Consider the following 111,001-nt stretch of genomic DNA (forward strand, 5'->3'; position numbering starts at 1 on the left):
TGTCTGGTCTGCTGCATAAACGACGCATGGCCAGGGATGATTTTTGCAGCGCTCCTTGGTCACGTGTATACGCACGGAACTGGAAGAAAGCACTTTAGTCAGGAAATCCGCAACACAAAATGAATGACTCAATCTTATCATCAAAACATCTCAGATCAGTCCTGAGACCCAGGCGCTTCGTACATTCCCTAAGCCTCTTCTTTATTTGGATTTTTATTTGGCTTGCATATCAGAATCACGTGCTGGACTGCCTCTCTTGCAATTACTTTTCAGGATTTACTTCTTTCTTGAGTCTCCCTTTTTGGCTTCTCAGTTGTCGAAAGAAAAATCCCCCACCCACATTAAAAATACAATTAATTACAATTTTTAATGAATTTCAACAACACTAGCGCTCTATTGCCTCTAAGGAGATGTATTTCTGCTGTGGTTTTTCACCACAGGCCTGTAAAATCCCTTTCTCAGCCACCTGGGTAGTTTTAAAGATCCAGGGGTAACAGTGACAGCTCCGAGGGAACAACAGTGATTTTTGTGTCTCTGATGAAGCCAGGAATCAACTGAGTTACAAGGGGGTCCAGAGCCCCAGCTGTCAGGGAAATTGCAGGCACTGTAGAGCTAACTACGTGGGAAAGGCTACATGGGATCCATTGTGTCTCAGAGAACAGATCACTGTGATATCAGTCTTAACGAAACATCCAAAAACCCAGTTTCCTCATCTATGTTTCCTGTACTTTGTAAATAAACATGGCTGATGAAGGGAAAAAAAAAGAGGGGGGAAAACAGAGAAAGAAAAAGAAAAAAGGGAGGAAAAAAGGAGGAGGAAAGGAAATGAAGGGCCAGTCAGGAAGTGTCCCACCCTGTCATTGCTCTAGTTAAAAGCAGAACATTTTGGTCAGCTACGTTCAGGTGGTCCAAATAGTGACAAATTTCAAAATCCTTTAAGGACAGCATTACTCTTACAAGACATATCAGCAAAACACGTAAGAAATCAGAACAGCAGCTTCACGGACGCCTCTTCATCATGTTAATGATTTCCTGGTACAAAACCTCGGTTGCATCAAGCCCCAGTAGGAAATCCAGGTGGTTCCACTGGGGAATCACCTTGTGGTAGACCAGGTTCCTGGCCTGGGGGAGCAGGGAGGCAACCTCCCGGGGATCAGACGGGCAGTCTACTCCACCACTCCAAATGGCCGTCAGCACTTTCACGTCTTTCAGGTCATAGTGTGGTGGACACATCGGAAGGGACAGAAAATGAGGGTTTCACAATGGAAAGACATCGCAGCAACACAATAAAACATGTGCGGTGCAAGAGTAATGGCTGTTCTTTGGGAATTAAGGAAAACGAACGACTAGAAAGGTTTTCTTCTAGAAAGAAGAGAAATTTTATTAAAAGTCATGGTGTAATATTATGTGCTACAATTTAATGAGCAAATTAAATTAGTACATTTAATTTAAAGTAATTACCAAATTAGTTCTGCCTTGTTAGAAATTCTGGTTCTGATACTGCAGACAATTCGACCAACTTTGATAAGCGGGAAAATTTTAGCTGCCTTGACCTAATGCTGGTGGCTCGTCCTGCTTCAAGCAGGAGGTTGGACTGAAGACCTCAGAGGTCCCTTCCAGCCAGCTCTAGTGTGGTTTGCGCTTACACTTTGTGCAAGCAACTATCCTTTCCTTTAGCTTCATAATAGCTGGAAAGTGGAAGCAAGTTCTTGAAAATAAGACGCATCTGGAGAGTTGATTTGGCTCAACACCACCAGGACTTGCCTTCAGGTGATTTGTCAGCATCATATCTCCTTACCTGCAGTGTCATTATTCCAGTTAAAGCACATGCCACTTTCTGAATTTGACTTTTCTTGCTGAAGGAAGGAAGAAACTTTTTTCTAAGCCATGCTATGACTCTGGTACTCTTCTTGCCATGGAACAGAATTGTTCTAAGCTCCCCAGGGATGCAGAGTTAACTGCTCATCATTCACCTTGTGGCTTCAGGTCTGGGTGGCAGAAGGGCTTCGCAACTTGCTTTCCATCGTGGCTAGACAATTAACAACCAGCATAGAGACTTCAGTTTTATAGGTTTCAGACAGTAACTGGTCCCACAGTCATTACTGTTGCTTTTCTGTGGCAGCTTATGGACTCTAACAAAAACACTGGTTAAGTGGAAAGCTTATACTTTATTCCACTTCGAAGGTATTTGTAAAATACAGTTCAGAATAGAAAATACTGTTGTTGCAAGTGGAGGTCCTGCTGACTTGCTATTTGCAGGCCCAATTTGTGAAGGGAGGACAGTAAATTCAAAGGAATTGCACCAGACTAATGCAAGCAAGCACAAATGGGAACATTTTGTGTCTAAATGAAAAGGAAGACCACAACTTTGGCCATTTGAAACATCTTACCTGTCTATAGCTAAGACTGTTATACATGCCTCCCCCATCATAAGCTCTCAGTGCACCGCTTTGAACTCCCTGCAGCAAATTCAGAAATGAAATGGTCTAAATTAAATCATAGTTCTGGGGGTGTGCCATCAGTTTAAAAGACGAACCTCAGAAGCTGGTTTTCATCATTGAACTAGCAAGACTTTTAAAGTGTATCTCACATGTCTGCCATAGGCCCAGTACAACTAATTATTGTCATTAATTTGGGTAAATTAACAGAGATTATGTTTTATATGGTTTGTAGATGGGAGGAAACCAGAATGGGAGGAATTTAAAATGTTGTAGAAGATGGGATTAGAATTCAAAGTATTCCTTGTAGACTGAAGAATTGGCCTGAAATGTTATGATCAAAGACGTGTTGGTTGGAAGGAGCCTCTGAACATCTCTAGTCTTAACTGGAGCAGGACCATCCGCAATACAATGGTCAGGGTGGTCATGGCATGGCCCTGCCAGGACCTGAACCCCCCCACGATGGAGACCCCGTGCCTTGCAGGGGACTTCTCCTAGGGTTGCTCCCTGCTCCAGCGGAAGAAGGATTCCCCACCTCAAACCTGATTACAGAATCACAAAATCGTAGGGGTTGGAAGGGACCTCTGGAGATACCTAGTCCAACCCCCCTGCCAAAGCAGGGTCACCCAGAGCAGTTGGACAGAAACACATCCAGGCGGCTTTGAATATTTCTAGAGAAGGAGACTCCACAGCCTCTCTGGGCCACCTGTTCCAGTGCTCTGCCAACCTCAAAAGAAAAAAGTTTTTGCTCATGATGAGGTGGAATTTCCTGTATTCCTTTGTGCCTGTTGCCCCTTGTCCTGTCACTGGGCACCACTGAAAAGAGTCTGGCCCCATCCTCTTGACACCCACCCTTTAGATATTGATAAGCATTGGTGAGATCTCCTTACAGTCTTCTCTTCTCCAGGCTAAACAGCCCCAGGTCTCTCAGCCTTTCCTCATCAGAGAGCTGCTCCAGTCCCTTGATCATCTCGTAGCCCTTCACTGGACTCTCTCCTGTCCTTCTTGAACCAGGGAGCCCAGAACTGGACACAGCACTGCAGATGTGGCCTCACCAGGGCAGAGTAGAGGAGGAGGGTAACCTCCCTCCACCTGCTGGCCACGCTCTTTTTAATGCCCCCCAGGAGACCATTGGCCTTCTTGGCCACAAGGGCACATTACATATGCTAACTATGATGTAGTCACCATCATGGAAATTCATGGGATGACTTGCACGACTGGAGTGCTGCATTAGATGGCTAGAAGCTCTTCAGAAGGGACAGGCAAGGAAGGAGAGGAGATGGGGTAGCTCTGCATGTTAGGGAATGTTATGAATGTCAAGAGCTCAATGATGGTGACAATAGGGCTGAGTATTTATGGGTAAGAATCGTGGGGAGGGCCAACAAAGCAGATATCATGGTGGGAGTCTGTTATAGACTGCCCAACCAGGATGTAGAGGTAGATAAAATATTCTACAAGCAGATGGGAGAAATCTCAAGATCACTGACCCTTGTGCTGGTGGCAGACTTCAACCTACCAGATATCAGCTGGGAACACCATGCAGCTGAGAGGGAATGGTCCAGGAGACTCCTGGAGTGTGTTGGGGACAACTTCCTGACACAGCTGGTGAGGGAACCAACTAGGGAAGGAGCCCTGCTGGACCTGCTGTTTGTAAATAGAGAAGGACTTGTGCGGGATGTGACAGTTGGAGGCCGTCTTGGGCATAGTGATCACGAAATGGTACAGTTTTTGATTCTCAGAGAAGCAAGGAGGGGGGTCAGCAGAACTGGACTTCTGGAGGGCAGACTTTGGTCTTTTCAGGAGCCTGCTTGACAGGGGCAAAGTCCTGAAGGGCAAAGGAGTCCAGGAAGGCTAGACATTTTCCAAGAAGGAAGTCTTAAAGGCGAAGGAGCAGGCTGTCCCCATGTGCCGTAAAATGAGCTGTTGTGAGAAAAGACCAGCCTGGCTGAACAGAGAGATATGGATACAACTCAGGGAAAAAAAGGAGAGTTTATGGCCTTTGGGAAAAGGGGCAGGCCACTCAGTTATTTCGGGGTCTCTGAGGAGGAGTGCCACACTAGGAAGAAGCTGTGCTCTGCATCCAGCCTGTGGCACACAGAGAAGATGCATGAACTGGTGAGGGTCCAGGAGAGGTCAATAAGAGGTTTGCATCCATGATCTACAAAGAAACATGCAAACAGCCAGGTACATTCAGCCTGGGGAAGAGAGAATGAGGGCAGCATAGCGCAATTTCTGTGTCAGAGGGGCTCTGGTAGTGACTGTTCTCCATGCCCACAATGGGAAGAATTAATCGGTAATATGCTTAATTGGATGCTGTCCGGGAGAATTTCTGCCACGGTCCGACCGCTAACAGCACTCAGGCTGCAGGGAAAGACTGGAGCTCTGAAATAAGACTCCTGAAATGTCCTTGCTGTGGACGCAGGGTCCCCAGCTCCAAGTGTTTCTCTTTGTAGGCCCACTCCTTTGAGGCCGTTCTACTTGAAAACATACAGGCAGCTCAAGAAGCTGCAGAGCATTTTATGAAGGAGTAAAAAAAAAAACAAACCACCACAAAGATACCATTGATGTGTTGCAGCAACCAACACAAGAGACGGACCGTAAAGGACCATTAAAATAATCCATACTCTGTTTTGCATAGAAAAGTAGCTGGGAAGGTTTATCTGCAACCCGTGGATTACGTTTTGCGCTGAAGTCCCCGCTGGGGAGTGTGCCGCGTACACATCGACTCGGCTCCAAAAGAAAATGAGGGCATTTCACAACAGGTTTCACTGGGCTCCAGGAAATGGGGCAGTCAAGGCTTTGTCCTTCAGAAGGACACTGAGGGCCCTCTGCAGGTTTACTCCTATATACCATGTTTATGTTCTTCCAGTTAAATCCAAAGAGCATAGAACAAGAAGCTTTTGCAGGTCTTTGAGCAGGCACAGAACTTCGAAAGGACCAGCTCACCCAAGGCAGTGTGTGGCAGGAACTCTTTGGTGCCAAACATCTCCTGCAAAATTGCAAATGTACTCATAAAATACGAACACTGATCATGCTTTTCCTCAAAGTGCCACCACTTCACAGCTTCTGTTTTAGCCCCATATTGACGTTGCCCACAAGTGGACCCCTCCTTGCACCCTGTTAAATGTTTCTGTTCCATGTTTTTTACACACGCGACCTCTTACATTCATTGCACGCTTGCATTAAATGGCAGGGCTCAATTCACAGACTCCGCATCAGTTTTATTCACCAACGTTTTGCCACCTTCTGTGTGCACGTCTGCCCACACCACTCTTGGCTCTAATTCTGCCAGAATATTCTGGGGAGTGAATTCAGGACAGGACAGAAAGACTCTGGACTGAGATGTGTGATTCCCTTTGTTATGAAAACAGATGGAACACGGAGTTCCTCTCTCTGTAAATGATTTTCAATACGTTAGGTGAGTAATTTCACAATCTCTATAGAAAACTGTATTAATTTTGACTATGTGTAATATAGTCCCGACCAACGTACCTTAAGCCCATAGTCAGAAAAGAATACGAGCTTTTTAAATGGACTTTGAACAAATATAACTGTGGCCACAGGTGCCAAATCAAAGTACATCTTGATTTTCTGAGCCAGCTGAGGCATAGTGGAAAATGCTATAAAAGCTGGGAAAAAAAAAAAGAAAAAAACAGCTTACTCTTTCAAGACATTCACATATACATTTTAACTTTAGTAAGAGCTGTTTTACAAATCCCAAAGATAACAAAAACATCCTGTCACCAAGATCAGCCAAAAAGACCCACTTACCTATAGCGGTGCCTTGTGAATGACCGACGTAATATAACTGTATCTCTCCTGTTTTCTGTTCAGTAAAGTTTATAATTGCTGGGAGGTCATATTTAGCCATTTCATCAAAGCTGCAGAAGGAAGAGTAGCCTCTTACCAAGAGGTGTAGCATCTACATCTGAACAACCATCACCAACAAGCCACAAAACCAGCGGAGAGGGCAGGACAACACCACAGGCTGCTTCGTCATACTGAGTGTGTCCTTCGGTAAGCACATGGGGGTTTCACCTAAACTTGGATGTGCTTCAGTTCAGCCTGTTCTGTTCCTCCCCATCACCTTTTGAAGATGAAAGAAGTCATTTTTTTCTGAAATCCTCCAGCTACCCCCGTTTACCTGAAAGCCCGGAATTCCTCCCATCTGGGAGAGAGGACCAGATGTCACTTGGACCAAGTGTTCCCTCTGCTGTTGCCTATCCAAACATCGTAGCCAGCATCTGCAAAAATGAAGCCCAGGCTGTTGTTGGCCAAACTGGTAGCCCATATGCTGCCTTCTCCAAATAAACCATGCTGCAGAAACGCGACAGGCCTTGGACCTGGAACACAGGCATCATGATGACTTCTTTTTTTTTTTTTTTTTGTTCCAATGCTGTCTGTCATAATTTGAGACACCTTAGGGACTCTTTTCTTCCTTAGTTATGGCAGCTGCAGTGTATGGACATTTGTGTCAGGTAGGTCTGTTCCCCTTGATTTCAGTAAAACACGGTTGCTACGTAGCAGCTGCACCATATCTCAGTGCACCATGGTGCGGGTGCACCATATCTCAGAGCCTTTTATCCCCAACACCCCTTCTCACTTTCTCTGCAGGTGACTATGTATCATTAAGTGAATATCTACAGTTCAGGGACAGTATAAAAAACCACCAAATCTTCCCATGCTCCTTATTTTCTCAAACCCCTGAACAATGTGGGAAGTTCTTCCCCACCACTGGCCGTGTCCCACCAAGATGTGCTTGCACGTTCTTTGCTGGAGTGACAGATTTCCCCAAGAGGCAGAATAAATTTTTCCACATGGTCTAGTATTACTTTGGACACAGTCTCAGGGTTGGGAGGGAAAAGGCTTGAACATGCAGAGGTGGGGAAGAGGATTGAAGCCCCTGTCTCCCACACCCTGCAGCAGGTCCTTCATTACTGTCGTAAATATGTATAATATGTAATGTGATATTACTACTTCAGAGACATCTCAAGGCATCTGCTTTTGTCTTCAGGGACACTGCCTGCCTGGGTATTTTCAGAGACACAAGCAGAGCAGTACCTATGTTCTGCATCTCAGCAGGCTTTTGTTGGAGAGGCTTCGCTGAGAGCATTAGCAGAACTTGGGCTTCCCAGCCAGCTCTGTAGGCAAACATGGAGGTGTCTGGAGAGGTGAGAGGATGCACCTTTTTACGGATCTAGAGCCTCACAGTTGTCACTCCTCACAGGGCCTGGAAGCTTCTCAAGGAGTAGCAAACCAGTCTGCTGATCTGCCACATGGCTGCGGGACCACGTACTACAGGCGAGGCTCCCAGGGGAAATCCAAGGTGTGCATGGGGCACCCGTGGGTAGGACGGATGGGCTGCTTCTCATTGATGCAGCCTGCTGGGCGCATGGGGCATCACCCACACTCAGGTTTCCACGCAGGGTGAGAAAACATCACAAGGGATCGGCCTTCTCCACAAATTCTGATTGATCAAAACAGATGCTACAGATACCAAAGCCATGGGGGACTTTTAAAAGCCTCCTTCACAAGCCCTGTTATTGCAATCAGAAGATAGCATAAGGCATGGGTTTCCTATATAGCACAGATACCACTTTTACCTTGGCTTCCAACATTTCCTCTCCCGTAAGGAATTCTGTTTAGCTGAAGGATATAGCCATCTTCTGTTACCACATCATACTCCTCGCTGGGGTATCCTGAGAAGGACACCATTTCACTCTGCAAGAAATAAAAAGCAAATAATAATGTTTTCAAGGCTCTATGATGCTTGCCTTCAGGGTAATCCATAAACATAGTATTTAATTATCAGTATTTTATACTGACTGTTTCCCAGACACTTACACCTCTGCTCCAATGCCATCATACTTACGATGTTCATCCGCACTTCTGGATTCTTGGAATAATGAAAATTAAAGAGACACTGCCCGGATACCATCCCATGGACCACGGACATCAGAGCTAGCACCAGCCACATCCTCGCTTTGCCTAGAACACCACCTCCATGGTGTCAGTGCCATTGGAAGCAAGGGAGCCTCAAACCGTATCTGCCCTTACCAGGGTTTGATTTCACATCACTTAGATGCTCACTTGATACCCAGAGAGAAACACTGCTCACTGATCAAAGCTCAGGGGACACAGCAGCACATGGGGAAGAACAACTTGTGCTTTCACTGTAGGCTAACCCGGGGTGACTTGCAGCAGCAAAAGGAGAGACATGGGCAGGAAAAAACCCCAGGTAGCGCTCAGACTTAGTCTGGTGGCCTAGATGACCACTCAATACATGTGCAGCAGCTCAGGAAACACATCTCAACTCGGGTATTTTCAGGGACGTGGAAGAGACTTTCAGGAATTCCAGTAAGGGGCAAGGCGGCAATCCTTGCAATGCTCTACAGACCACTGGAAATTGCAAGTGTGTTAAAATATAGCATCACATGCATGATCTGGGGTTTTTTTGTTATTTTTGTCTAATATATCTGCTTCTGTCCAAAAGAAAACACCTTTGGCCCCTAGTCTGTAGTGCAAGTAGCTGCTGGAGCTCAAGGGCAACTTGACGCTTTCTACAGGAATTGCAGGACTGCAAGGCAAGGCACGTCAAACAGAAAATCACTGAGCATTTAATTACGGCCTTAAAAAAAAATCCATTACACTACTGTGGGCTCCCATTTTAAATGGTAAATTCCAGTGTTCACCGCGTGGTCCCCTTGCAGACTGACAGCTGTGCAAACACTGTCTCCCACATCACCTTTGGTAAATAGCTACAGGTTTCAAGTCTCAGCAAGACATACAAGGCAGAGAACCGTCTAGGCTAGAAGGGACCTTTCAGATCACCGAGTCCAACCATCAACCTGACACTGCCGAAACCACCACTAAACCATGTCCCCAAGCATCATGTCTACCCGCCTTTTAAATACCTCCAGGGATGGCGACTCCACTACTTCCCTGGGCAGCCTGTTCCAATGCTTGATAATGCTTTCATTGAAGGCATTTTTCTTAATATCCATCCTAAACCTCCCCTGGTGCAACTTGAGGCCGTTTTCTCTTGTCCCATTGCCTCTTACTTAGGAGAAGAGACCGACCCCGACCTCTCTACGCCCTCATTTCAGGTAGTTGTAGGGAGCGATAAGGTTCCCTTTTCTCCCGGCTGGACACCCCCAGCTCCCTCAGCCGCTCCTCACAGGACTTGTGCTCCAGACCCCTCACCAGCTCCGTTGCCCTTCTCTGGACTCGCTCCAGCCCCTCAGTGTCTTTTTTGTGGTGAGGGGCCCAAAACTGGACACAGCCCTCGAGGTGGGGCCTCGCCAGTGCCCAGCACAGGGGGACGATCGCTGCCCCAATCCTGCTGGCCACACTGTTCCTGATACAGGCCAGAATGCTGTTGGCCTTCTTGGCCACCTGGGCACACTGCTGGCTCATATTCAGCTGGCAGTCAACCAATACCCAGAGAAATGTGAAGTCCTCCACATGAGAGGAAAAAAAAAAAAACCCATGCTACAGAACCAGGTGGGTAGACTGGGTAAAAAGAAACATGCCAGACAAAAATCAGCTTGAGGAGAAGGAGGTGGGAACTGCAGGGGACGGTAAGATTACCAAGACTGCAACCTGGCAGTGATGAAGGCTGTGCTGGCCAGAGTGCAGGCAGCAGGTCTAGGGAGGAGGCCATTGCCTCTGTTGGGCCACTGGAGAGGCCACAGCTGCATACTGGGACTTTTAGGGGCAGCTCAACACAAGACCTCTGTCACAAACTGGATCGAGTCGCCTGCAGGGCCACTGCATCGGTGGGGTGGAGACCAGGAGAGACTGGGGGAGCTGGGCTTGCTCTGCTGGAGCCCAGGAGGTGAAGGGGATACAATTGCATCTCCACCTGCCCAAAGGGGTCCCGGAGGCTCTGGGACCGGACTCTGCTCAGACAGGCGCAGCAGGAGCCCCCGAGGCACCAGCACAAGCTGCAGGTCCCAAGCCAGACTTTCTCTTACCGATACACAAAGGACATAGGGTGTTACTTGTCATATCAGTTATGACAGAGTGCAAGCCACTTCTCCCGTAGCTCTTCCCAGCTGCATCACAGGATGCAGGGACCTATGACCAAGAGGGAGAGCTTTGTAACATTGCTATGCTATTTGCATCACCCATTAAGACAACTGTACAAGTCTACCCAGGAGGCAGAGGGAGGATAAGAGGTTGATTTTGATCAGTTGAGTACGAGGAAACACTGCATTCACTCCCTAAATAGAAATAAAATAATGAAAAGAAAATCTCTAATGGCTTGATCATAGTAAAAAAGACAAGAATTGATTACATTTCGTTCAGAGAAAGACATTTATAAGTGCAAATCTATGTGTGAATTGTATCACCTTACTTGGGAGCAATGTATCTCCCAGCAGATCTAGACGTCACTTAATGATACTGAGTTTAACGCAGTTTAAAAACCTACTTTGTGCACTGACAAGTGCACCTGCCACAAGAGGTGGTGAAGGCAAATGGGAACAGCAGGAGGTTTTACACAAAGTTATGGCAATAGGTCCATAAACAGGTGGACCTAGGAAAGGACTAGGCGGTGTTGGTCCCTCCAACATCAGCTGCAGATGTTTGTGACTACAAGGTGATGGACCACTGGGCACAGAAAACTGGGCTGGACCAACCTCTGGTTCTGACCCAGCAGATCAGATTTTGGTCCCCTGTTCTCAGAGAAACACGGGCAGTTGGTTTGGTGTTATTCTCCTTTAGTTGGAGCCATAAACACCATCCACATCCACACTCAGAAACTGACACCCAGCTGTACTGATGTTTTTCCCACACTCACCTTTATAAAAGCAGAGGCTACCAGCCCAGCCGAGGGATGGCACAGCTCCTGCAGAAGGAGATGGGGAGACGTCAGCCCCTTGGATGGATAGACAATATGGGGAAGTGATGCCCAGTGTGCGAGGAGATAGAGATGGGGCACATGGCAGTGGCAGAGGACTGATCATCACCTCTCCCTGGTGCGTGGCGCAGAACTCTTCATCTCTCTTAAGACAACCCTATTTGAACTGTCTGGAGCGTGGGGTAGCAAGAACAGAGAAGTCTAAAAGTAAACATGCTGAGATATTAAACATATAAATCATTAGGCAATGCCACAGTTTAGAAAGTACGGTTGCCCAGAATTTGTTTGTGCTGGCCAGTTAAATACCGTTTACGCAGAGTGAAATAACTATGGACATTTAAAGGTGATTTCAATCAATAAAGTGATTTAATTGATAACTGAAGAAAGTTTCCAGCTTCATGTTTCAATGTCATTTTTTTTTATTTATTACAAGAGAAATAATTAAGTTATTGCAAGGGAAAATTGAAGTCTAAAAAGGATTTCCAATGGCAGATCTTGTGTCTTAGAAATGGGGATGTGCTAGACAGAGCTCTACAATCCCTTTTTACACGATATTATAAACAGAGCTATCAAATGTGAGCTGGAGATTAAATCCCAGGCAACGGTCTAAAAGCATCCGTACCAGGTCTGGCTGGGATGAAATTAACTTTCTTCACAGCATGGGGACGGGGCACAGTCAATTGGCCAAAGCAATACTCCATACCATACAATGTCACAGTCAGCAATAAAAACTGGGGAGGGGGATGTTGTCTTCCAAGGTAGCCGTTGCTCGGACACTGGCTGGGCATCGGTTTGCTTGTGGGAGGTGGCGAGTGATTGTCTTTGCGTCACTTGTTTTTATTCTCTTTCCTTCACTTAGTAAACTCTCCTTCTCTTGACACAGTTTTCTCACTTTTGCTCTTCCTATTCCCTCCACCTGTCCCACTTGGGGATGGGTGGTGGAGTGAGTGAGCAGCTGTGTGGGTGCTTAGCTGTTGGCTGGGGTCAACCGACCACAACATCCCTGATCTTCACACCCTTACGGGAGAGTATGAAGAGTGCCTAAGCACTCTATTCTACATACAAACTGCGAGCAGGGATAGTTATCAGTCTCCATCAGCCATGTCAGGGCCGTGGCCGTTTTCTGTCTTGCCTTCCTGGATTGTTTTGCTTTGGAAATCACAGCGCAGGCTCTGGATTGCACTTGTCTTCTGGCTGTCAACCTGGGGTGGACCTGAGATCTGTCCAAGGCATGCACCTAGATTTGGCAATTGGTCCCATTCTTTAAACATAACTGTAGTAGAACATTGGTTCATCATTTAGAGATTTGGAGGTTAAGAGAGTCTTGCTTTTAGGGTACAGAAGCCACACTTCACTGGGTAAGACACCTTTGACTTTCACCTTCTGAGGAAACACATAATAGAAGTCTGTATTCCAGGGAAAACGCAGGGCAACTCTGGTCACAGTAATCTGGAGGCACCGTCCTCCCTGAAAGATGCACGACTAAGTTGCACTCATAGTCATAAGAGTCCCACAGCACTTGAAGAGTGGGACATCATCACAGGTCTTAAAACATGTTCAGGCCTCTCAAAGGTCATACTGAAGCATCATCACAGAGGCCAAATGGGATCAAGGAGAAGCCCTTGAGCTTCATTACATAGCCATGGCATCAAAGACATGTTGGTGGAAAAGGTTCTCCAGAGATTCTTATCCACTGTTCCACTAGAAGCTAGACTATTACCAGTAGTGGATCAGATTGGCGCTGGCTTTCAGTTGTCAAAGTTTTGGAAATCACCCAGGATGGAGATCCCCCACCTCTGCAGTCAGAGAGGCATTTTGCTCTATCACCTTTTGCCCTCCAAGGAGTCACAGGCCGCTCTCAGACCACTCTCAGCCTCCCCATGGCCAGACCAAATAAAATGAGCTCCGTCCACCTCCTGCTGTAGGGTTGCTGTCGATTTGTCAGTCTCTACAAGGCTTCATTGGTGTCTCCACATCCCTTGCACCAGGCAGACCAAAACTGGGCCTAGCATCCAGATGTGGCCTCCCTTACGCCTAACAGCGGGGGTGATAACTAATGGAGACCAGGCAGCCACCTGTCTGCTCTTGTAGCCCACACTGCAGTTCTCCATCTTTGTAGTGAGAGAACATTGTTGGCTTGTGTTGTGCTTGGCATGTGCCACCCTTCCTGGGTCCCTTCCAGTAAGGCTGCTACGCCACAGCTCCTAATCAGAGCGTTATCATGCCCTGGCCTCATCCAGGGCTGCCTGCCACTGGCACACACTTCAAGTAGGTGTGTGGCCCCAAAGCAGAAACACGTCATACATCCAGGAGTTCTCGCCCAATTCCCGCAGCCCTTTCTTGCAGCACTCTTGCTTTCTTTGCTAGCGGTCCACACACCGTGTTCACCAGTGAGCACAGAGCTTTTTCCACGGCAATGTATTGTTCTTCTTTAGGTGCTTTCACTACCCATTGTGCTCGAGTTTAATAATCATGTTTTCTATAAAATTACTGCCAAAGAGTCTGTCTTAATTCTTGATATTTCCCTTTTGGCCTCAATTCTTTGACTGTCTTAATACTCTTCTATGACTGGCATCCTACCTGCTTTTACCGGGCCACAGTTTAGCAAGAAAATGCACATTTAAGAAACTCTACTGAACTCTCTTGCAAATTAAGCTGGCAGTGAGAATCCAGATAACCATCCAGTACAATAAACCATTCCCAAGCACATTTAGCAGCCAGACCATTTCGTCATAGGCCAAACATTTATAAGGTTTGAGAAAGCCCCTTTTCATGAAGAAACAAGTAAATTGTAGTGACAAACCACTGCCTAGCCCACTGGCAGATGTACAACTGTGCAGTATGGCGGGTCTTTTAGAAGACAGCAGCTACAGCTGAATTCCATTCAGGACCTCCCATGTCCCTGAGCAAGGCTGAATGCAAAGCCAGAGATGCCCCGAGCCCTAGGACCACAGTGGACTTCAGCTTTGACACATCTGTGTCCTACTGCCTGAGCCATCATCACGGTGCATGGAGAGAGGGGGCGTCAGAGGGGGTCCACAGCAAACAGGGTGCAGAGCAGAGGGCCAACTGTTACTCTCCGTAGGAGGTGCTGAGGAGGGGGTCGTAACCTCCTGACACTTCTTCCCAGGGCAGTGGGGCCAAGAAGAGAAAACCTCCCACCAAATCTGAATTCACAGCTCTAAACTCTTACATGTTGGAGAGTCAGTTACACGGTCAATCTTTAAAAAAAAATAAATAAATGAGGAAGCCCCAGAACACCTCTTCTCCTTCATGACTGCCCCACAACACACATCTCTTCAACACAGCTTCTCTATGGGGATCTTATAGGACACAGTGCCAAAGGCCTTAATGTTGTCCAGGTAGACAATATCCACTGCTCTCCCTTCATCTACCAGGTCAGTCACGTCATCACAGAAGTTTACTAGAATCATAGAATGTGTTGGGTTGGAAGGGACCTTTAAAGGCCATCTAGTCCAACCCCCCTGCAGTCAGCAGGGACATCTTCAACTAGATCAGGTTGCTCAGAGCCTCATCAAGCCTGGCCTTGAATGTCTCCAGGGATGGGGCCTCCACCACCTCTCTGGGCAACCTTGGCCAGTGTCTCACCACTTGAGTTGGTCAAGCATTGTTACTCAACACCCCATGCCACTCAAAACTCAACACATGCCAGGTAAATGCACATCCCTTAAGACTTGCTGGGGGCAGAGGTCTTTTGGCAAGACATCAATTCTTCAGGTACATGTTTCACTGCCCACAACTGATCATCCTGAGAGACGAGCAACAGACCAAGAACACAATAGTGTGCTTAGTCCCCATGGCTCCTACCACATGGAGATAATAACTATAATCGATCACTCCTGACACCATACGAATCGTGGCCAGAGGTGGGAATACTAGGACCCCAAGATCTAGCAAGCTCTGGGGTTGCCTAACTATCGTCTGAGCTGGACCAGAGTGGAAAAGTACCTCGTGAAAGTCAATTGTCTTGTATCCTCTAAGTAGTGATTCTAGTAAGGACCCTTTGAGCTCTCCTGGATCGCAGCGGGCTGTGGCCAGTAACTCCCAGGTTGAGATACCTCTCAGGCTGACACCTCAAGGCCAGGGCGGGAGAAGACCCTTCTCAAGCCTCAACTATCACCCACTGAGGAACACCGATGAATTGTGAGTATTTACCCTAAATCTGAGAACGGGAAATTTTAACTATAGGCTAGTCTCTCTCTGCCTCTCATCCACCTGTATGTTCTGAGATACATCTTATTTTTACGGATGTGGATGCTCTTCTGTCCATCCGTTAACGTGTAGGACCTAAAAGCAGCACCTTTTGGCTCGCTAGCCAAAAGCCAATTCAACCTTTCAATCTGCCTTACAGCATTAATAAATTTTGAATAGCTGTTAAATCATAACAATGTCAAATATTTTCATCTGTGACAATTATCAGTTGGGTTTTCACAATTAACAGTGTCTGATCTGTCATTTTAACAGCTCTATTTACTCCTTGCAGCTCCTCGCTTGTCCCCTCTCTTGGAAAGGGGGAGCACCATCTATCATAGGCTTCTTTATCTCTGGTGGCTTTGGCTCTTGGCATCTAACAGTCCTTGAGAAGAGGAGCACAGAAGGGATTGGCCTCTCCACAAAGCCGGTTGCTGCGCCATAAAGCCTGGAGGTGTCCCTTAGATGACTCCATAGATGGCACCAGTCGCTTCTTTGGTGTCATCCCAAGCAGCTGCTGACACTGTGGCTGGGCTGGACTTTTCTCTCTGCAGGGGGTCCCAGTGCTACCGTGCCCACCTCCACCTCAGCCCTCTGGAACATGCGTCCCTCACTGGGAGGACGAGGTTGGGGCTGGGACTGAGAGTGGAGCGAGGGGCATTTCGGAGACAGGAGGAGGAGTGCCAAGGCCGCAGCAGTGTGAGACCAGCAGAGCCCATCAAAGTGGCAGGGGCGGCAGCAGCCCCTGCTCCAGGGAGCGCCTCGGGGTGTACAGGAAGGGTGTGAGCACAGCTGTGCATGCAGAGGTGCGTGTGAGCACGGCTGTGCGTGCAGGGGTGTGTGTGTAACCCCAGCTGTGCATGCAGGGGTGCGTGTGTGACCACGGCTGTGCATGCGGGGGGAGTGTGTGATCGCGGCTGCCCATGCACAGGGGTGTCCCCGCACACGCGGGCGGGTTTGGGCGCGCCCTCCCCGCCTCCCTCTCGCGTCCCCCGCGCTCCTGGGCGTGGCGTGTCGCGGCCCGCCTCCGTGGGGCCGTGCGTCGCCGCGCCGTGCCGTGTCGCGGCCATGTCGCGGGTGCTAGTGGTGGGCGCGGGGCTGTCGGGCGGTGCCTGCGCGTGGCTGCTGCGTGGGGCGGCCCCGGGCCGCGTCACCGTCTGGGACAAGGCTCGCGGCGCAGGTATGGGGGGCGCGGCATGGGGGGGGGGGGGGGTAAGGGGGGGAGCGTGGCGTGGCGGTCTCTGATTGGCTGGCTGGTTGTCGCGCAGGGGGCCGCATGAGCACGAGCCGCGCCGCCTGGGACGCCGCCTGCACCGCCGACCTGGGCGCGCAGTACGTCACGCGCGAGACGAAGCGCGCGGGGCGGTGCTGCAGGTGAGCCCCGCCCCCTCGCCGCTCCCCCCCCCCCCGCCCTTTGCCGCTAGCCCCGCCCCCAGCCCCGGCAGCTCGAGGGGAGTCGCCGTGGGCTCGTCGGGGGGCGGGGTTGGTCGCCGCGCTGCGGTGCCGGCCCGCCCTCGGTCCGCCTCCCACTGCCTTCCCCCCTCCATCCCCACGCTTCTTCCTGCCTATCGCTTGCGCCTCAGGTGGGAGGCGAGGGGGTGGGCTGGAGCAGGTGGTGCGCGGGGCCGAGGGGGTTTGGCGACTCAGCGGCCGGGCGAGCCGAGCCTCCGGGTCTCGACGCTGGATGGTTTTCAGTCGTGGCGCAAGTCTGCCCATCGTAGGAAGTCGTAGATGGGTGTTTAAATCCGCGGAGGTCTCTGCTTTCCAGAGTTGAGTCGCCCCAGAGTCGCCAAAACGCCAGGAAGGTTGATGGGGATGGGGGAGGGTGTCCGTGGTGGGCCTGCTTGGGCTCGCTGGGTACACAGGGCGGTTTGCCATACGCTGGGGATGATGAGGTAAGCGATGTAAAACCGCAAAAGTTGTGTGGAAATCGGGGAAAAGGCAGGTTTGTTCCAGGCCCTCGCTCGTGTCCAGCTGCTGGAATGCTCCTGCGCTCCACGGCGGCGATGCGGTTTGTACTGATATTCAGAGTTTTAAGTACCTGTCGTATATGCCCCTGACACAGTTAGTCCTGAAACCTTCAGGTCAAACCGCCGGCGGCACAGCCTTGGTCTCGTAAAAAAGGCCAGCGCCTGATAAAATAGCAACGTAGTTTGTTGTTTGGTACCTATGATTCTTGTTCATGCATAGCCTGGCTTGAAACACCGGTTGAATCTCATGCAGTCGTTAAAAACCGTTCTCTAAGTTTGAAAGTTAGGCTAGTCTTAACTTTGCGAAAGATAACAACAGTTGCTGTTGGTTTTCATGCAGTGTATTTTCATCTCTGTGTTTCTTGCTGCCTTTAAGCTTCTATGAGGAGCTCTTGTGTCATGGCATCTTGAAACCGCTGACGGCACCCGTTGAAGGAATGGTAGCGAAAGAAGGCTCGTGCAATTACATGGCACCCCAGGGCATCTCCTCAGTTGTCAAGTATTATTTAAACCAGTCAGGTAATTTTTTAGATGCCTTTGTATGAAATGAAAGGTTTTAATGATTGTGTTTTTGATCGTGTTCTTGAAGTGTCTTTCAACTTTAAATCTCCAGTGAGAATGTTCAAGTTCCTTGTTTGTTTATGTATGTCTTGAAGTTGCTTAGGTGGATAAACATGTCCAGGAGCTCTATAAATTTCCAAGTCCTGCAAGCGCTTCACTGACTTTATCTGCGCTGCTGGCATATGAAAATCTCTATACAAATATAATGTCTGTAGGATCAGGGGCTAAGCTTGTATTTACACCGTTGGCTTTAGCATATGGAAGTGAGACATAACACAATTAGGACAAAAATAATTTGGTGGGAGTGGGATCACGGTTGAGAAAGAGACTTGAGCTGCAGCTTGAATGAAGTGAGTGTTTAGGTGTTTTTTCATGCGTGCGTATTTAACAGTGCTGTTTAACTGAGCAACTGGGAACACAGTGGTGAGCTATATCCTGTATTTTGTAGAAAGGAGTGCTTATGCGGTATGTGAGCCTACCATGTTGAAAGTCCTTTAGAAAAGGCTGAAAGAGAACATCATCTGCTAGTTTAAACTGTGTAACTTGCATTAGGTGTAATGTGGCAGAACCACTTGTACAGTTTGGTGGCTAATTTAACTCGGGTTTGAAAAATGTTAGCTTTATGAGCAGTCAAGCTTTGCTCCTTTCATGTGATTGTTTTTGTCTTTTTTTTTTTAATTAGCTGGTTTTTAGACTCTAATCTTGCAAATAATTAACTACTTTCCTGTCTTGTGATCTATGAGAGCAGGAGCAACGCTCTCTTTTTCAGCTCCTGGGGGTGTGCTTTGATTGCTTACCCTGTGCCACCTCCTGCACTCATCAGATTTCAGTCTGAATTGGTTCAACTCACTAAAGCCACAGTAAACTAACCTGACAAAGAGAGCAGCTGGTAGTTTTACATCTGTTCACTGAGTTGAATCATGTCAGAGAGGAATCAGATGTGTACCAGCCCTAGTACAGGAGAGTGATGGGATCTTTTCAGCTGATGAGGATCCCCTCTTTTCATGTCATATGCTGACTGTTAAATTAATTTGTGAAACTTTTCCCTGAGACTGTCTGTGTGCTTCACTGTTTGCAAGTCATCCAGTTACTAAGGGAAGCTACTCTGCATTTTCTCTGTGGAATTCTCTGTTACATGTATTTAACTTCTTTTTCCAAGCAGGTGCAGATGTCTTCTATGAGCAGCATGTGACTTGCATCTCTCTCCGAGATGGGAAATGGGAAGTCTCTAGAAAAACGGGACCGCCGGAACAGTTTGATATAGTTATTCTCACAATGCCTGTTCCACAAATTCTTCAGCTGCAAGGTGACATTGTAAACAGTAAGTTCATACCTCAAAGTCTCAGGTATCTAGCCTAAAATGGCGATTGAGCATCTTGTATAGCAAAAGAACCACTCGACAGTCTGAGCTGTCTGTTAATTTCCGCCAGAATACGGTGAATCTGAAAATGATATGAGGTGGGTAATTTCAAGGCCGTATGTGTGGCGCATGAGCAGTAATACCTTGATAGCAAAAATATCTAAATAGATGAGTCAATTTTTAATCTGATCTTTAATTTTTTTCCCAACTTCTAAACCAGGATTTGTCTTTCTGTAACTTGAAAATAGTTATTGTATCGGAAAAAAAGCCTCAGCTGGTCCCCACGTGGTGGTTTCCTCGTTGCTATCTCTTTGTCGACGTGTCGTGCTGATTTTTCAGTGATGCCCTTGGTATGTCTGCAGCAGGGATGACCCAGAGATTAAGACTTGGATAGCAGCTGTGCTACGGGGAAAATCCCTCAGGCATTTCAGTGAGCCTAAAATCAGATGAAATGCAGGGAGGAGAAAGTCCAGATCAGAACTCTTTGGTCTCTAGTTTATAAACTAGATGAAGGCCTCTCAGACCCTCCAGCTTGTTTGCTGTTTCTGGCTGCCCCCTGGGGGTTGTATTCCCCAAACATGAGTAAATCTCAGTTATGCTTTGGTGAGTTGTTGGGGTGAGTGTGTTAACAGTGCCGTGGAGGCTTAGAAAGAGCAGCTTAGTGCTAAGAGTGCCCCACCTCGAGTACTGCGTTCAGTTTTGGGCCCCTCGCTACAAGAGGGACATTGAGGTGTTGGAGCGTGTCCAGAGAAGGGCTACAAAGCTGGTGAAGGGTCTGGAGGACAAACCTTATGAAGAATGACTGAGGGAGCTGGGGTTGTTTAGCCTGGAGAAGAGGAGGCTGAGGGGAGACCTCATCACCCTCTACAACTACCTGAAAGGAGGTTGTAGAGAGATGGGGGCTGACCTCTTCTCCCTGGTGACAAGTGATAGGACGAGAGGAAATGGGTTCAAGTTACGTCAGGGGAGGTTTAGATTGGATATTAGGAAACATTTTTTCACTGAAAGGGTTATTAAACTTTGGAATAGGCTGCCCAGGGAGGTGGTGGATTCACCATCCCTGGAGGTGTTTAAAAAAGGGTAGATGGGGCACTTAGGGACATGGTTTAGAAGTGGCTTCTGTCAGGGTAGGTTAAAGGTTGGACTTGATGATCTTAAAGGTCCCTTCTAACCTCAGCGATTCTATGATTCTAAGAAAGAAGTGCAAGTCCAGGTTTGGGCAAGTTTACTCATTTAGGTAATTTGTCTCAGGTGTGAGGCTTCCAGGGCCAGCTTTTCTCTGAAGTCAGGCTGGTGAATCCTGCTCACCCATGCTAGCTCTGCACGCAGTCAGCGTCTGTCTACAGTGGGCTCCTGGCAGCATGGTTTCTGGGGGATCTTGTTAGCTGAGGTGCTGCTGAGCCTTTGAGCAGACTTGATGTATTTGCCGGGAGCCTTGATCCTTGCGGAACAGCCACCGTGAGGATTTACAGGGCAGAGATCTTGATGCAGTTCTATGGGAGGTGGCTCTGAGGGCTGATGCTGAGCAGAAGCCAGGAAGCCTGGGCAGGCCTGTGCTGACCCTGGCAGAGCCATTTTGAAGTGCACTGGGCTGTGGATTTATCACCCCAGCTGCAGTGTTGTACCAAAGACATGCCACGTCTGGCTGACAACCTCTCTTTGAACGTAGCATGCTGGCAGCAGTGCAGGGGCATCCATGTGGCTCAAGTCGGGTCTGGTCAGACAGGGCTTGTTGCCTCTCTGCTGCCAGCTCCTGAAGTAGGCCCTTTAGAATTTGTGGGGTTTCTGCGTGCTGGTTTGTAGAAAAACCACCAGTGCTTGAAAGATGAAGAGCTGACTTCAATGCTTGGCTCCTTGTGCTCTGCTGTATCTTGGATTTCAACGTGTTTAAATACGTGAGTGTGATTTGGAAGCTGTTAAAAGATACTGGAGCAATAGATGGAGGTGGTTGGAGCTGCCAGGGTCTAACTGAAGTTGCTTCACAGTAACCGGGATGTGTTGAAAAAGAAGAGGATGGGGGGGGGGGGGGGAAGAGAAGGATAGATGGCAGCAGGATGTTGAACTGCAGCTTAGTGTCTTACGGTAGCAAAAGGAAAATGTCTGATCACGGTAAAGAAGAGAAGTATTTTCATTACAACTTCTTATTTTAAGCTTCATGCCTACAGAGATAAATATTCTGTGAGAACAGGACTTCTCTGCTATTCGTTGTTTTATAAGCACTCACATTTCCCCGTCCCTTTACCATGCAAAGTAATGGTATCCCCACTAAATTTTCTTGGTCACTGAGTGTGCTTTTTCACTTCATACTGTGAATCATATGAGCAGGGTAAATGTATAGACATTCTTTTGATGATTATATATTTTCCTTTTAATAGCCACGTGTGTACTGTTCTGCTATATAAAGATACAATAAACTGTTAAAAACATTGACTGGTCACTAACTGAAGCATGACGCCGCAAGCATTAGAAAGTAAGGGGAGAGCAATGTATAACAACTACAGTGGATTGGGACGTTCCCCTGCAAGGAGAAACATCATCTTGTTTATTTTTTGTTTTGGTTTGGTTTGGGTTTTTTTTGTTAGGCTTATTATGACAATGTAATATGGAATATTGCTCGGAGATGTTTGTAGCTGTGGCTGACTCTCAAGCTACTTCAGTTTCCTTAGCTTAGCTCACAGCAGATGGGAAACCTCAACAGCCCGAGCTGTACAAGCATGTGGGGACAGGCATAGCGAGGTGGCTTTTTGATTGCTCAATGGTGTCATTACTGGGGTAAATGACTGGGGGTGAGGTCTGGCCCATCTTGTCCTTTCTAGCAGTCATCGATAGTGAGTATCCTGGGAACAGAAGAAAAGTAGAGGTAGTGTGTAGTACTGTGTTCTCAGAGTCTTCTTGAGGTTCCTCTAGTCTGCATCTCAAGGCCTTCCTCAGTCTGAGTTGATGTCTTTGCAAATTGTTTTTCTTGGGGTAATTAAATCCTTTCATGTCCAAAAAGTGAGCAGATCCCCTTCAGAAGATGTAGTTAAGGCCAACAGATCGCTTCACCTGCTTTTAGAGTGAGGGAACTGTCAGATGCTTTCCGCAACATTCTTTATTTAATCTTCTGTATAACTTCTGTATAACTGTAGGACCAACTTTTATCTGAGGGAACCCAGCAAGTTTTGTCTTCTCCTCCCTTTACCCACATTTCTCTTCCTCTCTCTGCCTGTGCCCCGTGTGAGACTGGCTTTCAGGTTTCCAACCAATTATTAATTCTTCATCTTCAGCAGCAGGACTGACTCACCATATCCTGGAGTTCCTTAGCATCGGAGCTACTGTCATCTTTACTACTGTTTCTTGGGGCTAAGAGGTGAGAAGAATATAGGTGAGGGGAATATAAGAAAGGTGTTTCAGAGCCTGAACAGCTGTAGATTTCAGATCCTTTTTGACTTACGGAGGGTCAGGGCACATTACTGTATCTCTAAATCTCAATCTCATATTGATTGCATGTAAAAGAACTGAGTTTTGCTGGACAGAGAAGGGGTGTTTCCTGGATCCACCTCTCTTGGGATTTTAAGGTGCAATTTCGTGTTAAGCTTAACTGTGGACAGCTGCTGAAAAGAACAGTTGTCCTCTCCCCTCCACGCCGACACTGTCCCACTTTTCCCTCCTCTGTCAGCACTAGCGAGCAGGTACCACACGGCAAGTTGGATCCGCTCCCTGTTTTGACCCAAAACAGACTCTGATGGTGCAAATGAATACATGAGTTTTCACTTGTCTGTGCAGGCTGATCTGACTTGTTGAGCAACTGCCTGGTCACTGGCCTTAGCTTGCACGTATACCAAGGCTGCTTCCTTACCCGTAAAGCAGTTTAGTCATCTGTATGTTCTGGTCTTCCAAATCCAGAGACAAAATTTGGTCATTCTAATGGAAAACATATTTGTGCATTCCCAGTATACAAACTAGCGGTTCTAGCTGCTCCTGGGAGGGGAATTTCCTGCTCCTTGTTGCACACTTCCACCTTGCTGTCACTTAGGGTGGGAGGAATCATTTTGCGGCCATGCTCACGCTGCAGCCAAAATGAGGGATGTGCAGAGATGGAGGAAGGGGAGGGCTTTCTACTTCCAGCAGCAGCAGCCTGTGCAGCCAGCTCAAAGCTCACGTGTGACTACTCTGAGACTGCAGGCAAGGGGCTTAAAGCAAAGCGGGGCAGAATTTAGGAGTACGGCTACCTTAATTGCTGGTCTTGAAGGCCTTTATTGTATAGAAGACAAACACTGAAGCTAAACGAAAGATGTGGCTTGAGGCCTTGTGGTAATATTAATCTCGGTCACTGTTGTCATTTGTGGTGAGCAGCGTCAAGGGAGTGAGATTTGGCCATTTCCCCAACAGCCCTGTTTTTGATTGTAACTAGTCTTTACTGCACACCCTCCTTTCCTTCAGTATATCATCCCTCTTAATTAGAGGCAGCTAGTTTAAAGATCTTCGGTATCCTTCATAATTTTCCTCTGTTTTTCCTGTCTGGGGTTGCTCTCTGACATGCCTTTTCATGTCAGTTTTACTGCACGCTGGAGATTGAACTGCTAACTGTGGAACTGTGCCACGTTCCATTTTAGCCTTTTAGGTATAAGTGGATCTATCAGTTCAAAGCTAAATGAAGTTTTAATTGGAACTTGATGAGGGATTGTTAACATTCATGTATAGATAAAGGCTGTAAAATAAGTGAAATGCAAAGAACAACTGTGTGGAGTAGGTGACACTTTGATCCATTAGTAAACATTGGAATTAGCCTTTGATATTTGTGTTTAGAAGAATGTGAGTTGGAGAGTTCAAATGACTAGCCAGAACTGGTAATTCACCCCTTGCAGGAATTCACCGTTTTCCTGTTTGAGCCTTGAGACTGACTCTGTCACATCAGTATTTTCCCCTTGCTTGAGAATATTTAACTGTCTGAATATCGTATTTTTAAGCAGTGGTCCCATAGATGATTGCCATAAACATGCAGTATGTTTCTTTAATAACAAAACAGTTTTGACACCTATGCCTGCGTTTTCAGAGACGCGTCCTGAAATTAGGCTCCTGCATTTGTAGTTATGTGCTGCAACAAAAGCATCCCACACGGGGGTGTGTTGTGAGTTCCTCTTCATTGCAGAGCTGGTGTGTGTAGCCTACACTGGACTACACGAATGGCCAGTACCTGGCAATCGCATTACCTTATCAGGACATCTTTATTTAGACACCTTTAATATCCTGTTGCAGAAAGCAAATGAGATGAAGCTTATCGATTTGAAGCAGACCAAAATTTTACCTTCAGTGAGATGACTTGCTAGTTCTTGGGTTTGTTTGAGAATGAAGACTACTGACAGGGGAAATCACAACCTACTCGAGGGAGGTCGTCTTTCGCCTCACAGGTTTTCTGAAAATCATTTTAATTTATTTACAGGGCATTCAGAGAATTAAGATTTTTTGAAATAATGACCCTCCCAAACTTTATGTTCCATGGCAAAGTTTCCATTTAATACTCAGAGCTCTGCAGACTAAAGTTTCTGTTAGGCTCTGTTATGAGTTTGTGTCTTTTTCCTGTTCTTTAACCTTTTAGATGAGCCTGAACATGATGTCATGGTGAAGGTGTATACATCTAGGAGGGCACAGAATTAAGTGGCCTCTGGCAACCTAGAATTATCATTTTAAATGGGCTGTGTGAGAAATCGCTGTTCCAGAATTACTTCTCTTCTGAGTGTAAAGCCAAAACTTAGATTAATGTAGAATTTAGTGTGTATACTAATTTATTTATTTATATATTTTTATATATTTTTTTATTTATACATTTTTATTATTATATTGTTATATTAATATAATATTATTTTTTTATATATATATATAAAAAAAGTGAATCTTTTGTTCGGTTTGTTTGTATTACCAGCCTTTTCTTTTTTTTTTTTCTTTTTTTTTTTTTTACCAGCCCTTAACTGAAAGGGGGCAGGAGAGGAAGTGACTTGCCTAGATTTATTCATCTTTATTTTCAACCTTTATTCAGTCCTTCTACAGCTATCATGCTCAAATAGATTTATCACTTTCACATTTAGCCGTTAGCAGAGACAGAAGCAGTAATAATGCTGCTGGAAGTCATAAGTTGTGAAATCTCTTAGACTAGCGAAGTTGTTGAATCGGTAGTCTGTGAAACAGGCATTCTTAAGGCTCTTTGATACTGGTGTCTCATGAAATTACTCTGACGTGATTTGGTTGGTTTCAGAAATTCTGTGTCCTGTGTTTACTTGAGGTTACAGTAGAATTACCAAACAAAATTAATCAAAAGGTGGAAAAAAAAAATATCTTTTTGAAATGTCTTCGCTTTTCCCTTGCTTTCCTTTCTTTACATAGCATGCGGCACGTGAAGAGTTGGTAACTTTCTAAGCTTTTAAAATAGCTGAGTACTAGTATGGGGTTGGGGCAGAAGGGGAAAAGGGTTATAGCTCCTTGCAACATGTTTGGAACAACAATAGGTGGCAGCAACCAAATGGTGTTTAGGACATTCAGCTTGAATAACTAAATTTAGTGCGCTTACTTGTGTTTGGGCTTTACATATTTTGGTAGTAAATACTGTGGTTATGCAGAAGGTAAAAGGAAAATGAATAAATGTTTCTGAGTTTTGTACTGTAAATTCAGTTTCAGAAAAGGAATAAATTTGCTTAAAAGCAGGATCTTTGCAAATGACAGGGATAGATTTTTGCAAATGTCCATCATCTAATAGTATTTCAGAAATGCTGAACTGTTATATTGGCTGCTGATGTTAGAAAAATCCTGGATTTATATACTAGATTTGATACGATCACCAAACAATATAGTCCTTTTCTGTGCATTTTCAAATCAGATTGACAGACTTTTTCATCAGTTCTGTTTTTAGTAAGACATTTGGCACCATGGCCATTAAAAAGTGCAACAATTTGCAGTAGTTTTTATTTGTGTGTTCAGAATGTTTTCATTAAGTTGCTTTACTTGGAATTTAAAATCATGGTTCCGCCTGTTTAATCTGCTAATAAAATGGAATGGCTTGGCTTTTGTTTCAAGCCTGACCTATTTTTTTTGCATCTGTGTGAATGTCCCACATGTTTTAAATAATACAAGCTGATGCGAAGATGGAAGTAAAATAGGACTGTATTTACGCAGGGAGGCTTTATAGTGTGAATTAGGAAAGCACAACTCTGAAAATTTTTCATGACTCCCAAGTTCTTACTGAGTGAACGTGTTTATTTTTGGATAGCACAATGATAAATTCTGAATTTTGTAATTCCAGTTCCAAGCAATCTTAGCAGGGCTTATCCAGGCTTTGAGTTTGCTCTCATTACCTAACGTATCTAAAATGTCTAGTGTAAACATGTATGCTGATTTGTTAGTTACTTATCAGACCTTAGGAGCTGAGGTCACACCGTGCAAATATTTGTGCTTTCTGGAAATACAAGTAGCATGAGACTAGCTGTTGATACTGATGTGGTCCTTTAAAAACCTGTCGCTCGTTTGACATGGAAGCATCCCAGTACTGACAGAGGTTCTGATAGTGGGGGGATCCGTGTTAGTAAAATTAGGCAAGACACTCTGATAGAAGTGCGAGAGGCTGCTGTCTGGGTTATCGGTGCTGCAGCAGAAACACGGGGTATCCTACTCTGTAGTGGAACCCTCTGTCCTTGCCCGTGGGAGATCTGTTTGCATGATGCAGCTGGACAGAATACAGCTCTTCGTAGCTGTAACCTAACCGTTATGATGAGCTGTTCTCTGTTTCGCTTCTGGCTGTGAATCTCACCTGTGATTCAGTGTACGGCATCCCGTCCCTACCTCCCACTGCTGGTGCCAGCTCCACCTCTTGCCTTCCACTGCAGCATTTTGTACCCTCCTGTGAGTTGATCTGACTCCCCGGTCCAGTGAGGAGAGAGATACGTAAGCATGGGGTTGTCTTTGCTTGGTCAAGGAGTTGGAATGGTGGAATGGCCTGACGAGCATGAGAAAGCAGGCAGAAAGGAAAGGGTGGGACTACACATCTGGGAGCAGGGAAGGGTCTAAGGAGGAGCGGCACACGCTTCTCAGTTCAGCCGCCACCGAAACCACGACGTCAGCCTTTAAAGCGAGCAAAGCTGTTAGGTGTTCTCTGCCTTCTGCAGCTCAGGTATAGCCTCCCTTCTCACAGAGTACTTTTTAAAAAGGCTACTGCAGCTGGAATTGCGCATCAGGGGAGTAAAAAAAATTGAAGTAGGCCATGTGTGTTCTTAAGTGTGTGTTTGACTTAGCCTGTTTATAGGTGTTTCTTTGAATCTAGAGTGCTTATAATGGACTTGTTCTGCAGTTACTAGTTGAACACCTTGAAAGCCTATCGAAAGTCAAATACGCTGGGACACTGGTTGCAGTGACCCTCTTTGTCTGAGAAGTGTGAGGATTAAACCCTACGTGTTGTGAGCATGAGAGGTTTGAAAAGGAAAATGAAATAGAAAATATATTAGATAAAGGGTTACTTTGCATTTTATTGCTGTCAGTCAGCACTGCCTGCCTTTGTTAGAAAGCTGAAACTCTGATTTAACAGATTTCAGAATAAAACGAAGGGAAAAAAGCAAGATACAATGCTGGAAGAGGAAAGTATGCTGCCTGTTGTCCTCAGACTTGGAGGTAGGGGGGCAGCTGCTTCCCACTCCAGGGGAACCTGTATTAGATGCTTTGGCCACACCAGTACGACAGCTCTTAAACAGAAACCCTGCAGAGGGAGGATCCCGCTCCGTCACAGCGTCTCTTTTCAGTGCCTGGTAACATTGCACATTTCTTCCAGCAGTCCCTATTACTTGTTCTACCCTACCTCCAGCAAGTCAGCTGTATCAGCTCAACTGTCTGTGGGACCACAATAATGCAGTCCCGTCCCCCCCCGGCTGTCTCCTCCCCATCCCCAAAAGGCGGGGGAGTTATTTTTAGCAGGATCAGTGGTGTGATCTTCGGTTTACCATGTGGCCCACAGACTTACTGGCACATTCTGTGCTTTCAGCAAGGGTAGGAGAGCAGCACAGGGGCTGTGCAAGTGATTGAGTGGTACGAGCAAAGAAATGCTCATGAATCTGTGGTTTGAATTCTAAGCTTAGGTTTCCTCTGTAGTCCCAGGAGAGATTCAGAGCACCTGCAGATTGAACTGGCAACAGATTGTGCTGATTTGGCTCGACTGTTTTTAGAAAAACATTACTTCTGACATAGAAGGCACTGCTGCTTTTGTATGTTGACGCATTTAATTCACCCTGATCTGGCTATCTGTAACTACTGTAACCTGGACGTGCTTCTCTTCCTGTCCCTACTGCCTGCGCTGGTTGGCAGAGTGCTTCAATACCAGGGCCTTGATCGCAGAACTTTATTTAATGCTTGTTTCACCTTTTTATGTCATTCTAGTAATGTATCCCAAATTAGAGAATGGGACCCCAGGAATGTGCTTATGCACACGTTAGGTTTTTTTCTAAATAATAAAGGTGATGGTATTTGAACACAGAACATACTTGGAACAGAACAAATAAATGCTCTAAAACTTGTTTATCTCAACAATAAACACGAATACCTCTCAGATTTTCCCAACAGCAGGCAGTCTTTGGTACTGTCCAGGGGTTGTGTTTAGATAGAGAAATCTTTCCAAAGCTGCTCTTTGCCATGAGCCTAAAGGAAAAAAAAAATCCCTGCCAAAAAATGTGACCAAACTGAGCAATTCTGAAACTTCTTTATTTGTGTCTCGTGGGACGTGTGTTTAATGAGCTGATGGTTTCTGTGTTGTAAGAAGCTTGGATGTGCTACTAAGAACTTATTCTTCACTAAGTCTAGTTGAGGCGTTTATATCGGACTTGCATTTTTAGATCCTGAGCCTAAAATGGTTTGATTTTGGGAAACAGTGATAACGCACATCTCGCCTCTCCCTTTGAGTAAAGTCACTCTTTGTTTGAAGTATTTTGGTGAGGAATGGGGGAAACATGTTTAGAAAAGCTCTCCCTCCTTTCCTGTGACTGCACTTGCTCAGCGTACTTGGGAGAGAAATGTGCGAAGGTGACCATCGGCTGACTTTGACTTTATAGCCTTCGTTTTGATGTGAAACCTACAGCTCAAACTGTTGCTTTTATAGAGTTGAAAACCTTTGAAAAGTCTGGTGGAGGTTTGCAAGCAGTCTTGACGTTTAATTGCTTGCTTTGGGATATTATTATTTTTCTTAATTAGTCCTGCAATCAAATAGGCAGACAGAAGTCTTCACTGGAACATGTTTTTTTTTAAATGCTATATGCATTTTAATATATTCTCATAGCTTAGGCAGTGCCTCTAGACTGCATGGGTTTTTGTGGATTTCTAGGGGTTTTTTTAAATAGTTGCTGGCTGCTCAGACCACTGTAATTGAGACTGTTCTTTATAAAGATTATCTTTACCTCCCACGGATATGTCTGCAAACTTTTAAGTTATTTTTGCAATCCACATCTGGATTAGAGCAGGAAAAAACTAATACTAATTTTAAACTTAATGAGATTTTGGCTCCATTGAGTCAAACATAAAATTTGCATGGAGCTTGCAGTCAGCTTTTCACATTTGGCATCATGATACAGGAGCATACCATGCATTTTTGGAACTTAAACCCTCAGGGATAACTTACCCTCAGATGCTTTTTGTAGAAACTAAGTTCCGTTCCTTTTCCTGTGCCATCAGGTGAGATGATGTCGATGGTCGAGATTTTTATTTTGTATAAGCACTGCAGTGCACACCGTCAGCCTTAACGGTGTCAGATGGGTCAGGTCAGCTCACTGATGTGGCTGAAAACTAACGCTAGAGGGGAAAAAAATCCCACAACCGAAAAGGTTTGCGTTAGTGTCAGCAGGTTGTTCTGGTTGAGTCTGTGGTTGTGGGGGCTCTAGAGCTAAGCAAACCTGAGAGAGGTGAACCTCCCAGATTAAAACCTGGGTCAGCAGGCAGCCGCGTCAACCCAACTGAACTTAGGTTGGGGGGGAGAATAGCAGGGAAGACCAGACGGCGCTGTCAGTGGCTTATATTGTCAGAGAAGCTGAGAACAGTGGCCTTTTTCTTCTATAATTTCCATCCGGAGTAGTATTGTATCCTGTTAGTATTTTAGCTGTATTGGATTTACCTGCATTGCCTTAGAAGCCTGCATTTACTGTTGGCTGCCTTGCTTTTCCTTAGGATTTGAATTCCCTGCTGAATCCACCTTCCCAGAGATACTCAAAGCACTCTATGGGTCTCCTGTGACATTCTTCTTCTTTTTTTTTTTTTTTTTTTTTTTTAAAAAAAAAAGCCCTGATGAACTTTGTTCAGTGACTAGTATAGTTCTCGCCTCACTTCAAGACAGAATCTGTCTCTGTAACCCAGTATTTCAGAAGTTACTGATAATATGGCTTTCTCGAGGTCTACTGTTATTTCCAGTATTTTGTAACATGAGTTGTCTTTGAGAGTTGATAGGCATTGGTGGTATGTTTGACAGAATTAACTCCGTGCCAAGACTCGCTCTGTCAAATAGCATGCCTGGAGGTAAGGTCTTGCATTTGCCGTGTACCTTAATAGTTTGTTTGAAAACTGTAAATATTGCCTGAGCTTTGTAATAAAACTCAGATGTGAGGCTTTCCCAGAGCTCTTTGGGTCTTGAGTTCATTCATCTGAATTTCTGCTTTCTTTAGCAGCTGTTTTAATATCTAACATCAGGTCTTCTTCTAGTGATGTTTTGAGGGGTTGAGAACTTTTTCACTTGTGGTTTGCAGACAACTTTAAGAACTGCTTCACTACTTTGTTACTTTCTTAAAATTATTTTTTATTTTTTTATTCTTTTATTACTAATTTTGTCTCATTTGTAACAGATGGACTATCTAATAACAGTGTAGCAGTTGGACGTAGTAAACTTCAAAGATCTCCTTTTTGTCCCAGAGGTGTTTTGGGCTTTGCTCTTGCACCTTATTTTATTGGCTGAGTACTGAAATTTTAATCTTTGAAATGACGAATTATCTCACTCCAGATGAGAATCCCTCACATACGTAAGTAAAACTTGATGGAAAGACGATTTAAAACACTAGTTAGTAGCTTCTTAGCGGTTGTCAGGTGGGTGTAAGTTTTTGGATCTCGCTGATCAGGATTTGCTGTTAGGGTGATCAGGGTGGGCCTGAACGTTGGTTATGGTTCAGGAAGCACCACATGTATAGTTATTTTCCTATTCCACTGCTGGCCAACAGGGTAGGCAGGCAGTCTCACACTCCTAAAGCTTATTTAATTTAGGAAATGAAATAGGCTAGGTGAGAAATGAAGGTGTGGTTGGTCGACTTCATTGATTTAGTTGATGAAATACCCTATGTTATAGCAATGGACTTGGTTGCTACAAGTTACTGAAAATGTAAAGAACGTATTGCCTTATTTAAAGGGATTAAAGCTATCCTTCCACTTGATCTATTCAAAAGAACAAGGGACATGCAAATAAGGCTTTCCAGAGTCAGTCCCGTTGAACCAGTAGCCTCCAAGTCTATTCCCAGAAGTAATGCTTTAACAATACAACTGGACGGAAACGTGGCTGATCGGTGCTCCTCTGTAAAGACAGGCATGAGAGTGTTAGTGCGTACCTGTACATAAAGAAGGATTTATTAATCCCTTCTCGTTGGATTTATACTTTAAGGAGAAAGGGGTAGCTGCCTATGGAAATTTCGGAAAGTAGATTTTATTAAACGAACTATGTGCAGACAGCAAGTCATTTAAGTGTCTTGCAAACTATTAAGTGATTGCAGAACAAGAAAGTGATGTACGACTTTGTAAGCACAAAATAAATAGATTTGCTGGGTGTTTGCATATCCTTTTTCTCACCGGCACAGTAGGAACTATATTTTGGAATGTTGATCAAAACCCCTTTCCTCTATTCTGAATTAAGCACTTTTGCTTGTTGCAAAAGTAAGCTTGAAACTAACATTCACATTTTATAATGTATATTATGCTCAAAGGCAGCTTAGAAGCGGGCAAAAAAAATAACTTTGAAATGATCGCTTTTTTCAAATAACTGAATTGCTTTTAGAATTTATGCCCAACTGTATTGAAAAGGTTAGTTATTTCTGTAAGATAGAATTGTCTAAGTACTAGTTTAACTTTCTACTCTGAAGAAAATGCTGTGTAATTCTTACTGAAACAAGTAAAGTTGCCTTGAATTTAGGTTTTGAATATTTTAAATTTATCTGCAAAGGATCATTGGAAGAATTAAATACTGACTGAATTGAAATTCCTAGGGCCTCAGTGTCTTTTCCCATGCTTGCATTTCATCTGGCATAATTTACCAAGTAAATCCTTGCTTACATTTCAGAAATACAAATCTATTGTAACATCTCATATTTCACATGTCAATATTCTTTTGCATTTACAGGAGCTTATCATCTCTTTGTGGTGCAGTGTGGAATCTTAAACTTTTAAAAGTTTATCTCGTGTTTGAGAGAGAGTGAGAATTTCTCTCCTGGGTATAAGAATTAACATTTCTTCATGTCTGTATTGTTAGCACTTCGTTCTTTAGAAGTATGTGTGGTTTTTCTAGCGCTCTCCTCTCTGGTGATAAGCCACAATGCCATGTTTTCCGCTTCGGATACTTTGGAAGAAGTAGAAACACCATCAGATATCTGGAAAATAAGTTTAACACATCAGTTCGGTGTGTTTGTTTTGGTTTTGTTTGGTGTTTTGTTTTTTTTTTTTAAGCCCTTAGGAGGAGGTAAAATGCTGTAGTAATCCCATGGGGAAGAGCTCCGACGGTTCCTTGTGAACAGCTTCAGTTGAGGATTCGTTGTGGAGAATGGTTAGCTTTCAGGTCTCGTAGGAGCTCAAAAACGTTGTGGTAGCCTGGGGATTTGGAACCAATCTAAGCAGGATTTTTGGGTGGCTTGCTGGCCTGAACTGGGGTTTATATCCATACCAGTCTTAAGGCTTTTGGCTTTGTGTTTTGTTTTTTTTTAAAGCAGTGAAACTGTGCTGCTAGTATGTGTGTGTTTATAGGCAATGAGATACATACTTACTTTGTTTCTTTTAAAGTAGCCTTTGTCCTTTTCTGTCATGTTGCCTTTAGCCATAAACATTGTCTCCTTACTTTTTATTTTTTTTTTTGGTGTCACCCTGGCAGTACTTGCATTTTGCTGTAAAGTCAAATGTCAAGGTACTAGGTATTATAACAGTTTGTGGGGTTTAAGGTTCAATTTTCAGTGAGTACCTGCATTTTCTTTTTTAATGGGATTTGCAAGGCAGATAAATCTGGGTATTGTTTTATGAGATCAGTATTTCTGCCTTTTTTTTTTTTTTTTTTTTGCTATGTCAGATTTAGCTATTAGAATCAATAGTCACCATCAATTGTTGAAAAAGTTTTCCAAGAAACAGTTTGTTGTGTCAGGAGGAGGGGAGAGTTTGGCTTTGGAATACAGCATTTGGTATGATGTACTAATGGCAGTATTTTTTCTTTCCCCATCTGTTTTGTTTTTGTTTTGGTTTGGTGTTTTTTTTTTTTTTTCCTGTCATCCTCTGGTAGGTTACAGCTGATCTGTCAATGACTTTCAAGGAACCAATTATTTTTTTTTTTTTCCCCACTGTGTTACAGTTTGAGCACTAATATTTTGTGGCAGTGGCTTATTTTGTTGCAAGTAAAATTGGAGACTGGGGAACCAGGTTCTTAAGTTGTATACTTGATTGTGTGTCTAAAATTGCGTACATGATATGCACATTCTAATTTATGAAAGTTGGATAAATTAAGACAGAGAGAGAGGCCGTTTGCAATCAGGCGCAGCTTCCTAAATTTATCTGTGCTTTCAGAACGCGTGCTATGCGTACTTGGTTGCGTATCTAAGTCCTTTGGAAAGTCTGAGATGAGAGGATACAAAATGAAAGAATGCGTGATAAAACAAAAGAAATAAAACAGGTAAGACATCTAAAACATGTGATGCAGTTGAAGCCACATGAAACAACGTACCGACTGTGGGTGAAGCGTTACAAATGCACGCAGCTTTAATTTATTTTTTTTTAAGGCATGCTGTTTTCTGTTAGTGAGTATATTTTAGGCATATCTGAATACCAGGCAAGGAAGTTGCTCAAAAAACAAGCAAAAAACCCCTTTTATTAATGGAACAGTCGTCTAACAACAAGCGTTGTTGGAACATGGGACCTGTGAACTCCGTAGTGTAAATGTGGTTTTTATGCCAGTGCCGTTTTCGGCTTTGAGGAAAGCTTAACTTCTCCTTATCAATATCTCAACCTGTGCAAATGGAGGTTAGTGCTTACCACACAGATAAATGCTGAGGGTGGAAGGTTCGATTAGGACTCCATTTTTGAGACAAGGAAGCGTGTCTGGTGCTTTTCCGCTCTCTGGCTCTGCAAACAAGCTCGGTTATAGATGGTAAAGAACATGGAGATGTAGCATAATGTTTAGTAAAATATACAGCGTTTGCTAAATATATTTGTATTAATCTACAGAAGCACTTTTCCCTATATAATGCTATGACTGTTGTCAGACTCTCTGAGGTGTTTTCTACCACCCTTCTCACACATTTGAATAACCTGACTTTTTAGGCTTGCTGATTTGCTTTCCCAATATTTTTTTCCATCGTTAGAGAACTTCAGCATTTAGAAAGCATTGCTTTAGTTGTTGCCCCTTTTATTGAGGGCAACCTTAGTAGCAGGTGACGTACAAAAAGGTGGGAGAAACATACCGCGATGGTGACACACAGTCAGCTTTGTATGTCTGCACATTACCCAATACTAGCCAAAGAAAGAAAACTGCTCACCGGAGAGATCGTTGCGTAACTCAGAACTGGAAATTAAATAGTTTTGTGTTACACTGAGAGGAGTTATGGCACTTCCCTTTGGTATGTTTTAGATCACTAAAAGAAGTCATGACACAAGAGAGAAATGAGGTAGTTTATCTTTGTTCACCACATTCTGCGTCCAACAAAGCACATATTTTAAAAGAAAATACGGAAGGAAAAAGAAGAACATGGTTTCAGTAAAAGAAACTATTACCGTGGCATATGAGAGACATATTTTACAAAATGTTACAATGAATTAATAAAATGGCTTGTTTGGTTTCCTCGCTTTTCTGAGGAGTACTGCACAGTACACCATCAATGTTTTAACTGGTGGATCAATCTACAGAACGTTCTAAACAACTCTAGATTAAATCTGTTATTAATTCAGTTATTTTTTACCAGAACAGTGTATTGATGCTTTTTTTTCCTCCCCATCATCATGAGGTATGTGCTCTGAAAATCATTGAAGTATTAGACGGACACTAAAATGTCAGACGTCTGTCACAGCTACCAGCGAACACCGTTTCACAACTGTTTCGAGGGAGAAAATACCAGAGGAAATGAAATCTGATCATTCTTGTTAAAATGAAGTGTCTTTTGCATTCACTCAGCAGAAGAAGTAAAGAAATTAATCTGTTATGTATTGGTTTCTCTACAAACCTTAACGTGCAAGTGTTTGTAGGCTCTCACTCCTGCACCAAGGTCTACCCCAGCACCTCCTTCAGTGTGCGGCAAAAGGGGAGAGATGACAATTTCTTCTACGAGCATACGGTTTTATTTATAATGTGTTTCACAACTGTGACATTCATAGACAGAGCTCACTTGTGTACTACACTCCCACTCACTCCCTCGGCAAGCAAGCAAAAACTTCTGATACGTGTGCTCACGTTTGTAAGAAAAACAAACAAAAAAAAACCCTATGCATGGAAGTAGGTGGACCTTTATTTTATCAAACTAAGAATAAATATTGCTTCACTAAGATAAAGAAAATTAACTTGTATATAGCAGAAAAAACACAAACGTCTTAACTGAAAGTATGCTTCTTTGCATGATAGCAGGTAATTGTGTGACGTACAATAACGCTGTATTTGCATCAGATCATTCACTGATGATGTTGGAATGCTGGGAGAAGAAGGGAGAGTGACAGAAACGAGTCCAAACACAGATGTTGTGGTGTGTGCATGAACAGAAAAATCTGTCCTTAAATGAACACGTTGCTTCCTTGTTTTTTCTACTACATGATGTTTAACTTAAATGCTAATAAACTACAGCCTCTTGGTCTGGTCACATCCAAGTGATTAATAGCATCTCTTGGTATTGTTAAAACAAGATTTATTTTTTTATAAAAAATCGATGATTTAAAAACTGTTTAATGTTCATCTTCCCCTGTTAGCCTTCTTGTAACATTTATGTCTGTGACAGATATGATATAAAAAGGGAAGTACAAATATTTCAAATGTAGATGTTAGTCTTAAACCTGCTGGCATATCTTTATGGTGACTGTTACACAGCGTTGGATTGTAGTGGTAGTACAGACTTTGTCATGTCCTTCTCAGGAGTGTTCTTTCTATTTTAATATATAAATACAGGTATTTTGCAGATTCATTAAATGCAAGTAAAAAATTGAATGCTCTTAGCTATGACCATCTCCCTCATCTTTTTCCGACAAATTTCTATTTTTCCATTGACTGCTTCTCCATGCTTACAGGAAAACTGGAGTCTTATCCTGGTCTCATTTGCTCCTGTGGAACAGGGTCACGATTTACTGTCTCTATAAAGCTAGGGACTTTTCTGTGGTACGTCCCCATGAAAACAAATGGAACTACGGTCACATTCCAGACAGCGGATTTTTGCCACTTCCTGTGCAATATGGACTCTATTTCTAAATGAAGACAAAAGCCTTTGTTCTGCTGAGTCACAGTCCAGAACAATAGACAGCTACAGAAAAGTCGGTACGCTTTGTTTCTAGTTCCAGTTTTGACTTTGAAGTTCTCCCCTGTACTTGCTTCTCCCTTTTTTGTCCTTTTTTTTTTTTTTTTTTTTTTTTTTTTAAAATGCTAGAGTTGCAGTATGATTTAGCATGCATGTTCTTGCGCGTATTTTCTCTGAGCTCTGGTATTACAGTTCTCCCTTTTGGTTGCAGCAATCCTCTTGACTGTCACCAGTCTGCAGGTTCGGTCTTCTTTGCATAAAGCTGCTTTATGGAAGAGGGAAGTGGAAGACAATGATCAGCATTCATGAGCCCAAAGTATATAATCTCCCAAGGTGATGAGTAATAATAAATTGTTATTTCGGAGGTGCCTAAATTCACTGTTTGATTGCTCTGAAGTGCAACCAACAACTCATTGAAACATATTTGAGGGATGCAGATTTGCAGCCAGTAGGGTGTTATGGTAATAACAGGATATGATCCATGAAAAAGGCAGTATAACATAGATGTTATAATATGCCTGGAGCCATCATGAGCAAATACTGTTAGAATCTTTTGCAACACCGCTAAAAATTGCGATATAGCCTAGCGTTATGGACAGTGAAAATTACCGTGGATTAGAAAAGTGTGTAAATGTGGTATTGTTAAAAGGGGTGGAAAGGAAAGAAGGGGAAAAAGAAGGGGCCTGTGGCTGTCATCTCGCTTTTGCACCAAATACCAGTGGGATAGGAGAACCTGCCGTCTGTTAAAAGCTGCAGAGTCCAAACTCTGGGTTTAGAGAGCATAGTGCTGACTGATGCTAGCAACAGGATCGCAGGCTTACGTGAAACTTGCGTGATGCTGTGATCAGGTAAATCCTCCCTTATGGGGCCGCTGGTAGCGTGGAGAAAGCGCGCCTGCTGAATGACTTGAAATGGGGGGAGGGGAGGGAAGGCAACCCATAGTGAAATAAAACCCTAGATTAAGTTTTGCGCTCGGATACTTAATCCAATGTCTGCCTGAAGTAAAGCAGATTGCAAATTAGTCCCAGGGGAGATTTTAATGGGGTCTTGAAGGCTTTATCAGCTTCTTCTTGAAACTTCTGGCACCTCACCTTTTGTTACAATCGCTGCTTGCAGCTTTCTAATATTATATGTTTAGCTCTAGGCACCATTAACGTTATTAGTGCATTTTAATATGAATTATTGCTAGCTTTCCATGATACTGATGGGCTAAGCTGACTGAAGCTCTTTGAATCGAAAGACAAGGGGTATTTTGGACTGCAATAAAGAATTCAGATTTGTGTTCCTGTGGGGAAGGTATTTTGAGTCTCTTCCTTGCCTTTTTATCACTTCTTCACACTTAATGGCACGCCCTTCACTGAAAAAGTGCACTGCAAGGTTTGGTATGTGTTTAGCTGCAATTCAGGTATGTGTACGTATTTATGTTTTTTTACTCCGTTTTAAATTGAGTTGCCTTAACTTCACAGGGAACGCTTGAGAAAAAGTTGGTAGGTGACAATACTGACTGAGTAACTATGAATTCCTAGTTTTAGGTAATTATCTTGGGAGAACTTTGGTAAATTAAAAAAATAATAGAGAATTCAGGAACTGTCCACACACGCAAAAAAGTCTCCACAGCAAGAAAAAGAGGAAATAAAATGTGGCATCCCTGAAATCAGGAATAGAAGGAAGAAGTGAGAAGCGGTCAGCAGAAGAAATGCTGGTTATTAAAACTGATGGAAAATCTGAGCATGTGAAAAAACCCAGAAGGATTTACCAGCACATGCTGGATATTTACATGAATATGCAGTAATGTGTGCCTTCTCAGAACCATGTTAAAGCAGGGGTAAAAGAGTCTTGGAAAAATATATAGGAAAAACTAAATTTGCTTTTAAAATAGTACTGTCACAAATTAATCGCCAGCAAAGAAACAGGATACTGGATCCAACAGTTTGTTCAACTCGCCCTACTCAAAGTTGGTAGCAGAATTTCTGTTGACTCTTTATAGAGTATTATATACCAGATTTTACCTTGGTTGCATTCTTCAACCATATTGACTACTGAAGGATGCAATTGCCTCTTTATCTAAGAAAACCAAAAAAAAATGAAGGAAATGAGTTTTGCAGAGTTACTGCGACCAGAAAGGGGATAAAGAAAGCTGGCTGAAGGTGGGGATGAAAAAAGGTGTTGATTTTTCCTAGGAAACAAGTGGCTAAATTACAGTCCAGAGGCTGTGTCCTCCCATTCAGATTCAGATGTGGGTGAGGCTCTCGGTGCTGTTTACAGCATTAATGCGCCTCTGGCTGTGGTAAGTATGTCTGAAATCCCCAGCCTGCCCTGAAGAACTCGGTTGTGTTTGTTACGGGCAGAACACTAGCAAAATTAAAAGCAAACCTGAATGTCTCCCGTGGAACATCCTGCCTGTGGAGGCACAGCCGTATTTCAGTCAAACAATTTGAAAGGAAAGGTAGCGTAAGCCTGTGGAGTAAAAGGATGTTAGCGGAGAGGAAGACGATGCATGCATTAGTCTTGCAGAAGAGAAAGATCATTACTATCAACCACCATCTTTTTTTTTTTTTTTCTTTTATTTCTTTTTTCCCCAAACTGTTGCTTGATTAACATAATCAAGTTACAGTCAGAGCAATTGCTCTCAATTAGTTTGACAATTACTGCTTCTATTTCAGGCTTGATAAAGGCAGACAAGATTAGTGAGTCCGAAAGTGTCTGGTTTTTCTATGCTGTTATTTGCTGAACTTACAGAGGGAATGACTCCTCTCAGTAGCATCTGCCAAACTTATGCCCTTAAATGATCAAAGGCACAGTGACACAGTTATTCAAGATACCTTCATGTCTAAGAAGATTTAGCACTCTTATTTCTTGGCACAGTTTTAAATCTTCCCTAAAAAGACACTCCAGAGTAAATAAAAAAGCTAATTTAGTAGCCCTGACAAAACGGGTACAAAAGATGACACAGCTGTGAACTGATTTTGAAAAATCCCTTAAAGAAAGAAAAGGTACACACCACAATTCTGAATATTTACTAGAACGAGCAAGTCCCTTCTGTCTTTCCACATATGAAAACTCCTAGCGTGTCAGCTGCTGCTGATTTGGCTTTTTCATTTTTCACATTGGTGAGGGAAGAACTCCCCGTCCACTTCATAATCTCAGCTTCTGTCCTCAGTCCCTCCTTAGATTTCCAGTGCAGCCTACCCTGGGGAAGACGACTAAAACATCTCCAGCGGGATGGCTGTCGTCTTGCCTTTATGGAGTGTCGTAGTTGACGGAGAATTCCCAGGCTTGTGAAGCTACCCTGGGGACTCCTCTGGTCAGTCTGGCTTTCTCGGGCACTGCTCTGGTCAGGTCTAAAGTAGAGCCCTGCAAGATTGAGACATCTGCCTTTCTTCCGGGAGTCGTCTACTGCTGGGTGGTTGTCGTTGTTAAAGCACCCTCCTTTCCAGGGTTATTTTGATGCTGTCAGTGCTGAGCAATCACGACTTTCTGTTTGCAAAATGGTCTGAGATTTTCACCTCCTCTTCTGCCTGCTCCTGGCAATGTTGGAAGCGCAGCGTGGCACTTGACAGGTCTTGCCACCACAGCACAATGCTTGTTCTGCTGATCTTCATCTTTGCCACCGTTGCCTTGGCACCAAGAGATGGGGTTCCCGTGTGCTCTGAGTTGTCTCTTGCAAAGCCAAGGAATGAGAAGATGCATCTCGTGCACTTAGGTTTCCGTCAAGATAGAGAGAGATGGCGCTTTTCTTCCTTCAACCTTGCCTTAGCGTTTTCAGTCACAGGCCTTGTTTTTCTCTCCGTGCAGAACCCCCTTCAGCTTACTTTCAGTAAAGCTTTTTGTGTCCTCTGGTAGCTTTTACACCACCACCAAAGGAAGACAAATAATAATTCCATGACTAGAAAGTTTAATCAACTTTTGCTGCTAACGCTTTGTTGCTCAGTGTCAAAATCATGGTTCATTTTTCTGTCTCTGTGCTGAATGTGTTTCTCCTAAATGCTAGCTTTTAGCAAAACTGCTTTCTCTTTCCAGTCTCCAGCACCAGTCTTTCAACTTGACCATGGTGCTTTTGTCTCTGTGCCTCCTCATGTGCCTCGCTCACCCAGCCGTACTTCTGATTGTACATACCCTGTGACTTCAGAAGCGGTATTCTTTGTCTCAGTTATTATTTGCCTTCATAGTAATGTGATTGGCAGAAGCTTACGAGATTTAATCAGAAGTTTAGAATACCTCATTTGCCTGGCTTGGCACTACAGAGGAAACGTTTGTTGTTCTGTAAACAGTTGTCTTTGCAACATGAACCTGGAACCGAGATCTTTTAGTCAAATGGGCCTGAAGTAAAAATTCTGCAAAATCTGAGGGACTGAGATTTTTTTTTTTTTTTTTTTCAATTACAATACCTACTGTTTAGTGAAATGCCTGTGCCAAGATACTGCCAGTAGCACTTATCTGTCCTCAACAGCAAACAAAAAGGGGAGGCGGAAGAGTGAAATAAAAAAAAAAAAAATATATTGTTCAGTCAAGATAGATTAATAGCGTTACACACAAGCCACACTTCCTTGATGGTTATATCAGTTCTTTGTATTTTTGTATGATCTAAAAATGTCTTTCCTTGCTTTTTTTTTCCGTTTGGGGAAATCTGAGTGAGTGTTCCTTTTCTGTGGGAACAGTTGGTACCAAAAATGCTTCATTTTGCTATGTAAAAATGTTGATTTTGGGGTGGTGCAAATACTGCTTTCTGTGGCTTTACTATGTTTTAACCCTTTGTGAGAATTTTTTTCAAATTTTTATTTTATGCTGTAGAGAACAGTGGTCTTTAAGGAAACATTGAATCAAATGACTCTATGAGGTTTGGAGTACCTGAAAAACTTTGCGAGTTTTGCACAGTGGCTGCTGTAACAAGTACATTTAGGAAAGGAAAGATTTTGCTGTTCCCTTATTGTGTCCACTGTCTGCATATAAAACAAAGCTGTGCATACAGGTGTCTGCAGGATGAGCGCCAGGTGGTTTATCAGACGTTTCTTCTTAAATAGGAGCTGCATTTCTGAAAGGGGCAGTGCTCTCGAAGGCTGTCATGCTGACTAACAGCTTTTACTCCTCTCAGCTTCATAATTTTCATAGTTTGTTGGGGAAACGAACTGCATAGCCTCCAGACCGCTTCCTTAGACTCTCACTTGCTGTTGTATGTGGACGTTCTGTTTCCATCAACATGTGAAACAAAATCTGAGCATCACATGAGTCAGTGATGGATTTATGTATGGACATGAGCATTACCAGAATTTAGGAAAGGAAGTTGCAGGTAGATTGGTGAGTAGGACACGCTGAATATACTTTGGCTTTGTTACATCAGTTTCATCAACATTGCAGTAAAATATCGTGTTCGGTTTTGGGCCCCTCACGACGAGAAAGACATTGAGGTGCTGGAGCAAGTCCAGAGAAGTGCTGGTGAGGGGTCTGGAGCACAAGTCTTGTGAGGAGCGGCTGAGGGAGCTGGGGGTGTTCAGCCTGGAGAAAAGGGGGCTGAGGGGAGACCTTAGCGCTCTCTACAACTCCCTGAAAGGAGGGGGTAGCAAGGGGGGGTCGGGCTCTTCTCCCAAATATCAAGTGATACAGCAAGAAGAAGTGGTCTCAAGTTCTGCCGGGGGAGGTTTAGGATGGATGTTAGGAAAAATGTCTTCACCAAAAGCATTATCAAACATTGGAAGAAGCTGCCCAGGGAAGTGGTGGAGTCGCCATCACTGGAGGTATTTAAAAGATGGGTAGACATGGTGCTGAGGGACATGGTTTAGTGGTGGTTTTGGCAGTGTTAGGTTGATGGTTGGACTTGATGATCTTAAAGGTCCCTTCCAACCTAGGCGATTCTATGAAAATGAAGAAGTGTGGCCATGATATTACTCTTTAGGAGAAATCTGGGATCCTTTCTCATCTTAAAATGTTGTGCGGTGTGGACCCATCTATCACCTCTTGCATGTAAATGTACAGCAGGGGCTGGGGGGAGGGAGAACCTCCAGTAAATGTAAACAGCATTGATTCTCCTGTATGAAGCCGGACTTTGTTCTGTATCCCAGGCACTTGCCAGGCTTTCATGCCTCTCTTATCCCCAGTGCCGTGCCTTGCTTCTGGGTGATGTCTCAAAGTCCTTTCACTGTATCCTACTTCTGCTTCATGGGAAGTATGGTGGGAGAATTGACAGGAAGGTGGGAGAAGTTCAGAGAAATAAGCATGATGGGAATATGGGATACGGAGCATGGGGGTAGCATCAGCAGTGTGGGACTATGGACGTAGAACAAGGAGACCACGGGAGACCACAAAGAGATGGACCAGAGCTCTGAGTCAGAAGGCCATTGTCCTGCTTGGACGGCAACATCTCATCTAGAGCACAAAGTTGAAGCTGGTCTCCTTAATGCTGTATCCCAGCCTGCGACTCATCCTCAAGCATCCTGAGATGCTACAATAAGCACTGAAAATGACAGCTTATGTCCAGTTCATTGTGAGCCCATGTTAATTATTTGCCCAAATCAGAAAGGCAATAGCAGAAGGGACGTGGACTTTCGGCGACAGGAGCCCTAGGGATGTAGGAAAATTAGGGACATTAAATTCAGCATCTTTAATGTGGAACACTCCAAAGCAGAGGTGCCAGACGGGGTCCTTGCTGAAGGAGTTAGCTTGGACTTGTGTTGACGTCCAGGATGCATCAAGGTATGGGCTCTGATTTCGCATACAACTGTGCTTTCTCAGAGTGCTTTCTAATAATGTAGGAAGTGAACCAGTACTGCACAGAATGTGGATGGTTATATGTAATCTGACCAGCCCTAAATTTTAAATGTTTTTACTAGTGCACACTAATTAATTGTTCATTTCCAGTTGAGGCTTACACTGGGTTGTATGTCAAAAACTCTCAATGCAGTTTACAGCACGGATCTTCTCTTTACACGTGTCTGTCGGTTGTGATCCTTTGTGAGATGTGCTTTAGTTGCAGTGCGCCTAAAACATCTTTTCATAAAAACTAAGGAGCGAGTTGTAAATCGTCTATTCTGAACAAAGGACAAAACCGCCAGGTAGGAAGTTTCTCATGGGCCAGTCATTTAATTGGAGTTTTAATACTCTGAATACCGCAGAGAGAATATTTTACTAGAATGCTTGTAATAGAATGGAAGCCTTCTGCTGAGTTCTCATCAATAAGGTTTTTTTCAATATAGGAAGCCTGGTAATTCAGACGCCCCTAATTAGACCTCTTATCTCTGGTGCTATTTTTGGGAGGCAGTTGGCTAGCTGACAGTAAGTGGGCACGATTACCCTGACAGCTCACCGTTGGCAATGATTTTGGTGTCAGCAGTTTCACTTGCTGAGGCTACAAATTGTGAATCATCAGTTGTGTTAGGATTAGAAATCTTGTGCAAGATTTTAAGAGGTTCGCTAGACGATTTGTAACTCCCTTTAAGTGTTTTCAGAATGATGGAGTGAGCGTTGCATGTTCTTTGTGTGCACAACCATAACAGGAGATTACACGCTCTGGAAGCTAGAGCAAAACCCAAATTTCTGGTTCTTTTTTTTTTTTTTCTGGCTTATTTTTTTTTCATGGATCATTTGCATGTACTTAATTCCAGGCAGCAGTGCGTTGGGACTTAACATCTGGATTGGATGGCTGATGGGACAGCTCACGTCCAGCGCAGGAACGAAGAAAATGCTCCGGCAGGCTTTATTTGTCAGCATGGGAGCAGACACCTCCAGTGTCTCTCGACCTCTTCAGACATTCCTTGAGCCTTGGTAAGAGTTGTGCAGTTCCGCAATCTAGTGGGAAAGCTGCCCGCCGAGGTTTGCTGTTTAGGCTGTTGGAAACCGCAGTCGGAGCATTAGGAATGACGCCTGCAAAATGGAGCGTACCGGGCATTTCAGAGAGAACCTCAGTTGCACTGATCAGTCTGCGTCTACACCAAGTGATCTGATCTAGCTCAGCAGGGTCCTTCTGTAAACCGTTTCTCTGACAGCACCTAAGCCACGATGACTGTACGTGGAAAGACTTGAAGCCAGCTGTTACGCCTGGTTGATTTGCGCTGGTTTCGGGGGTGCTTTAGGTTTGCACAGCTTTAGAAGAGCGTATGCGTTGAAGGTGTGTGTGTGCAGGTGTATATATGTGTATGTACATACAGATATTGTGTGTGTATATATACACACACAAATGCACATTGTGCTTTATGTATGATATTCTTTAAAAAGGTAAAAGTTCACTGGTTTTCGGTGATTTTTTGAGAATTGCGTGTTATCACAGTTTTACACTTTTGAATGGAAAAAGCTGGAATGTCGGTAGTTTCTCCTAGGACGGCTGTCCCTGATGTGATTCCTCACTAATGGTATATACGTAGCATCCTTCCTCCTTTGTCTCGTTTGTTTCAATCTCTTCTTTGCATGAATTCCAAGGAGAACAGTAGCGATTGAACCCTGTCTAGGAGGGGATTTAAGGTTGCCAGTGGGACATATTTTCAGGATATAAGCTAGAGGGTAACAAGGAGAAGTTCAGGTTCGTGGCAGCCAAATTAAAGCAAGTCAGGACTCTGCCCTGCAAACCAAAACCTCTTCTGTAAAGTTTTCTGTTATTTTAATTTGCATGGTGTTATTTTTCATAATTGATGGGGAATAGCAAGGGGAAATCCTGTATACTCTTGGATAAATTGTGTTCTGCCCATCCCAAAACATGGAGCATGCTAGAAGTGATTTTTGTTTTTGTTTTTCGTGGTTTGATATGAGAACTAATACTACCTTTTTGCAGCTGGGGCTTGGAATGTCTTTAACCTTCAAATGAGATAGCTGTTTTGTCTATGGTGCTTTGATTTTTTTTCTGTTCAGCGATCAGATAGATACTAATTGGCTATCGCTTATCACTTGCAGACCATTTTAAAAGAAGTCCTGCCTTAAGGTCCACCCTTATTACAATGATCAACGTTAGTGACTTTTCCTGGGTAGCGCAAGAATGATGAGAGGGGAGAAGCTGGCTCAGTATTTTAAAGATGAGGTCTACCTGTGGCTTTAGTTTTCACTGGGGCTTTGTTTTCATTCTTTTAATTGAGTCGGTAAAATACAGCTGTAGGCTAAACCAGATGTGATTGTAGAGCAAGCTTTAACTTGGGTAATTTTGAACAGACTGCCTGAAATTTTGGAATGAACCCAGCATGACTGGATAAGACAATAGAGCGATCAGGTCACATTGGGATGGAGGTTTCATTTTAGAAGCAGCTAACTGCAGTTCATAGATCCGCATCAGATTTATTCGTGTACCCTTTAAATACAGGCCTGTTTGGGCAAGTAAGGAGAACCTTGAGCTGTCTTACTGTTCCCTCCATTATGTATACGCAACTTGGTATTAACTTGAAAATTGTCTGCGATGTGCATGGTCTTTCAGATGAGATGTTGCCAGCCTGCGCGCTCAGTGTCAAAGTGATGGTGCCAAAGCTGAGGCGCAGCAATGTTACCTGTGAGTGCAGGCCTTAAACTTAATTTTCAGATGATGATAGCACCATTGGTTGCATGCAAAGAACTGTTTGGGGAAGCCCGTGGTGTTTCAGGTAGTCTGAATCACCTTCCTACTTGTCAGCTTTCGTGCTTTTGTAGTCTTGTTCATGGTCAGTCATGAATATTAGTCATGATACAGTCATGAAAACTGTATCTTAAATTCCTCCCCTTTAAAGTAAATGGAATTCTGTAAGTGTTCATATTTGTGTTATGGGTTGATATGAATGCATATTTGTGACTTTCTCCCCCTGTTTTCCTCTATGTGAAAGTACAATTTACAAATCAGGAGGCAGATTGACTCTTTTTCTCAAATTTAAGCCCAGTGGAAGTTTTTACTAAAAACCTTAAAATCAGGTTTTTAACGTAATTTGCAGCTCTTTAAATGCTTTTTATATACCTTTTGTGTTTCATAGCAACTAGGAAAAGGTAGCCTGCTTTAGTTTGGAGGCTTGTTGAATTAAAACCTTAGGCAGGTGTTCTGTATAGCGTGGAGAATCAGGGGGCATGCGAAAATACTCGATTGCTGGGTCCATTTGAACCAGTTAATCAGAAAACGCATGCATCCACCACGTTTTAAGCGAGCAGTGAAGTTGTGGCCTCCAGGTGACAGGGAGGTTTGCAGTTCGGCTTGACAGACAGCTTCTCTGTCTGGCAAACATCCTGGAGCTGCTGGAGGCTTGTTCAGACAGGCCTTTGCACGCCCACGGGGCTGAAATGCCTGACGGAGGGGACTCGAGACATTGCCGACCATCTGCACAGGAGCCTAGTGGTGGCGGGAACGCGCCAGAATAAGTAGACACACTGGTTTTATGACTGACGCTGTCCTGCTCTGAGGGGTGTCACCAGCTAAAAGTTACGCAATGAAGCAGACAGGGGACAGCACATTTAGGTTTAGTTACAGATGAGGTCCCTTGGAAATTATATTCCCTGTGATTCCAACTGGTGAAGTGAAGGATGCAACACAGGGTTTTAAGAGGTTCCTCTGCTGCCACAGCTTAACTGTGTCTCTTACAGAGGCATCACTGGGTGTTTCTCGGAATGGTTTTATAAAATTCAGCAGTTATTTTGTTTTCTTTGGCGATCTAATAACTTTGATTTGGATGCTGGTAACTATATCAGTTTAAAACCAGTGAGCTGTCTTTGTAACCTTGTTCATTAGAGGTACTTAGTTCAATTGGGAGCACTTTCCCCTTGTTGTGGAGCTGGTACCAAGGACTTTTTTGGGCCTTTTCCATCTCGACGACTCTGATCATCCAGAGAAGGTACTGCTGTAGCTGCCTTTGTGCCCAAGTCTGTAGAGCTGTGAGTGTGCTCCCAGAGATGGCACAAAAGGAATTATCTTCCACTTTTCCCCATTTGCTTCCATCGTGAAGTCCCGGATGAAGTGATGTACGGTGTTTTGATGGTCTTTCGCTTTGCAAATGTAGGGAAAAGAGGTTTTTTTGGTTTTTTTTTAGGCTTCCTCCTCCACTGAAAAAATCCAGGCACCTACCCATTGGGAGGGCTTTAGTGGGTCAGCTTCTGGGGTCTGTACAAGAGATGCGGCTGCACATGGCAGGGTGAGGCCACTAGCAAGATTGTGCTGGGAGGCTTTTCTCAGATATCCCAGAAAGGTGAAGCCTGTGAGACGGAGGGACAAAATAAAGCCTGGCCCAGTGACCAGCTGGGTTTCCCCTGGGAGGCCGTTCAATGCTTTAGTGTAGCCTGGCAGTGAAATCCTCCTCCAGGGCCTTTCCCAAATCCTACAATCCAACAACAACAACAAAAAAAATTCCTTTGCCAGTCAGACTTCTAGGAAGCTGGGGACAGGAGGACCCACCCCTGTGTGGTGCACAGGGCCAGGCCCTCCCCAGCTGAGCCAGGTCCTGGGTTTCAGGGGCGCAAATAACCAGAGTTCTCTCCAGGGGCTGCCAACACCGCGTGGTTTTCGTGTTGACGTGCTCCCCACACGCAGCACTCTGGAGGAAGTGTGGTAGGGGTGATGCTGACATTTTTACTTCCTTTCCTTACTTAACGAACCGGATTTATTTTAAACAGGGTTTTAGGGTGGTTAAACAGCTACATTTGCCCTTCTCTGTTTTAAGGAGTTGTTAATTATTTTTTTTTTGAAAACTGTGGAATTTCTAATTTAATACAAACAGAGCTCATGAGCCTTAAGTCTACTGTAGGGACCATGGAAATTTGCTAAATGCATTGCGACTTAACCACAAAGCAGTCAGACTGTTTCTGTTTCTCTTGTGCTAACTGAAGTGAGAAAATAATAATGCAGAATTTAAACTACAGTAGTCTAATTATTTTCATTTTCCTTTTCTGAGACAGACAGATATATGTTTGGGGGAGAGATTTGCATAATTTTTGTTTTTAATTTCTCTTCGTTCTGGTGGAGGAAGTGTGTAGTGCACGGGAATCCCAGGTTGAATGAGTAAAGGGTGGGAATTGCTGCCTGGTTACAGAGCTGCATGGGCCTTAAATCTAACATGCAGAAAAAGACATGGGACATCATAAACTTCAACTTGGGTTATTATTCCAGTCTGCTAAGCTATTGCTCTGAAGACTCAACAGTGATAAACTCGTAATGTGTTTTTGGTTTGTTAAAAATGTATGTGACTTTTTGAACTTTTAAATAACACGCACACATGCTATACAAGTCCTTGCTGTAATATCACAATCTGATCTCATTGAGCTATGTATTGCTCGTCTGGCTGTGAATATGCTCTTTATGTCTGTGTAGTTCTTTCATGTTAATTTTAAAGGACCTCCCACTCCCAAGCTCATGAAGTACAAACATCAACGGATTAAAAGAATGACTGTCTGTCCAGAACACTGCAGTGCTGCCTTCCAGAAAAACTTAAAGTAATTGTACATACAACTCTTGTGGAATGAAAATTGTCCACTTGATATTTCATAAACAGAGCTCTGCTTATCATAGAAGAAGTAGAAGACTGCTCATTTCAGAGCAGTGCTGAGTGTTTTCATTTATATTCAAACGATGAGTTGCTCAAGATTTGGACTTAATTTTTTTTCCATACAGTTTTTATCTAGGCTGTGAACTGTACTATTAAAATGTTCTTTAATGTTTCTTTTCTGGAGCACCATTAGATAAACGTGAGCATTTTTTGTCTGTTGATCATGTGGAGAACTGCAGAGAGACTAGGGCATTCCTGAAAAAAAAAATGCATTCCCAGGCCAGCTAGATTTATTATTATTTGTTATAAAAATCTACCCAAGACTTTGGCAGACCTGGCCCCTGCTCTGCCAAGTGTCAAGTGTGTTGAAATCACGAGCAGCACAGCAGTGTTAGGCAGGTAGAAGAGCCGCTTGGCCACCTCCACTCTGGCAAATCCACAGAGAATTAAAAGTGATCAGAAGCAAGCTGGAGCTGGTTAAACGCTGAACGAAGAGGCCGTGCTCAGACATGTTTATTTTTCAGTTCTGTCCCTATTTTACACACCAGAATTTGTCAGCGGGACAGAGAGACCCAGTATGTTCTTAGAATCATAGACAATTCTGTGGTTCTATTCTAGGTTGGAAGGGACCTTTCAGATCACCGAGTCCAACCATCAACCTGACACTGCCAAAACCACCACTAAACCATGTCCCCAAGCATCATGTCTACCCGCCTTTTAAATACCTCCAGGGATGGCGACTCCACCACTTCCCTGGGCAGCCTGTTCCAATGCTTGATAATGCTTTCATTGAAGGCATTTTTCTTAATATCCATCCTAAACCTCCCCTGGTGCAACTTGAGGCCGTTTTCTCTTGTCCCATTGCCTCTTACTTAGGAGAAGAGACCGACCCCGACCTCTCTACGCCCTCATTTCAGGTAGTTGTAGGGAGCGATAAGGTTCCCTTTTCTCCCGGCTGAACACCCCCAGCTCCCTCAGCTGCTCCTCACAGGACTTGTGCTCCAGACCCCTCACCAGCTCCGTTGCCCTTCTCTGGACTCACTCCAGCCCCTCAGTGTCTTTTTTGTGGTGAGGGGCCCAAAACTGGACACAGCCCTCGAGGTGGGGCCTCGCCAGTGCCCAGCACAGGGGGACGATCGCTGCCCCAGTCCTGCTGGCCACACTGTTCCTGATACAGGCCAGAATGCTGTTGGCCTTCTTGGCCACCTGGGCACACTGCTGGCTCATATTCAGCCACTGTCGACCAACACCCCCAGGTCCTTTTCTGCTGGGCAGCTCTCCAGCCGCTCTGCCCCAGGCCTGTAGCGTTCATGGGGTTGTTGTGACCCAAGTGCAGGACCCAGCACTTGGCCTTGTTGAACCTCACGCCATTGGCCTCGGCCCATCAATCCAGCCTGTCCATCGTAAATATGATGTCACTAAATCCAGTGCAAGTGGGTGTGTATTTCGCTCCCAGGCTTTGAGGGGAAACTGATGAATGGAAAAGGAAAATCTAGTAGCTGGCAGAGGACCAGACCGTCTTTACTGCCTCCAAACAAGTAGAATTACTGCATTTTCTTGGTAGATCTTAATTGTTTGATCCTTGCTATGCACCTCTTGCTGTGTCATCTGTTGAATGCCATGAATTAAATATAGTATGTTCATTTCAACCACCCACAAATAGTTTTTCCTCCCTATCTCGTCCCAGCCAGCTTTAAAAATAAGTGCTATGTGCTTTTATTTACCACATCCTGCACTGCATGACGCTTCCATGGATGGAACCAAGGAGAGTACATAGCAGTGCCAGTCTGTGATTGAAAATTAGATTACAGATTAGAAATCCCAGAGGGACCACTATGACCAGATAAAACAGTCCCCTGCCAGCCGTAAGACTGTTTTAATTGGGGCCAATCTAGAAAGAAACATCCAATTTTGGCATAAACACTTTCAGTGATGGATGATCCAAATGATGCTCGGTATGTTTTAGTGGGGTTTGCTGTGGCTTGTGATTTTTCGGCTTTTGGGAAGAGCAAGAAGTCTTTCATTCCTTTCCTTTTGATTACTTTATTTCTCCCTTTATGTCATGCCTTGAAATGAATCTAGATTTAGCTATCCATTAGGTCTTATTAGCCTGCCAAAGTGAAAAGTCCCCTATCAAATGTTTGTTTCCTGTACTTACGCAATCGCAGTGAGATTAAGTTATTCCTTGGCCTTCCCTTTGTGGGCTGGATGGAGCACAATCTGCGAGCATTTCCTTAGCAGACATCTTTTTCAATCCTGTGTCTTCATGCATTCCCAAACAAAGCTCCTTGCATGTGCTAGCGCTGCGTTTCTTTCGCTGAATGAACCTGCATGTCAAGGCATACTTTTCATGGCTTGTTTTCATGTTGCAAAATATCTGGCGTCCGATATGTTCCGAACATTTTTTTTAGGGAACATGGTATACAAAGGGAAGTTGGCAGTGAGGATGTTTGCTGATGCCCAGGTGGCATTGGCAAAAATTGAGGGGAGGCCGCGCCTACGTTGTGCCCTGAAAAAAGCCCACAAAAAAACCACTTTAACACTGTCTGTGTCCGGGAACGCTGTCTGTTTAGACAACCTTCAGCATCCTGCTCAAAGCAGTCTGCGTGCACAGCTGACAGCCTGCGTTAAACCTGGAGGCAAAAGCCCCTTTTTCTCAGTCCTCCCCTGCAGTTTTTGCAGTGGCATTGAGGATGTGGCCAGAATCCCTGGCGTGGTGATGCAGTGATCTTCCCACAGTTTCCCTAGGGACAGACAAGTTCTTTTGCAATTAACATAATTGACTGGGAAAGAATCCTGTTTGCCTCAGGATAAGGAACTGTGGGATTAAACCTAGACACATGGCGCGCATGCCGAAATGAAGGCTGTAGGGAGATGGGAGTCACTGTGCTCTGGGAACATTCCTGCTTGGGATGGGCACGCCGAGTGCATTTTACATGCAGACTCTGATTATTTTTTTTTTGATAGAAGGATACTAAGGTTATTTTTGCATTTACCAGGCTCTCCGTCTTGGTCCGTTTCAGTAGCATATCATGAATTCCTGTCATAAAGCATCATTTTTCTAAAAGCCTTGATTTTTCTAACGAGCAGGTGATTCTCTGATTCACTTTGGGTGAAACTTGGGCTCTGGAGCCATTGGCAGAATTTCCTGTGACTTCACTGAGGGCAGGATTTCGCCCTTTATGAAGATTTAATAAGAGAGAAATATTGTTGGCGTGGGAGCATTGTGATCTATGCAGCAGGTTTGAGCCCAAGTTGAATTAATTCTCAGCCCTGAAAGTCTGGTTTAAAGGTGCTTTTTCATTTCCCGGGTGGCAGCTATTCCTTGGTCTGGTGTAAGAGACGTATGCGCGCTCGTGATTTCAAACTTGCTGCTGGTGACGTTAGCTGCTGTTTCATCTCTCTCGCGTCCGCCCGGCGCTCGGCAGGCTGTGCCGCGGGATGTAGGAGTGATCTCGTTCAGATGACTTGTCGACCGTGCCATTTGAAACGGCGGGCTGAAATAAAAGCACTCACTGCAGAGGTTAGCGAGTGCCTGGTGTTCTTTGCGGAATCCATTTGTTGTGTAAGCAGCCGTACTGTTGTGGCGCCTACTTTAATTAAGGCTCTGACAGTATTTCCATAATAAACCATATTTTAAAAGGGTTTATTACTCAACTGCAAAATCTGCTGCAGGCTGAGACTTGGACAAGGAAAGCTTCAACCTTAAAAGTGTTTTCTTAATGTAAAAAGCTATTTTTTTTAAAGCATGGCTGCAGGGAAATCTTTCTCCAATCCTATAGGTAAAATCTTTATGAAGACAGTTTTCAGTCTTGCAGACAACACATATTTAAGTGGCTAGTATTGGTTATGCTGCTTAGGATATTTTTAACCATGAAATATCCATTATGGTCATTCCGTAATTCGATGTAATTTGAACACTGAAGGATCTTTTATTGTTTGTGTGACAATATAAAAAGCCTCATTTAGGACAGGGACCTTGTGTGCTAGATTGATTTCAAACACAAGAAGAGAGAGTTCCTGCACTTCAATACCCTTCCCATAAATCAGAGCAGAACAAGGGTAGGAAGGGGCATGTGTTAATGTCAAGCAAATGGAGGTAAAATTGCAATTTTTACACGTGTTTAGAATGCGCTTGCTCCACTTTGGTTTTAGCCAAAGGTGTAAGTAGGAGAATTAAAATAACACGTTTCAATGAGGTAGGTCCATTATGTATGAACTAACAGAGCAGACCATCTGTTAAGGTCCAGGACATGATTTTTGAAAATAATTGTTTCCAGATAACTGGATGGGTCTTCTTTGTTTTGTTGTGCTGGTTGGTTTTTGTTTGTTGTTTGGTTGTTTTCTTTTTCTGACTTCTTGTTAGCCAGGTGAGAAAATACCAAATCAGTTTCCCGCAGAAGGGACTGAGTTGTAATTGATTTTCCCTTCAGCACCTGGTAGTTCCGAAATTCTTGTAGGACGAGAACCTGTGCCAGTAGGTTTTCAGCAGAATGCCCTGAAATAGAACAAGGTTTTCCTGGGGTTTTTATTCCTCCAAAAGAAGATTCCTATTTTGGGTTGCCCGTTTAAGTTGAAAAGCACTGCTGTTATTTACTATTAACGTGATAACATTTAGCTGCTTATTCTGGATTATATTTAAATATACACGAGTTGATCCAGGCAAGAGACATAATACTCTGCAAAGCCTGGACCACTCACTTAATGGGTTTCTGTTGCCTTTGCGACAAGTCCGAGTTCCACAGAATGAAGGGATTTGTCGAAAATAAGTCATTTCCAATCCTAGTGAGTGAGAGTGAACCTTCTGAACGGTAGCCTGAAGATGTAGTGGCGGTTTTCTTCAGCTTAAAGTGTGTTAATTGAAGACCTTTTGAATCTTTGTTGCTTACTAGATATGAATTAGCAATGATGCAACACATAATAAAAGGGCAGAGTTAAAACGCTGCCCAGGAAATGATGAGGATTCTCTCTTCCAAGCAAGTAGCGTTTATTGCCACGGTTACGTTGCAACCTAGATGTTTTTTCAGTAATCAGTTCAGCCCATGGGCATCGATGGGATTTATGCTGTGAATCAAGATATTTGGTCCCAAATTTGTAGTGCTTGCTCAAGAACTTGGTCTTTTTTTAAATGTGATTCTGTTCCACAGGAGGGTTTTTTATCTGCCAACATAATTCTATTAGTCTGTACTTCCCCCCACCCCGTCATGAGTTTGTTATGGGGGGGGATGGAGGGGCTGCAGGAGGTTTTTTCCTCTGGTAGTTTTTGGCAGAGAGCTTTGATTATATCATACAGCTGTTCAGAAATAGAAATACTGTTTTTGCAGCTATCATGATAGTTTTTTTCATGTGGTTACAGCGGTATCAGTTTTATTCTGCAGCACACAGTGGGTTTGGGTTTAGTTTGTTTTTTTAAATCCAGAGATAGAGTCACCTTAAATTCTAAGCTTCTTTGACCACGTCTGAAAAATTCATTTTATACTTTGTATAACTAGGGAGAGAAGTTTTAAATAGGAAAAGAAAAATAATCAGTAACTCGGAAGGCAAACAGACGGGAGACCGACCTATGCTTGCTTTCGAAGCTGGAAACGCTGAGGTTTGGTGTTTGTATAGCAACGTAATGCTTCACGCAGCAAAGGCAGTTGCCTTGAATACCTTTATACGAGACCATCCATGCCCAAGACCTGAGGTGGTCTGTCCCGCTGCATTCCAGCAGTGCCCTCGGCTGCCGTTCGGCTCTTTTGCAGCAGGTGGCAATGCTCCCAGCGCTTTGGGCGCTGCTGGAGGGACAGATCCTGCCTTCTCTTCCTGAGCTCAAACGCAGGGTTCCTTGGGGGCTCCTGTCTTTCCCGTAGCTGCTCATCCAAGTCGCAGGTGGTGAGGCAGAAGGGCTGTGGGAAATCGGAGGAGAAACGTGCTGTCGGGGTTTCACGGCTGCAGTAGTGCCAGAGGGGCCGTGTTGAAGCAAGTGGCAGCGCCACGACGGGTTGAGGCCAACAGCCGTTCGCCTCCTCTTTTCACAGCCTGAGGCTTGTTCCTGACACGTTTTCTTACCAAGCAGGCAACCTGGGATACACTTGAATGGTTTGGTTTGGTTTTGGTTCGTTTGGCTTGTTAAATTAAAGGTATTTCTCCCGTGCCTTCTTAGGAAGTTTGCATAAAATCTGAGATTTCTTTTTAACTAAGGCTTCACTGCCAAAATGGGAAGTTTCCTTGGCCTGCCCATTCCTTAAGAATTATTCACTAATGCCAGACGGTTACTCTCTCGAAACGAGAGGCTGTTTGATAGCTGTTCTTGATGGCTGTTTTGTTAAATAATAGCAGCTTTTATCTGTGTGGCCTCGTGTCTAGTCAGTAATTGAGGGACTGTGTTTCCTCTGTCAGACTGCAGAGACTATGAAGAACCGGAATAATTGATAGCCATATAATAGAGTATCACTTTTCTGTCTTAGATACAAGGTTGCTTGTTATACGTGGGGAAGTCGCGTTTTGATCTTGACTTAAATGAGTCATATGGGCTGATGCAGTAGGGCAAGGGAGAGAGGGAGCATCACTCGTTCCTTCAGAACTCCTGTCTAAAGGTGCGGTTGAAAAGTCTCTGTGTGAGTTCCCTTTGCTTAGGAGAGCACAGTCCGTATGCTCACCGTGCATGAATCCACCAAGCCTTTGGAAGGAAAGCCAAGCCTTGAATGTTTGCCCCTCCCATAACTCATTCCCTGCTTCGATGAGGGGCAGGTTAAGCCTTGGCGGGTAAGCATGAGATTGTCTCAAACTCATCGAAATCTGTGGATTGATTGCAAAGGTCAGAGTTTGCATGGGTCCTCACAAATTGCGTGAAGTTTGAAAGGATCGAGCAGATCATTCGGTCGGTGTCTATTTGCTGGTGTATCACCTCTCATCCAGCTACGCTCCGTATTAAGCCCAGTAACCTAGATGACAATAAAGCTTTCTTAGGTTTCCCTCTGGCACTTCAGTAGAGAAATTTATACTGGGTTTGCAGAAACCATCAAAGATGAAGCACCTGCTAGTTAACCCACTGTGCTTTTGAAAACTTTTCTTTCTAGTTGTTGCCTCTTGAAGTGTTTTTCTGGGGCTGGCTGCAAGATCCTCCTGGTGACAGGAGTCCTCTGTCTAGAGAAGTGCTGAGCTGCTTTAATTATCCCAACTCTCAGACATCTTTTTTCTTCCAGCTCCTTTTTAAGATCAAAACTGGGCAGAGCATGTCAGTATGCGTCTGATAAGTGTTGTACACAAATCTGAGTTCTCCTCCTGCTTGCTGCTCTAGCTTCCTGCCCAGTGATAGAGATCGTGACCGCCCGCCCAGACAGACTTTGTGCTATTAGTAAATTTCATTAATTTTTCAGCACTTAAATTGTTTGCATACTTTTAAGCTTCTTACCAGTCTCTGCTAGAAATACCCACTGACAGCTGCTCCTCGAGGCCGGTTAGCCCACCGGTTCCTAACCCATTTAGCGTGTGCTTTATTGTCATAGTGTGAAGCTCTCTTTCAAGCATTATGCTGTCCAGGGCCGCGTTGTACACCGGACAAAGATTCGTGTGTGGCCCGTATATATTTACTTTAATCAACCAAATGGGCAGTCCCTCTGAAGAGAGATTATATTTGTTCAGGAAGGACCTATTTTGGAGTCACGTTGCCATTAATTCTGTCATTTTTATTAAGGGAGCTCCTCATCATATTCCACTCACTGTGCTTGGGGACCGATGTCAGCTTTTTTCCCCATACCTGAGTCGCTTCTGTTTGTCCTTTTGGCACAATATTCAAACCCTTCGACATCTCTGTGATTTCCTTAGAATTCCAGAATATGTTAAAAATCTGCATCAAAGAGGCCACAGGGAGATCAGCCAGCTGTTTTTGTACTTTTGAGTGGAAACTATCTATTATTTGTTACTAGTCAAGTCTTTATAAATAGTAACAGTACTGTATTTCAGTATTTGAAGATGCTTTCTCACCCATACTTGTGTGATGTAAGTCCTCTTTTGTTCTGTATTTGGACAATAGTACGTAGGAACATTTCTGTATTCATTGTATTGTTAGTGTATTTTACCATTACATCTACTGGTGGGCCTGAGTCATTATTCAGGTTTATTTGTTTATTGTCCTAGCATTTCGGTTTGTTTTCTGAAAATGTAGAGTGAACTTGCAACTTGTTTGGGACTGGTAGTGGTGCTGGGCATTCAATTGTAAAATATAATCATTTCTTAAGGTACTCTATGAAAGAGAGGTCTGTTCTGGCATGGTTCTACAGTTCAGAAGAGTAAATCACAACTCGCATAGCATATTTGGGAGTAGAAAAGCAGCTCCTTAGATTATTCTTTTGAGCAGTTACAGTGGAAATCTTTAAAGAGATTTTTAAGTTCTGACAACGTCTCCTAGAGCCTGTGGTATTCCCTGTTGGGGTGGGTGGGTGGAAACATTAATTTATATTTTCTAACCAAATGCTAAAGTTATGGAAAGTAATTACAAAAAATCTTAAATTTCAAAATATTTTTAAAAAACTTAAACTGGTAACTGTTTTAGCTTCAGTAAAGTTGGTAACAGCAGACTGCAGGTTTCCTATGAAGTTTACATCAGTAAGCAGAGACGTTTAATTTGTTAAGGTGGTCACCGGTTTTAACCCTGAACTGTAAAGATGACGACGACAACTGCTCCACTAACCTCTGGTTGGTAGGAGGCATCCACTACCGAGCCCCGTGAACTTATTTCCCTTTTGAGCTCTAAAATGTGGAGCAACACATGCAAAGGCTGTCTGTAGAACAAGCCTGTATCTTGAGTTAAATCTTGAGTCCGTTGTGGTCAACTGAACTTGCTTGAGGTATGTGAGACATTTTAAAAGCAAAGATGATGGGTTTTTTAGACTAACTTCACTGCGGAAGCAAAATAAATTCCAATCATCTTTTTTTTTTTTTTTAAGGAGCCAGTGACATCTGTGAACCTCACTTAAATGTCTCCACTTGGAGGGACTCTGGTCAGTAACAATCTCAGCAGTGTTCAACAAAATAGATTTATTCCACCAGTGCATCTTTTGGGTCTCTTATTTCAACATTAAACATTTGTTTAAATTTTAGTATGAAAACATCAGGACCTGAAGAGCCTGCCTGTTTACGTGGCTAAGGTCTGGACCTGAAGAAAGAGGACAGACCCTCAAACTGGCATGTGCTGCAAAACACTGGGAGGAAGGAGAAGGAGAAAATAGAAAAGGAGAAAGGAGTTGAAGGCGAAAATAGAAAAATGATTTTAGCATAAGCAATATCTATAAACCCACATTGCCCGTAGTGAAGGTACCGGAATATGGTCAAGGCTTTCAGACATTTAGCGCTGGCCAAGGCAACTTTAATTCGTAAACCACATAATTGAAAATAAAGTACCCTGCCAATTCAGTAAAAGGATTCATCCCATTGTCTCTTCTAAATTCAGGGAGACAGAACATCTGCCGTGGAGATGCACACGAGTGTCTGTTAATCTCGGTTGTGAGCCTTCACTCGGGTCTGCCTCTCTCTTAGCTTCAGTTCTATGTTTTCCTCACTTAGTTCACATTTCTCTTGGTTCATCCCTCACTTTCTTTTTAAAAAGTGATTTTCCTTAAACTTTTTTTGTTTGTAAATCTGTTACCTCCGCTGTGTTTTCCGTTGTCTTTTCCTCCTGCCCTATTACCTTGCATTTCGTGTTGTCTTTCTTCCGTACATACCGCCTCGTACCTTAATTCTCACCTGCCCTTCTGCTTATCCCCTTGCATTTCTTTTTTTAGTCCTGGTTTCTTCCCTTTTCTCTCCTTCCTATCCCTTTCTATCCACTGCATCAGATTCTTCTATTTGCAATGCTGGAATACGTCAGAAATGATGTTTTCCCTTCTCGTCTGCCCTTTTAGTTACTGAAATATGCACATTAAGAATTCAAATACGCTTCTAAAAATAGCGAAAGGATAAAATTGTTTGTTTCAGCTTTTCGGTCTTTGCTTTATTGTAACCTCTGGGAGGAAAGCCCCATGAAGTCTATAACTAATTCAGCTGCAGGGAAAAAAATGAAAGCAAAATAAAACCCAGAAAGAAATATAGCCACAACCTATTTGATTAAAAAAAAAAAGGCAGCAAACCTCATATGTGCTCAACCTATGGACAGTGTCAGTGTGGCGTGTGTAGTTCTAAGTGGCATTTTATATCCTGGGTCTTTTTGCTTTCTGCGAGGGAGATTATTGTGCATTTCACAATTCTGGTGATCAGTATTAAAACTACCATAACTTGGTGTGAGATGAAAAGAAAGTGGCTTATTTGAGCATTTTTAGAGAAGATGGGAGTCACGTAAGTTCTAAAAGATATGGTGGATGAAAATTTCTTCCTGCAGGAAATGTCTGTCCAGGCAGGTAGTTGTGAAGTCCTGGCATTTCCCGTTGTCCATTAGACTCTTCTTCCCCAGCAAGTGGGGGTTTGCTTCGTCTTTCAAGACAGCTTAGATAGTTCTCAAATGGAAATAAATGGATTTGATTGGGTTGGTTTTTTTTTTTTTTTTACATTTTGTACACAACATTGCGAAAATTAAACTTTAAATTCTGTCCAAATTTGGATCTGTGGATGTTCGTGACACATTTATAAAGATCATCAGCCCTGTGATGCTCCAGTGTGGTGCAGCTTTGTCTCAGGATATGGATCCCTGAAACTGCGTGTCCCAAATTCTGGTTGAACTAATTACTACAGTGCAGACAGCTTCTAAAAATAAACTTTCCCATTAGATAGTATATTCCGTAATAAATTTTCTTTTCAGAAAAGTTTCATTTTCTTGAACGAATCAAGTTGATGGGTTTACTTCCTTCCCCACAGCCCCCTAAAATACTGATAAGGCAGGCAGGTGCATTTACTGGCTGCTTTTAAAAAAGTGTTATTTGGGATGAATTAAAGGCTTTATAAAAATCCTCTGAGGCAGGGAGCAATTAGATGTGATTAGGCAAAACACTGATAATCAGAAAGCGACTTGGTGCTCAGTAGTGTAGGCCCTGGCATGGGCATTGTGTTGTTTACACGTGCCTGTTTGCAGTGGGTTGCATTTAGCAAGTATTTGTTTTCTGTGACAACGAGGTGAGAAACAAGTGTCTTTGCCGTGTGTCATCTCTCTGGATGTCTCTCGCTTTCTACCTTACATCTTCTTCGCTTCCCTTGAAACCTATTGCACCTTCCTGCTGCTTGTCTTATAGCTGAGTGTATCGACAAACCAGGCACCGTTCTCTCCGTCGAGATGGAATACAAGCCCATCCTCTGAAATAATTTGTATGCCTTTGAAAAACATCGACTTGAAAGCCTCCTTGGGAGTTTAAATTTCATTTAAATGAATTCAGTGTTTAAGCTTGTGATGAGGAGATTTCTCACAACAGTAGAAAATCACAGACTTCCTCTGAATATTACTTAGTCCTTTTTTCTGCAAATATTTGTGTGTGATTTGCCATGAATTTTCTAGCACCTCGGTACTGGCATGTCTCTGTGCCAGTGCTGTTCCTCCACTTCTCACTGGTGGTTTCTGATCGTGATCCTTTTGCCTTTTAATTAGTGGATGCTTTCCTCAGCATATGGTAACACGAACAGTAGGATTCGATATTTCTTGGGTTTTCAGCTCACCAGTCCAAGGGAGAGGACAGAGCTTTATCAAATGGGGAAAACCATCTCCTTGCAGCAGCTCTACCTCCGGAGTGGTTTCAGGACTTGTCGTACTAGGCTGACTTCGCTTTGACTCACTGACTTTTGGCTCACTTCACCCTTTTCACTTGTTTGTGTGATTGTTCTATGCTACTTATCGTTTGTTTCTTCGCTTTAATACTGGTCCCAGCTTTGCTATGCTGGAAGCAGAATAGAGTAGACAGCTGTGATTCCCCTCCCCTCCGTAAGGGCGTCATTCTTTGCGGATTTAAAAAAAACCCCAAGATACTAAACGACATTCTTATCCGTGTACGTGTTTGACTGTACCATCATGGCTTATATCTCTTAGAGAAGTCAGGTGTCCAACTTAATTCAAGATATTGCAAAATCAGTAAATACAGTGCAGTTTACGTTTCTTCAGTGGTGTGACCACACAAGGCCAGTGTGATTGGAGATGTGCCTAGCCGTGCATCAGGAGAGTAATCTTGGGAGAACGCCATTCTTGCTAGGTCCAAGAGATGTATCAGTAGTCAGCGAGGTCCTGGACAATAGGTCCATGTTTACTCCAGTAGAAGAGGATGGAAATTAGCAGATCTGTTAGATGACCCATCTGAGGATGAAAAAAACTTCAGACCAAGCTAATGAACTGAAGAGAAGCGGCTTAGAAACTTTTAAGCTAAATTATGTGTCAGATGGAAATTCATGGTGTTTAATAATATCAAAGCAAGGAGACTGTTTGTGATGAATTGAGAAAACAAAACTTAATATTGAGAATTAACACTAGAATAGGTGTCCAAAAATTCCCTACAGATGTATAAGGTCATTTAGTTCCCCAGTAACCATTTTTTCTTAAATAGTTAAAGCAGCAGACAGCTCCTCCAGTGTTTAACACAATCTTTCCTTACCAGTAAAAAAACATATGGAAACTATAGCTGTACCTTCACAGGAGGAGGGGATGTCAGTAAACCATGTTTTGGCTCCATCTTCTACTACATCTACTGCTTAGGAAGGAATTTGATTGATTAATTCCCATCCAACATTATGAGAAAAATCATTATAATTTCTTTTGTGTTAGCGCTAGAAAACCTGTGTATAGGAAGGTTACATGACTCGCCCAAGGCCATGTTGCAGGTCAGTGACAAAGGTGAAGAGGTAGACCAGAAGTGGCCACTCAGGCTCCTGTTCAGGATTTCATTAGGCCGAGCTCCTCCTGTTTGTGTGCTCCTTACCTGGAAAACGTGTGGAAATACAAAGTCTTGCTAAATTTGCAGTACAAGAGTAATGGCTGGCAAAAGTGCTAACGACGTGCTGTGACAGGCTCAGAGCTAACACCGGGTCTTCCTTGTGACAGAAAGCCAGGTAAGCATTAGCAGAAGGTTTGGGGACGGGGACGCCTCTCTTTCTCTAGTGTTGTTCTCTCGATTGTGCGGTTGTGTAGTTGGCCTACTCGAGTAAGATGCTGTATGTATTCTTCCACTCGGTTCCAAAATTTATGTCAGCCCGATGCTTCCAACACAGCTGCCTCTCACCATGATTCACCAGTTCCATTCAGATACTGTTTTAAATGAGTACAGACATGTTCTGTTTCTCTTCGCAAAGGGCAATGGTTTCTTCTGTCCCCCTTTCATTTTGTGATTGGAAACGTAAATATGTAAAGCATTTGAAAAACCCAGCCCTAGGTTTATATATCAGATGCAGAGACCTGATCTGACCAACTTCATTGAGAGCTGGAGGCTGATAAAAATATAAGCTCATCTCTCCCTAGGACTGTGAAAGAGAATTGAGTGTTAAACATGAATTAAATAGAGAACAGTACAGGGGATATCACGATCCTGCTAGATGCATCCTTTCTGCGCCTGCAACTTCAATATTGCATGTGGTTGTGTTTCCATCGTGCAAAAAGCTTCAGGGGTGCCCACAGGGATGGATGGCCAGAGGCATGGAGTGGCTTCTCGGCAAGGGATGACTAACTAGCCTAGGATTCTTCAGCCTGGAAGAGACAGCTGCGTTGTATTATCAGCCTCTGGAAGTATAAACCTCTCTCCCAGCACAAGAACTGGAAAGCCCAATAAAGCTGTTCTGACTGATTCAGAAAATGAAAAGAGAAGAAGTCCACATAGAGGTAATACTGAAACTTACTAACAAGTGTGACCTCAATGGGGGAAAAATTCCCCTAAAAATCACCCCAAGGGGGTTCTTGTAATAGTTGAGTCCAGTTCTTGTATCTTTTTGGTGCGCGGAGCTCTACCCTGTATTCTTTCCTTTTGCATCCTCCTGGTAGTGAACGCTACGTGCATCTACTATAAAAAGAGAGGAAAGGATGTTAATTTTTTTTGTGTAGATTTCCAGCAGCCAGCTGAATCCTTCCTCAATAATTGATGCTTGAAAGCATTTTCTCCAGTACTTACTTAAATTGAAATAACTTCGTTGGCCATTATTGTAAAGCTGCATTTTGATTCTGTGAGTGTGCATGACCGCTCTCCGGTATTGCGTTACAGGTATTGACTTGAGTTCCGTAATAGGGAAGCATTGCAAGGAGCCCGCCTGTACTGAGACCTTCCAGATGAGCCTCCAGTTGCCGCGCTTCGGCTTTGCGCGCCGTGAGGGTCTCCCACCGTAGTCAGTGGGGAGCTGCAGCCCAGAAGCCAGAAACACCAGGCAGATCTAATTCGATTTATTTATGTGTTTATTCTGCTCAAGTCAAAACACAGAGCGGTAAGCCAACATCTTTCTCTGTTGCCTTGAAAAGCTTTTAATGCTATTTCGGCAACTGGTGTCATACTTCAAGAAAATAAATCCTCTCAGCTTTATTATTCAGCTCAATGCTGTGTGCCATAGGTGCATAACTTATTTGCTAAATGTTTAATGATGAAGATTATGTAAATAATGAGCTTTTACATTTTGGTACCAGCGAGTAACCGAACTGTGTGTGGTACTTTGTAACTTGATGGAGGAAGGAAGCTCTTCTAAGTCCTCTGTAATGACACGGCACAGCAGGAAGATGAATCTGGATTAATTTGCAAATTAATCCAGAGAAAACGTGATGATGAGCTTTATTTACTTTTTAGCTAAACTTTTCCAAGTCTCTTAGCTCAAAGATAAGATCTTAAATCTATAGAGAGGTCTCTGAATAAAATCAGATTTGCTCAAAGATGTCTTCAGCTTCTGTCGACTTTAATGACAGTCACAAAAACTAGTGGGCTTTGCCAGAATAACACACAATAAATGCTGCTCTGCCTATAGCATGGAAACCATATTTGCAGTTGCGCTAATAAGAGTTACATGATGGCATGTGTATATTCTATGTCGTTACCTAAAATGATTACAAAGTAGAACTGGAGTGCATATATATATTATATTTTTTATTTGGACTTTATTGACTGATTTCCTGGGGTTCTTCCTAAGTGACTCTTGATTTCCAAGCATGTCCAAAACCTCCTGGAAAATCCTAGCTATCTTTTGTTCCTTGCCGGAAGGAGTCAGTCTGTCCTGCCGGTTCCACAGAGGTATTTATCACTGCTCCCTCCCAGGCAAAACGGGCAGAAACGCCCCAGCTAAAATATGGGCACTTTGAACCATTACAAGACTAGCTTTCTTTCCCCAGGCAGGTGATGACGTAGCTGTAGGAAGAGTTTGGATTGTAAAAAATCAGTTATTGTCTTCCCCTTTATTTTTACTTGCTTATAAATGTCATAACCTGTTCTTCCCAGGGTGGAAGCTTAGCAGGGGTTCGTATTTTAAATGAAGATGTCATTAATCTTGAAGCAAAACCGTAGACACAATAAACCGCAGTGAGCGGCATTCCCGTGGTGTGTTGTGTGTGGGCATCCCATATGCTGCAGGTCCAGGAGACTAAAATGCCGTGTGCTGTCATCGTACACGTCTTCAGGGGCTGCCTTACTTCCAGCGGCATCACTGAGGAAATGACTCGATTTTTGGTTAGAGTCAGCTTCTGCTCTCACAACACAGTCATCCACGTAACGAGGGTGAAAAGTTATTATCCCCGTTAATACAGATGCAAAAACTGTGAATCTGATGTAAAGATCCACATTAAATCCACCTGCAAATTAGGCGCTGAGCCTACAGGCTGAAGAGAACAGTGTGGAGCTCCTCAGCTCTGCGTAGTACAGTGTACAGGTCACAAATCGGCTATGGAAGTGGAGAAGGAGGCTAGGGGGTTGTTACATTTAAAAATGGAATTATATAATAAAAGCAACAAAAAAGATCATTGCTTTGGGTCAGGGATTTTTTTTGGTAAAAAGTATGACCCGAGTGTATAAGTAGGTATACCAGGGATCAATTGAAAGGGAGAGAAAGCAAAGATAGTTTTGCAGCGTGCTCCCATACCAGTCTCCTGCAGCAAAAACACAAGATCTCTGCCAGTTTGGGCTGGGGAGGCAGGCACCGGGCTTGGCCTTTGGGACGGCGCCAGGGTGCACGGACCCGAATGCATCAGCGCTCTGAGTCCAGCCCTTGCCGTAGCATGAAATGAATGTTCGCGCAGCAGCTCCAGCATGGTCTGCATGTTTGGCAACGATCCCGGGGAGCATCTCCCCTGGTTCCTCATTCCTCCACTCTTCTCACCTGCACTTCCTACAGGATACAGCAGCTGGTGGTACTCTGCCCTTGGGCCGGCTTTGTCCTAGGAACAGCACAGTTTTCGTTTCTCTGCTGATAGCAAGAGTTGCCTTGAACACAGTGTGTGGCGCTGTAGGAGATTAACGTAAACGTTTCTGGTGAAAATTGATGGAGGTTTTAGTTTAATAGTGAGTGGATTGCTGATCATCTTGTCAAGAGCAGCTGGTAGACAGGTGCTCAAGCTTAGTTCTCAAAATCATTAGGAGCTTCATAAAAACTTACTTGTGCTGTCTTTTTTTCCCCCAGCATCTTTTTTTTTCCACTCTAATCGTCTGCATTTCTAAATGTGCCTTTCCTTCACGTGCCACAGACTCTATCTAAAGAAGCTTTCTGCCAAGTCAGCCAGGACCGCAGGGATTTGAAGTAGTTATTTAAGTTGTTGTGGACGTTGCATACACACAGGAGTGAGCATTGCGTGGGACCCAAACAGCATTATTCAAACAAAAGCCGAGCATAATAAGAAAATGAAATATAGGCGTGGTTGCATTTCAGTGCTGCCTTTTTGAAAAAAAACCTCGAGCTGTTTGATAAGGGAGCTGAACTTAAAAACGAAGCCTTTCTCATAACCTCTGCTCCCTCCTACGCAAAGGCAGAAAAGCAGGAACAGCCTGCATCTTGAAACGGTCAGCGCGGTGGCAGAGGGCCAGCGCCATGGCATGGTGTCAGCGTTGAAGACTCTGCAGGGTCAGGTTGCCTGAAACGTCTGTCCTTTGTCACCGCTCAACTAGAGAGCTCGGGGCAGCAGCTTCTTGCTCCGGAGTGCAGTAGGAAAGGTTTCTGCAAGCTTGCCGAGGAAGAAGCAGTTGCTATCCAAGGAGGCTTCGTTGTGTGAAGGTTCTGAGAATTTGCCGTCCTGACAATTCATCTCCCGAACAAACCTATGGCAGCACTCTGTTAGCTGTGACAATAAACTGTACTTCCAGGTACTTAGCTGAGCTGCTTATTCTGATGGGTGAGCATCTTATTAAAATCTCTTAACTTGATACCCGGGCTAAAAATACCTTTGTTGCCGTTTGACCACAGAGTTTCCTTTTTAACTTTTAAAACGGTGGTGATCGCGAACCACTTAAAATTACTGTGTCACTGACAACCTCTGATTGACGCCATTTGGATTTGCTGCCAGTGTATCAGTAAGTCAGATGCTGCAAGTAAAATCGTAAGCAAAGCAATTCAAAGGAAATAACAAAACCTTTTGGGGGATAGTGTCAGTGTCAGGGTTACTGAGGGCACAGCTGTGGAAGAAGCACATGGACACAGAAATAAAGTATGGAAAAAATGAAGAGAGTGGAGAGAGACCTTCCTAGTCAAAGGCTGAGTTGAGTGCAAGGGAATTACGGTGGGGCTTGTGCACCGGCTTATCCATCTGCTGGAAAATAAGCAACACCTGCCAAGATCCTCTGTAAATTCGTCAGGTTTTCTTAAATCCATACGTCTGACAAAATTTTCTGGAAGGTGGGAGAGAGAACAACAGGAAACGGGCAGGACATTTTATTTCTCTTTGTGCCACCCCGTGGCAGGTGGGGACTAGGAGCTGGGCAGGACTGGTTTTGTTTCCAGGAGAGGAGGCTAAGGTCCTGAAAACTGGGGGTGGCTGGGCAGTGGCAAACGATAGCCGTTTTCCTCCTGGGATGCGGGAGCATCTCGCTGTTCAACCTTGCTGCTGAGCCTTTCAAGAGATGAAGGGGATATTTTCTTTGCAAACACGTCAGAGCGGGAGCTGGTACTGAGGCACTGCATGAGACACGGTCGCTGGCAAAGCTTCAGCTGCAGTTTTTGCTTGCTAAAACTCCGGCAGAACGTACCTGTAGAAGCACCTTTTCCTTCCTGTAGTCCTTGTGGATGGATACAGGGGGCTGTTTCATCCCTTGATACAAATCACAGCATCCTTCAGAGTATTTTCCTTTTTCCCGGTTTCTTACAGCCCCAGCAGGACTGTTGCGCTGAGCAGAAACCACTAGTCCCATCAGACACACCTGGGTCTGACCTGCTGACTGCGAATGGCTTAAGAAAGTGCTGAAAGCAGGCCCACACTGAGCAGGGGTTAACGCTGAATCGGGAGGATACTCTGGAAAACTCACAAAGCTCAAGCCAGACTATTCCCACCAAAACTCAAGCTGTTGGATTATTAGGAGAATAAGGAGTTTTGAGTAAAAGAAGTGAAGACTAAAGAGAGCGATCTTTTCCTAAAAGGAAAAAACTAGAAGTCCAACATCCTTGTATTTTGCTGCTTTAGTTGCACTGTCATTCCTTAAAAGTACTGCTGTAGTTTTTTTCTTAGTGCTGGTAATGTCTCTAGATTTGATTTCTAGATTTTTCGATGGCTGGTAATGTCTCTAGATTTACAATTACCTTGGCCATACCTAGTAAGCGATTTCGAACGTACCCGGCAATAGCTGTGTGTGATATCACAAACTGTATCTGTTTGTTATCTTCTTCGGAGCTTCTCATTGTCAGAACGCAACATCCTCTGTGCCACCCAGCAAGGCTGGGTGGTGAAACAAAATAAGAGTGTTTTCCCTCTCATCCCTGAAGGTCTTCCAAACTAGGATCTCAATTCGTTTACCCAAGTTTGCCCACACATCCTTGTGTGCATGCAAGAGCTGGATACAAGCATCCCAGCCGAGCTTTGAAATCATGTGTTGACTTGATAGGGAGGTAAGTATCCACAAGCTTTTAGAAGTACTGAATTAGGAATAGCAAAACTTTCCAAAAGAGGTATTATTTTAAATGCATCTCACGTTGTAGCATCTGCTTTTCCCTGCAGTTCTGAATGTGGTTTCTCCCTGCCCCAGCAGCTGCGACCTGGGACTTTGTGTGAAGTTACGGGTAACCTATCTGCTTCAGTTACCACAGAATCGTAGGAAGGTTTGGGTTGGAAGGGACCTTAAAGCTCATCCAGTGCCACCCCCTGCCCTGGGCAGGGACACCTCCCACCAGACCAGGCTGCTCCAAGCCCCATCCAACCTGGCCTTGAACCCCTCCAGGGATGGGGCAGCCACAGCTTCTCTGGGCACCCTGGGCCAGGGGCTCACCACTCGCACAGTGAAAAATTTCTGCCTAATATCTCATCTGCCAACCTGACCTGTGTCTCTCTGTCATCTCGGCTTGCTCAAAATTGCAGTTGCAAGTCCAGTCCTCACCAGAGCCTCTGACAACTGCCACAAGCTGGTGGCGAATGATCCGGGTCTTCCTGTAGTGCCGTTCTGCAGACTGGCAAATGACTAAACAGCCAGGGTTAAACCTCGATTGTCCTCATCGGTTCTTGGCCGTCAGAGCAGCTGGGTTTATTTTTGCCTCCCTGGCCTCTGCGATGGTAGGCTGGGCTTGGTCCTGGACTCCTGCATGGCGTGGTGCCTGTGCTCCTAGCCTGCCAGCCGAAGCCTTGGCTCTCCTCTCTCTTGCTGGCCCTAATGGTATCTCTGGGTCCTCTCCTTCCCACAGCGTGAGTGAGGCAGCGAGGTGACATTAAAGTCCTGGAACAGTAGATAAAAGGCCCTTACTATATTTATTGAGTGTTGCAGATAAGTAATCCGCTCCGCTGTCAGTGTCTAGAGAAACAGCAAATAAAGTATACATGCCCCTTGCTTTGATGTGATGAAATCTCCAGAGGACGTTTACTTCAGCAGCGTTCACAGCGCAGCTGTAGCTGAGTTTTTGAGTGGAAAATGCAAGGTTTTCATGTCTTCGTGCGTCGCTTTAAAAATATCGCTATGGCTGCTTCTTGTACGCTGGACAATTCCATGGTCTGAAAGCTGGGGTTTTTTTTCCAAAATGTTATTAAAATCAGCTTAACCGTTTTTGTTGGAAGGGGAAAAATTAATAGTTATTTTGTGGTTTCATACACAACATTAAAACAACAGTCTGGTTTTCATTTAAACCAATAAGAGTATGGAAATTCAAAATGAAGGCTCTCTTCATGTCCTTAGATCAACTTGTTGGCCTCGCTAAAACACATAATGGATGGAGCAGGGGAAAAACCTCAGTCTTACAACTCCTAGCATTGTTTTTGCATACAGTTCAGCTTTTTTATTGCTGGAGTTCAAACTTGACATTGCTTTATTGCCTGTCTTCTCAAGCTATAAAAACCTCCTCGGTTTTGTAAATTTGCAGCAGTTTGGGATCCAGTGAACCCTAGACATTGTTTTTAAAAAACCTAAGCAGTAATTAAGCAAATTGGTTAGCAAACGTGTATCAGTAATTGAATTAATAGACTTTTAAATTTTGAGCTGTAGACCTGAGTGTTTGGGACAATGGGTATTAGTCATTTCTGGTTTATGTTATGGTCACAAAGAGACCAGAGGCACCGGTACAGCTGCAGTACGGGGAAACTCCGGCCGGCCCCAAGGAAACAACATCCCTGGGAGGGGACCCTGAGTGGTGGGGGATGCTCTGACTCGCCCGGACGCGGCCCCCAGTGACCTGTTGCAGCTGCCTCAAGCCTTGAGGCCGGCCACCGGTCCGGTGCGTTTGCATGTGGGGTGGCTAGCGTGGCCGCGCTGCCCCTCTGCTTCCACCCTGCGGGTTCCCTTCCAGCCCTGGTTTTTTCCCAAGGGCAAATGAGTTGCCAAAGTAACCTGGACAGAGAGTAGTGGTTGGGATGGGATATTCCAGCTTCATATTTATTTGCATGTTTACAGGCCTTTTATATTCTTTTGAAGCACAGCAGGAATGCATAATACATCGTGATGATTTATCATAGCTGTAAGAAGGGGGTCTGGTGGTGACGGGCATCTCACAAACCAGCTGTGCAGAGTCCTTACCTGAAAGAGCAGAGGGAGGTTTCTGGATGAGATCTGTCCCCTCTGCCGTGCGGCGTGCGTTTAGCAGCAGCTCTGTTCCCTGTCTGGGCTCTTGTGGTCTGCCAGGAGGAGGAACTGGGACAAGCACTGCTGACTGAAATCGCTAATGTCGCTGTTTCAACTTGGCAGTAAAGAACCCCCGAGGCAGTTCCTGAATGCTGGCACCGTGTGCCTGTGCTGTTAAATTCACGGCTTGAGCAGGGAGTTAGCACGGGCCAGGGAACATTTCCAGCAGGGTGGGATGCGCGAGGTCCTCTCACGCTGGCATCCTTTCCTCTGGAGCAGTCCTCCAGCCTGCCCCGTGGCCCTGCTTAATCCCCTCCCTCCCCCTCCTTGTTGTAGGCTTTGCCAAGCTGTCGTGCCACACCGCTGAAATCTCCCGGTCCTGGGGGCTGCAGAAGCTGGAGAGAAGCTGTGGAAGAGGGGAAGGATGGAGGAGGATGGAGATGACAGCCTGCGGGAGACTCGCGGAGATGAGAGAGCGTTGCCAGTGCCCAGGTCAACGCAAAACCTTTCAATGGCACGAAAAGCTGGGATGAAAGCGAGCGCCCTGCCGCAGCCTGGGGCAGCCACCCTGCCAGGCTGTGATGGAGGTTTGGCACAGAGGCCTGTGCACCCAGGAGCCCCGGGCCCCAGGGGAGCAGCCTGGCCCGGAGGAAGGCAGAGTGACCCCAGGCAAGGTCTGTGCGCACTGTGGCTTTTGGAGTCAGCTGGCCAGGCGGCACACGCGCAGACAGGTGCTCTGCACCACGTCTGGAGTCCTGGGGCAAGATGGGAGCCACCGGTTCCTCAGCTGGTACGTGCTCAGTGTGAAGCAAGAAGAAATGACCTTGAAGAGCAGCTCTTGCAACTACTGCTGTGTGGTTTTCTTGGAGCACATTGTATGGGGTGTTCTTCCATAGACATCTTCCATGTTCTTCCATGTATGTGTGCTGCAGAAGACCATTCAAGGCAGTAGCATACCAACAGCCTTCTTCATTACAGGGTCTTGGTCACAGACCAGCTGTATAAGGAAGGGGAACCCTAAAGCGCCATAACTTACATGGAGGCAGCTTTGCCAAGGAAGGTGACAGCAGAGGGTCGAGGGGTCTTTTACCCGTCACTTAGAGAAGTTGCTGAGGTCCATGGAGAGCGAGTGGATCCTCCTTGGAAAGATCTAGGTGGAGGGGCAAGGTGAGAGGCAGGTGGGCCCCCTCAACATGTTCTCAGAGGGAGCATTGGACTGCATAGGGAAAGGGACCTTCTTCAAACCTCATTGTGCTCAGCCAGACCTACCCTCCTGGGCAGCTCTGTCCTCTGGCTTCCTCTGTCAGGCAGCTCCCCCACTACCACCCGAGTGCCAGATGCCTTATTTCTCCTCCTTTCCTTTCCCCAGTTTTTGTGGGTTGATCAGTGTTTCTTTCTGCCCTCCATATTTCTCTGTTCCCCAGCATATTTGCGTTAAAATTTGTGAGGATTTTTCTCGGGGGCATTTCAAGGTTTATCTGATGTGATTTGAGATGGAATCTGAGTTGTGATCCTCTGGTGTGCTGGTGGTTAGGGAAGGTTGGTGTGGGTGTGGAGGTCATGGTGGGGTGGGGGAGACCAGCCAGGAACTTCACTTAGGAGAGCACTGAATAGGAACATAAATTAAGGGGGCCTACAAGAAAGTTGGTGAGGGACTTTTTAGGATGTCGGGTAATGGTAGGACTAGAGGGAATGGATTAAAGCTAGAGATGGGACGATTCAGACTGGACGTTAGGAAGAAGTTCTTCACCATGAGGGTGGTGAGACAGTGGCACAGGTTGCCCAGAGAGGTGGTGGAAGCCCCATCCCTGGAAGTTTTTAAGGCCAGGCTGGATGGGACTTTGAGCAACCTGGTCTAGTGGGAGGTGTCCCTGCCCAGGGCAGGGGGGTTGGAACTAGATGATCTTTAAGGTCCCTTCCAACCCGAACCGTTCTGTGATTCTATGAAATTGTGTCCCTGCACATTTTGGGAGGCCACATGGAAATGTTGCCAGAATGGACAAGTCATGACAAGGAGTTTGAACTTGGCATCTGTAGACCTGCACAGACTTGCTGAAATAGTCACCCACAGGTTGGTAAGAGCTGGGGTGATGCCAGGATTGGCTCAAGAATGACATTCTTCCCTGCTCATTGTCCTCTGCATGTAAATAGACTCCGAACACAGGTAGCCTTGATGCCGTTTGAGAGGGGAGTATGTCAGTAGTGGTGGTGGGAATGGACCTTGATGCAGACCAGTGGTATGTAGGCTCTACAGGTTTAGTGGCAGCTGTTGCAAGGACTTCTCAGCACGGCTGGATATGCTCTCAAATGTGCATCCTGCTGGAAAACGCTCTGCCAGTGCTGCTGGACCCCTGCCCCTGGCCGGCTCTGTGTGACTCAGGAGTGCCTGCATCATGGCACCATGCACGGAGGTTTGATTTATAGCCCTGGTTCCTAGAGTCTTGCGTTGGCACAGTAGGAAATATTGGCTCCTGGGGAGGGAACATGTGCTGGTGGAGTGGGCGTGTGATGAAGCCGTCCTGCTTGCAAGTTCTGAGCATTAGTCATGACAGCGAGGTCAATCACACCAGCGTTTTTCTTTGAAGCATGTTACTTGTAGTTGCATGGAGTTGGCTGTGGCGTGGGTATGGCACGCAGAATCGCCCAGTCCCACCAACTCCATCTGGAGGCACCAGGGTGGGGGTCTGTAGCCTAACACTGCTCCCAGCAGGTCCAACACTGCAGCTGCAGCAAGTTCTTCGAGGCTGTGTCCGGGTCAGTCAGGGCAGTCACCGGGAATGGAGACCCCCCTTTAGTTGACCATGTTAGTGACACTGCACAGGACTTTATCCCGTTTGTTGTTGTCATCTCTCTTGCACTGGGGGGACACGATAAACTGCACAAAGTGTCCAGACATGGCCTCACTCAAGGGGAATAATACCTTCTTTTGACTTGCTGGATGCTCTCACGACGGGCTGGTTGGCTTTCATTGCTATGATGCCCGGCCTCTTACCTACATGGAGAGCTGTCCCCGCCTGCCCCATGCATAGGGCTGGTCTGTGTTGGGACAGGACTTCTACAGAAGTCCTGAAGATACCACTCGACACCTGGCCTGCTGCCTGTGGGAAGTGCCATGGTGGACATCAGCTGCTCCTTTCTTCATACAAGACGTTCATCGTGCTGGCTGAATCTTGCATAAGATGAAGCAACTCGATTGTCATTCTGTGCCTTGCAATATCAGATCTCCAAACAAGCTCAACAGAGTGTGCGGTTTCACATACAGACGGGAGACTGCTGTGATTTTGTCTTTGCACATCCTTCTCCAGCTCACAGAAGTGTTGGCCATCCATTCGGTAGCAGAGTGATGTGGTGCCTAACTCCACGATGAGTCAAACTGTCGAAATTCTCTTGGGCATGAGATGAATTAGTATTTGAATGCATAGTGGGGCTAATGCTACTTTGTGCAGCTTTTCATGAAGATTGTAGAATCGAGGCGAAAAGCAGATCTCACTGTAATGAGAAGATAGAAGAGTTAATCATAGGGTGGAATGGATTCATATTTGCTCTGAAATTTTCTAAACTGCTTTGGAATACCTTCAGCTGGAGGAAGTGAACTTCACTACAAACCCTTTGTGTGCCAGAGTGCAGAGTTTTCTTCACCCACTTGAATTGCAATACGAAAGCTGCAGGGCTATTTTCCCCAGAGAGTCTGGAGTCCCTACGTTCATTTTGTTGATATGTGAAGTCATTCGGGGTTTCATTTTGGAGTCATACATTCATTTAATTGATGTATTAGAGGCAACCCAAGCCTCTTATTCCCGTTTATTCACCCTTTGAGAAAAGGTTCGGAAAAAAGTCACCAGTCATCGAAGTTACAAGTCAGAGGCAACTAGCGGAGAACTGGGAGATAAACCAAGATGGGGGAGGGTTGCATGTGAAGGACGTACTCTACATAATGCACCATTAAAACTTCATGAAGAGGTGTCCCAGAAAAAAATATTACAAAGCACGAGGCTCAATATTAAATTCTTAGTTTTAGCAGTCCGGTCATTTTCTGGAAGGAATAATCAGCTTAACCATAACATTCACACATTTAATGTTCTGAGAGAAGAGGGATTGTCTGATTTTTCTTTTTCTTTTCTTTTCTTTTCTTTTCTTTTTATTTTTTTTTCTGCAGTAATTAATGAAAGTCAAAAGCAGCAACTGGAATCTGTGAGCTACTCCTCCCGCTACGCTCTGGGACTTTTCTATGAAGCTGGTACACGGATTGATGTCCCCTGGGCTGCACAGTACATCACCGATAATCCCTGCATACGCTTCATCTCCATCGATAATAAGAAACGCAATATAGGTCAGTGCTCCCATTATTTCCCTTAAACACAGTGACAATAGAGGGTGTAGATCATGAAAAATGCTGTTTAATTGAGTGTTGCTATTCTGAACAGAGCAAGTATTTAACTCCAAGCCGCAGCGGATAGCATTTAATGTCACATTTGGCCTGTAATAAAATACACAATGAAAGCAGAACGGTCCTCAGAAAATCACCACCCAGCACATGGTTTATGTTACTGCATTTATGAAACCGGTGTCAGGGGATTTCAGACATCAAAATGTTGCTATTCCAAGAAAGAGCTGGAGTTCCTTTGTTTAAACATTGATTCATACACATGCCAATTTATCTCCCATCATCCATTACTTTACAACTCCTGTTCTTTCCACTAAGCATGCTTGGAAGTAGTAATGAGTTATATAATTGAAGCTGTTCGGTCTAATTCAAAGTTAGCCAATGTGCTTTTATAATCGTGGAAAATCCTTGAAATGGCTGCACATAGTACGGCTGCTCAGTAAAGCTTGGAGAACATCCCGCAAGGCAGACACTTCTCATCTGTTTCTGGAAGATGGCAGTCGAGTAAGTAGATGTTTTATTTATTAAATGTATTTCATATACCAAGAGTGCGTTGGCATAGAAAAGCTCAAGAAAAACTGCTCACATTTGAGTTTAATCAAGTGCGTTAGGGGCTGAAAATGCTTCCTGATTCTGTTACTTGCTCACGTTGCAACGATGGCCAGGTTTAACCACATCCATGAAGCGCGGGTAAAAACCTACCCACCTTTGTGGTGACCTACAAAGCTCTATGACTCACTGTCACAAAAGAAGGAAGGATTTTCGTAATCAGCCACTGCCTAATACATAATTATAAAGCAATACCAAATTCACTGCGCTAAAGCACGTTCAGATTTAGACCTGGGAGACTTCTGTTTCTAGTCTTCCTTGTTCCGTTGGGGTTCATTGTGTCCTGCCTGCAGTCTGCAGAAACCAGTGATGTTAGTACCTGCCGGGCAGGGCATTGCAAACCTTGCCCTTATATCTACGTGCCATCACCATGCTAGAAAACAGCCGTAAGGTTGGGCGTGCCTTCCCTCCCTTACACCACGAGCGTGCAGTTTAATCTAATAAGCTATCGTGAGGGACTGTCCCAGTGTAACAGTGGCACTGGTGGCCTGGACCTCTGAAGATCTCTGCTCCAGCTCCCGCTCACGGCAGGCTGTGCTAACACAAGTCGGGGGCAGCCGGGCCTTGTCTAGCTGAGCTTTTTAAAAAAACAGGATGGAGAACCCCCACATCGCTGGTGACCTGTCCGAGGGCTGCACCTCCACTGGGGGAAGCAGCGTTTCTTCATCTACGGTCTGAACTTCCCAAAGCTCAGCCTGTGGACGTTGCCTCCTGTTCCATTGTCTGCCTTCACCAATTAGGTTCACAGTCATTCCGGTTGGAAGGGACCACTGGAGGTCATCTGGTCCTACCCCCATGCAAGGTTTGACATTAGATCCAGCTGCAACATTAGATCATGTTCTCAAGACCCCGATGTGATGTGAGACACCTTTGCACTGCTGGCTTATATTCAATGGTGGATCCACCATAACCCAGCGGCATCTTTTCGGAAAGGTATGTTGCTCTGCCAGACTGAAGCATGGGGTCGTCCTGTGTCAGACACAGGACCTTGAGCTCTTCCTCGTTGTGGTGATAGTACAGTTCAAGTCAGCTCTTTCAAATATACCCTTCTTTGCTACAAAAGCCGGCTGGGTAGCAATGGTTCTTGAATTGCCTCCAGAAACAGCAGTTTATGCTGTGAGCAAAGGAGCAGAAGAGATGAATCAACTCACCACTGTGGAAGCCAAATTTTGTTATTCCTCCTAAGTATTTAGCCTGTTGGTCTGAAAAGAGGGAAAATAAAACAAAAGAATGACCGCACTGGCCAAAACAAAGATGCATCCACCCTGATATGCTTCCTCCAGCAGGGACCAATAGTGAACATGTCAAAAAAAGAGTGTAAGGAAAGCCAAATACAGAGTGATTTTTTTTTTCTCTGGCATTGTCTCCTCATTACTGACAATATGCAGCTGGAGATTTTCTTGCATCTAAGATAGCACCGCTGTCATTGTGTTTAATGGTAAGTACTTGACAGTTAATAGCACCTACTGGTATTGTCCACCCCAGCTGCCTGATTCTAGCTGTGCAGAAGAGGACGTAGCCCGAGGGAGAAGTTCACCCATCCTTTCCTCACCTGCTTGCGTGTGTGCTCTCAAAGCGCCAGCACTGAGAACCATGAATATGGACTTATCGTTGAATTATCAAATAACAAAGCATGGTGTCTTTGCTGTCTCCAAATGCAATTTAACCAAATGGAAGGCATATAATTTGGGGCATATTGTTAACAAATACATAGAAACTACCAGAGCATCAATGTTGACACATACCTTTCTCACTGTAATTCCCCTCATATTGTGAGAGAGATCTGTTTATATGAGCAGATTTTTCCAAGGAGAACAAATTGTATACCTTCCTAGGGCTGGAACAAGCAGCGGGCCAGGTGACTGAAGATGATTTCTCTCTGGTAGGGCCTTCCTTGTGACACATAAACGGTCAACCAGCCGCCTTGACTGCGCCGTCTTTCCCGGTGAACTTGCATTTTGTGGATTTGCGCTTTGTTCCAGGAAAAGCAGCGCTAGGGAGAAAGCAGTATGCGTTAGCTGGAGCAGTGTTTCTGGCTGCGAGCGCTCGAGCTGAGCACAGCAGGGTTGGAAAGCACGCCTGTGTCGTGTTCAGTAATTCTGGCGTGCAGAAGTATAAAAATCAAAAGTGACCACCAAGTAATTCACCTTTCTTCAAGGACGTGGATGGCTCTGCTGATAACAGAGACACGTGCACAGAAATACTTCAAGACAACATAGGCAAGGGGGCTGGAGTGTGAAATTTATTTGTGCGTATACGGTACTGTGGCCAAAATACTCAAATGTAAAGTTCCTTTTTGTTTGTTTTAGCATGTATGTAAGTATTTTGCATTTGTATTTTCCTTTCTGTGCTTCTGACTGACCTCCAGAACATTTCAGTGGGAGGCACAGCAGCACACCTCGTTGTCCCTTGTTTGCTGTCTGCTTTTTTGGGGTGCCACTGCTGGTATTTTAACGCCATGCTCCGCTCACTCCTCATTCTTCCATTCTTCCACCTTGACTGATCCCGATTCCTCTGAAGAAAATGGTAAGCATCCAGAGAGTGAAAGCAGAAATGCTCAGGCTAAGGCTTATGTTGGGCCTCCTGAGTGAAGCAACTGACATCTTTCAGGACAGTCATCCTTCCCCAAAAGCCATCACCTTCTCCAGTTAATACCTGAACGGTCCTCCTACCACCGTTCCTCCTCTATGCCATTTATTTTTCTGGTGTTTCTACACCTACTTTTATATATCCACGATTAATGGAGGTTTATCTAACCCTTGTTACCACCTCAGATGGTAACGTTTTAGTAAACAGCACTGAACTATAGAGATCCAATGGAAATAACTCTGGCTTTCTGATAAGGGACTGTTTGTCAAACACTTCATTATACAAAGAATAGCTACATCTATATAAAAAAAGGAAGTAGTCGAGCTCTCAAAGGCCAAAAGGTAAAGTCTTGAAAGTCCAAACTGTCCTTTCCTTCTGTTTGAGAGGTAGTAATCCCTGCTTTGACTCATTTAGTAAAGCAGAGATGTAAAACTCTTTTTCTTATGCAATTTTCACATTTTACCAGTGAAATACCTGGAACGGCCTGGTTGTATTATTTGTTATTATTTATTGTTTGTTATAATAGTATATATACCTATATATATAATACTGTATGAGTAATATCGTTATTATGTATTGTTTGTTAGCAGAGCCAGTGAGTTGCAGTCTGCAATTCCCAGAAATCCCAGCCTTTGCTTGCTCTCGGAGCCGCACGCTTCCCGAAGGGCCGCTTGCGCTTCGCTGTGGCGGGACAAGCTTTGCAGCGCGCTTGCCACACGGCACGTGCAAACTCGTAAAGCCTCTTCTTGCTAGGAGGTATGGCAGCGTCCTCTCTCCTTTTGTTTTCCCTTTATGCAGACTGCTCAAGGGTCGCTGGTTCTTCAGACATTATAGTGTAATGATATTCTTTAGATCATAAGTTTGTATTCGACGTAACTCTCATCGGCATGTCCTGTGTGCTTCTGTAACGGGGAACAAGCCAGGTGACCGTGCCATCTTTCTGGTGGTCCAGGTGGGTGAGACAGCATGACTTCTCAGAGTTTTGTCTTTGTTTACGCTGCTAGAGAGCAATACGTTATTCTGCGATGGACTAACCCTCACTGTGGTGGCGAGGAGGTCGCGAGCCTGAGCCACGCACGGCTGAGCCTGCTGGGGAAGGCACCAGCACCCAGGGAGTCCCTGGCAGCTCTTCTCTGTGGCACAACGTGCTACCATTGGCTGGCTTCATCATGACACAGCCTAGTTCCTTACCAGTAACTATGGACGATGGCTGTTTCCCTGCTGCTTTGTGCAGAAGAATCAGTAATAAAGCTGTTTCTTTGATACTGCCGTTACCAATGTAATCTGGAGGATGGTGAGCCTCTGAGAAGGAAGGCTTTTTGCAGCAGCTGAGGATCTCAACTGCCGTTCATAAAGTTGCATCTCTGTCCGTGGAGGTAATGCGCTTGAACGTTACGTAAGGAAGAGCCCCCAAGAAGTGTATGTTGAATTCCCTGCACAGTATGTCTGAATATTAAATATTTGTGTGATTGGCTGCCTTAAACACCCCATCCATATTTATGACTGGTCGGGGGGACGGTGGGAATTCTTCAGTATAAATTATTTCAAGCCTCATTTCTGTAACGCTGCTTTCTTTGCCTCTCTTTGCATTCTGGAGGACTAAAGATAGATGACATGCAAAAATGGACGTGGTTCCCTTCTTTTGCTTCAGGATTGCAAGGTTACATAATTTAAAGAGAAGATTCGTTTTACAGGTTTTCAGGGTCAGTTTAATGCTTGAGGATCCTTTTTAATTTTAAAATACAGGTTCCTTTACCTGCTCGGTATCGAAATAAGAATTTTTAGGAAGATGAAAGTGTTAAAGAGTTATTTAGGTTTTCGCCTTATTACGTGGCCAGTTGCTTTGTGATACCCTACCTGCCCTGCCTGCCTTGTAGAAGACTGATCAGAAACTGTCTGTAAGACTAATGAAATGCTGAGTTTCTGAATATAAAAAAAGTTAGTGCTGTTCTTTACACAGACGCTTCCAAAATGTGCCTTTTGACGTAGAGCAGATTTTATTCCAGGGAGAATACGGGACCTTACGAACCATGGGAACTTCTGAGGATAACTGCTAAATAGCAGCGTGGCATTTTGAAAGCGAGCCACCATCTCTCTTGCTCATTTGCTAGGTGTAGTAAAGTGAATCACTCTTCATTGTAGGTACAGTTTTATGAGACTTGCGTGTTGACTTCTCTTTCGGCAGCCTTTGTGGGCCCTTTGTGTACGTATCTATGGAGCCTGCAAACCGATCTGCGGGTCTTGGCGACTTACTTTGGTGTCTTTATCAAAGTAGATCTCAATCTCCCAAGGGCTGGTGGATTTACAGGCTTGGCAGAGCCTGTGATCCACAGGGCACTTCCAGGGCGTGCAGATTGCAGCCGATGCTTCTCCACAAATGTGCCTCAGTCTTAGACCAGCGCGACCACTTCTAAGGCCGAGGCTGATCCGCCTCTCTGAACACCCTGTCCTTGGCGCCTCAGTGGGCACCGTGTCCCTCACAGTACAGAGTTTCTTGCTTCAAAGCCTTTCAACTGAGCAACTGGAAGGTGTGCTCCATGATGGCCCTCAGACATGTTTTTCTCTCCTAGAGTATTATTGTTTGGGCAAATCCGGTTGGCTTCTGCTTTCTCAAGGGTAGTAGGAGAAGCTATAGCTGTTTCTGCCCACCTCTGCCAAGTCTCCGCTGCCAGCCGCATGGGCAGTGTTGAAGGGTGGATGGGTCCTTGTTAGGGTACCTTCTGCCATTAGTATAGTCCCAGGAGCACTGTACTCTGTCCCCTTCCTGGCACCTTGAAATCCACGTTACCTGCCAGTTCCTCCCACAGTTACTTTTCAACTTGTCACCCTCCCGGAACGTGATAGATACCGTCCTGAACATTTGTCAAACGAATCCCATGACTTTTAGGCTCCGATGGTGTTCTCGCTCCTCAGGAAACTTCAGACCTCCATGGATCCCAGGGTTTGCAGCTACTCTGTAAAATTTCTTTTGAGTTAGGGACTCTGAACCCCGACCTTGGCAGAGAATCACTAGAGAAAAATAGCATTTGCATTTTGCAAGGGAGAAGATTTTGGTGGACAGATAATCCGCTGTGGGCTTTCTCTGAGAAGTTATATTTTGTTTTATTGAGATGTTTATACTTTAGTAATCTCTCTGTCCCCTTCCTTCCCTGAGGCTGATAGTAAGGAGGACATGGCCACCACAGGATCTGGCTTTACAGCCTTAATATCAAATGAGAACTTCTCAGGGCAGAAGGAGGACTTGACGCCATGGGCTGTTCATGTTGTCACTGTCCTGCAGTACAGAGTGTGTCGAGGACTTTGCCCTCAAGTCTTCTTATCCGACCATAATAGTGACGGCAGCCTGAGCAGCTTTGCTGAGTAGCTTCACCCAGGACACCCTGCTCTTCCATCTTATCATTCCACACTCAATGTGTTATTCAAAGCTAGGAGCCACCTTTCTGATGCTAGATGCTCTTGAGCCACAAGCCACTGTGCTGGGAACAGGCCCTGGTCTCTGTTCTCTGTGTTCTTCTCTGGAGCATCTTTTATTAGCCCCATCCTTTTTCTGGAAGATAATACTCCTAAGAGGCTTAATCCCGCACAAATTCTCACTGACGGCAGTCTGTCCTTCTTTTTCTTTACACAGTCTGTGTGATTCCTCCAGCTGGGCATTAACGATGAGTGTTGAGACAGTCCTGAAACATTACGGAACTGATGGCTGCCTTCTCCTGCTCACAATCTAAACGCCTTTCCCCCCATTCCCAGATTGTAGGTCCAGATCCAGTTTCCCCAGAGAATTCAACATGAGGAGACTTTGCTAGTGCTTAATTTATGGTTATAACTGGCCAAAGTGCAGGGTATGGTGAGCTCTGATTGCTTTCATGCTTTCTGTCCTTGACGGCCCTTCTGGACAGCTGATGTGTCCTCTGCCTGTGACAGCTTGTACTTCACACTGCTCAGTGTTGGAGGTCTTCCTCGTCTGTTTTCATGGGTTTTTACAAACCTACCAGGCTCCAGCTGGAGGCACTGGGGTGGGGGTCTCTGGCCTGACCCAGCTCCCAGCAGAGCAAACGTTGCAGCTACAGCAGGTGTCCAGGCGAGTCGGGGCAGTCCCCAAGAATGGAGAACCCCCACCACTCAGGGCCCCCTTCTAGGGACACCCCGCTGACATGGGAAGGGGCTGTATCCTCATGTCCAACTGGAATTTTCTCTCATTGCAGTTGTACCCATTGGCTCTTGTCCTGTTGCTTTGAACTTCTAAGAAAGATTCTGGGTCTGTCATCTCTGTTGCCTTCCCTGTAGGATGTGGAAAATGCAGTTAGATCCTCACTTTTCAATTTCCCACTTACGTAATTCCGCAGTTATTTAATCGCCTGTGTTTTCAATTCATCCATTTTCTTTTTCCGCGTGTGGTTTCAGACTCGCTAAGAGGGGAAGACACTACTGATCAGACTGACAGCGCAGCCAGACTTTGGTCTGAAGCGCTTCAGCGTTTCCCATAATGTCTTTATGGAGTAGACTTGTCTCCGGGGAACTGGTGGAACTTTGTACTTTGTCTTTGAGGCAAAAAAACCTGGGATTTGTTCATCTTGCAGGCTGCTCAGAACAGCTGCGTGTAGATAGTGATGCTAGTCGAGACATCCCAAGGAGGGTGGTCTGCAGAGTCCGCGCGGCCCCAGCCACTGCTGCCAAGCCAGGCAGGGATGTCGCGGCTCCTGCGACACCATCCCTGTCACGGATGGGACACTGGGCTGGATGGGGCGGTACACCAAAGATGACGCAGTTCTTTTCTGTTTACGTGGAAGCAAAACGAGTCTTGAAAGGAGTGTGTTTATCCTCATATTCATCACTTTGCATCAGCTATCTGCCTGTGTTGGCCCTGTGTGGGTCCTGTGGGATGCAGCAGAGCAAAAGAAATAAACAGTAAAGCAAGGAAAAACTTAACACAGGCTCAAAGGAAACCTGCAGTTACAGTATTGCATCTTCCCTGTGCCATGGGGAAGAGGAGAGCCTGAACCTCGCACACAAACCGCCTCCGCCAAACTGCCTTTGCTGCACAAGGTGATGCTGGCGCTTCCCTCCCTGGCTGCAGCCTCAAACGAGTCTCGGCACAAAAAGCTGCCCTTCCTCCTGGTGCGAATGAACGGAGGCAGACCGGAGGGGACGGGGGGACGGGGGGCAAGCACCAAGCCCCTGCAGCCCACGTCGCTGCTCCAGCGCTGCGGCACGGGCTGGCCAGAGGAGTGAGAGCCAGGCACAAGCTCACTGCTCGTAGGTTTTCAGCGGGGTCCCTCAGCGACTGTGGATGCCGAGGACGCTGCCAACCCTGGCAGGGCGGCCCCTTGCTCATTAAGTAGGTATAAGCTACAGCCAACTCTGCCTTCCCATTCCAGCTCTGATCTACCCAGCATCTTATGCCTTCCACCACATCAACTGATCGGATTAATTGCCGTGCAGCTGGGATTAGAGGTGGGGGAGGGGGGGGAACTGGGAAAGCTTTTATGCTGCTTCCATTCACCCTCAGATCGTTACCCCTTTGCATTGCTGAGCATTCCCGGGCTCGCCACATCTCCCGTGCTACTTCGTCATCTGCTAGCACAGCCGTGGATGGCTTGCGTCCTTGCCACAAATAAAGGAAATTAAAATCTCAGGAGAAGCCCTGCCAGAAGCCCTCATTTTTAAGATAGCTGTTGCAGCCTGATCTAAACGTGTTGGGAGGAAAATGACGGTTTTACTCCTGTCGTTCATCCACTGCACGTCAAGGCTGAGATACCCCCATCGCTTTCAGGGAAAAATCTATTTTAAGCTCCTCTCTTAGCCAGTATTTTTGCAGAAGAAAGAAAAGGGCTTGAGGCTAAACTTGATCCTTGCAGGCTGCATATTTCAGTACTGGAAGGCTGTGACTCAGTGGCCTCTGGAAGCTCTCCAAGCTATCAGTAGCTCAAAGGAGGAATTAAAAACTCAACAAACTGCCTGTTCTCCTGAAACTTGTTTTGTACATGCTATGGAAGAGATGAGAGATTTGAAAGAAGGCGCCCCTGTCTAAGAATCATTCGCTATAACAAGTCAGAGCAAGCAATGAATATTTATTTTATTAAAATGCTTAGATGTGTTTTAATGAGCCTTTTTGCTGAGTTTAGGTGGAAGAATTTGCCAAAATACCACATAAACTGTAGTAAATCCCAAGGTACCTAATAGGCTTCCCCACTTGGTCTTCTGTCCCTGGCGGTCTTTAAGTAGAGATGTCAGAATACCTGGTTTCTCCCCCAAAATGGGAAGGAGAGACTGAGTAGCGTTTCTGACATTTTTCCAGACGGTTGGGAAAGCTGATGTGAACAGAGATACGTCCTGCGCTAGCCTTTGAAACCAGGCTTGGGGGTGGCAGGAGGAATCTCAGGAAGATGGGGCTGAGGCTGGATGTTAGACTCAGGCAATGAGTTCATCAGAGCTCAGGGAAGAAGACAGCCCCTTTGGCTGAGCCTCTGCTTCTAGACAAGAGTGGTCGTTGTTTCACTCTACAGTCTTCATCTCCAGATCTGCCTTGCCCTAATCCCAGATCGACGTCAGATGGATATCTTGGACCTGTCCATCCCTGATGGCTAAGGTTTACTTTCAAGTCCAAGACACAAGAAAGCAAAATCAGCACCTCAGATGGAAATAGGAACTGAACTCAAGGTTTCTGGACCCTTCAGGAAATCACCCGGGAAAAGCGCTGAAAACAGAGCTTGCGAGCCCAGCCCAGGGACTGAAGTGAGCGATCTTCTGCTCTTAGGAATGCCTTACTTAGAAAAGGAGAACTTGAAGAAAAGGCAGCAGCCTTCAGATGTGGCCTGTCAGGGTGTGTTCCTTATCACAAGCAGGAAACATCTTCCCACCCTTTTTGCCACATTTTCCCAGTTCTCGAGAGCAAGGGTTGACTGAGCTGGCCTACCCAAGAAAGAGACTCAATGAAGGCATCCTTCCTACTAAAGTTAAAGCCATTGCTTTCATGCTTGCTGTGGGTGTGAGGACTTGGTATTGCTGTACCTCAGTAGCGTATTCTGAAGTGATCATCCCAGGACAGAAAGCTTATCAAAGAAAGGCATTTTGGTGGTCTTTGGAAAGCTGGAATTTGTCATCTTCTCAAAGGGTATCTCCATCTGGAGGAGCTGGAGCTAGAGATCTCTTCACCAGCACAGCAGAGAGAAAGATTTCTATCAAGCTTGGTACCTAACAGCCAGAACTGGTCACAAAGTGTTCAGCTCCCTCTTTCTTTGTGGATTCCTTGGTCGTAAACTGCTCATTTGCTAAAACAAAAATATTTTTCTAGAAATGTGCTAATTCAAACAAGAGTTTACCCAGAAAGGGCTTTCTTCCTCCAAAAGAGGGAATTTCTAGTTAATGGAGAGAGAGGGAATAGCTTAATTTAACGACCAGCTTGGTGAGTTTGAGCGCTCAGCTGAAATATAGCAGTACCCAGGTTGTGTTCTTGCATCTTGCATCCTGCTCGTTCTGGAACAGCCCTAGCAGGACCAACTCACACAAGGATCTGCTGGGTCCTCATTGCGCCTTGGCACAGGGCAGTCACTGAGCCTGAAAATTCTCTATTCTAGGCTAATTCTCTGGCTGCTGGTTGTTGGCTGTCCAGACCAAGTCTGTAAGGTGACAAGCCAACATGCCATCGGGGACAGAAGTCCCTTGCTGTAGAGTACCTCCAACCAGCCCTAGCTGTAACGAAGCTTGGCCATTTCCAAATCTGCTGGCATGAACATCAGCACTTGAGCTGCCTTCAGTTCTTCCCCTGGCACTGCAGCCTAGTTGATTTTTAAGGGACAAACTCTTTTTTTGAGTTTTGCTCACTCACACGTTTGCCTGAGGACAGAAGTTGTACTGAAGGTTCACGCTCCCCAAAACATGCATGTAGGCGACTGCACATCGATCTCCTGGAATTTGCTAGAGCAGCAAAATTTAAGTTGAGTTCACTTGTGCAGACCAAAAGGAAGTGGTGATTTCTCAAGCTAACCTGCCCTGGCTTCTGTTCCCCTTCTTCCCCTCCAGAAATGTAAAGTATTAGTTTTGTTCTAGCCTTTCAACTATGTAAACGCTGTTGCGTGGCCAATATGCAACCAATTATAGAGGGAGCAGATGTTTTTCACAGTAATGCAACAAGCACTCTTCTTTTTTTGTCCTTCGCCTTAAAGATGATTTTTATCTCCTGATGATTTCATGTCCCAAGTCTTTCATATTTCTGTGTTGCACAGATGGTCCCCTTAAGGGGCCACACATTTCGAATGCGCAGGGGAGAAAGAATATAAATTAGTGTGATGTAGGTGGGTGAGCAAATTGGCTGTGGTGACCCGGCTGCCCGTGCTCCTCTGGCTGCTCAGACAGAGGAGGTGGCTTGCTGGCAAAGCCGTGCCATTGTTGGTGTGGTGGCTTGCATGCATCAGGCTTGCGGTGTCTGTGACTGCAATTTCTTTGTTTTACATCTGGCGTCTGCCCTCAGAAGGACTTCACGTGCCTTCGTCTGTGAGTGGAGCACCGAGCCCCTGGGGATCAGTCCCTGCCAGCAGGGACAGAGCCGTTCCATTGCCAAGAATAGTCTTCCATCCCAAAAAAATAAATGTGCATCATCCAATACCTTAATCTTACCACAGGGCTGGGTGAACTTCAGCCTTTGGTAAAGGGTTTCCCCTTCACCAATGTCGGTGGTAATAACATGAGTCCCAGCTGCAAGCATAGCCCTTTTGGAATCCTCACTTCCACAACCACCACCCAAGCGAGACCTTGCAGGTGGGTGGCTGTGACCACATGCCTCCGAGTGCCCTGTGGTTGTAGGGACACCAATTGTTACTACTTGTAGACCTGTCTGGAAAAATGCCTACAAAGCAGTTTGACGTGTTTCTTCTTGTTCTCTTTTGCCAGTTGGCCGCAATTGCCAGGTGGTTGCCTGTCAAAATTTATGGGAGGAAAAAGGGGAAGAGTTTGCTTCCAGTATATTCCCTGGTCCTTCCAGCTGCTTCTTATGGGGTGTGGGAATGCCTTGAGGTTCCTTTAGGAGACATGTGTGGAGCTAGGATTATTGCAATGGGAAAACTGTCACGAATTTTGCAAAAAGCCAGGATTTCTTCACTGTGCCTCTTGTGAACAACTTGTGTTGTTACTCCTTGTGTTTTTTCCAGCTGGAAGAACAGGGTGGTGCCACAGATATTTTCGTTCTTAGTGACTCCTAGGCTAGAGGCACAATTGTCAGTATGCAGGGAAGGCAAGTAATAATGAGTAATCTTTCAGAAGCATCTCTCTTCTTTATTTCAGAGTCTCCTGAAATTGGGCCCTCAGTTGTAGTTCACACGACAGTGGCGTTTGGAAGCGAGTACCTGGATTCAGACCCCGCAGAGGTGCAGCAGTTAATTCTCAGTCACCTGGAGAGGATTGTGCCATCCCTACCTAAACCAGCCAGCATCAAGTGTCAGAAATGGAGATACTCTCAGGTAGGTAGTCTGCGGTGGGAGGGTGCTGCTGGGGCAATGCCGTAGTACAGGCTTGCGATGTATCGCAAGAAACAGGACATCATACGGCCCAGTGGTTTTCATCCTCGGGCAGCAAGAGGAAAGGGGATAGTTGCTCAATATCCCTAATATGTTCCTCCACGTAGCCGTGAGCAGCATCCAAGGCTGGTCAACCGCAGCCAGATTATTTCTAGTCATCTTTTTACGTAGCGGACCTGGCTCAGTGGTGAGTTATGCAGCACTCTTGGTAAGTAGGGACAGGAGCAGCGCACAGGAAGGAAGTAAATCCCACATTCGGTGAGATTGGCACTGGTATTTAAAAATGTGACTCAATCTGTCTCTTCTGTGTCCAAAACTCTGTGATATTATTAGCAAAATTCCCACCCTACCACAGAGTAGCAGAAGTCCTTGCACTCAGACGTATTAATTGTTATTATTTGATTTGGCCCAGTTCTATTTAACGGTATATTATGCGAAAAATATTTTGAAGTAAACTGCCTAAGGGTAATAATAGCACAATGTGTATATTTTACAGACTTCTTTTAAAAACCCAAGGAAATTGTTGGCAATTTCCTAAAGTATTGGAGTGTATCTACATGTTTACCCAAAGCCTCTTAAGTGAAATCACATTGGTGAAATTGAATGTGGAAGTTGATGCAAAATATTTACTTGAACCAGTCCCCTAAAAATTTTTCCTTCTATGAAGTCTGGAAAAGTTACTGGCGATGACTGTTGTGAAGTCTGCTCCTACCCCTTGATCTGCATCCAGTTGAGGAACCTGGTCTCATTAGCAGGAAGTTTATTTGTCTGCGAGTTAGGTATTGGTAGTTTGCAAATCACTTCCCGGGGCACAGTCTTTGTTCTCAGTTGTTGTATATAAAATGACTTTGACATAGGTTTTAATGTTTCTGATGACTTGTACAAAAACCGTGGTATGTTTTATATGTTCCTCTTTATCAGTTCAGGGTTTTTTTTTCGCTGGTAATGCTGTCTCTGTACGGTTATCACTGTTAAGGCATCCTTTTCTGGTTGTGACTTCTGGTCTTTGCATTATCTGGTCATCTGCATTATCTGTTACCTTTCTGCTTCAAACTGCTTGCGAGCAGAAGAGCTGCAGGTCGTAGGGAGGAGAAGAACTGTATCTGTCTCCAACAGACAGTCACCTGGTTGGCCAGCTCTGGAAAGGGCTCCCAAAACAAAGGAAGAAGTGTTTTTAAACAGAATTAATACACCCTAGATACTGCTGCTATCACAGAGCTTTATCATCAAATTTGTCAAATTCAGCTGCTTTGTTTATGTGTGCAAGGAAAGGGCTTAATATGCCTTTTCCTTGCACTACTCACACTTTTAGCATAGTGCCGAAGGTGACGTTTAACTATGTGCATCGTATATGGCCCATTCTGATTTATTTCACCAAGAAAACGTGAATAAAGGAAAAGACAAGAACAGCAGTTAATTTCTTACTACTGAAAAAAAAAAAGTCTCAATTGCATTCAACCGAACAACTATGCTTTTTGAATCCTGGCAAAATTATGGCCATACAGGATTTCATATAACCTTGTACTTATTGCTTCCTCTTTCAGAGGTAGCCGGAACAGTGACTGCAGGAATGAACTCTTATTTTCCACAATTGCTTCGAAATGGTTGTCTTCCTAAATCACTAGGTGTGCCTCCTGTTTCCCCCTATTTAAAAATTACATTCAGACATCATACTGCTGGATGATGCTCTGTTATTTTCTTAAACCACTGTACGATTTACAGCTCTCCCTGCTTTCTTCTCCTGCCTCCGTTGCCTGCTATCAACCGTGCTGCTACTAACCAAAACCGCTGACTTCAGCAGCCGCTTGTGCTTCATGGCTGTGTCACAGGAGGAATTATCACCAGTCTTTAATTTGGCGGATGAATGTCAATATGCCTTAGATTACAAATAAGTCAGTGTAGGTCAGATCCGTTATCTCAATAAAGAGATCTCTATTGCCACCCTATAAAATAATCACTACCTAAATTAAATATCTGGGACAGAGCTCCCTCTTTCTCTTAAAGCTATCTTTACTTTCAATTCTAACAAGCTGTTGCGGCAGAAGCAAAGGGAACTGATAAGATGGGCGCATCCTTTCCCTGACTCTTTTAGACGGGGTTTGTCCTACTTGTTAATTAAATCTGCCTGTAACATCCTTCACATGGCCAAACACAATCCTGGGATTAAAATGCAGACATTACAATTATCCATGGCGGATGAGGGATTAGGACTTCCAAACTTCTACTGATACTACTTAGCAGCAGGGCTGCAATTCTGGATCCTCTGCTTTAATTACGATAAGACACTATTAGCATTCGGGGCCAACAGCTTCACAACCCATCACGTCTCTCTCTCAGAGTCACTCCATATGTATAAGGGATACGGGGAAAAGACAGGATGATAGAAATTGGACCTCTTCAGAGGGGACCTCAGAGAGGACCCCTTCAGGTCTCTAGTCCAACCTGTTGCTCAAAGCAGAATTGTTGCCAGCATTAGGTGACCTCAGCCACGGCTTTGTCTAGCTGAGTCTTGAAGCCTTCATGGATGGAGATCCAACAGGCAGCGCCATATAGCCAAGGGTAATTTGGAATTTATGGTGGGCGGCCCCTTCAGAAGAACTTTGAAGAAGGGGCAGGATCATTCCTTTCCTCAGTCACTATGTCTAGAGCGAGGGCCTTTACTACGCTGAGCACGCAGTCTTGACACAGGCGAAAAGATGCAGGCTGAGGTGTGAGATTACTGATCCCGCCATCAGTAGGACAAAACAGAAGCCGTTTGGTACAGCCAGCATCAAATAAACATGGGGTGGTCAAGAAGGAGGGACACTCAAAAAGCCTCGTTCTGCTAAACATTTCTTCATTGTTTTATGCTCAGTGACCTTGATCTGTAAGAAAAAATTAGGAATAAATTAAGTACTGACCTAAAATTAGTCTGAGAAAGATGATCTCTGTCTGGACTTACCATACTTGGCTAGACTGCTCTTAAGTTGAATAACAGAGAATGGGTGGCAACTGGCTTCAAATTAATTTCAGATAATTACCTCCTTTAAAGAGATGCAAATGTGCCAGTAACACAAAATGCAGCCAGAAACATAAATGTGGGTGTTTTGCAGCTGATCCATACTTAAAAATGGCAGATAATGGCATAGCGGTGGCTAGCTGAATGTGCATTTGAGTCCATGGAAAAATTCCCTGGACTGAACAAGGCGCCTTGAACTTCAGGTCTCGTTCTCTGAAGCTGACAGTCGCACAGTGGGATGCAGTAACCGTTTACTGCACAGGAATCCGAAACATATCTTTGGACCGAAGGCAGAAAGTCAAGAAATGATCGAAAGAAAATTGTCCTCTCGGTATCCTGCTTTATGATCTTTTTGGTGTGATCTCGATTACTGCTCTACTGCTGTGCTTCTGCTTTTTTCTCTTCTCTTCTCTCTCTCTCTGGCTTCCTAGATATTCTTTTCCTCCTTTTCAACGTTTCATCCTTACGGGTCTTGTTTTATCATTCCTTTTCTCAGAGTATTTCTTCCCACCTTCCCCCTCTGATCACTTCATCATTGAGCTGTCCTGCATCTTCTTGTCTTTTTGATGCCTTCTGCCTGAGTCTGCCTTGCCCTCGTGTTTACCTTTAGGCCAGGGCTGCTGCTGCTGCCTTATCTCTGTTCTGAGATTCACCAGCGCTGCTCTGGGATGCACTGATTTAGTACCACATGGACACTCAGCCTTTGTACGTAGGATTTAAACCGGCTAGAAGAACACGTGACCCAGCCAAGCGTGTTGAAAACACAAACGCTGTGTGCTTTTACTCTGCTGTTTGTCTTGTCTTGTTTGTCTTTGTCAAGCTAACCAGGTAGCTTCAGGTTAACAGGCACTGTCCAAAGCAAAGTCCATTCACTCTTAAAAATGTTACACACAACTGCTCAAGAGCTGCCACTCCACAGATACAAGTTTAATTGAGGGTATAGTGCTAGGAAAACTGCATTTAAAATTAGTACAATGTGTACATTGAGAATGACATTAAATATTTATCAAAGTAACCTTATTCAGAACTTGTCCCATGCTACTCTACAGAGAAAGTGTTGATTGTATCTCTAGCAGTGTCTAAAACCTGTTGTGCTATTCAGATGAAAAAGGAGAGCAGCATAGCAGAACTGGAGACAGGGTGGATTGTCCCAAGGCCTGCACAGCAGCATGAAGCATGGGCAGGTCATCATAGAATCACAGAATCACAGAATCTTCATGGTTGGAAAGGACCTTTGAGATCATCGAGTCCAACCAGACACACACACACACAAAAAAACCAATGCCTACAATCTCTGCCACTAGAGCATGCCCTGAAGCGCCACATCTAGACGTTTCTTAAACACCTCTAGGGATGGTGACACAACCACCTCCCCGGGCAGGCTGTTCCAGTGCCTGACCACTCTTTCAGTAAAGTAATTCTTCCTAATGTCTAATCTAAACCTCCCCTGCTGCAACTTCAGACCATTTCCTCTGGTCCTGTCATTATTCACCTGGGAGAAGAGGCCAGTAGTTACTCTGAAGTCTACCTCCCTTCCCATCCAGGAAGGTCACCTGGTCAACTCAATCATGTCGCACGTTCTTGGAAACGGCAAGCTCCCTTTCCTTTGTTGAACGGTTGCATATCTGGGGGGTTTTTGCAAGCCCACCTTTGCTGATGTGAGATCGTGTATCTTCATACCTTTTGGCTTAGAGATCTCCATGCCTCATCTATCCAGGGTCAGCCCTGCTGAGGCGGGCTGAGAATGAGACAAGATGGGGCTGTAAAGTTTCTAAATTTCCACATATAGGAAAGGTTTATTCTAATTATTTTACTCCAGAAGACCTTTGATCATTAATGCTTGGACCTACAATTTGGGATGGGAGGGGTGCTTCGTATGAAGGCATGTTTGTCAGGAATGCGGACCTTTCTGGTGTGAGATTGAGGTAAATAAAACACGTTCTTTGCCATCTGCCCCTATGCTTTTTTTTTTTTCAGGTTACAAAAGCTGTACCCAATTCTCCAGGACAAATGATTCTTCATACTCAACCTCTCCTGATTTGTGGGGGCGATGGATTTACTTGTTCCAACTTTGATGGCTGCATAGATTCTGCTCTAAGTCTTGCAGAGGCTGTGAAGTCTCATTTATAGCAATTTCGAAGTCAGCTGCTAAACATAGTTGAGATTTATGATGAATTTTACTATGATGGATTGAATTCTAGTTTAGTGTTATCCTCACTGGCCTCTATCTTGCAAAAATAAATAAAGGAAGATCTACTGGTGTGCTGTAATAATTTTTGGGATGGGATTGAATTGAATTTTCCAGGATCTGTGCTGTGAGTGGTTACTTTGCTTGAAGTAAAGCTTTTTCTGGCTCTAGTCAGAGGCACTGAGCTCCAGCAGTCTTGCCAGGTCTCCTGATACTTTTACAGCCCATGAAAATTATGTCAACAAGAGGAGCCTGACTTGAAGCCACACAAAACCCCACGGAGCTGCAGAGTTTACCCCTTGGCTGAGCATTTGGAGCTCTGGAAGTGACAGAAGGGACATGCACAATTGATCCCAGCGCTTTCATGCATACATGTGGTCATTTCTTCTGGTGCAGATCCGCCCTGGTCATGGTTATTGTGTTGGCCATGGGGAATCAGTGATGGGGCATACCTTGCTATGCTTCTCAAGTTGATGGCCTATGCGAGGTCTAACCATATCGACTCAAGGCCTAACCGTGTCTCCAGTCACGGACAACTTTTAAGTGACAGATAGTAGTTGTCTGCCAATCAGCTTTCTTAGCCCACAGTTTTCTGGAGCCCTGGTTGCACATTGCTGGAAGAGCTCATTTAAGAGCTTGATATTACTGGCAGTAACGTGCCACTGAAACATGGTGCCTGTCCTGCGTATGGTCTAAGCAGCAGCATCCCAGCTGTGCTCATGAAAGAATGGAGAGAAGGTGAAAGAGAAGGTGTGTGTGTTTCTCATAGCTATAGGGCTGCTATCCCAAAGTCATCTTGGGAGTAGACATCGCCATCTGGGCCGTAACATGAGTTTAACACAGTAAAGTGGATTTGCAAGGAAAGTGGATGCACTTGAAATAGTTCATTATTTGCCAGGTTAGGGAGTCACCGGTGCATTATGGCTCTCTGCTCGTCCAGGGCCTCCTGAACAAGGAGCAGCCCTTTCCTCCTTCCAGGTGGTGGAGGAATTGGGGTAGGAGCAGCCAATACGGAAGGTGGTTTAGCTGCTTTGCCTGGCAAATGCCAAGATGAAGGAGGGAAAAGAATTTCTTGAAGTGTGGTCCATGGCAGTGTGTTAGTAAGAAAACTGTGCTGACATTTCAGGCTTAGGGTTACATCACCACCACCATAAAAACTCATTTAAAGTAAACAGCCAGTCTGAAAGTGAGGTGAGTTCTAGACAGCTGTATATTTTGGCAAAACAGGTCTAGAAATAGAGGGGCAGGTCCAGGGAAGGATATAAACACAAGTGTGAGTGAATCATAGAATCACAGAATGGTTCGGGTTGGAAGGGACCTGAAAGATCAGCCAGTGCCACCCCCTGCCCTGGGCAGGGACACCTCCCACCAGACCAGGTTGCTCCAAGCCCCGTCCAACCTGGCCTTGAACCCCTCCAGGGATGGGGCAGCCACAGCTTCTCTGGGCACCCTGGGCCAGGGGCTCACCACCTTCACAGCAAAGAATTTCTTCTTAATATCCAATCTAAATCTCCCCTCTTGCAGTTTAAAACCGTTCCCCCTCGTCCTATGGCTCCACTCCCTGATCCAGAGTCCCTCCTCAGCTTTCCTGTAGCCCTTTTAGGGACTGGAAGGGGCTCTAAGGTCTCCCCGGAGCCTTCTCTTCTCCAGGCTGAACAACCCCAACTCTCTCAGCCTGTCCTCGCAGCAGAGGGGCTCCAGCCCTCGGATCATCTTTGTTGGCTTCCGCTGGTCCCGCTCCAACATGTCCATGTTCTTCTTGTGCTGAGGACTCCAGAGCTGGACGCAGGACTCCAGGTGGGGTCTCACCAGAGCGGAGTAGAGGGACAGAATCACCTCCCTCGACCTGCTGGCCACGCTTCTTTTGATGCAGCCCAGGATGTGGTTGGCTTTCTGGGCTGCAAGCGCACATTGCCTGCTCATGTTGACCTTCTCATCCACCAGCACCCCCAAGTCCTTCTCCTCGGGGCTGCTCTCAAGCCTTTCTCCACCCAACCTGTATTTGTGCTTGGGATTGCCATGACCTGGTTGAACTTCGTGAGGATCGCGCGGGCGCACCTCTCGAGCCTGTCCCGGTCCCTCTGGATGGCATCCCTTCCCTCCAGCGTGTCAACCGTTCCACGCAGCTTGGTGTCATCGGCAAACTTGCTGAGGGTGCACTCAATCCCACTGCCCATGAAAAAGGAATTTGATTTGAAATACTAAAAAAATAAACAGCAAGTCTAATTGTGTTGAAAATACTACCTGTCACAGTTTCAAGTGTTTCTAACCTAGTAAACAGTATTTCTGTGAAGTCAATTTTGAAATTACTCAGAAATTAACCGGGAAATCATTTATTTATTCTAAATTTGATTTTAGCTTGCCCTTCCTCTTAAATCACATGTCACAAGTTTAGTACCTCTCTCTACTAGAGCACTAAAAATAAAAAAAATGCTGGTTTTAGCACACAGAATTTTAACCATTAGAGAAGTACAGTTCAGTCTCTTTTTCTTATACCCCTACATTTCACAAAAATCTGACACCTTGTATTCGCAGCAACTGAATGCTGTAATTTACTGTTGTGTTTCTAATGCAGTATTGTAAGGGAGACTAAGAACTTCAGAACTTAAGTTAATTTTAAAAAACATCTTTGAAGGATATTTCATGATACCATGGGACTTTGTTGGTTAATTTGTTCTTCTTTCCATGAGGTCCTTGAGTTTAATACGAGGTGTTGTTATTGTGTTTGAACCAACCATCTCCCAGCCCTCGGGTTTCAATCCCTCTGTGTTGTACAGAAACAGGGAAGATTGGTGGTCATGTACGTGCGCGCATCTTTTGCGAGGTCTTCCACGGATCAAGGTAGCCATGAAGAGCCGCACAGTCATGGAATAAATCAAGCAAATATTGGCTTGATTTAGCCCGAGCTCAAGAGCAAGCAAAGAGACAGCTGAAAGAAGGTTTTACGTCGCAGTGTTGGAAAACCTTGATCCAAGAGCTGTACCCCGTGGAGGATGGCATACAAAACCAAGCAAGCCTCATTTTGTCCTATGCACTCCTCAGCTTCCATCCAGGCTTGGCTGTCCTGTGGGGGTCAGTCCCCAAGGGACTGCTGAAGCGTACACAAGAGTTTCCTGCTGGGTTGTCGGTTCCCCTGGAAGATGTCACCATGGCAGGTGGGTCAACAGGTGCTGCACCTGTGGTGATGGTTTCCAGGGACCCATCCCTGCCTTCATCCAAGCTCGGCCTTAGCGCACAGAGAAGGATGTGGGTCCTTTTCCTGCAAGGGTGAAGGAGCAGGCTGTGACTTTAAGGGATCTTTCCAGATTCTTCGCTTGCACTGTTTTCGTCATCTTTACTCTTTGCGCTCTGCTCCTTTCTTCAAAGAGGGATTTTGAATTAAAACATGCTAAAATTTGCATTTCCTCCCCTTCCTTCAATTTTGAATGGAAGCAAGCCAAACCACTAAACATCCAAATAAAGGTAAATCCTGAAACTGTGTGACAGACTGAAAATGAGGCATTTTTGACTTAATGCTGTGTCATTCCTCTCACCACCTTGGAAACAAGCGTGCTCCGAAGAGTCTTGATACTCTCACAGGGGCCTTAGATCAGCAGCAACCTTCAATACCACAAGTGACAGATAAATGGAGATGTCTCTGACCCCGTCCTCTCAGCAATCTTACAGCTTTGGTCATTATGAGACCTCAAAATACTCAATCATAAGGAAATCACAGATTCAGAGATTTTTCGAATCCTGAGATTTTTGATTCAGAGGTTTTCAAACATACACCACAGTGAGCCTCCAGTTGCTCCTGTCCTTCCCCATTTTGTAGAATCACAGAATGGTTCCGGTTGGAAGGGACCTGAAAGTTCAGCTAGTGCCAACCCCCTGCCCTGGGCAGGGACACCTCCCACCGGACCAGGTTGCTCCAAGCCCCGTCCAACCCGGCCTTGAACACCTCCAGGGATGGGGCATCCGTGTATCATGAAAGTCTATCAAAATGCCTCTTTCCTATAGCTTCCTCCCAGATTAAGACAATTTAAACAAAAAAGACTTTATTTTTTAAGGTGGAATAGAAAAGTTCGTGTTCCTCTGGACGTGCTCCAGACAGTGGGCACTTAAGGGTCTCTGTGGTGATATCTGATTTTCTGGACGTGAGCCTGGAGATGATGGTTTTAACTTTCCCACGCAAAGCGAGTAATGAGTGGTGATATTTCAGAGAGGCCACTATATCCAAGAGAATGGCAACAGAAGATATTTGTCTGGTTGATTTCCGATTTCCTGGGTTTTTCCCTGGGTGGACATAATTTTCAATTGAGTCGCAGATCCATCAGTTACAACCCATATCTCCTTGTTCCCAGACAGGGGTGACAGCTGCATTTGATCTCCTATATGTCACGAGCCACAGCTAATGCCCAAAGTTGAATTAAAGCATTTCAGCGCTCCGATGGTGATAGTATTGTCTTCCTCATCGCACAGAAAGACAAAGCCATAAACGCACAAGGCCTTTTGACTCACGGTTGTGCTAACTTCCACCCAGTGGACATCACTCTGCAGGGCTGGCTGATGGTGTCTAGTGGAGTCACGGCTTTTACAATAGATGCAGCTGCATGAGATGCATTTCGCTGATCTCTGAGCATTTAACTGTACCTTCAAGTGTCTAACAGCAATTCTTCCTTGTTAGTTAGTGTCCCACCAACAACTGGCATCAGCTGCCTGTTTCACCAGGAAGAATTTTATATTATCGACCAAATAGCAGGCCAGGTGTTGGCAGGAAGGAAGGCTTGGTGGTCACGACTGCACTTTGACATCTCCCGCTAACAGAAGTGTTGTGAGACCTGTGGCTCAGCCAGGTGTGATCCACCCAACATTTGCCTCAGTAGCACCATGCAAGGCCATTTTCATCTCACAGCTGTCACGTGATCCTCAATCAAATGCATTTGAGAAAGCCAAGCTTGCTGTACCGAGCTGTCGGACCCGTACTCTGCCAGCCCTTCCCCTCGCAGACCGTCCTTGGTGATCTTTGCAGCCCTTTATTCCTTCTTCTAGGAGATGCCTGAACTGACCACCGTGTGCATCCACGTGCTGCTCTTGCAGAGGTGTTTTTGAATGCAGTACCGACTGAAATCTTGGCATAAGCAAGGAGGTGTTTGGTGCTTTTCCACCCAGCAGGTGCGATGTGTCTGTGCTGTTGCCACCGTGCCACGGGTTCTAAGACAGACATATCATATCCTATCCCATTACAAATTTTGGAGGAGGCCCTGGCGGAGATGGGCTTGAAGTCATGGCGCACCCTCTCCTCCTGAGGGGCATCCCTTTGGCATGGGGTTAGAGCCCTGTGAGTGAGGATCTGATCCTGGCTGCTCTCTGTCCACTCCTGGCATCTGACCCTGTTTGCAGATCCCTGAGATGGAGTAAAAGTGCTGTAAAGTGGAGAAAAGCCTTTTAGAAACCAAGTGCCATAGGAAGCCACAGGACTCTGCTGGGAGCCCCTCAGAGCCGCAAAGCTTGGCTCCAAAAGGTGCTATTAATGATGTGCTAAAATAGCTCTCATCACCCCCAGTGTGACATCTGCAGCCCCAACAAGGACAGATCTGCTGGTCTTGTGTCCCAGGGGCTTCAGAGACCGCTCCCTTCCCAAGGCAAGGAAGGCGTTGGGAGCAGATGCTCACCGCACGAGTTGTGGTGCCGTGTGGGAAAACGTTCAGCTCTAGGCTGAACTACCTCTAGGTGAGCTCCGGGGTGAGAAGCTGTGGCCGTCCTTTGTAGCTGAAGGCCAGGACTCTGCTGTGTCCAATGGATGTGTCCCCATGTCATACTTGCTGCAGGGGAGGCAACCCCTTCTGAACCTCTTCATCCACAGCAGGGCTGTGTCTGCCCCTGGGCCAGGCTGCAGAGAGGATGTCTTGTTATGGCCCAGCCTGCACACGACATATTGTGGCGGTTGGCTGGAATAACTCTGCCGGACCTATAAAATCACCTGCACACCTCTTGGTGCATTTAGTGCCGTTTGGAGGAATTTCAGCCCATTTCCAGAAAGCGCTAGGGAGAGGAGACAGGTGCCCAGCTCCTCGTCTCACATCGATTCACAAGCCACATGTCTCCCCAGGATCTGGGACATGTTTTTGTGCACGTGTATGAAGATAAATTAAGAGGTTATTTTAGTTTCGGGTTGTTTTTTTTTAAAAAAAAAAAAAAACAAAACAAAACTGTAAAAGTCAGCTGCAGATGGGAGGTGCTGCCCAGCTGAAAATACATGGTGGGTTTCCATAGCACCAAGCTGTGAAACGTCCCTGCGGCCAAAGACATGGGAGCAAGATGTGGTTTCCCAGAGGGCAGGATTTGCTGGAGATCTTGCTGCCCTTGGGATGTGCCAGCATCGTCGTATTTTGCTCTTCTAGAAGGCACAAGTGACTGAGGAGCAGGGCGTGGAGGTCTCTGGTCCAACCTTGCTCCCAGCAGGGCCAATGCACAGCTACAGCCGGTTGCTCGAGGCTGTGTCTGGGCCAGTTGGGGCATCCCCATCCTCCACTGTGACTGTGCTTCTTGGAGAGGGACGACGTTATGCTGGTACAGCACCAGCTGAAAAGCAGACTTTGGCTGAGCAGCAGCACCAGCGTGGCGTGCGATACCGACCCTGAGATGCGTTCCTCTCTGAAATAGCGCAAAGAAGAGGAACCTGACCATGCACTACTCAAATTGCGCAGTCGTGTTGGGCCATCGCTGACGACCTCGCCTGCAGACCGAGCCCTGGCACCGAAGGGCTCTGCAAGTGCCTGGGCAAATGCAGCATTTGCTCGGCCGCTCCACGCTGCAAAATTCAACATCACAAACTCCAAATGGCTGGTGATGTGCCATTGGGAGGCTGGTCCTGGGATCAGAAGCTGGAGTGCTTTCGTGGGGGGGGACGAGGGCACTCCCCGAGCTGCCCAGCGAGCGCCTTGAGCTGCTGTGTGGAGATTTCCCTGGGGCCAGAGCCCATTTTGCCTCTAGTCCAGGCTCTGGCTTGGACGTGCCGTCTGTAAACCACTTTGTGTGGCAGAGCTGAAGCCCTGAAATCCCAGAGCCTTCTGCTGCCGCCCTGCCTGTCTCACTGCACTGCCTCACTATTAGCCTCCTTAGGGTTTTTGCTTCATTCTCACATTCAGGTGGCACCTTCAGGATCAGCTGGCGGTGACACTGCTGCGGTGCTGCAAAGCATGGCCGGCGCTTGCAGATGCTGTAGGAGAAGCAGCCCCCACACAGCGGTGAAACAGCCTTCACCAAGGAGAGGGTGAGAGGGACTGGCTTTCTTTTCGGGAAGAGCCGCGCAAAGTTTCATAGAATCATAAACCATAGGGTTGGAAGGGACCTCTGGAGATCATCCAGTCCAGCCCCCTGCCAGAGCAGGGTCACCCAGAGCAGGTGGCACAGGAACGCGTCCAGGCGGGTTTGGAATGTCTCCAGAGACGGAGACTCCACCACCTCTCTGGGCAGCCTGTGCCAGGGCTCTGCCACCCTCACAGGAAAGAAGTTCCTCCTCATGTTTAGGTGGAACTTCCTATGCTCAAGTTTGTGCCCGTTACCTCTTGTCCTGTCCCTGGGCACCACTGAAAAGAGCCTGGCCCCATCCTCCTGACACCCACCCTTTCAGTATTTATAAGCGTTGATAAGGTCCCCCCTCAGCCATCTTTTTTACAGACTGAAAAGACCCAAATCCCTCAGCCTTTCTTCATAAGAGAGGTGTTCCAGTCCCCTAGTCATCTTGGTAGCCCTTTGCTGCACCCTCTCCAGCAGTTCCCTGTCCTTGAACCAGGGAGCCCAGGACTGGACGCAACACTCCAGGTACGGCCTCCCCAGGGCAGAGCAGAGGGGGAGGATGACCTCCTTCCACCTGCTGGCCACACTCTTCTTGATGCACCCCAGGATGCCATTGGCCTTCTTGGCCGCAAGGGCACATTGCTGGCTCATGGTCATCCTGTTGTCCACCAGGACTCCCAGGTCTCTTTCCACAGAGCTGCTCTCCAGCAGGTCACCCCCAACCTGTCCTGGTGCAGGGGGTTGTTCCTCCCCAGGTGCAGCACCCTACACTTGTCCTTGTTGAATTTCATAAGGTTCCTCTCTGCCCAATCTCCAGCCTGTCCAGGCCTCTCTGTGTAGCGGGCACAGCCTTCCGGTGTGTCAGCCACCCCTCCCAGCTTTGTGTCACCAGCAAACGTGCTGAGGGGGCACTCTATCCCCTCATCCAGGTCATTGATGAATATATTGAAGTTTCTCCTCCGGAAGTAAATGAATGGGAAACTGTGAGAAACAATCCTGGCAGAGCTATTGGCAAATTGCAAGTGGAGAGATTTAGCGCTGAGCAAAGAGGGTGTGCGGCAGATCGCTGGTGTCTCGGAGGTCATGGCGTTGAAACCTGCAGAGAAGGACAGGCCTTGTGATTCTTCCCGTTCCACAGTTTTCATCCCATAACAGCTGAGAAGGGCTATAACCAGGTGCTTCAGGCATCGTCCCAGCTGGGGGGGGGGGGGGGAAACAGGTCTTTGTGCAGCCCTGCGAGCACAGGCTGTCACCCTTCTCCCTGATTGCTCTGAAAATCTGGGGAAGGGTTTTAATGCAAGGGAGTTTAGTGCAAGGGGGTTTAATGCCAGCCAGGGCCACGGGGGTGAGCAGAAAGCCGCTGCTTTGCCCCAGCCGAGCCCTGGCACGCCTGCGCAGGCCCCGGCTGTGGGAAAAGGAGCCCGTTCCCTGTCGCCCCACCACTCAGCCAGTCACGAGGACGCTGCGGTAAACCACAGCTCAGCTTGAAATTATCTTTTCGGCACAGGGTTCCTGTCAAGCCGAATGGCACCTCCTCCCTCACCTGTGCCGGTGCCGAAACATCCTTCCTTTCTCAGCACTATCGCCCGTTCAGATCTCTCCTCCAGGATGATCACGCACATCAAGATCTTTAAAGCGAAGCACGCCCTGCAGCAAGGACTGAGGTCTCGTTTCCCCCTGCAGGTTTTGGGGCATGGAAGTGATGCTGGCACCATGCACAGATTTGGCCGTCCTCTGCCGTTTATCAGCCCAGATTGAGGTGAAAAAAAGAAGAAAAAAAAGTAGTGGTCAGTAAGGCACTGCTCAGCGCTGGAATATAGGTCGGCCTCTGTCCTGGCAGCTGCTTTCCTCACCCAGAGCAGAGGAAAAGGGGACAAGCTGGCAAGGGAGGAGTGGCTCAGCCACTCTCCTTGGCCACCTTTGCGGTGCACAGAAAATCCCAGCTCAGTGCCTTAAAGCTTCGTGCAAAACAGCCGGCATTTTATTAGCAGCCACCGAGTGGTGAGCACCGCACGTGGCCGTTCCCCATCACGGCAGAAATGGAGTCTCGGAAACACTCCCAGTATGAAGACATTTTTGCTCTCAAGCTGCTCACAAATGTGTTGTAGCAATAGCCGTGGGCTCTGCAGGATTATTGCTCTTGATAGGGAGATGCCGGAGCAATTCCCGTCCAAAACCCGGACTATCAGCAGCCTGCACCCTGGTCATTTTGGATTTGCTGCCTCTCTCAGTGCACCTGCGCAGTGCAAATCCCACTCTCCTTTTATTTAAAAGGCAGTTTTGGAAATTTTGCTTGGAAATGTGAACCACAAACAGGGCGGCATTGGAGCAAGTATAAGTAAAGCACTTAACGTACCACAGTCCAGCATTTAAGCCAGTCCCCTGGTCCTTGCCAAAGGACTTGCCAAAGGATTTCTGAGCAGGACACAACAGCTCTGGGTTAGGGAGAAAACTGAGTTTTCCACCCCAAATGTGGATGGAGACGGTTTCTGGCTGTTTTGCCAGGGAAAAGAGCTTGTCACATTTGCATCCCCAGGACCGCGTGCTGGAAACAGGGAGCGAAACAGCAAATGAAAGGGACCCATCTGTTCCTTTGCTGCTCTGCAAGGGGGGGCTGACCCCCTTTGTGTGGCAGATGCTCACGAGGAGGCTACAAGGGATGGTTTACAGGTCAGCTCCCACCCCTGAGAACCACGTGTTCTGCTTCCCGTGTGTCCCCACTATGGCGATGGACACAGGTGCCATCCGCTGACTCCCTCATGGAGTATCCACCATCCTGGTTCAAGGCAGACAAGCCTGACACCCTCCTGGCAGAGCCACACCAATGCGACTATCATCCCAGGCCTTTTCTGGCATCAGTGACTGCATCTCGAGGGGGCTGTCCCCCCTGCTCCCTCCGCACCACCCAGAGCCATGCCAGGACCAGGAATGGTCCCTCCCAGGGACAGGGGAGCAAGGCAGGTCCCCACAGGGAAGGAAATGCCCCCATAAGAGGATCCAGTTCTGCATTTGCAGCGCTGTGGGATTATTTTCCCCACTGCTGGTTGCAGCTGGCACATCCAATGTGCCCTGGAGGACTCCGATGGTTGGGGCAGGCTCAGAGAGTGATCTGCCCCGTGGAGAGGCCCAGCAGCAGCGCTCACCTTGCAGACCTGCTCGGTGAGAGCCGACTGGCACCGCTGCACACTGGGAGCACTGTGGGGCTTGCAAAAGGGGTCGTGGAAAAGGCATGCTGCTCCGTGCGCACATTTGGGACGCGACGCCTTCCTCCAACATCCCTAAGGGCTGTTGAAATACCACCATGGAGACCAAAAGGCTGGGGCACAAGCCCTCAGCCCCCTCTGATGAGGAGACTAGAGGTCATTCTGCTCCAGACTCAGTGCTGCTGGGGAGGCGAAGGCTGCTAACCACTAACTAGCTCAAAACAAGGTGGCATTCATTCCCATCTGCTCACCAGGGGGTGACCTGTGCCTTGCCAGCCAGGCTCCACTTGCAAACACGGACGTTGTGTACCAGCAGCCTGCTGAAGCTGTTGGCAAGTGGGGCAACGAACCACAAGCGTGAACAAGCAGCCGGACTGATGTCTCCTGTGGCAAGTCAGCAAGGAGAGGGTCTAGAAGCTCATCGTGTCTGAGATCATTTCAGCATGGGAATGGGAAACAAGGAGCTTAGAGGTGGTGTATACGGTGGAATCTTACAGGGCCCCAATGATGGTGGGTGGGGGCCAGGGCGTATGAAGAGAGTCTGGAGGAGCTGGGCTTGCTCAGATGGAGACCAGGAGGTGAAGGGGCATCCAACTGCATCTCCCCCTGCTCAAAGGGGTCTTGGAGGCTCTGGGGCCAGACTGTGATCGGTGGGGCACAGCGAGAGCCCCAGAGGCACTATTACAAGCTGCAGCACGGAAAACCGTGGCCAGCCCCAAGGAAATGGCCTGTCCCTGTGCGAGCGGGGGCGTCTGTGGGGTGCCTGAGTTGACTTCACCCAGAGAAGAAGATGTTTGTCAGGGTTGGGGGTTAACTCTCGTTCCGTAGAGGATCACTGCGGGGAGTACGTTTGTGAGAATAAAGGAAACCTCTAGTAGACGATGTACCCCCTTGTCCTCTTCACTGAGAAATTTGGACCGGGCAGCAGATTTCCACCGAACCCCTCCACGCACGTGCATCTTTGCAGATCCGTGGGATAAAAGCTACAGCTGGTCTTTGACACACCCCCATTATTACCTGTCTGACCTGGGATGGCTGTTTCTTCAGGTGTGAAATGCTCCTGAGGTTTTCCATCAGGGCTAAAATCGCAGAAAGGGCTCATGCTGAGCGAGCAGTTTCACTCCAGAGAGAGGAACTTGGTTGGGAGGGAGAATTTCAGGAAAAATTCATGCACCAGCCAAGCGGCCAAGCCATGAATGGTTGTGTACAGGGGAGGACACGATTTGCCCTTGTTGTTGCTGGCGGTGCATTACCACGGCTAGAGAGTGAGGTGAAACCAGATGAACCTCACCCTGCAAAGCCTATGGAGATGGAGAAACACCAGGAGCTGAACCTTCCTCTTCCCAGTCATTGGCATGTTGCTGGAGCATGGCTGCAGGAAAAGCTGAGACACAGGGTTCATTATTGCGTTTATTACAAATTACAAGGGCCAGGGTCAGCTTTTGGTCAGAATCTGGTCATGCTGAACTAGAGGGAACCATACCAGGCTAAAATCAACGTGGCAGTGAGGGATTGCATTCACCTCTTCCTCTGAACAAATAAATAGCATAGGCAAAGGTCCACCAGTTAAAGTGGTTTTATCATAGAATCCTAGAACCATAGAATGGTTCGGGTTGGAAGGGACCTTAAAGATCATCCAGTTCCAACCCCCCTGCCATGGGCAGGGACACCTCCCACCAGACCGGGTTGCTCAGAGCCCCATCCAGCCTGGCCTTGAACACCTCCAGGGATGGGGCTTCCACCACCTCTCTGGGCAACCTGTTCCAGTGTCTCACCACCCTCATGGTGAAGAACTTCTTCCTAACGTCCAGTCTGAATCATCCCATCTCTAGTTTTAATCCGTTCCCTCTAGTCCTACCATTACCCAATATCCTAAAAAGTCCCTCACCAGCTTTCTTCTAGGCCCCCTTAAGATACTGGTACTCCAGGTGGGGTATCATGAGAGTGGAGTAGAGGGGGAGAATCACCTCCCTCGACCTGCTGGCCACGCTTCTCCCGATGCAGCCAGGAGTGTACTTTTGTTTGCTCAAATCTACCTAAAATACCCAGGTGAAGTTTTCTTGCGGGACTTGTCTACTCCTTTTTCCCCTTCTGGCCTGCAAGTATTATTTTTTAATTTGGTCAGTAAGAAAACGATCTATTTCTGTATGGATAATTTTAAACAAAATGCATGAGTTGTTGCTTTTGATTTTCCCTGGAGGGGAGCCATATTCACTGATGCAATGTGCACACAGAGGACTTCATGTGGGGGTGCTCCACCTGGCCTTGGTCCAACTAGTAATTTTTGAAGGAATACGATATTCAACTCCTAAACTAGTGAGAAAAACAGACACACAGGACACTGTATGACAGATTTTTCTGCATGCATCTGTGAGCACAGGCGTTTAACTCACGCGTGTTAAAGAAATCCCTGCGTCCAGGGAGTGACCAGAGGGTTAATTTTGGCTCGCTCTTGCTCACTTACTTTATTCTTTGAATAATGAAATTAGTTGTTCCGTAGTCTTTTGAAGGGCTGAGCTTAGCCTTCTTGCAGAACAATACACGCTGTGCTCTCGATGTGAGTGCACTTATGGTGAACTTTGAGCTACACATCTGCTATAAAGAAGTAGCTCTTATTCCCAGTTGGCCGTTGCTAGCAAAAGATTCAGGCTCCATCTATGCCTCGGCATAGTTTTGCTTGCTGCATGTAAGCCTGACATGCACAGCGGACGGTTAGAAGCTATTTACAAACCTCGTTAAAACACACCAGGAGGCTTAGCGCTTTCACTGGGTGAATGAGAGCTGGAGATGAGCCCTGCAGAGGGTGAGCACACGACTAACCTGCAGTCCGTTACCAGCAAAGCCCCTCAAATCTGTGCATTCACTGACTTCCCATGCAGCGTTGGGAGGCTGCATGAGGAATTTCCTTGGGATGTTTTCGGTTGGTGTTTTTGAACCGAAACATGCACTCCGGGCTGATTCTATGCGATTTATGGCAAAGTCGGTCCGGCAGGCTTCCCTTGGGACACTGGAACTGCACGCTTTCTTAATACTGTACTGCCGGGGATGAAGAATGCCCAGGATGCGGCGGGGGGGAGGTATTTTCACCTCCCTACACTGATATCTCTGAACACCGACAGAAAAGTGAGCACACATAGGGCTGGCAAAGCCCGTAGGCGTTTCATTGCGTTGCAAAGAGCCGCAGAAGGGCAATTTGGGAAATTTGTGGTCTAATCCTTCTGTGTACGAATTGTTCCTAATCTCACTATTAGGCCCAGGATCACTGGATGAAACCCTTTGCAGGGAGCGGTGCAACGAAAATAACTTTCCCGACGCTCCCTGTGAGGGTGCAACTGTGGTAAGAGTTAGCCTGGCCCTACGCACTTGCCGACGTGGCAGACCTCTGATTGCATCCATCGCTTTGACTTCCCTGCTCTCCGGCTGCAGTGTGGAGGGACGCTCAGAGCGCCCTGGCCCAACCCATGGCACGGGTCCTGCCCCACTGCACGCTGGCAGGGCGGGCAGTGGAGCCCCTGCAAACTCACAGGGCCCACAGCCCATGGCCCAGATGGCCAGCCCAGACCCAGAGGTGACGGAGGAGAGGGGGGTCTCCCTTTTCATTTCTTTTATTGCAGCAGTTTGTCTCCTCCCTCCCCGGTAGCGGTCACGTTGACAGCTGGCTGCGCAGGCTGCTGAAATGAAACCATGGGAGCAGTGTCCATCTCTCGGGCATAGTTGAGGCTTCAGATGCTGTGTTTCTTTCCCCAATTGGTGGTTAAAAAAAAAAAAAAAAGGGGAAAGACATTGACACCAGGGAAAGGCACGACACGGCCTCCAGATGCATTGGCCAACGTGTGTGGTGGGCAGGGTGGTTACAGGGGCAGTCCCATGCTTAATAAGGGCATCCGACCGGATGAGAGCCCATCTCCTAAGCAGTAGAAAGGAGCTGGGGTGGTGGTCGTGGTGGGTGAGTTGTGTTTCGTGTTTCCAGTAGTTTCCCTGAGCCCAAAGCCGCTTTCTCTTTATAGATCAGAAGAGGTAGGACAAAGTTGTAGGAAGGAGATTGAAACAGCAAAAGCAGAAGGTGATTTGTGTGGTGGCATCTCACTGGAGACCCTAGTTCCCAAATTGATGTAATTTGTTAATTATTGTAGGCAGCACTGGTGGCATAATTTAAAACCACCACCAATCTTTTACCCTTGGTGGCAAAGCCAGAGGAGTGACACGTTGTGGGTCTCACGGTGCCACAGGAGGGTATGCATGGCACAGCCAGTGCAGCTTGTCCTCACACCAATTGGTGTGGCATTTTTTGGCTTGTACATATATTCAGTACCTCCCTCCCCCTCCTTCTGGAGCATTAAAGTACCACCCAGTCTGGCAGTCTGGGGTAAGACCACGCTAAAATTTGTCATCAAGCAAGCAAATCCCACTTGTGTGCTTCTGCAGGACAATTCATGTAGACCGTGTGTGTAGACCTGGAGAGAAGACCATACAGCAAAAATCCTTCAACATGGTGATACCGTACATGCCAGTTTAAAACCCTTTCTTCCAGACATCTTGGTTGCCGGTACGTGCGGAGCTGAGATTTTCCTTTTGAAAGCCGGCTGTATTATACTCTTTACATTGTCCATTGTTGGGTAAAACCGATGCCCTTGCTCCAGCCCAGAGGTCTCTCAGGAGGTAAATGTGCAACAACCACAAAGGTGCTATTGCTAAATGCAGTGCGCTATTATTATTACTAGCGCTATTATTGCTGCTGTTATCATGGAATCATAGAATCGCCTAGGTTGGAAGGGAACTTTAAGACCATCAAGTCCAACCATCAACCTAACACTGCCAAAACCACCACTAAACCATGTCCCTAAACACCACATCTCCCCATCTTTTAGATACCTCCAGTGATGGCGATTCCACCACTTCCCTGGGCAGTCTTTTCCAATGTTGTTGTTGTGGTTATTATTATTACTACTACTACTGGTAATAGGAGTGGAATAATTGCTATTAATAATAGCGTCATGGCCAGTGGGTCAGTGTGATTGACTCAACAGACGGATGGTCCACAGCCAACAAAGAGCTAACATCAGTGTGTCCTCTGACAGGTTTTCAGTGAGGACCTTATTGCACACCTTTAGCAGCATCATGGAGATTGGGATGGTTTGTCTCACCTGAAGTAGCCCAGCTCGTAGCCCTGGGCTATGTCGGCTTCTGTCATATGAAGCTTCACCAGAAGATGTGCCTGGTGCTGCCCCAGGGCAGCCCATGATCTGGGCAGACACTGGAAGGGCTGATGGTGGAGCCGCATCCTGGGCTGTGCAAGAGGGTGGTGGGGACCTTGCCAAGGCCCCATAGAGGCTGCCTACAGCACTCAACTGAGGAGGAGACAGGAGGGACCCGAGACGTGGTGAACCCCTCCCTGATAACTTTGTTGGTTTAGGCCCACTGCGGAGAAACAAGAAGGGTTGAAACCTTCCCTGCCCTGCTGAACCAGGCTCCTGCTGACCCATACGCCTCTCAGGTTACTTGTGTTGCTGGGGTAACAACAGAGGTTTGGAGCAGCACGGTTGCGCTTGGGTGGGATCTAGCTGTAGGTTTAACCAAAAAGCTTTCACACTGTAGCTGCGCTGCCAGGTGAAATGTTCACAACCAAAATAAAAGGAGCATCTTCAATAGCTAGGATAACAGAAAGCCCTCCAGGGACTTCAGTAGCCTGGCGGTAGTTCTTCAAAAAGAGCCAGTGACTCCTCCAGTGCCAAGTAGAGCTCAGAAGTGCTACCCATGTCCTCCGGCCACTAGAAGATCTGTGGCTTTTGCTTTGGTTTTAGACAAGATCAGATGTTTCTTTCAGTAAATTAATTCCTTGGAAGACTATGTTATTTGCCATCTTCTCCCTCTTGACTTGCAGTTCCCAAACCTATGTGCTGCTGCTGAGCTGATGACCAAACACTGTTATACCTATGAAACCTGTCATTTTTCTGCACCCTGACCTCAAATCTACCACCTGATGTGTATGCAGAGGACATGTAGCCATGGTAACTTGGACATCTGGCGTGGTCCAGCTCTCAGAGTTTACCTAAATGTAAATTTTGCCTTGAACAGCATTTCTCTGACCCAAGCAAGTTACTGCCGGCATATTGAGTGCTATATAAATTAGCTGTTTCAGGAGCGTGTTGAAATTATAGTTAGCTATGCTAAGCCGCAGCCATACTAATTAGCTATGCTAAGCTAAGCTGAGGTGTTTCAAGCCAAGCAGGACCATTAGGTCATACAGTTTCTCACACCATCTCATGAAGTTTAACATGAAAACAGACAAATTCTGTTTCTTTTTCCTCCTTCTTTGCTTTTGGGGTTGCTGTTGGCCATGGATCAGGCAGGCATTGTGTCCAATGTAGAGTTTGTCTCATCAGAAACCTTTTTCTCCTCACAAGCCTCATTTTTGACCCTCATCCTCTCAATTTCTCTTCTTCATGTTGGTGGCACCTCCATCCACATCAACATCTGCCAATGCCTGTGGTCGTATGTGTGCACAAAATGAGGTCTTCTTTCCAAAACCAATCTGTGACCACATACTTCTTACCCAAGGACCTAAGTTTGACCTTGTTGAGTAGAAGTCACAGTGAAGAAAATAGAAAGACAGGGTTTGCAGCACAGTGCCAGAAGGAACCATCAGTTCAGTCCTCCGAAGTCAAGATGAGCAGCTTTCGTTCGTCCCAGAGAGGGTGCCAGGCTTGACCTGAACATGTCGAGGACCTCATTCAGTTGCCTGCTTCAATGCTTGATTTGCTCCTGGGGCTTTTTTCCTAACGTGACTGTCTGCAGCTTGAAGCACCAGGAGTTGATAGGCCTTTTCTCATTGCCCTAAAGAGCCCATTGGTATGTAATAATTCCCTCTTTAACACATGGCAAGGAAACCTCTGCATGGTCTTCTTTTGAGAAGCAAAATAGGCCAACTGTCTTGATCCTTTCCTTTTTGGCCTGGATCATTACTGAGATGCTGGACATGGCAGCAGGGTCCTGTAATCCCCTGGGAGCGTGCACGCTCTGCTTTGTGGGACTTGGCTCCATGCACAAAGTCAGGAGCTGCAGCACATGCCCCCAAGGGGACAGACATTTGAGAGGAAGAGAGTTTGAAAGTCAGGATCTGAAGGGGGTCCAGGATCTGAGCTGCTCCAGTTAAAGCAGAGCTACCGAGTGGGTCTTTTTCTCTAGTGGAAAAACCACTGGAGGTTGATGCTATGGAAAAGCGGAGTTATCGCCAAACACGGAAATGTTTCCTGATGTGTTTACTAATATTTGGTGCTCCTTTCTGGACGGTGTTCAAACTGAAATCCAACTACACGCGTCAGCAACTTCCTGCCCTCCTCCCTACCCTCTGCTCCTGCACCCGGGGGAAAATCAGGGGTGGGAAGAGCTGGTGAGAGATGAAGAGGGAATAGGATTGCTATTTTCTTCTCACAGAAGAGGTCCTAGAGATGTCAGGGCCAGACTCTGCTCAGAGGGGCATAGTGAGAGGACAATTTCTCGACGTGCAACAGTCGCTGGTGCTCTCACGGGTGCAAGGGCGAGCAGTGGCCGGGTCACGGCAGGAGGGCATGGATGGGCTTTGCTTGGCCAGCCCCTCAGGCCACCTAAGCCCTCGCCAGCCTGATTCTTAATGGAAAATAAACAAAA

At 45.7% G+C, this 111,001-nt stretch overlaps 3 protein-coding genes across 4 annotated transcripts; 1 reads left to right on the forward strand and 2 right to left on the reverse strand.

Moving 5' to 3' along the window:
• Positions 1 to 999: 999 nt before the first annotated feature.
• On the reverse strand, positions 1,000 to 12,839 carry LOC128911113 (lipase member K-like). The gene is given in 11 exon segments (XM_054205395.1): positions 1,000 to 1,229; positions 2,387 to 2,470; positions 5,110 to 5,163; positions 5,279 to 5,327; positions 5,329 to 5,427; positions 5,931 to 6,067; positions 6,210 to 6,319; positions 6,583 to 6,781; positions 8,042 to 8,159; positions 8,311 to 8,426; positions 12,821 to 12,839. Coding segments are annotated over 11 exon segments (1,215 nt in total).
• A 3,715-nt stretch (positions 12,840 to 16,554) lies between these two features.
• RNLS (renalase, FAD dependent amine oxidase) lies at positions 16,555 to 92,938 on the forward strand. Of its 2 annotated transcripts, none has more exons than XM_054205530.1 (7): positions 16,555 to 16,693; positions 16,782 to 16,887; positions 17,860 to 18,002; positions 19,204 to 19,365; positions 74,750 to 74,923; positions 87,452 to 87,627; positions 92,660 to 92,938. In XM_054205530.1, the coding sequence occupies exons 1-7, from the start codon at positions 16,582 to 16,584 to the stop codon at positions 92,810 to 92,812; spliced, it is 1,026 nt and encodes a 341-aa protein (XP_054061505.1). In that variant the 5' UTR covers positions 16,555 to 16,581; the 3' UTR covers positions 92,813 to 92,938. The 2 variants fall into 2 exon arrangements, with proteins under 2 accessions (XP_054061505.1, XP_054061507.1); XM_054205532.1 differs by having other exon boundaries at positions 19,207 to 19,365.
• Positions 92,939 to 99,459: 6,521 nt separating this feature from the next.
• LOC128911168 (uncharacterized) lies at positions 99,460 to 102,079 on the reverse strand. Its single transcript, XM_054205533.1, has 2 exons — positions 101,695 to 102,079; positions 99,460 to 101,247 (listed from the first exon to the last, which is right to left on the reverse strand). Exons 1-2 carry the CDS (start codon positions 101,864 to 101,866, stop codon positions 100,805 to 100,807), a joined length of 615 nt encoding a protein of 204 aa, XP_054061508.1. The 5' UTR covers positions 101,867 to 102,079; the 3' UTR covers positions 99,460 to 100,804.
• Positions 102,080 to 111,001: the final 8,922 nt, after the last annotated feature.

Source organism: Rissa tridactyla, chromosome 6 (genome assembly GCF_028500815.1).
Source record: "Rissa tridactyla isolate bRisTri1 chromosome 6, bRisTri1.patW.cur.20221130, whole genome shotgun sequence".
NCBI lineage: Eukaryota > Metazoa > Chordata > Aves > Charadriiformes > Laridae > Rissa > Rissa tridactyla.

Excerpts from the sequence above, each read along its gene's own strand:
- RNLS (XM_054205530.1), top strand. The coding sequence starts at position 16,582 with ATGTCGCGGGTGCTAGTGGTGGGCGCGGGGCTGTCGGGCGGTGCCTGC. Across the intron at positions 74,924-87,451 it reads TAATAAGAAACGCAATATAG|AGTCTCCTGAAATTGGGCCC; the intron begins GTCAGTGCTCCC and ends TCTTTATTTCAG. Across the intron at positions 87,628-92,659 it reads AGAAATGGAGATACTCTCAG|GTTACAAAAGCTGTACCCAA; the intron begins GTAGGTAGTCTG and ends TTTTTTTTTCAG.
- LOC128911168 (XM_054205533.1), bottom strand. The coding sequence starts at position 101,866 with ATGGTGCCAGCATCACTTCCATGCCCCAAAACCTGCAGGGGGAAACGA. Across the intron at positions 101,248-101,694 it reads ATGTTTCGGCACCGGCACAG|GTTTCAACGCCATGACCTCC; the intron begins GTGAGGGAGGAG and ends CCTTCTCTGCAG.